Source organism: Megalops cyprinoides, chromosome 21, assembly GCF_013368585.1.
Source record: "Megalops cyprinoides isolate fMegCyp1 chromosome 21, fMegCyp1.pri, whole genome shotgun sequence".
NCBI classification, from domain to species: domain Eukaryota; kingdom Metazoa; phylum Chordata; class Actinopteri; order Elopiformes; family Megalopidae; genus Megalops; species Megalops cyprinoides.
This window is the reverse complement of record NC_050603.1, coordinates 3985219-4107114: the sequence shown is the minus strand read 5'-3', so window position 1 is coordinate 4107114 and position 121896 is coordinate 3985219. Positions and strand designations below refer to the sequence as shown.

The window sequence follows — 121896 nt, the reverse complement described above, 5'->3', positions numbered from 1 at the left end:
GAAACTCAACCACTGACCTACTGTCCCACGCCCTCAGAAATGGGAAGCTAATTAAATTAGCTTCAATCATAGAAATCACCGTCTGTCACAGCCCATTGTCTTCATGCAGATGGTGCAGGGACTTACACAGACTGGGGCAAACTGGTGCACACAACCATCAAAGCACCTTGTCCAGTGGAGACAATGGTGACGATCAAGAGAAGACGATGACATGAATCTGATGGGCTAAAGCGTTGCTGGAAGGAAAACCCACAGACACCATGGTCCAGGGCCAGAGCTTGAATTGGGGTTACATTTTATCATTCACATCAGACAAAACAAAGAAATAAATAGGATAAGTGCTGACCCCTCCTTCACAGTTGTTTCTGATCTGACAGGCTGGTTTAGTTATGTTGTTTCCATATGGAAAAAAAATCCATTTTTTTCCTGATTCCAGCGCTACAGCCAAAAACGTGGCATAATGAGCCGGTCTGGATCCAGCTCTACAGAGAAAAAAGGTTAAAAATGAGCCAGCCTGGTTCCAGCTCTAAAGTTGAAAAGGGTTATAATGAGCCAGCCTGGTTCCAGTTCTATATGGGAAAGGGGTACAAAACACATGAAATCTGAACCCGTACAGCCCCCTACTATCAGGAGTACTAATTATGCTCATCGGAGCAAAGCTGCCAACCTCTCATTGCTTACATTTACTACAGAAAAACATGCAGGAACTGCAGAGAGCCGAAGCGCCTCCTTTGTTATCAGGGGAAGCAGTGACAGAGCTGACGGCTTAGCCACCGTCAGCTTTCGCCTGCCAGGGATGTTGGTGATTTGGCTTCATCGATCCAGTTGGCTGCGTCCGGGGGCGCCAATCACAGATTTCCACCAATCGGTGTGGGGGAAGGGAGGGGTTAAGGCCACTCCCCCTTCCTGAGAGGGACAGGAGGGTAGCAGGAGGGCGATGCTGGATCCAGGGAACTGAGAGGCGCTCGGGGGTGTTTCCTGATCTCTGCTGGAGTCTGAGACAGGGGGGCGGAGACCCGGGGGGGGCCGGGGCTAGGGGGTGTTCCCCTGGGCATCGGGGTGGGGGCACTCGGGGAGCGTGGGCTCAGAGAGGGAGTCCACAGGGGTGAGAATAATCTCTACCTCGTCCTCCTTCCCCTCCAGCAAGGTGGAGAGGGTGGAGGGCGGGGTCTCGGTGTCGGGTTTTGCCTCCCTGGCCACCGGGGCCCTCCTGATGACCTCCACCGTGGCACTGCCCCCCTCCCAGCTCAGGCTCCCGGCCTTGGCCACCTGCCCCGGGCCCTGGAGCAGGAGGACGGGCTGGGGGGGGTCCTGCTGGGGCCGGCCGTCCCCGCTGGTCCCTGGACGGTAGCACTGCACCACCACGCTCTTCTGCCCCTGGGCGGAATCAGCGGCAGCCACGCCCCCCACATCCAGGATGGGCGGAGCCTCCAGGGCAGAGGGCAGGGCTCCCAGCACCCGGATTTGCTGGTCCTGGATGACGATCTCCATGACCTCGCGTGGGGGTGGAGCCTGCTGGGAGGCGGAGGAAGAGGAGGAAGAGGAGGACGGCAGAGCTTTCTGAATCACCCCCCCGGTGACGGGGGTTTGGACGTGGCCCGCAGGGGGAGGGGGCTGTCCCGTCTCCTCCGGGCGTGGCTTCCTGGGCCGTCCCCGTTTCCTCTTCAGGGGCGGCCCCCCAGGAGGCAGGACAGCGTCGGCGGACGGGTGCTCCGGGGTGCGTTTCGGGGCCGCCCGGGTTCTCTGCAGCACCCCGGGTGTGGGGGCGGGCGGGGCCACGGTGATGGGCGGAGCCACACTGACGGGTGGGGCCACACTGACAGGTGGGGCCTTCTCCCTGTCGGGGTACGACAGGCTCACCCCGGAGGGCAGGATCATGTTGAAGACGGGGAGAGCGCCCCCTGGCTGCTGGGACAGGGCTGCCATGGTGATGGGCAGGGTGACCTTCACCGCCCCCGTGTCTTTGGGCGCCAGCGTAGGGGGCGAGGAGCGGACAGAGAGCTGGGGTTTCTCCGGGATGGATCCGCGGGGCAGCAGCTGGGGGTAGCGCTTCATCACCGCCTCCACCTGCAGGTCACGACCCCCTGACCGTCCTCCGTCCGCCCCCTTCGCCGGCTTCTCGCCGTGCGGCGGTTTCCCTGGCGACGTCTGCTCCCCTCTGTCTCTGTCCTTCTGCATTAAACACAGATTCAGCATTCACTGCTACTTACAGCACTTACACAACGTATCGGCAGCTACTCACTTTGGGTACTGGGTTTTCTTATGAAACTGCAAGCATTTTAATTTTCTAAAATGAAGAGTGGCACTCTCTGAAATCTCCTTAGAAAATGCTCAGTCCCAGATTCTGTTAAAGTGTGATGGTTGATAACAAAAAACCTACAGGAAATGTCTTTATTCAACAACTACAGTAAAAAGGTCTGTTAACTCACAGGAGGGCTTGAATAGTGCTATGCTCACGCTCACTGATCTGGGAGTGTTGTTAGCCTGGTCTCACCCTGTTGGTCATTCAACTTGAATGAATACACTTCTGCTCCCTTGTACTGGAAGCCTCTCTGGATAACAGCGTCTGCTAAATGAATGTAATGTAATGTAATGTCTGCTAAGACATAAAAGTTTTAATTCACTTCATACAGTACCTTGCTTTCAGCGCCGCCTCCCTCCCCATCTGGGCCTCCCCCTTTGGGCGGGGCCGTACTCCTCTTGACAGGCTTGTGGGGCTTTGGGGGCCCTCCTGCAGAGGTGGGGGGCAAAATGAGTCACAGAGACAATGCAAGACATCCTACTTACACTCTGTATCTGGCGCTGGCTGTGTTTAAGGGGTATAACACTGCAAGAAGCTGTGCAGATTCACTGAGTTCTGGGATCAGTGGATTCAGTGAGAGGGACAAACCTGGGAAATTCACTGAACTTTCGACGACATTTTTCTGAAGAAGACCTTACCGCAGGTTTGTATGTTAATTAAACCCTTACGTTAAACCCTAAATATGCTGAAGAACCCGCTTAATAACCCTGCTTAATTACCTCAAATATGGCTGTAAAGCAAGCCAAGTTTCAAGCCCAGGTTCCTGTTGCCTGGATTAATGGCCGAACCAGACATGAACAGGATTCATTTGTGTTGGGGGTCCACTGAACAGACCCTTAACTGCAAAAAAAATGCTTTTGGGATTGTGCTGCATAGATCTGACACGGGGGGTTGGGGGGTTGGGGGGTGGGTGGGGGGGACACACCTGCCAGCGCAGCGGAGGTGACAAGCTCAGCCTGGCTGCAGCGGGGGTTAACGATGTGCTCCTGCACCAGGAAGCGGGCAATCTCCACCACCGTGTCGAAGGAGCGCTTGAGGATCTTCTGTGCCCAGTCGCAGATTAGCTCGCAGGCCGCCTCCGTCACCTCCTGCTTGTAGGTCTGCACCAGCTCCGTCAGCTCCGACTGGGCAGGGAGACAGGGGCGGGGCATCTCCGGGTCAGAGCTCTCTGATTCGCTCACCTTTAATCACACTTACCAAGGCTGAAGCATCAGTTCTGGTTTTGTTTTCTCAGTTTGTTTTTTTAATGTTGTTCACTACAGTCATTAACTACAATTTCGCTGGATGTGTGAAGAGTTTTTCAGATGAGCCCTGTCAGGGATATTGATCTGATATGTACTTGCTGTTAGATCTTAAAATAATTACTTTCCCTGGGAATCATTAACACCAAAAAATGATCATGGTTTAAGGGCACCTTTGCTCTAATAAACTGAATGCTGAAGTAGGGATGGGAATACTGTGCTTTTGGAGGTGCCAATCCAGAACAACTTCCAAAACTACTTACAGTCTGGCCTACATAAACCCTTGTATTTCATCCTTTTCTGTCTGCTTATACAGGCTATCATTTCTAGGGAAAGAGTCTCCGCCTTATTAAGTTAAAATAATGGTGAAATGAACCCCAAAATAAATAAGAAGGACTCAGGGTAAGGGATACAAGAAAGTCCACCAAGAACAGCTAACTAACACCAGCCAATCAGATAAAGTGATAAAAATGTGACCCCCACTCAGCAGATGCAGACGTACCGGGTCGTTCTTCAGGTCCAGGTTGGGCAGCAGGGGCATGTTGAGGACGCTCTTTCTGCGGATTCCACTGTAGCAGTACGTGCCGACAGCGGAGTTAAGGAGACGCACAGGTAATACCTGCTCCCTTGTCCAACAGTAAAAATGAATCCATAAAAATAGCTACAGCTTGAATATATACAGACTGCATGGAATGTAATGATTCAGGCTGCAGGGCTACTGACATTGATTCTACAAGTAGAAACCTCTTGCTATTGACCTCTCCTGAAATGAGAGGTCAATAGCAAATCTCCCCTGAAACCAGTAACTGACTGTGACTTCATCAAATCAAAGCTTGCAACCACCTAACAATGACCACGCAAAACCTGACTGTTCAGAGCTAACAGGCCTCTGGCTCACAGGGCAGCATCAGCATCACTGTGGCTGTGCAGTAACTGAGAGGTGAGCCAGGATTTAACCCCTGCCCCAGTGCACAAAACATCCTGCGACATCCTTAAAGTATGGACCAATCAAAGGGCTTCTTGCTGCATTCCCTCACTGACTGCAGCAGAGGAGTGGGAGAGTCAGACTGTGGTGGACCTTGAAAAGGGGGGGTGAAAGGATATTTGGACTGGCCCCTCCCACCCAGCCTGCGGGCTTTGATGTTGGGGAAGATGTCGCGGATGATCTTGCCGAAGTTGGCGGCGCTCAGCGGGCGGTACTGAAGGTTGTCACAGTATCTCCTTGAGGCAGACGTGAGGGGACACCAAAGAGAAGCTGGCTGAAATATCCTTGACAGTGTAAATGAGTTCATCCAAACACAGCAAAAGTGAGGTATCAACCGTCTTTAACAAGACGGGGGACACTCTACTAGAGCAAACACCTGAGAAGTCGGCACGCATTCCCGGAGTAATGTCTATTCTATGGCTGATTACAGGACTTAGTGTTCAATGTATCCTCAGATAACCCAGCTCACACACACAACTGTACAATAGCCCTTTGTTGGAAAGGCTGAGCTTGGCATCACAGAGTGCTGTGTGAAAGAGGCCGCAGAAGGGCAGTCGCTGTGCGGACAGCGGCTGCCTCCTCCTGCTTACCTGTAGGCTTCGTAGACGTCCTGCTTGGGCAGGCAGGTGTCGGCGTGCTCCTCCAGGTGACTGCGGATCCAGCTACAGGCGTGAAGCTGGTCAGCTGTGTTGAAGGAGCAGGAATCGCCGCCGCTGTACGACAAGACAACAAAATAGAACTGGTCACAGAGCAGCCCGGAGGCTTATACTGGCTACCCCTGACCCTGACTGCACCAGTTCAGAGATCAACAGTCACTCAGAAGTTTAACCTACAATTCTCCGTTGAAACACACACATTTTAATTCACTGCAATGCAAACACAGCACTTGATCTTCAAACTATCCCTGTGCTTAATCACACCCATTGAGCTAACGAAGCCAGAACATCTGTCCATCCACATCCGAAACGTGCAGTAACATTGTTTGACCACTAGAGGTCAAAGATGAGTCAAAAGGAAGGTGTGGTATCTGCGACTGCGCTTGCTCCATAGGTCAGGTAAGTGCTTTACCTCTTTTCAGCTGTCCCAGGCCCTGGGGGCAGCTGCAGATACAGATACAACTTGTCACTGTCGGAGAAGCGCTGGACCTCTTGCTACCAAAACAAAGGATCAGTGTGTGAGATGAGAGCCCACAAAAGAAGAATATCTGTTTGGTTAATCGTCTGGTGACTTGAACAGCCCATGACATTGCCTACGAGATCACTAGCTAATACTTACAGTGCGATTACTTGAATCGGTATTCAAACGCTTGTTAATTAAACAACAGAAATAAAACACAGAGTTCTTTTCTGTGCCGCTTATATTCACAAAAGCAGATCTTAAAAACCCAGCGTATAATAACATAATTTGTTTATGATATTAATCTTCCTGCCTGAAAGTGTGGGTAAATGCAGATTTCCTCGCAGTGAGTCATTGTTTACGCAGAGCTGGAGTTTCACACTGTGCTCGGGGAAAACTAGAGTGCTACTATTTGAGTATCGAATCCCTGGAGCTGCAGAACACTCAAAAATCAAACAAATCTCAAAGCACATCCCAAATTACACACTCAGTACAGATGGGCTCTCAGCACATACAAATGGAAACTCACCAAGATGAAATCCACTTTGCCCTGTATGTTCTTACTGCAAAAAAACAACAAAAGGACACCACAAATACATCAGAAGATCAAGTGACACATGCAAGACCTGTAAATGGAAAAATTATAATTGTTAATATATGCAGTATATATTCTATATAGTGTATATCTTGTCGTAAATATCGTAAAATATTCCATATACTTTAAATGTCATACATTAAAGTGAAGCACATTTAAATTAATTACATGTGTGAGTTTTGTTTATACGCACACACATACTTCGTATGTGTATACTGTTTTATGAACAGGCAGTGGGAGGCGTGAGAGCCCTGGTCTAGGGAAATAAGAGCTGAAAGAAAGAATAAAAGATACAGGAAAGAGTCTCTCCAGGGGGCACAACGCAGAAGCCCTGGTCTGAGCTGCAGACAGGGCTGGAGTGGAGCAGGCTCAGGCGGAGATGGGGTCTTACGAGATGTTGGTCTTCAGCTTCTGTAGCAGCATGCTGGGCTCCGTTCCGCCTTCCCCGGGGTCCAGACCGCCCCGACCGGGGGTCGCTGCTTTTGAGCCGTCTTCCGCCATGGCTTCCTCTCGCTGCCGTGGCAACCCGCATCCGGGGACCCACTGGGAATCTAGGGCTGGGAGAAATTTAAAAAAAAAAAAAGAATAAAATCTCTTCTTATACCATCTTGTTTGTTTCCCACTGAGGGTTACCTGAGAACAGGGCTGGTAGTGGGAAGGCAACAGGCTGCACAGACTGATGTGGAACCGGAAACGGTCATTTCAGACCCTGCTAAGCACAAAGTGAGACTCATTTCATGAACAGGCTTGAAAGAAACACCTTTACTGAATACATCAGTGAGCCGAACTGAAATCTTGCCAGATGAAGGGAGACCAGTCATGCAAAGGTCATAGAAGTGACTTTCATGCTTCATGGAAATAGCTTAATTTAAATGCCTCCTCACTCAGTGGTCTGCATGCACATACACAACACTGCCAAAATCATTTCTACTGTTATAATAATTAATAATAGTTGTTCTTATAATCCAGATCAGCCATGTTTTTATTACTGAGGCAACCCTGGTAAATTAAGGTTATATTGGAGTATCTCAATTTAATTCAGGATAAATGCTGTTTGAGTATGCCTGCGTAACAGCAGAACCCCGTTTGGGATTCAACCCCACAACCTAAAGGCTACAGCCCCCTTTAAATGGTTACAACTATGCCTATAGAGTACCACTCAACTAGAAAAGGGCATTTCTTTGACTGTCAATACAAGAATTTGTGGATTCCTTACGCTATTATTCAATCAATCAATTATTCATCCATTTATTCCTGGTTAATCTAGTTGTCTGATTAACATTGGAGATTCTTTTTCAACTGGCAGGTATTAAGTTATCAATGCCAACACACAGTATACTGATACAAGTGGAAACTGATCAAGTCCAACGTCAGAAGTTTCTGTGTGGGTTTTGTAACGACCAAATCTACGGGACGAAATACCTAGGCGTACTGAACCAAAATATTATGCCTCAAGGAATATTTGTTGACTTGTAGGAAGTGAAGTTAATGGCCTTAAATCCTGCCGCAAACAAACGCTATCAAGGTCAGTGAAACACCCTGGGAGAGTGTGGCGCAAGTTCCCCCCTCGTCATAATATTCAATGAAACAAGAGTGACTGCGGACACTCCCACTACGGCACGGTACTTCCAATGTCTGACCGATTTTTAAGAGACAGAAAGCGACAGGCGACATATCCGACGTCCGATTCCATACAGATCCGATAATACATATACCTCGACATTAAAGTTTTCCATTAAATTGGGCGCAACTTATCAGCTGGTTAGCTAGACGATGACGGTAACGAGTTGCTGGCAGCTCCCACCTCAAAGCTCCGTCTGTGACAGACCCCGCTACAGTATCCAGTCTAGCTAGCCAGCTAACTCGGCATGTCCGTACCTTAAACCAGCCATTTCTACAAATCCAAACACATAACCGACCTTTACGGACAACTCATTTGTACTATTTTCTATAAGAATCTAGCTTGTCAGGGGTTTAAATTGTGCTTGCGATCGGTTTTACATGCTTAACTTTTTTGCATGTTCTGACTGGCGCAGTGCATGCTACGGTCATGCGCTTACAATTTGCATACTTCCCGCTTTCTTGGGTTATTCTACCGCACACTTGCGGGTGTCAGACCCAGACTGCTGCAAGCCAGTTTATTAGCCAGCACCATGACAATACTATCCAAATTCATAAACGCGCGTGTAGAGACCGCCTATTTAGTTAGGCTTCATTAGCACAACACGGTAGAATTACACTGTTGCAAGCTAGCTAGCAACACGCATGTAGCATACTGTATCTGAATATCTTACTATGGTAACGTTAGCCAGCTAGCCGGCTAGCGAATTAGCTAGCTAAGGTACGTCCTAATTTTTAAAGAAGAACATTTAAAGTTATCTAACTGCATGCTCGAAAACGACTCATATAATATATGTTTATACCCATTTTGAGCAATGTTGTTACAGTATTAATTTTATAAAAGAAAAAGAAAGTACCTGACTCAAAGATACGGCAAAAATCCCCTTTCAGATTTTTTTTTATGATTGGACAACTATGTCGCATCTGCCTGACTACAAAGCATACGTCAATTCTGATTGGGGGACTGCTTTCGTTCTGCCCAGATACAGAGTGAGCGCTTAATTTCATTGGTTAAACTGCTTTATTTTCTCGCGAAGGTTTATTGCGATAGGAGCTGTCTTGCAGATCTGCCCGGTAACAAGGTTCATGAATCTTCTTGAAGTCTGCCTAGCAACAGAGATATGATTGGTGGGTTTTATATGGCAAGATTCTTCGTCTACCGAGTGAGGGAAAATAAAGGGAGTCTCGGGCGACTGTCGACTGTTTATGGCTGCGCATAACCACTCATCGCAATATGATGTACTTCGACAGATAGCAGAAAACAGATTGGTATGTTGTGTAACCATGTAATATACAGATCACTTGTTCCTCGTAGCCAGAACTGTACATTGATGCTCGTAAGCAGTCAAATTACATGGAAAGGCAGTTCTGGGCGTATGTAAAAATTATTAGAAATAGGCACCTGTTAGGATTCACTGAACACTTCTTGATGAAATTTCAGGAGAGTTTCTGAGTAGGAGACATACAGATAATAAAAAAAAATCACTTTTGACAGGTGGCTAAATGCTAGCTTTTGGTTAAAAAAGAGGATTGTTTATGTATGACTGAATAAGTATACAGAATAATATGGTTCAATAAACAATGATGTATCTGTGTCAAATATGTTGCATAACTATTAATTTTTAAATGGAAAAACTGGTAAATTTCATAAATAGGGACACACCCAAACAGTTCAGTAAAGTCAATACTATTCACAGTATTGACTTTTCTGTTCTGTTCTGTGTCAGCATTTAATTCAAAGTACTGTACATATACAGATACAGTGCACCCTAATTAATTAGAATTGATAAAAAACATAAACCTTTGATAGAAGATATTACAAACACTGTTAGATCAGAAACACATCAAATTGGGAATCTTGTAAGGGGGTTGTACTATATCAGTATTACCGGGTGAACCTGCTCACTCCATTCTTGAGGAACTGCCAGGTTTTCTTTTCCTGCAACTCCAGCACAACCCTTTGGAGTAGGAGGACTTTTGTTCTTGGCCCTCCACCTATAGCTGCCAGCTCAAGCATCTCAACCTTCACCTAAGTGAGGAGGTTGTAAAGATCCTCACTGTCTGGCTGCTCCATCCGCTCCTGAACCAGCAGCCTGTAACACGGAGAGCACAGGGGCTTCAGCCTTCCACCGCACAGCTCACTGACATAACAGTATGCAGTGCTTATCTAGTTAAGGTCACATTTCTACAACTGTGCTTATGTCCTCTTCATGACCACATTTGAGCTCCTCTGTACATATAGAACATACAAACACAACATCAAGATCCTAAATTTTCAGTCTTATTTATAATACCATAAGTGTATAAAGGCAATCTTTCTATTAGTAGTGTCTAGATTGCTACTTACTGTAGTAGAACCTCTTCCATCTGCCGGTTTGCCTCCTTCATGAACGTGTTCGCCTGCTGTGTGGATTTCAGCAGTTTATCCAAGACCTGATTGCTTTTGGTCACAGTCCTCCTGATGGGTCTTGGTTTGTTCTGGGGCAAAAATGGTGACATTTTAGATACAAGACCAATGAAATGAATGAAAATTACTAGTTGATGAGAAAATGTTTAGTTTACCGTACCTTCCTTCAGCCAGTTATCTTCAGCCACGAGTTTCTCCTTAAGTGCCTGTTGTTTTGCATTGGCTACCTTCATCTGTGTCAGAAAATGCATTGGTGAAACTCCACATTTCACTTTTGGGTCTATACACTTGTGTCTTTTGGTAAGATTACTAAAAGCTGAAACAGCATCCTGTGATACCAGGCAGATGTGATTCTAGTAGCTGGATTTGCTCACTTGCAGGCCTCTTTGGCATGTTCTCCCTCTTTCTAAAAGGCCTGTATGGTTTTTGCACAGGCCTGGACCACTTCATTGGTGTTAACCTCCTTTTCCTTCCAAATTTTCACCTTCTGGTCCGACTTGCTACAATACAAAGACTCCATCCCCATTACAACTTTTAAACCTCAGTTACATCCCTTAGTTATACAAGATAAAAGACATTCCTGCACTCAAAAGGCTTCAGAACTGTGTGCTGTTCTCAGATCAGCTTTGGTGGGTGCTCATCACAATCTCTTGGGACCTCTAATGACCAGCGTTACCACCTTTAACAGACTGCTCATTCAGCAGTATACTTACTGGTAAATTTGTTGAGGTCTGATATCTTTATCAGAGCTTGAAAAATGTCCAGAGACATTTTGGCATTTTTCTCTTTCAGCTGCTTTTCTTTTATTAAAGGATTACATGTACATTACATTTATTCATTCAGCAGACGCTTTTATCCAAAGTAACTTACAAGTGAGGTAGGGTACAGCACAAGCAAAAACCATAAGGAGTCAACAATATTAGAAGCGCTACATGACCAGGTTTCAATGGTTGGTCAGACAAGTTAGCTGGTAGACATAATGTAAAGAAAAATAAAACCTTGTCATACATTAGACATGATGTTATCCTACTTAATGTTCTTGTGAAAGATAAATTAATTACTCATATCAACTTGATATGTCCTAATTTTGAACTGAATAAAGAAAACACCAGAGGAGTTTTCTAGAATTTTTAAAACGGAGACACCTTTTAAAGACAATGATGAAAAACATCTTACAGTGTGCATGATCTTCCTGATAAAGGCCAGGATTCCCATCATCTCCATTAGAGCACTGACGGTCATCACTGTTTGGTAAAGAGTGTCCCAGCTGCCAGTCTCAAGGCAAGCTGGCAAAGAGCTGAACAAGGTTAAAAAAAAAAAAAAAAAAAAACTATCTGGGTTAGAATGCCAGCTCTCTTGATCATTATATACAAACATTTTCTCCATGCGTTCATCTGCTTTGAGTCTACATTTGACATGCAGAAATATAAAAAAGTTAAAAATGAATACTGAAAATATCTTTTTTCAAAAATATATATCTTTTTTATATTTCATCTATGCAGGGAGGAGTGGAACCAAATGCAAACAACAGATGCCTTCAGTCTTTAAAAGACTACCCATGCAGGTATAGTTACCATCACATTCCTGACTGCCAAATGGCTTAACACCCCAAAATCTGATGTTCCAAATTAATTGCGGTATCTAGATATTAAAGTCCATGCAGCCTCCCATTACCTTAACTATGGACACTAAGTATGGACAGGGCCCAAAATCCACCTCCTTTTATTTATTTATTATTACAAAGTTTTTTTGTTGTTGTTGTTAATTTATTTCTGACATACCATTAAGTTGAATTGACCGTTAAAACCAGTGTCTGAGAATGTACATTTATGACACCACATCTTGCATCTCAGTTATCAGCATTCAAACTGTTTCAGCCTAAGTGCTGTACTTTCTCAACATTCCACCTACTCAGCGAATACTACTGATTTCCATCCAGACAGATATGTAACAGACAGCCTATGTTGTTTTTTGATAATCGATGCCTGCATGCGATCTGGAAAATGTAAGACAAGACTTTTTAGGTGCTAAAATATGCAATGGTATGCTATAGACAACTATGATTTCAGCTTACACATCAGACAACAAACGAGAGAAACTATTCCCTTTTATAACCTGTTTGCACTATAATTAATTTAAGGTTTTCAACTTGTCTGGAATACATATTCAGTTGTTATACATATTATTTTAGTATATTTACTATAGTTCCGAAACAAATGTAAGAACATGGATTTTAGAGGTGTTGCCAGCACTGCAGTTGTAACTGAAAACCTGTTCCTGAAGAGCTGCTGAACTTACTAGTTTGTGTGAAATAACAAGTACCTTGCTAACTTTGATAAGATAAGAGAAAAGCCAATTATGGGGGGTTTTATCCGTTTGAAAGGCGGCTACAAAATATTCAGCGCCACGCATCTTTCGAATGGGTTAGCCCACCTAGCGTCGAATCAAGATGCACAAGACCGACATCCACACGTGTCCTCCGCTATACCATAATGCCGTTCTCTTGCCAGCACTCAATATGGCGCCCAAATATAATCAAACTGTCATAAGACGAAGTACGTCGTCATATCTGCCAGTTTTCAAAATGGATCAGAGTGGAATGAACCTCGGTTTTTGGGGGAACGGACCTAAACCTGGTCAATTTTATTCATTTCCCGGGAACCATCCCAGCACAGTTCCTGGATGTGGGCCTGTCAGACATACACTGTGAGTTTATTTAGTATTACATATTAATTTTATGAGGGGAAAAACGTTTTAACGGAGTTGTTAACATGGCACTTTCGATTTCCGCAGAGCCGTGCTGTATCATCATGGAGGTATAGAGGAGTAATCGTATGCTGTAGCTAGCTGTTGTGGTTTAAGCTTTTACTTTGTAAAGAATAAAAACTTAGCCTCAGTAATCGATATGGAGATTTTAACATTAGGCGTCTGCGACGGTTTAAATGTTTTGAGGCTAATCTGAGTTTTTGTTTTGTGTAGCTAATTGGTTGGTAGCATTCACATAGCTAGCATGCTAGAGTCTAAATTGTGATAACGTTACATAAATAATTTGGAGCTTAGATCTGTAGTGCTATAACGTTCGTTGCTTAACTAACAGTACAGTGATGCCCATTAATAAGTATGGTATGCGTAGAAACTGAATTTTTGATCCTAGAATTAAACTCAATGGCACGTCGGATGGGGATGGGGTAGTTTGGCTATGGCTAAAGACATTATTGGTAGTCTACATGGCGATGCCAGCTAACTGTTTAGAGTTAAGATGCAGGTGGATAGCTGCTTAGCTACACTACATTGATGTCAAAGTTAGCATGCATCAGCCATGCAAATCTGATATTTATAGCAAACACGGAAAACTGTAAGAAACTTTTAGACTTAAATACCATTGCTTTAAGGGGTTATATGGTCGCTTTAAACATGTAGCTACCGTGTTATCACATAACAAAAATCCAGATGAATTAAACACCGCATTTCTAATTTTCTCTCCCAACGCAGGAACCCCATGGTGACGGGCACATCGGTGCTGGGTGTGAAGTTCGATGGCGGTGTGATCATCGCCGCAGACATGCTCGGCTCCTACGGCTCCCTGGCCCGCTTCCGCAACATCTCCCGTCTAATGAAGGTCAACGACAGCACCATCCTGGGCGCCTCCGGCGACTACGCAGACTACCAGTACCTCAAACAGATCATCGAGCAGATGGTGTACGTCTGGCCTTCCTGGGGTTTTGTCGAGTCACGTTTCACTTCAAGGAAATTTCCTTCCAAATCACTCCGATGCTTAGCCATCATGCTGTGGGCATGTATATGCGAGTTAGAGTATTTGTTAAATCTAATTATTACGTAATGTGTTTATGCAGACACCATTATCCAGAGCTATTTAGCCTATATGTCATCCATTTACAGGGCAGGATATTTACTGAGGCAGTTTGGTTCGACTGCCTCACCCAGTGATATGACAGTGTTTCCCCCACCTGGGCGTCAAACTGGCAACCACTGTGTAGCATGTTTTTGCTCTTTACCACTCCTGCGGATGATGATCACAGTTTTCCTTCCTTGCTCTGTGGCCAGCATTGACGAGGAGCTGCTGGGAGACGGGCACTGCTACACCCCCAAGGCCATGCACTCCTGGCTCACCAGGGTGATGTACAACAGGAGAAGCAAGATGAACCCCCTGTGGAACACCGTCGTCATCGGCGGCTACTACAACGGCGAGAGGTGAGGGCGGCGCACGGCTTACTGATGATCCGTAGCGCTTTTACTTTTGCTACACTGCATTATATTGTTTTCCAGAGCGACTGACATAGGTTACAATTAATATCCATTTATGCAGCTGGATATATGCTGAGACGATTGTTGGTTAAGTACCTAAAGCTACAGCAGCAGTGCCCCAGTGGGAAATCCAACCAGCGACCATCCAGTTACAAGCCCTTCTTTTTGCTTCTAAGCCATGCTTGTTGGGGAGCTAAATCTTTTCCACAACTCTGTAGTGCTTATATTTTCTCAAAATAATGTGTGAAATGTAGCTAAAGTAAAATGTGCTGTTTGGTAAAGAGGAGGAAGTCAGTCTGCTTGTTTTTTCTTTCCTCAGTTTCCTGGGATACGTGGACAAGCTGGGTGTGGCTTATGAGGCTCCTACAGTGGCCACAGGGTTTGGCGCCTACCTGGCACAGGTGAGGGGCGGCTGAGTGATCTCAGTTTTACTTCAGAATGCAAAGATTTTAACCATTACCAAAGACAAAGCTATTGCTGCATTTTTAGTAAATACTGGATTGTGATGTAATCGTTGAAGCATTCTACTACTTCAAACGAAAACATTTTACACTTTGCTGTGAGTAACAAACTCTGCTCTTAAACAAGATGGAAGGTTTTTTTTTTAAATTATTTCATTGTCTACTGCATTCATTCATATTCCCACTATGGTTGCAGATGACCAATTTATCAGTGCCTTGCCACTATGACTGGCCTTTGTGTGAGGGTTTGGATGGATATGTTGTGATGCTCTTGTGCCCGTGTGAGTGTGCCACCACAGATATTTTGTACATTGAGCTTGTGTTCATCTCCTTGTGCCTCCTGCTGTCTGTCCCGTTGCTGAAGCAATGTGTTTTCAGATTCGTTGGCTTGATATTAGTTTTCTTGAAGGGTTATGGTCTGATGTAACAGACAGCCTGTGTGATTTTTCCATAATCGATGCCTACATGCAATGTGGAAAATGTAAGATGTAAGAATTGGTTTTAGGGGCTATGATATACAAGGGTAGGCTATGGGCGACTGTGAATTTAGCTCCTGTTATTCCTTTTATAGCCTCACTAAAATTAAGGCTTGCAACTTGTCTGATATTCAGTTTCAGTCAATATTTGTGTGAAACAAGTACCTTGGTAACCTAGCTAAGATGAGAGAAAATTTAATTATGAGATGAAAGTCACCTTTAAAATATTCCAGGCCGTGTATGTCTCGAAACAGAATATGCATAGGTTTTATAGCAATGCAGACAAGAAAGTACAGAGAGGTGGAAGGAATGTAGGAGCTGGATATCTGGTTATTGCATAGAATATCTAGTAATGTTTTTTTCCTTTTAGCCCCTGATGAGAGAGGTGGTGGAGAACAAGGTGGAGATCACCAAGGAGGAGGCGCGGGAGCTGGTGGAGCGCTGCCTTAAAGTGCTGTACTACCGTGATGCCCGCTCCTACAACCGGGTGAGTTCAGCCAATCACAGTCACCCTCTCATTGCAGTGTGAATTTTCATTGGTGGAAGCAGTAAGGCTCAGTCACAGTGAGCTGGCCGGTTCTCTTACGATCTTTACATTCATTGTGTAACCATGCAATCACTTTCAGCCCTCCTCTTTACCTTAAGCAGGAATTTACAGACAGCCATTTCCCAAATGTGTATTTTTTTGTAAGCGACTGCTGTATCAGAATCAGCCATAGCTGGATAATCACTTTCTGTTGGAAAATCTTTGGCAATCAGGGTTCAATTTATAACATATCCTTTGCGTTTCAGCACGAGATTGCCATCGTGACTGAAGCAGGCGTGGAGATTGTGGGGCCTCTGTCTTCAGAAACAAACTGGGAAATTGCCAACATGGTCAGGTAAGACTGCTTCCAAGCCACAGACGCGAACACAAAAACTTTGGTTTCTAATTTCCTGAGGTATTTTAAGATGTCGATATTAGATATTTGATTAAACTGACGCAACAGCACTTCCATAATTGGATGCCTTGCACACTGCATTTTTCAGATTAGCGTGTAGATAAGGTGTCCTTTGTTTGCCCTTTGTTGTAACACGCTGCATCTTTGTTTTACAGTGGGTTCGAGTGATGTTGACACTGGGCACCCCAGCGTTTACCCCCCTATAATATTTACCTGTTTTCCATTCTGCCCCACTCATAGAACTGCTCTGTAACCAATTTAGTTTTTTTTTTGTAAACGGAAAAAATAAAGATGTTGTAAAATCCTTGCTGTCATTTTATCAATGAAATGCACTTCATAACGTGTGATATGGTCAGAGCAAAAGGGATGGAGTTAGCTGTCAGTGTGCCGCGATACATGCAGCTGCACGTGTCAGAGTTTTACTCTGAGGGAAGCCATCTGCACGCACATGTGTTTCTTATTTCTACAGAAAGCAATTAGTGCACACAAGCACTGTGCAGCATATGAAATGTCTACTGCAACCCGGCACTGAGCTGAAGCGTTAATTTCAGCTGCTCTGCAGGTAGAAATGCAAGGATGGCATGTTGCAAACCATTAGTTTTCAGCATGTGTGTGAAGGTTGATTTATGTAAGATTTGGTCCATTACGGTACGACAGTTCAGTTCTCAAGAGTTTTGCAGTTACTGTAAAATGATTTAATTATAGTGCTTGTGTTCTATAAACTTTTGGCCACTAGTTTTGTTTGCTACATTTATTATAAAAAACTCCACTGATCAGGACTAACAGCTTCCAAACGGTTATGCAAAATAAACACAAAATCCCCATTTAAAAACAAATCCATGCAGAGTACAGTAGTATTTTTGTACAGAATCAATCCGTACATTAGCCCCAAACATTCAAACACTAAAACATTGGACTGTCCCAGCAGCTACCCTCACTTTGCCACCGAGCCCCAAAAAAAAAAACCTGTAGTGTGAGGCTGCAAAGCTCAGAAGTTTGCAAGAACATTGTGTAATGGAAGAAAACCAGGACAGAGTCCTGCTGACAGAGGAAGACTGAACTATGACATTTCCTCAACAATGCGACAGACTATCCTTGTACAGACAAGCTTCCCCTTCATTTCTGCGAGGTGGCCATGTCTGCTTCTGGGTCCTCGGTTTCTGCGTTAGGGATCTAGCACCTTGCGGATCTCCGAGTCCTCGAAGCCGTAGAAGGACTCCACGTCGCTGTCTTTCTCGAACACCTGCCGCAGCGCCTGGGGGTTCGAGGAAAGGGACACCGAACGAGGCGATGTGGCCACGCTCTCAGCCGACATGTCGAGGAGGTTCTCCTTGTCTGCAGCTTCCTGTTTCCCATCATCCTCCTCCATGGTCTTCACCACCGCCTCCCACTTCCGTGCTGCGGGGCTCACCGATTTGGTCCCCATCAGGACCTCCCCGAGTGCACGCACCAGCTCCTTCTGGGTTTTGGCGGGGTTTTCATCGCCCTCCTCTGGCCGGATGGTGCTCGCGGCCCGAAACGAGCGCCGCAGAGCCTCCTGCTGGCCACGCAGGTGCGCCGTGGCCTCTGCCAGCCAGGCCAGCACCCGCTGCACCAGGTCCCTGGGTGTGGCCCCCACAGCTCCGCCCTCATCCACCAGCTGGCTCCAGCGAGCCTCCAGAAAGCTCCTGACCACCGGCCCCACGCACATCTCCAGTGGGTGGAGCCGGCCCAAGCAGCCCATCGGGACCACTGCCGGTGTGGTGTTGGTGTCCTTCAGGCCGTCCAGGAAGGCGTCCAGCGTGTGGCCGCGGAAAGAGTCCAGCACCAGCATGGCCTTGGCCCCGCCCCGGGCGGCCACACCCTTCCGCCACACCCGGCTGACCCACAGCTTCAGCCGCTCGGCCTCCGTGAAGCCCTCCGGCCGGGCCTCTAGCAGGACCGAGTCCGGCAGGCCGGACGCCACGGTTCCAGGGAGATGGCCCTTGAAGAAGACCAGGGCGGGCAGCAGCGTGCCGTCGGCCAGCGCTGACAGGACGACGTCGCACAGAGGCGGCCCCACCCCCACCAGCTGGAAGGCCTCCCGGTCAGGGAGCAGGTCAGGGTCGGCGAAGACAGACAGCTCGTCCATGGCGCCCACGGCGGCCAGGGGGGTGCTGTGGGCCTGCAGGCGCTTCTGGACGAACTCGGTGAAGAAGCGAGCTTTGCGCTCGACCTCGCTGTGCAGCGGGCGCCCCGCCGTGGCCGTCACATGCAGGCCCAGCTGCCGGCGCAGCAGGAAGTCCACGGCCCACTCGTAGGACAGGCTGCTGGAGCCTCTCTGACGGTGCAGCTCCAAGGCCTGGGCAAACAGGCTCTTCTCATTCACAGGCAGCTGCTGCTCCCTCTGGGCGAGGACCCACTCCACCAGCTGCTCGGCCGCCTCCCCCTCGGCCCCGCCTTTGGCCCTGCCCGCCCGCTGCACCCCCCGCTCCTTGTCCTGGATCCAGGCCCTGATGAGCTGGGGCTCGGTGCTGAAGTGCCGGGCCGCCTGGGGGACCCCGCAGCACAGTGCGAAGAGCACGATGCGCAGCTGCCACACCGTCAGGGCGTCCTTCCCAGGCCCCGCCCTGTCCCCGCCCGCCGGCCCCGCCCTGTCCCCGCCCGCCGGCCCCACCCGCTTGGGGGCCACGGGGGCCACGACATTCTCCAGCTCGGGGGCGTAGCTCTGGGCTGACACCGGCACAGGGAGGGGCAGGATCTGGGTGGTGACGGGAGGGTAGTTCTGGACGGGTATCACCGTTTTCGGAGATTTCTGGGCCTTCGCCTTTGAGTAGCTGTGGCTGCCATTGTTCACGATGCCTCGTTTTGGGGTGTGGCTGAAGGAGAAAAATAAAAGGTAAAAAATAAAACAAGAATTAACTAAATGTTGTGGTTTTCAGCTCAAATAGTAATAATGGTTATGCTGGTGTACTGCATGCAGGGATAAAAATAGTTCACATCAACCTAATCTATGACTGTCTTGCAGTCCACTCGGACACAGAAGAGAACACTTTCCAACCTGTAAAATGCTCAAAAATGCATTCAACCGTGTCTTAAAATAAGCAACTCATTCTGATGTATGACTGACAGGTAAATTCGCCTATTGGTTTCTCTATTAGGGCATCAGATATATTCAGAGTTGCTGTACCATCTGCTGTCATCAGTGATTCAGTCATGTAAATCATCTTCATCTTCTACGGTTCAGTAATTCAGAGCTACATTTTCTGTAGTTACAATTTCTGCTACCACTCTGGGTATTCAGAGTACAGAGCTGTTGTGGTTTGTTGAAGAAAATTAAAGTACCTCTGAGATTTCTGTACCAGTCTTGTGGTTGGAGGACCTGTAAGAAACACAAATCCAGATGGAACCTCATCAACACTCTGATCTGTCCAATCAGAACACAGCATTTCATCTCCGGCCTTCCAGAACTTTTCCCTATTGGAATGGGTTTGCACTTTGAGTCACAGTGTTTTACCATCAACAGGCTACAACATCAAAACGATGCAAGCACAATCTCAAACCCATGCTGGTTATAATTAGTTGAGTTAATGATGTGAATGACAATAATAATGAAGCTAAATTGAAAAACAACACTCGCCACATGAATAAATCTGATGTAATTCAATGGTGTCTAATATTAGCTGCTCACCACAGCCCCTCACAGGCCACAGAACATTTTAAAAGAAATCAGTCCACTGTCTCCCTTCATCTCTGGGGATGCGTACAATGTTGAAGAGATGGTTGCGTGAAGAGCATTTCATATCGGGGAGCCAAGAGCAGGGATTCCTGCCTTCCTTCTCCGGTTATGCCAAATCCTCTCTCTCCCAGGTGAAGCCAATTTTTTAAGCACAACTGGCCATCCTGCAAGTGGTTGCCCACGTTTCACTGTCTTGCCATCTAGTGGTCGCTATGGGTATTGCAGGACGTCCCCTGAACTTCTTTCCTCAGACCCAATGTCTGCCCGCTACATTATGTAGCAGAACTACATGTGACCTTTAATCCCTCCAGAAAGAAGCCGCAGCTGTGCTGTCAGGGTGGTGGGGGAGGAGATGAAGGGAAGCCCCCACCTTTCAGAGTACAGTGACTTGAAGAATGGCTGGGGTTCTGGACGAGGTGTTTGGCCATCTGGTCCCCCATCTGGGTGGTGAAGCCGCAGGTCGTGCAGGTTAACTGGGACCATCTGAGAGGGAAAGATAAATCAGACAAGGAAAGTGCATTAAAGAGAAAAGCATACTGATAGATAAAGACAGGATTCAGGAAAGGAGTTACAGAGACTACATTACCTTGGGCCTGCCTTGTACAAGGCCAGGTATTTGGTGCTGGTTTTTCGAGAGACATGATTGCTGCAATTTAAAAAGGACAAAAAAACGTTAGCAGTTGGCACAAAAATGCATACTCATCAAGACTAACGGGGAGAAATAACTGTAACTGGGTAACACAAGCCCCCAGACAGAAAGAGAGCTTGAAAGACACAAAACATTTTTAACTGAAAATAAATGTGACGATGTGGAGAGAGGACCAGGGGCTGAAGTTTTTGAGATGGACGCTTAACACAGTTGTATTCTAGATTCCTTCTCACTGTGTTTAGGTTCTTGGCGTCAAATGCTTGAATACTATGTGAAACATGAGCACAGTAAGCATTCAAGATGCTTTGAATCATTTCAATGACCACAGATTCTGCGAGAGACTCTCAGATGTTGCAAGGGTCACGCACCAAAAATGGCACGCCTTCGCAGCTCAGCCAAAACGAGCAGGTGAAGGGGAACATTTTTGCCAGTGTTTCAGAAGACCCCCCTGCCCGTGACTCGACTTACTTGATCATGTGGTTGGCGTAGGCTCGGGAGCAGCAGGTGCTGTAGTGGCATAGCGAGCAGGTGACGTAGGTGGGGTAGTGGTTGGGGAAGTCCGGGATTTCGAAGTTGCACTCCAGGCAGCTCTGTTTTCCCAGTGGCACACTGAAATGGCAATCATGAAATGGCTTATGTCATATCCGACGGTGCCTCAGAACAATCCCACAATGCTTTGTACCAATCCCTCAGTGCTTTTTAGAATTCCAGCAGAGCTCCCAACAACTTCTAAGTTTTTCATTAACTGACATGACACGACATGTTTGCCCCTTCAAGACTCCAAAACAACTGGGCTTAAATTAAGGTTGTCTGCAAAATCCTTCCATTTCTCTGTCGTATTATTTTCAATGATGTGCCTCAAAGTTTTATGTGTGCTACAAATGACACACAATCTGACTGGTTGACTGCAACTCAAAACTGGACATGGCATGTCTTATTGGTTGAAATTATGCTGGCTCTAACGGATGACTGCTGGTCCCTGTAAGTGTCATAGCATGATGGTAGCTGTCAAAGGTCTTATGTGTCATATGATCTAATTTTAGTACTGCTGTTCAGCTTTATGCTTCACAGGCTTGCTTGCATTGAAGGCTGGAATATTGTGCTGTTGTACTTGCTGCTGCTGTGACACATACTTAATGAGTCATGCCATGCTAGCTTTATACAGGGCATTGGGTAGAAGCATGTGCACAAATGCAAATAATGCTGATAGCCTGAGCCTTCATGTTGGTAATGCACACACACACACGCACACACACACACATGCGTACATACCGTTCCTCCTGGAACTTGGTCAGCAGCTCCTGCATGCTGCAGATGGGCTTCCTCTTGGCAGGGGGATGCTTTTTGTCACCGCTGCGGTCAGGGGTGGGCGTGGCAGGGATTTCGCCCGTTTTGAGCAGGGGGCTGGCTTTAGCTACCACCACCCCCGGGTGGTTGGTGTGGAGTATTCCCACAGGCTTGTTTTGGACCGCGTACGCCCGGATGGTCACCTGGCAAAATACAAAGAGTAACTTAAGGCCAGCACAACAGCAGAGCAGGACTACAGCTCTCTAACTCCCATAAAACATGACCAAACTGAGCAGCAGACTAAGACTGACAAACAAGGTAGTATGGACATCACTACAGGATGTGACATCACTACAGGATGTGACATCACTACAGGATGTGACATCACTACAGGATGTGACATCACTACAGGATCTGTATCTGCAGTTCTTCACTGGCTCGACAGATAAAGGCAAGCTACAGCAAGTAATGAGCTTGACCCCATGTCAGCGGGCAAGGTGTCTGATTGACCAACTTGCACACACTGACTCAAACTGGTACAGGCAGAGGTAGCTTGATAAAATATGAGCTGCTGTATTAAATTGCAAGCCAACGAATTCTAAGGTGGCTCAAACTGAAGAGTGATGTTGCTTCATACAATGACTGAACAGGCTGTACCTGCATTGCAAATTAACCTGATAGAACCTGATAGACCCTGAATCGCCTGCATTCCTTGTGATGTAATAACTGATCCAATTATGGTTCTTATTCCATCTGAGCTCAATCATGTAAACACTTCTAGCACTCCAGGTCCCGGGTTGCCAGCATTAGTATACTAGATCAGAAAACAGTATCACTAGCACCCCCTTGTGGCATAATATGGCTATCACCAAGGTGGGGCAACACACCCACAGTAGTGAGGTTGAGTCACCCCCTCCCTAACTATGAAGCACTCAGAGACTCCTGAAAGGGATATAGGGCACTACACTAAATATCAAATGAGTACATGAATCCATTTGTTTATTTATTCATTCATTCTAGCTGTGAACCTTTGTGGTATGTCAGCTAGCCTGCTGCACCAGAACACACGTGGCTGGTCATAGGTCGGAGGTCACAGGTCAGAGGCATCACCTTGGTCCCAGGCTTCAGACCCTCCAGCTGCCGGGGCTTGCGGTGGGTCTTGTGATGGTGGAGCTTGTGCTCCAGCTTGTCCCTGATGAAGAGGAACTGCAGTCGGCACTTGTCACAATGGTACACAGACTTCTTCTGCAGGGGGCAAAACACAGAGACAGTAAGAGCCCCGACCCGGGGGGGAGCTGGTCCTCATACAGTGGGTGTCAATCCTTTACCTGAAATAATAACTTTGATTCAGAGAGTATTACATTTACAGGAGCCAAGTAAGACCTGGCGTCGTGCTGGGTTTACCTGGTGTCGTGTGTAATGCTGCTGGTGTCGCGTGTAATGCTGCTGGGTTTACCTGGCGTCGCGTGTAATGCTGCTGGGTTTACCTGGTGTCGCGTGTAATGCTGCTGGGTTTACCTGGTGTCGCATGTAATGCTGCTGGGTTTACCTGGTGTCGCGTGTAATGCTTCTGGGTTTACCTGGCGTCGCGTGTAATGCTGCTGGGTTTACCTGGTGTCGCATGTAATGCTGCTGGGTTTACCTGGTGTCGCGTGTAATGCTGCTGGGTTTACCTGGTGTCGCGTGTAATGCTGCCGGTGTCGCGTGTAATGCTGCTGGGTTTACCTGGTGTTGCGTGTAATGCTGCTGGGTTTACCTGGTGTCGCGTGTAATGCTGCTGGGTTTACCTGGTGTTGCGTGTAATGCTGCTGGGTTTACCTGGTGTCGCATGTAATGCTGCTGGGTTTACCTGGTGTCGCGTGTAATGCTGCTGGTAGCTGCTGCTGCTCCTGAAGACTTTGAGGCAGTAGGGGCACAGCAGGCTGGCGGTGTCTTTGTGCGAGGTGCGGAAGTGCTCGAACACGTCGGAGTAGAAGGAGGAGCAGAATCCGCACACCTTGAATGGGTGGGGGGAGGGGGTATGGAGTTGGTACGGACATTTGGTCACCCAAAATGACATTTCAATGGAATATGCTCATTTCTTAGTGTCTACAGGCAGACATTCATACAAGAAAATATACAGCCTTTTCATTTGTAGCAGATTTACAAGCAAGGTCTGATTTAAAGCAGTACGGGCCACTCTGCCCGTCGGTCACATGACAGTAACATGGCGGCTCCTCTGACCTGATGTTGCTCTTGAGTTTCTTGTTGCAGCTGAGACAGCGGAACTGCATGGGCCCCTGCTGCCCCCCGTCCCAGGGGTTCAGCCCGCCCGTGCCCTTGTCCTGCCCGTAGTAGAAGTCGTCCACCAGCATGATGAGCTTGCCGTGGGTGTCCCCTTCACTGCTGGAGGCGCCCTCTGCTGGCTGGGAGGGCGACGGCAACGGGGACAGGGGCGTGGCCACCACCACCGTCGGTGGTTTGTTTGTGTTCATTACCAGTTTGGGGGTGATCTGATTAGGGGCGGCCATCTTGGGGATCACCATTTTGGGGTTCGACATCTTGGGGGCAGCCATCTTGTGGGGGGCGGGTGAGGGGGTGGCAGGGGTGGGGCGTGTGTCGGCGGTGCCGGCCGTGTCCATGGCTTGCAGGCTCTGTCCCAGCTCCGGACAGCAGAACTGGGGAATGAAAATCATTATAATCGCTTGTTCTGGGATGAAAGCATCTGCTCCAGCACATCCACACTGATCTTTTAGCTGTTCTGCATTTAGGCCTGTCCTGTATTGCACGCATTCATTTTAATGCAGGGCTATGTTGTTCCTTGCTGACTTCATACATATGCCTCCATGCGTCACAGGTATAGCAGGTCTTATGTGACCGCTAACTGAAATATTAACAGTCAGATGTGGAGGAAGACCACTGCCACCGGAAACATTCATTTTTATCTCTTTATATCTTCTCTTTCTTCTTCCTTCCTTTCTTGCTCGAGTCGACTACTCATCAGTTCCTTAATCAGCTGGAAGGTTCTGATGCCGACACAGCAAATACCCCTGCACATACCTACCTCCGGCTGGCACACTATGCAGACAACTGTCCAACGTTTCCCAAAGGTGACCACTGGCCAGTATGCATCTGCAGGCCGCGCTGGGTTGGATTACACCCATATTATCATTACACATATTTATCAGAGAGACGCTTAACAGCACACTTACACACATGTGACCCCGGAGAGACTTCACCACTCTGAACTGGGCACCGCAACGAGGGCACATCTTGTTGGCTGGTGGGGGGCCCACTGAAAAAGAAGAGCATGCTGGGATACAACCACCCCCACTGCATATGGTACGGTATAATAAGTCTGTTGCTTACAGCCTCTGATCAGCCTCTGATCTTATGTTAGGGTCTTTCCTGCTTTTCTTCAATTACAATTAAACACCACCTTATAGTTGCCTTATGTAAGTCCTGTGGGACCTCTGACTTAGGGGTGTGATTGGTCTGTTTGACTTCATACTTTTCCTTCGGGTCCGTTTCAGAATACTAAGAAATTCCTTCCCAAAACAGTGCAAAAGAGTGTCATGTCAAGTACAAATTATATCACATTATAACTGAAAGTTGCACTGCATGCAATTTCAGGTACCCTTAAGTCAGATCAAAGTGTAAACCGCACTCATGAAAGATTAGGATATCCACCCGGGGTCACGGTTATCGACCGCTATCCTAAAAACAAAGCACTACTCAGTCCCGTCGATTTCCGAAAGCCAAAGTTTAAACCAACCTTTGATGAAGGACGAGGAGGGGACAGACAGGCCGTTGGTGGGGGCCGTGCTGTTGCCCTTGACGACCTCCACTGTCTTGGGCTGCGCGCTGACGGTGGAGCTGACTGCGCTTATGGCCTTCACCAACCTCTGCGCCTCTGGCTTGAGGCTTTGCTTCTCTGCCACACAGGAAGGGCGGGTTAGTGCATGGCTAACCACCCTCGGCCTGGCCCCTCTTTCTTGTGCACTGTGCACTGTGGTGTAGTGGTAAGAAGCAGGGCTCTTACCACTACAATCAACAGTTCAATTCCCCGCTGGAGCACTGCCGTTTTACTCTTGGGCAAGCCACATAACGCAGAACTGCCTCATGAAATGTCCAGCTGTATAAATGGACAACCTATGTAAGTCGCTCTGGATAAGAGCATCTGCTAAATGACAGAAATCTAATGGAACGGAATGGGAAAAATGGCATGATGGCACTTTGACCCCATGACGAAGAAAGAAGCCAGGCTTGAGGCTTTTAAGAGACTTTGCAGACAAACTGTTGCCCGTCTACGGGCTCAGAAACAGCATCTCACCCTTGTAGCATCTTACCGATATTTGCCTGCGTGGTGGAGGGGGTGGGGGCGGCGCTGGCGGTGGCCACAGCGGCGGGGGCCTTCACAGCCAGCTGGGCGAGGGGGGCGGAGCCCTGGATGGTGAGGGTGGCGGGGATCTGCACCGTGGTGAAGGTGCTGCTGCAGGGCGGGCAGGAGGCTGCCGTTGCCGTGGTAGCGGCCTGCCCCGCTGGCTGCTGGGACACCACCTGGGGGACCCCCACCGTCGGCTTGAAGAACTGGGGACCCGCGGCTGCAACAGTGCGTGTGAGGGAAGGGGAAATGTACAAAACGAGTTTAGGTTTGATTACTTTTGTTCATCATGTCTGTTCACCCTCACACTGAGCACCACCTCACCCAACACCCACATCCTAGACAGGGAGCGTGCAAGTGCGTAGCCATCCATAATAATCCTTCCCAAAATCAACAGACATCGGGAGGGCCTGACCTACACTGAGTGTGGTGTACTTGTTTGGACAGAGAGCTTCTGAGTGAGGTGTCATGTATGCACACTTTACTCCTTATCACGTGATAATTGTCAGCTTTAAGTGAGATTGACGTGTGACCAAAGCGACAGGCCTTGTGCACATGTGCATGAGTGTAAGAAGCCTGTTTATTCATTAATGGTACAACCCTAATGGAATGTCCGCCTGAGAATCGTTTATCTCCAGTCTAACACAGGAGTCAGCTGCCCTAATTAGCCACCTTGTGTGGTCAGACAGAGCAAAAAGCGCTGTTGTGTGGGAGGTACGCTCATTTCAGACAGTGGTGCTGTTGTGGTTTTGCTTTGCAAATACAGAAACATGTACATATGTTACATATCATAACACTAACTGTTAGGAACATTAAAATATACAATAAAGAAAATAATTGGGAAACTGTCCTGTCCTGAGAAACTGGGAAGCCTTTAGGCTCCGTAAGACTGACAGAAATGGAACGAGAAAGAAATGGATGGTGGGTCGGGCTAGTTACCGGGCAACAGCGCGATGGATGGGCCGTTCAGCAGGAACCCCACAGGCTTGACTGCATTCTGTCCAGCTACCGCATTCTGGACCTGGAAGCCCTGCAGGGATGTAGCGGGATGCACCCATGAGTGACCATGTGACCCTGCGGACCTCTTCCCCACCGCACACATCCACGCCAGTCAGCAAACCTCTGCCCAAGTCCCCAGTCCAAGATGGCAGCCACACACCCAGCTAATCAGTTCGGACCACAAGATCCTAAATGTCCTATCAGCACTGGCAACACTGGCTCCAAACTGGGAAAAGGACAAGACTTTGCCTCCATTGTGGACTGGGGTTGGGCTACAGTCACGGAGAGTCACCGGGGCAGGATTAGTGTTAAAAGAAATGGTTAGGCTCTGAGAAGAGGCAGCTGTGACGTCATTCCACTTCCTGTGAAGACTACAGTCTCAGGGTCCCGTCACCACGACAACTTCGAAGCACACCTACCATGCCAAGCCCATCTCGGGAGGGGGGCACTAGGAGTCTCTGATCAGGAGGGGTGTCCTGGGAAGGAATAATCAGCCACATCAAACAGAAAAAAAAAGGAGCGGGGGGAGCACAACGCACAAGGTAAAGCAGCTGGCCTGACGCTATCTGACCGGCTGTAGCTGTGATTACACACTGCGCGCTTCCTTTATGACATCACCTGGAACCACAAAGCAGGAAGTGGTACACCACCAGCGGCCAGAAACTGCAAAAGGCCTGGTAAACAAAACAGGGGGACTACAGTCCTGAATCTCTGGAGGAGTCTCGGTCAGGTGTGCCAGCCGCCAAGTGACACAGGGCACACTGATCAGGGCCTGCTCACACAGCATGTTAACATTCTGCGATACCTACACCTCAGCTCCAAACGAGGAATGCGGAGATGTGAAAGGAAGAGTAAAAAAAATATATATATAAAACAGGCATCTATCTCAAGGACGTACCTGGGTGGTGATGAAGATGGGCTGGCCGGCGGCGTTGCCGGGCGACACGTTGGACGCCACAGACACGGGCTGCAGCACCTGGGGTATAGCCATGGAGCCCAGCGGCCCCGCCCCCGGGGCCAGGATCAGCTGCTGGCCCGGGGCGAGCTGGGGTACACCCGCGGGCACCAGGGGGGGCACACTCAGCGGGGCAGCGGGGGGGGCCAGGGGGGCAGAGAGCAGAGCTGGGCCGGACGCTGTTAACAATGAAGGAGCAAATATAAGAACAGACCTGTGTATCACTGACGGCACAGAGGGTCGGCATTCTCTACTTCAATGTTAAATCACTGGAGGGGCCCACACTTAAGTGATATCGGTAACAATCTGTCCATATAGCCAGCATAATAACAGTAAGCTTTCCAAACTTTGCTGATCGAGGCCTACAATAATGGCTGCGCATATTCATAAATATAAATATTGCATATGCTGTATACAGCCTCTTCTCTCGCGTGCACTGATAGGGAGAGACTGTCAACTAACTTCAGCTTCCACTTTGTAGCATGCACATGGGTGATGTTTAGATGCCAGCTTTGGCTGAAAAGTTTACCTGGCCTGACTGAGACAGCCAGACTGGAAACTAGGCCAGACCCCCTGCGAGTCTCCATTACGGGCCATAGTATGTCTAATGACCAGTGAGCTAAGACCTGGATTAAACTTCTCACCAAAATTACCAGCCTGAGGCATCAGCCAAGCAAGTGATTAGCATGATGCAACAATGCTGTAAAATGACACTCACGCACGGGATTGGTCAGCATCGTGACTACGGCCTGCTTGCCATCTCTGGAGGGGCTGGAGCCAGAGACCAGCACAGCTGAGGAGACAGGAACATTCAGTGCCACTGCGGGGACAGCAGGTGGCGCTGCAGCCAGGGGGGAGGGTCCAGCAGCTACCACAGAGGAGGAGGAGACTGGAAACATGGCGGAAAACCAGGTGTGAGCGACAGAGTGACACAGGTAGGCATCACCGCTGATAAGGTGAACGCACAGACAGCCAGCTAGCAGAGTTTAAAGAGACCCGAACCGACACTTACCCGGGTCGTCTTTGCGCTCCTCAACGGTCATTTCTTCATCCTGCACGACGTCGTCCACCTTCTGCCAGGGCTCCAACTCCTCCTCCTCGCACTCCATGATAAGCTCCGCGTCAGACATGCTACCGACGGCGAGAAGCAGACCATAAACGTCCAGAGATAACCAACCGAAGAGAACCCAGTCAAAAGCCATCTCCACTTATTTCACACATGCAAGCGGGAGAGGGAAGGCACGAACCCAAAGTCAGCGAGGTGGAATATCATTAAATACAGATGAGAAATGACAGTCACAACTGCTTACGATGTCACCAATGTTTTGCCACACAATGTGCCCTCCGCAGGGTATTACAAAGCTGAAGGCAGGAGAAAAACGTATCCACCATTTATCTTTCACTTGCACTTAGTTTGTGAATATCATTTTCTAACTTTAGAATACTGTCTATTGCTGGACCTCTGACCCAACAGACATAGGTTCAATACCCAGGTTGGGCACTTCCACTGTAGACTTTAAAAAAGTCTGTAACCTAAACTCGTTCAGAGAACACTGGGCTTTACAAATGGATAATATGTAAACATTACTGCTAAATATGTAAATGATGGAATTTTGTAACTTGTAATAATTTCATAACCGTGATCACACCACAGCAAAGAAACTTTCACAGGAATAAGGCAACTTGGATGGTCGTATCACTCTTCTTAAGTACAAACTCATCTGTTTGTCAAACTGCCTGAAACACATACTTCTGCTTCATCACACGCAAAAACATACTCCACTTCTGTACACACTGGCCTTAAAACTGCGACACACCAAAGAAAGAAGACCATGACCCACACAAGCAACCAACATGTATATGAAGGTGGAATCAAGATGCTTTGCAGAGCCATATCCAAAATTAAGGTCTACGAGCACCCCAAAAACCACATACTGACCAGCACTCTACAAAAAAATAGCCAGCCCTGAAATTCCCATTACAGCACACGCTCATGTTCATCCCCAGGGGAAACTGCCACTTTGCAAGCAATCACTCTGATTATGGATGAAGACATTGATGTGAGACATGGAAAAATGTAAATCAGCTGTTCACAAACCAGACATGTTTTCTCAGAAATCTGACCCTTTAATAATGTAGTTTAAAAAATACCTGTTGAGGAACTGTGGATTCCCAAAGGACAGATGCAGGGAAATGATAGTATTTTTCCATGTAGTTACAAACACCTGTCACTAGTGGAACTTGATTACAGCATATTAACTGAAATATTTTAAACTGAACTAATGCTTTTTTGGTGTCCATTCATAATTTACCAAATGAGAACTGCTCCCGGAGACAGTCTGTGCTTGTTCAGAGTGGAGCTGTATTTGTTTAACCCGTAATAAAGCGCGAAGGTTGTGACCATTTGAATATCAACTTGCCCTTGTGATCCAAAGTGAATATTTCAACCCGCATGGGCGGATAAATGGTCTGTATTCTGTAATCAAAACAACATTGTTCCGCGGCAAGTGACGTGGGATAACCGTAAAACCAAAACGTTGTATACAGTGGTAAGCAAAGTAAGCGGACGTGTTTTACTCGTGCATCTGGTTTAAATAACGCACACATGTTCTTTGCTTTGCCAGTTACCAAAGACGTTTGCTTTGATAAACGCTCCGACAATCAATATTCTTCACCTAGTCCGCGATGATGCATCTGTGGTCAAGGTGACCAACGACCCCTCGTTGAAATAAGGTCTTTAGGAGTATTCATGGCGACGCAAGAGCGCCTCACTGCAGTTGGTTGTGAGGACAACTTTTTGGGCATACAGCGAAAGACTATATACGTACGTGGATGCGAGAAAAAAAAATCTGGTTTGCTAAACACGAATACGAGTTCATATCAATGAACATTTACAATTCAGTATTCGCTAACGTGCACTTCGACTGGTACATTACGAGGTTTGCTGACAACTGTGCATGCAACTCAAAACAACACGCACGCGACGCTTCCTGAAACACGTTGCGGCGCTCGGCATCCTGCGGCAGCCTCATTGCGATGCGACGTCTGCGATACATTTTACATGAGCTATGCAACCGCCGCTCACATAACGCCTCCCCAACGCAACCCATGAAGCATTCAAACACGAGACTCACCTTTTTTTTTTTTTTTTACTTTTGCAAACTTATTGGTCAACGTATTTACATATAGTTAAAAGAAAGACATCGAGATCATTCGCGGGCTTAACCGACAACAAATAACTCAGACGAGGGGCTGTCGTTTTTGCTTCGCTCTTGCTCGCACTGGTGGAAGCAAGTGCCTACGCCATTTCCGTTTATTGAAAAGGACGTTCTGATTGGAAGCGATCGTTGTAAATGGGCGGAGCAATTAATGACATCATAAAAAGATGCCGGCCGTAATTTTACTGTAAGGTTCTTTGTCGATAACGTTCACGTAATAACGTAAACAACAAACAACACATTTTTAATAAGCAACTCGTTACCTATTGCAGACTAATCTACGTAAAACAATCACTGTACAAACTCCTCTCAGAGGAAGCTGGCCTGTTTCCACTTCACTCAGTGATGGTGACCTGCCATTTTGTTTTTTTCTTTTGTGTGAAAAATTAGTGTAAGTAGGCTACCCTAGTAAATAAAGTACGATGCGGCTTCAACAAAATAAGTGATATAAATCTCTGTTTCACTAATGTTCATTAATTCTGTCAATTTACCGTTTGTTATGTATTTTTGAAGACCCAAGGGCATGTCTCCATTTTGAGGCAAATATGGTTACCCTACACAAAGCAGAATATTCCAAATATTAATCATATTTTTTCCTATTAATTAGTTGAGGTTTGAAAGATAAATCAAATTTCAAGTCACAGATAAGCTATTTCAATCAATGTTTGTTTAACCACATCATGGTTCATGGTTACATCATCAAAACCATTTTTGGTCTTTAATAAGATGAACATACTGTAGCGAGCCGGGAGTCACCTGCAGAGCATTACCCATAATGCCTAGCATGCACCATTTACAGTTTTGTTGTTCAATAACTGCCTAGTTATGTGCTTGTTTAATCATCGTTTCTATTGGTTATCTTAGATAAGTCCTTTGGTTTCATTGTCCATGTTTGTTTGGGTACGGTAGGGTGCCACCGTTTAGTGGTTTCTGTGGCTGTTTGTTGACTTCCATTCCCGTTTGGTTTTTGTTGTTGATAAAAAAATAAATGTGTGCTTGTGTGTTGGCTTGCCGAAGATAGAACAAAGTGCCCAAAAACAAAAGTTTAACGTATGCTTCCTTTTTCTACACAATGGAACCTCAGCTTTTCAGTCTGGTATTCATGGTACAATGTTATTGATTATTCAAAGGACAATCAGTCTTTGTAATGTAATGTTTATGTAATATTATATTTTTATAATATTACATAAACATTTTGATGCTGGTTTGTAAACACATAGCAATGTAATAATTATAATTACCATATGACTGCCAGAACAAAATACTGCTTGTATTTTGAGCCATATCGAGGTGATTCATTCATGAATTTCACAAAATAGCACAAATGAATCTGACTTTGGAACTGCTTCAGAAACTTGCATCTTGTTTTTAAAACATTGTCCAAAATTTCAACACTTTTTTCAAACATAGCGACACGAACACACATCATAATTCTATTTGATTTATCGAATTTCAACATCTACAAGATATAATTTAAACAGACATTGCGTTGTTATTGTGGCGCTGGCCAGTTCAGTTCAGTTGTGTATTCTCGGCAACACAAGGACATATGATGTCTTCTTGGAGCCCTAATTGTCGTCGGAGGAAAGTGCAGCACTGCACCATTTCACCCTAGACAGTAAGATCACAGAACATGAAATATGTTAACATAAACATAAAACTAGAGCATGGTCATTTTTTTTTTTTTACCAAGAACTGAACACACGGCATTCTGGGACTGAAAATAACGTAGGTTACTCTGCCGGACTTTTTGCCATCTAGTGGTAAAAGAACGCTTTTTTATTCGCATGGGGAAACCTGCACTGTCAGGGTTAGGCAGTAAGTCAGAGCCGTTATCGTTTATAGGGTCGCATTCCATTATGCACTTGAAAGTCTAACCTCAGGCAATTAAAACAGTTCTTTGCCAATGTGATTGTATTTGTCTTTATATTACTGCTTATATAATACCATAAAAATAAACAATAAATAAAATCATGACCATTATTAGTATTTATTAACCTGCTCATCCAATTATCATTTATCTAGGGACCTTTAACATGCCGATTTCAGACCATTTGGAGATATGGGAGCAGGATACCCAGGGGTAAGCAAGCGCACAGCGACGAATATTTATTTTTACGTATGTATCTCATGAAGACTTGAAAACCATCACGCCTTCATTATTTCTCGTGATAGGCTACGGGATTTAACATTATGAACGCGTGCCAGAACTTTTTTCCTCGAAAAACCAGGTTTAACAGTCATGAAACAATCGCTCCGCACATTGCCCACTGAGATCGAGGGAAGGAGCGCGCCGCCTTGATTTTAATCTGATTTAATCTTTTTAAGTTCCTGAAACCTATTCATAGCCGCGTTCTCCTGCGACCGTAGGACTGGCACTAGACGACAACTTCGCACCACTGAAGGAAGAGGAGGAGGTCAAAAAAAGAGAGGGACCTGTTATTCGGATGGTCTTGCGTCGCGTCCCCAACAGCTGGTGAGATGTGGGACGTACCCCAGTCCGGCAAACTCGCCAAATACGGCGCTGTCACCACAGTTGCAACCATCGGTAAGTCAGGGCATTTGCACTGTACCCCTAGGGCATTCATGTCGTTTGGCTTTTTAATGTTGATTACAGCCACATGCGTAAACATAGATCACGGCCAATCTCATTTGAATGTAATGCGAACAAGCGCCTGCTCTGAACACGCATCTTAAAATAACGATGTAAGTGAACAGAGAACTCTAGAGCATGTTAATCGAATCTGTCCTCACGAGAATGCGGACAGACACGCTCGTGTTCAATCTTCCGAAAGACAGCGATGTCTCACTACTAGAAAATGAAGGCAATCAGTTCCAACTTTCCGTATAGATTCCTTTTGTGCAGGCAAACAAGGTGGCAGGTGGCGCCTCGTTTGTTAACGGGGATTTATGGACACAGTGAAGTGTTTCTGAATGCAGACCATATTGCGGTTTGCCGTTATAGTGTCGCTGTAGTTATTGTTCGGTCCCAATAGACTATCTATGGTTCGTCCTGAGAGGTGCTCTAATTTTTATAGTGCGTACAATTAATTAATATCCGTGAATGATTAGCTCTTTTTTGTAATTAACATATATGCGGTTTATGTTTACTTTCAACTTTGAGTCAAACTTCAGTTGGGCTAATTAATTAAATTTTTCATGCACAAATAAAGAGAAAATTACAACTCCAAGGGGCATTCCACAGACTCTGCTTAGTTATAGGGCTAATCCAGGACTGATCACCAAATTTGCGCAATATGCTTAGCTCGCGCTAATCAGGGCTTAATTGAGAAAATGCCCCCATGTGTGACTACTGGCTGTTTTATTTTCACGAATCCAACGTTTCCAACACCGTTACACCAGTTCGTTAGTATAGTGCACTAGGATGAGGTTGTCCAGAGTGGAGCAAAGTTAATCAGACAGTGTGTCTGAAGCAGGTGCAGTGGATCCTCCTTTCTCTACTCGCAGTCCTGACCAGCCTGAAAAACAGGATACTGATGTTGAGCGGTTCCGTTGTATGACCCGAGGGCTGGAGTGCTCCGGACCCTTTGGGCAGGAAGGGGCTGGCGGGGAGGAAAAAAAGAAACTAAACTCAACTCGACATGAACCCAGTGGTGTTTGTCTGGCAAGGAATTATGGGGCTTTGTTGGCCACTGCGACTGATCTGCCCGTGACACCCAGTGAGCAAATCCCTCCTGGAGGCAGGCTGCCAGCACGTGTTAGTTGTGCCTATAGCTACTGCAGAAGCAGGTGTTAGTTGTGTGAGTAGCCCGGTTCTGCTCCTCCTGACACAGGCCTGGTTCTGCTCCGGAAGTGGATCGCGGGAGGGGTTTGCCGCAGCCGAGCCCGCTTGAACGGCAAGACGGTTCTGATCACTGGCTCCAACACCGGCATCGGCAAGGAGACGGCACGAGACATGGCTTTCAGAGGTACCGCCCCCCACCCCCATCCCATCCAATCCCCACACTCGCTCCTGCCCCTGCCCCTCCCTCCCCTCATGATAGGGCCGCAGGTCAAACAAGGTCACAGAAAACCCTCCCAAACCTAAAGTATGTGAACCAGCCATAGTCTGGTATACTCTACAGTATACTACAGTACTCTATACTCTACAACATGGAGTATGTTCTACAGTATTCTACAGTAGGCCCAGTGCTATGGGGGTGCTTAGGGGTGCATGACACCCCCTGATGGACCTCAGTGCACCCCCAGTTTTCTCCTTATATCCCAATATCTACATAGTATTTATGACTTTATGTCCCCCCTCCCATGGAATGCAATTGCACCCCTCTGTATTTTCTCCTGGCACCAGACCTGCTCTACAGTATATTAGGAGTATTACAGTGGGGGCCACTTTGGAAGTGGGGATCCCTCTTTGCCTAATTGGGGTGTGTCTTTCAGGGGCGAGGGTGGTGATGGCGTGCCGGGACATGAAGCGGGCGGAGAAGGCAGCGATGGAGATCCGTCACTCGACGGGGAACGAAAACGTGGTGGTGCAGGAACTGGACCTGGCGTCCCTGCAGTCCGTGCGGCAATTCGTCCAGGACTTCGCTGCCAGCGAGGATCGGCTGGACATACTCATCAACAACGCCGGTGAGACCCTGGGGAGAGCAAGAAAACGACATCATGGTCAACACTGTCGGAAGAGTTAGGTTACATGAGCCTCAGAATGGATGGAACTATCATTGGTCTACCATTACATTATTGTCATTGAGCAGACACTCTTATCTAGAGCAAATTACATACAGGTTACAATTTTATCCATTTACAATATATAGCTGGAAATTTACTGAGGCAATTTTGGTTTAGGTAGCTTGCCCAGGAGTACAACAGCAGCACCTTAGTGGGGAATCAAACCCGCAACCTTTTGGTTACAAGCCCTGCTCCTGACCACTACACCACACTGCTGTCCCTACCAGTTTGAGCCAACCGTTGTTATTTCAGATGGAGAGATAGGCAGCAGTGTGGGTTAGATGTAAGAAGCAAGACTTGTAACCGAAAGGTCGCTGGGCTAGGGCACTGCTGTTGTACCCGTGGGCAATGTACTTAACCTATAATTGCCTCAGTCAATATCCAGCTGTATAAATGGGTAACATGTAAAGTGTAAGCTATGTAAGTCGCTCTGGATAAGAGTATCTGTTAATAATAATGGCAATGATGTAATGTAATTTGATATGGAGAGAACAAAGTCTTCTGACTGGTTAATATGAGTCAGTAATGAACAGCATATGGTGGCTCCAGTCATTGTGTGAGTTCATTGAGGCCCTGGGTGTCAGTCCTCTGAACTGAACGGCCATGTCTGACTGTCTCACACAGGAGTGATGATGTGTCCCCAAGGGCTCACAGCAGACGGCTTCGAGACTCAAATAGGTGTCAATCACCTGGGTCACTTCCTGCTGACCAATCTGCTCCTGGAGAAGCTAAAGAGCTCTGCCCCTAGCAGGGTCGTCAATGTGTCCAGTGTAGTCCACAAAGGCGGTATGCCCTGCCCACCTCAAAACACCTATCCAATCACGATTAACCCAGAGCTGAACTAGAATAGCCGTGGGGTGTACATCCTTGCCACCCCTCACAGAGCAGCTGTGAGTGTTACTTATCCTGAAAGCCTACATTTCACTTAATCCAAATTAGTTCATAAGTCAGTCATCCTATTTGTGGTCAAACATTCACATTTACATTAAATCACATGGCAAATCCCCTTATCCAGACCCATGTTAAAACCAAGGGCACAAAATTGCATATCATAACGTTACATCAACAACAGTACAAAATGACAGACTATATCTAAGCATGTGTCAATCGATCACACAGAGCTGAAATAACTACAGCCGTCAGGAATACAGAGCTAGCATACATTTACAGAACAAGTGAAAAATACTCCACAGTAATGCACGTAAAAAGGAAAGATTTAAGTTACAATTAAGAGAACCAAAATGTTTTTTGAAGTGTTGGGTCCTCAGGCATATAGACAGATGAGCCATGGAATCACATGGAAGGGAAATTACATAACTTCTCCACAGGCTGGTAGCACATGTAATGATTACTTGATCAGTGTGAACATATCCTTTTTGATTTGCTGATTCTTTCATGCAGGGAAAATCCACTTCGATGATCTTTTCTTCGAAAAGACAGCGTACAACTCACTGGTCAGCTACAGACAGAGCAAGCTGGCCAATGTTCTGTTCTCGAGAGAGCTGGCGCGAAGGATGAAAGGTCAGGACCCCGTGGTTTTCGATATTGACTGTTCCAGTAAGACAGTCCTGTATGTGATCAACTAATCAACCAATCAGTTAAGTCTTATTTAGTTGATTGCATTTCATGACGAAAATGTGACATCACAGTACAGAAGGAGCAACCTTTCTGAAAACATCAGAGGGTGAATTCATAATACAGCAATTACTCTTGAGGGTTTGCCCTTAGCAGCTGGTGTCATCAGATATGGATTATAAACTCCATCTGGAAGAACTTGCACTTTGTGTAGTACTCAGCATAAAAATCTTAAGAAAGGAAGATGTTGAAAAAGTATTTTTTAATGGTTTTAGCTGCATACAGCGTAAGAAATTTCTACACACAGCAAATCAAATTGTCTGAAATGGACTAACTGCAGTTATATGGGAGTCTCACATGCCTCTTGTAAAAAGATCAGGGGCTTGGGTTGCGGGTGGCTTCCTTAGTCAGGAAAATCCACCTTCTTCTTCCCTCACAGGGACGGGAGTCACGTCCTACGCCCTGCACCCCGGGGTGATCCGGACCGAGCTGGGCCGTCACGTGGAGGCTTGGTCCCCCTTGCTGCTGAAGACGGTGCTGACCGCCCCCTCCTTACTCCTCATGAAGACCCCCTGGCAGGGGGCCCAGACCTCCATCTACTGCGCTGTGGCGGAGGGGCTGGAGGACAAATCTGGCTGCTACTTCAGGTGTCATTACATTATATTACATTACACTACGTTACATTCATCTACCAGATGCTCTTATCCAGAGTGACATCCAGCACAAAAGAACAGAAGTGAATCCATTCAAGCTGAATGAGCAATAGTGTCAGACCAGGCTAACAACACTCCCAGACAAGTGAGTGTGAGCATAATACTATTCAAGACCTTCCACAAGTTAACTAGTGCAACCTGGCTACACAAGAGAAGCCAAGTATACTACCAAACGTTTTCAAATGCTGTTTTTTTTTTATCATATTTTCGAGTTTGTGTCCATAGCGGCATAGCATAGTCGGCTCAGTTTGTTCAAGGAAGGGTTTATGTTAGCCACACTTCCTCATCACACTGCTCTTCAGCACCCCCCAGTGAGTCTTGAGGTGCCTAAAGCATGCTGACTTAACATGGAGTGGGAGATGTGCCTATCCTGCCAGCATTCACTCACCTGTTGTGGACTCTGGGACTTGTAGTGTAAAACGTAGTTGGTTGCGAGCAACTGTATAAGAGGTTTTCTGCCGTTGCACCTGAGCGCTCCTTGCAAGCACAGAGGGCAGGTGTGATTCACAGCTGACACCAGGGTGAACAGGGGGCAGAAGATGATAAACCTAAATGAAACTGCTGACGACATTTTGTCCGAGAGCAGCTCTGACAGGTGTGTGGTGTGTGACGTGCTCCCCCTCTCTGCCTGTGTCGCAGTGACTGTGCTGAGAAGGAGCCCGCCCCAGAGGGGAAAGATGATCTGGCGGCCTTGAGACTGTGGGAGGTGAGCGCCCAGCTGGTGGGGTACAAGGAGAACTGACTGCCCTCCCCCACCCAACACCCCTCCTCAAGGTAAAACAGCCTCCATGCCAGCAGGGGGCGCTTGTCAGCTCATCCACTTGGAACCTGTCAGTGTGCCCAGATCCTCATATCCACCACACAGCAACAGTTCCTTTGACTCTCCTCATGGAAGGTTGTTGTAAATGCAGTCATTTAAAAACATGAAACATTTTGTATGCACAAAATATGTTTTGAATAACTGGGTGAAGGATTTATCGACACCCTGAAATATATGTTTTAACAACCTTGTATGTATTTTTTCAGTTTGATTGACACCCTAGCCCAGAGGATTCTGGAAATAGCTGGCATAGGTAGCAATACATCATTTTCAATGAATCTTGGACTGAGGGCTGAAAGTCTTGTCTGCTTTTCATCTGTGAATCTGTCTTCTGTTCTAAACAAGCATTTCCACATGCACTTTTATTATGTAGTTGTGATATATATTTGCTGCTGGCAAAACAAAGCAAAAATAAGAAGATAGCCTCAGACTCTTTCCAGATGCAAGTGTAACATAACAAGGAAAAGGTTATATTCCATGTTGTAATTACCTATATTTGATTGCTCCTTGTGCTGTATGGACCAGCCAATGCAGTCTTAAATTGTCTTTCCAAAGTCTTTCATGTAGGTGATTACAATTTCCTTAACACATACCTGACATCTTCTTGGCTTTATATTAATTTTTTGTATATGTATATATATGTGTTACTATCATACAAATGTATATGCCTGTTCCCTGACGTGTGTTCTCAGATGGGTTTTTTTTTTTCGATACTGGGGTTTTGATAATTTCTTTCTCCCTCTCACCTATAGCCAAGCACTTTTAATCTATTGTAGATAATCCTCATTTACTTTAGTAGAAGAAATAAAAGAGGAATTAAAAACTATAAACCAAAAAGGACTTGTGTCTTTCTTGTTATATTAGTAATTCTGCCTTACAGCAGTCACAATATCTTAAGTTTACATCCATGGATGGATGATGTATGATGTATTGTTTTATTATACTCATATCTATAGGATGTAGATTTTTGAATGGTACTTACTGTGGTGGAAAATTTTTGACCAAGTGTATACCCCATATGTAAATTATGAGCATTGCCACTTTCACCCCACCAGAGAAAAGCAGAGCTTGACGTGATACGATTAAGCTTGTTACATGGTGGAAATAAATTATTTCCAGCAAACATCATAAGCATTGCCAAGAGATGTCAGTTAAGCTAAAGCAGGTAAGTAGTTATGTTTATTTTTAAGGTGTGCGAGCCCTGAAAATAATGTAAAATTAAGGTGGGATATTTTTTTCTTTTTAAAAGAAGACAGAAATGTGCTGATGTACCACATGGGTATGCTGGAGGGGGAGGAGAATGTGGTGTGACTGTGAAGAAGTAACAATAGTGTACGAAGAAGATGGGGTAACTTTAAGGGAGGAGTTGGAGTTTCATGAGCAAGCATTTGGGTTACATTAGGTTAGGGTTATTCTAGGTTAAAGAGGATAGTCAATTATATATTTTGTAGCAGCCAAGGCAGATATGGAGCTGGAACAATAGGTTTCTGTATGAGTCAGGGTGCATGTGACTCATACAGAAGCCGAAATAATGTTGCTTCTCTTGGTGCAAGTGCAGATCTTCACCTGACCTTCACTTCTCCTGGTGTCTTGTGTTAGGGATATGTCTGATATCTCCTCCCCTTGCCTCTGACCACTGTGAGAAAGTTTTCATCTTATTCAGCAATGACGTTTTGTGTACAACAGGAGGAGCTGGGGGAAAGTAATAAAAGAGAAATGTATGCAGACTAAAGGGGCTTGCTTTTTGGGATGTGAATGAGTGATTGGGGCGAATGTATATACAGCGCATATACAGCTGTTGCTCCGCGGACCAACCCGGTTTAGTGTATGTGATTGATCACCATATGCAATAAACCAAACAACCATGATTACATCAGACTCTGTGAGGACTTATTATTTTCTGGAAGGCATCAAAGTGTGGAGGGAGCCTCCAGTCCGATTGGCCTAGACTGGCCTAGAGGTTTTCTACCACATTACTTAGCCAGAGCTGACATCATATGTGTTTATATAAACACAATAATTTGTATGTGAAGAATTTTTAACACATACTCAGTAAAGGCATAGACCAGATACTTCCAGTTTTTAAAATGTTCAGTTATTAAATATTTATCTTGTTTGCATCCATTATCAATATTAGTGTTCAACCAAATTCAGTTTATTACTATTAGACTTCACTGGATTGTATGCCTATTACTGTACTGATGGGGAGATTCATTGGAAGCACACTTAAGACCTGAATTATGTGGTTTCAACATTGTTATTGCATCCTTGTAGCAACTAGGCTAACTGTACCTCTGGGGTGCAAATAACTGATTATAATAGCAAGGGGGTAATGCTGTCTGCTGAAATATACAATACCATACGCAACATTTCTTACCAAACAATAATACGCCGACTGGTCTACACAACAGTCAACATACGCCATCTAGCGGAGACAATGGACTTGTACATCGTCTCGGTGAAATGCATCATGGGATACATCTTCTTCCGGAAGTTGATCTGAGCGCAGCAGGGGATATGGTGGCTTGCGGCTGAGTTGTATGGTGTTTGACAACAATGCGAAATTGACGCATTGTCATTGAAATAAGCACCCGGACCCTTCGACGACTGCAAAGTCTTTAAAACCGCTGGAACTACAGTTGGATATCTCATCTGAGGATAGAAAGACCAACGGTGTCAAAAATGAATGTGACTCTGGCAGTCAAGCAGTATGTTTCCAAAATGATTGAAAACAGCGGGCCGGGCATGAAGGTCCTTCTCATGGATAAAGAGACGGTGGGTGATCTCATACATGGTCAACGGTGGACCAGTTGTTAGATTGGTAGCTACGACTGTGTGCACGGAAATAGTGTTTTCCTTGTCCGGCTCTAATTTCACTGCTCCAAGAGCACGATCGGGTCCGCAGACTAGCGAGCTACCCATGTTGTTTTTGCTGTCTAGCGCTTGAAGATATGTGTCCTTAAAACTAGCGAGTCTGACACAGTACTATATCATTGATAAGACATACGACCATTTAATGGCAAGGCAGCTAGCTATAATGGTTTGATAACTGCGTAGTGGTTATTCTTGTTCAGAGAATGGCAAAATTATAATATGTTGACGATATGCTAGACAGTGGCTACCCAGCGAATGCTACTCTGCATTGTGTGGGTTTGGACATAATCTTTGATACCAGAGACCGCTGTAAGAAAGCCGACTCAGAAAAAGTCACGGATGTTGGGTGGTCTGCAGTTCGGTTAGATTCTGGTCTCAAGCACTGATCCGGGATCAGGATCAGGCCGCTACAACTGAGTCAAGTGATTCTGGGCCGGTGATGAGAGAGTTTAGTCATCACATTCCTTTCCGGATTTTAAGGGTGCCGATTTTTTGAAACTGCAGTTGTAACTGAACTGTTGACCGTCTCATCTCCCAGACCAGCATCGTGAGCGTGGTGTACACGCAGTCAGAGATCCTTCAGAAGGAGGTCTACCTGTTCGAGCGGATCGACTCTCAGAACAGAGAGACCATGAAGCACCTGAAGGCCATCTGTTTCCTTCGCCCGACCAAGGTACTCAATTCACAGCCACCTAAATGTCCGGCCGCGACATTACTGCTCTCATGGGACAGGGGCTTCGTTAGATTGCAGATATTGTTGGCTCCCCATTTTCCAAGGCGACACGTGCATTTTTGCAAATTATGGATATACACTGTTACTGGGTAGTTGCATGGTGAAGAATATGGAAACTGCAAGCTCTGTGGAACAATTCAGATAGGTGGAGAGAACCAAGATCAACGGACGCTAACTGCATTATCAGTAGTTACTGTTGACTTTCTGATTATTGTAACACTTATAGTGTGTTTCCAGTATGGCAACAGCAATTGTTCTATTGTGCTGGAAGTCGCTCTGGATAAGTGTGTGCTAAATGCATGCAATGGAATGGAATGTAGCTTTGTATACATTGGCTGTGTATGTTTCTCTGTGTAAGGGTGTCTGCTGAATGAGTAAGTGTCAGTGTTGATAAATACATTGCACTCCAAGGTGCAGAAGGTTTCATGTGCTTGAAACTGGTCTGTTTGTGGCCCTTTGACAGGAAAACGTGGAGAACTTGATACAGGAGCTCCGTCGGCCCAAGTACAGCGTCTATTTCATCTGTAAGCCTGGCGCTGGGACCGCATTATCCAATCACACAGGATCAGGGGACATCTGGGGATGTTATAACATTATACACTTATTTTTACAAGAATAATAAATAAATCATAAATTATGTATTAAATCATATATTATGTGATAAATATGTCATTTGATATCAAGTAATAAAAAACACTACAAAGCACAATAGCTATTCTTGTAGAATAGGTGGTGATGGCCATTGTTTGAACCATACCCACAATGCTTTGCAGATTTTAGCAACGTCATCAGCAAGAGTGAGGTGAAGGCCCTGGCGGAGGCAGATGAGCAGGAAGTGGTGGCGGAAGTTCAGGTGAGATTACCTGTTGGTCCTTGCTGAATGGATGCTAGCAGTAATTATGCATTGCATTTATATAGCGCCTTTCGTGGATCTCAAAGCACTTTACAGTGACTACAGCCAAGACCAACATGTAGCTCCAGTCTGGCTGATCTTCAGTGGCCATTTTATACCACAACCACATTACCTGAGGTGGAGGTGGAGGGATTTATTTAGCCTAATACGCTGGTATGAGAGAGAGCCAGATTGGGAATTTGGCTGAGGCAAGTTAAATGTCATTTTAGTATCTAATCCCAACGACAGCTGTAACATGCTGCAGCAGTGTATGTGACTATTGAACAGGCATAGTCTGAAGGGAGTAAGGAAGTATTTTCATCAGTATAGTTTCATTTAACTCTGCTCCAAGTGCAGGCTCTGATCTGAGATTCTGCTGCAATATTCTGGTTGGTTTTTTCTGAAAGACAGTAGTCAATGTAAATATATTTTAGTATGTGATATAACCCTCTGTGTTCTCTGTATGGCAACAGGAGTTCTATGGAGACTTCATCGCTGTGAACCCCCACCTGTTCTCGCTCAACCTCATGGGTGTGGCCAAGGTAAGGTGTGTCACTGGGCTGTGGGATGGGCTTCTTTTCCTCCTAAGAGAATGTTGTCTGCATGACTGTAAGGGATGTTTTTGGAGAGCTGCTGTTTTTGCCTGTCTTTTCTGCTTCTTCACAGTGTGTCTCTCTCTCTCTCTCTCTCTCTCTCTCTGTGTGCTTGCGTGTTGGTTGCGCGTGTGCGCGTGCGTGCGTGTGTGTGTGTGTGCATGTGTGTGTGTGCATGCGTGCGCGTGTGTGTGTGTGTGTGTGTGCATGCGCGCGTGTGTGTGTGTGTGTGCGTGTGTGCGTGCGTGTGTGTGTGTGTGTGTATGCGCGTCTCTGCTTTGCGTCTGGCGGTGCTCTCTCCGCTCAGGGCCGGAGCTGGGAGCCCACCCTTCTGGCACGCAGTACCCAGGGCCTGACCTCCGTGCTGCTGGCCCTGAAGAAGTGCCCCATGATCCGCTACCAGCTGAGCTCCGACATGGCCAAGCGGCTGGCCGAGAGCGTCAAGGTGAGGCGTCTCCCCCCCCGAACCCCCTCACTGAGCGAGCCTCCTCTGGCCCATGAAACAACAGCCCTTTCTGCCACCGTCTTGGGGTTTTGTGTTTTTTCCTTTTGAGTGACAAATAGGTCAGGCTTTTAAAATTTGATTTCAGCCTTTTTGAGTGATAGTCAGGATAGTTTAGTCACATTTGCGGGGTGTGTGTCGGTAAACTGTGCTGATGTTGTTGCTCCTGTCCCCGCTTATCCCCCCAAAGCAAATCATCACGAAAGAGTACGAGCTTTTCGACTTCCGGAAGACCGAGGTGCCTCCGCTGCTGCTGATCGTGGACCGCAGCGACGACGCCATCACCCCGCTGCTCAACCAGGTCAGAATCATGAACGCAACTGCGAACGTGACCGCAAACACGCAGCACGGCGGGGTACACACAGCAGTGCAGTGGGGCGGCAGTGTAGCATAGTGGGAAGGAGCAGTAACCGAAAGGTTGCTGGTTCGACTCCCCTGCTGGGGCACTGCTGCTGGACTCTTAAGACATGATTGAGAGTTCGGTGATGGACTGAGGCAGAGGTTTTTAGGGGTGCACCTCTTTTTTGCACCTCTTGTAAGTCATTCATCTTGTTCGCTGATTTGTCAAAATATACTTGAGGCAGGCAGGTAGAGATAGCCAGTAACTTGGAGACATTCTGTGACGTGAGTGGTGATGTGCACTTATTGACCACTGGGTGGCAGTAGAGTTCGGTGATTCTGTACAGAATGGGACTGACTCACAGTGACCCCGTTTTCACTGACCTGCCTTAGCTGTGGGTCAGCTTTGCCTGAGGCAGCCTGGAGCTGTTTCTGTAGCTGACAGGAGGCCACTATCAGGTGTGCTTTTAGGCTGGCCCCTGGCCCAGGTGAGGCACGCGGGAGTAGGCATGTTTACCTGTGCAAAGAGCCAGAGTGTGAGAGTGTGCCTTTTAACCAGGCTTACTGGATAAGCAGTATCGCCTTGCTCACATATCATTGAAACGCTGCAGAATGAACTCACATTTACCTCTCAGATCGAACTCTGGATCCATATATAATCAACACGTGTTACCACAATTTTACCAGTTAAGTCTGTTCAAAATAGGAGCAACAACTCAAGCGGTAGCATTTTTCTGTCCATATGTAAATGCACAAATTTGGTGAGTGATATTGCTTGATTTATTTCCAGTCAGAGGTGTTGGTTTATTTGAGGAATTCAGCTTAACACGTTCCAGGATAAGATACCTGGCCATATTGGCTCACATTAGAACTGAACGTATATAATTAAGGTGGGTCAATGGAAACCAAGCTATAGTTCTGTTGTGTTACAGTGCAGTGTTAGACTGCCTGCCACAAGCAGCTGATCCAGGATCATCTTTCTGAACTGTTATCCTAACTACAACCATCATATATAAGAAGCTGAAACTGATCTAAGGACAGCACTCCAGAGCCCTCCATCTGTGAGCTGAGAATCCTAGGGTTCATAATGTGTGTGGTGTACAGGATCTTGACTTTTTAATTTGCCCTCTCTCTGCTGCCCTCTAGTGGACATATCAGGCCATGGTGCACGAGCTGCTCGGCCTGAACAACAACCGTATCGATCTCTCCCGAGTACCGGGCATCAGCAAGGACCTGCGGGAGGTGGTGCTGTCCGCTGAGAACGATGAGTTCTACGCCAATGTGAGTTCGACACCTGCCACCCCCCCAACCCCCTCTATGCATAGCAAGTAGGACTGACCCCCCTGGGTCAGTCTGAAGGGGGAGTGAAGCTCTCCCTTGCATTCAGTATCAGCTAAGACCAAGCTGTGGTGTGGTTGTAATATACTCACAGATAGTCTGGTGGATTCAGAACTGCAACCTGATCACCTGTATTGACAAGCAAAATATATTAGTACGCATTATTAAAAGTCTGAAAAGATGAAGGACTTTCAGATTCATTTTGACCAGACCTAGCCATGACAATATTCCTGAAAGAACACACCTTACTGCTTTAATAAAAATCACCCCAAATAATCGTTTCCCAGTGAAAAGCAATATTCTCATCGTTTGTTGTTCCTTGTCAGAGCATTTGAAGGTTTTCCAGCCCTTCACCTCTCTCACCTTACTCTGCTCATTCTCCCCCTCACCCCACAGAACCTATACCTGAATTTTGGTGAGATCGGCACCAACATCAAGAACCTGATGGAGGACTTTCAAAAGAAGAAGCCAAAGGGTCAGCAGAAGCTGGAGTCCATCTCTGACATGAAGGTGAGGGGGGTCATGGCCTCGTGGCTAGGGGTGGAGACATCCCAGCAGACGCTGCTAATGATTGGCCGTGTGACTCATGTGATGCTGCAGCACTCACCCCTTAAGCCACGCTGAACCAAATAAACACTGTGTTTGGCTGCCATATGAGAGCAATTTTAACTGTCATTTTCCACAATAAGTGGGTAAGCACACGCATAAAAGGGGTTCATCGAACTTTTGATCTGGCCCATTGAAGTTGGAGGATGGATGGATGCAAAGGATGCAGGTGGACACCCCTGCCTCACCTCCGTCTGTTGCTCTCTATCTCCTGTTCTTTCCTGCTCTCTCCCTCTCCCTCACTTCCTCCCTCTCTCTCTCTCTCTCTCTCTGCAGGCGTTTGTGGATAACTACCCCCAGTTTAAGAAGATGTCGGGCACGGTGTCGAAGCACGTGACGGTGGTGGGGGAGCTGTCCCGCCTCGTGAGCGAGAGGCAGCTGATGGAGGTATCAGAGGTGGAGCAGGAGCTCGCCTGCCAGAACGACCACTCCAGTGCCCACCAGGTCAGAACCCAGGGGGCGTGGTCAGAGCAAGGGGCGGTGCCATGGTGGGCGTAGTCAAAACAGACTGCAGGGTCTGAGGGGGTGGGGACAGAAGTGGGGTTGGGTCAGGGGTGGGGTCAGAGGAGACAGGGCTAGGGGCCGTTTGCGCACCTTCTGACTCTGTTTTTTGGTAGTTTTCCTTTCTGTTTTGAATGCAGGTTGACCAACCAGCGGCTCCGCTTATAGAGCGCGCTGTTACTAAGGGTGTTGCTAAGGAGGCACTTGGCATGGTTACCGTCATGAGTTCTAAATTTAATCTCCATCGCTGTGCATAGCATAGTAATTAATCGAGCAGCACACCTCATGGCTGTCCTCCTGTAGCGAGAGTGTTTGACTCCCCCCCCCCCCCCCCCGTCTGTCTGCCTGTTTGGTGACAGGCTAAAGTAGGTACTTAATTAAGCTGAATAAACTCCTTCCCTGGTCCCGGGTCCTCTGAATCTGACTGACACGCCAGAGTGACGCTGTGAGGGGTTGAGGACTGAAAGCCTCTTAGGGAAGGCAGGGGCGTGAGGGCCGAGACGGAGCTCGCTGCCGTTTCGGAGTGCAGCAGGTGGGATCTCAGACTCTGTGACTAACAGCAGAGCAGGAGCTGCTGACGCATGGAGCTGACCGGCGGGGGGGGGCGTGGGGGGGGGGCGTGATGCTGCCCGTCATCCAGCCCCCCCCAACCCCCCACAGAGCCTCCCTGGCCCTCTGAAGTCTCACGCAGGGAGAGTGAGTGGGGGCTGATGCAGACCTGGGGGACTGTGGGCTTGTGTACGTGTGTGCATGTGTGTGTACGCATGCGTGTGCATGTGTCTGTGGGTGTGTGCGTGCTCGTGTGTGTGTGTGTGTGTGTGTGCATGAGTGACAATGTGTGTGAGAGTCTGTGCGTGCGTGTGAGAGCTTTCTAAAGGAAAAGAAATTTTCATGATGTGTTTCTCTTCTCTATCTCTCCTCTTTAATCCTTGATATCTTTATTCTCTTCCTCTTCTCTCCTTCCATCTGTCTGTTTCCCCCCTCTTCTCTTTTTTCTCTCTCGCTCCATTCTTCCTTTCTGTCCTCCTCTCTCCCTGGCTTCACCTTGCTCTTCTCTCTCCCCTCACCTCTTTTCCTTCTTCCCTGGTCTCCCTCTCCTCTGCCCTGTCCTTCATTACACTATGTATACATTCTCACCTCTCCTTCATGGCCTCTCTCTCCACCCCTTCTCTGTCTCTGCCCCCGCCCCCTCTCATGCTGCCCCCCACCCACAGAATGTGCGGAGGCTGCTGCAGAACCCCAAGGTGAGCGAACTGGACGCGGTGCGCCTGGTGATGCTCTACGCCTTGCGCTACGAGAAGCACAGCAGCAACAACCTGCCCGGCCTCATGGAGGACCTCAACAGGAAGGGCGTGTCCGAGAGATACCGCCGGGTGAGGGGCGTGGCCGTATCCAGACCAATCGGAGGCAGGGAGATGTCCGAGACCCGACTGGGGTGTTGCTAAGAGCTGGCTTGCGCACGGCGGACAGCTAAAGGAGGAGCTTTGAGTAACTGACTTGTAGAACCAAGAGCGGCTCTAAGCATTATGGGAATAAATGAGTACTCTGTGTGGGATGTTCCATGTCCTAACCTACGGGGGTGGCTGAATTTCAGATGGTGCAGTCCGTGGTGGAGTACGGCGGGAAGCGGGTGAGAGGAAGTGACCTCATCACTCCCACAGATGCGGTGGCCATCACCAAGCAGTTCTTCAAGGGACTGAAGGTACGCCTGTCCCCCCCTGTTCCTCTCTCAGCGTGTCGGATTACACCCCTCACAACGCCTCCGGGGTCTGACACTCTGAGCGGCCAGTGAGTCAGGGTGGGTGTCAGAGAGTACGCAGACTGTCTGCTGATATTTCACTCAGATTACACAGCTCTGTGTGAGAGTGTGACCCTTAATTTCCTGTACCTGTGGAGCTGGTGTCTATTTCAGTGCCGCGTCACTGTCCACTGAGACAGAGAGGCAGAGTCTGTCTCCACTGAGACAGAGAGGCAGAGTCTCTCTCCGCTGAGACAGAGAGGCAGAGTCTCTCTCCGCTGAGACAGAGAGGCAGAGTCTCTCTCCGCTGAGACAGGCAGGCAGGGCTGTAACTCACTAAAGAGAGGGTGTGATCTCATTTTGTCATCAATATGTAATATCACAGTTTATCAACAAGCATCTCTCTCTGTATTTGTGCGTGTGTGTGCATGTGTGTGTGTGTGTGTGTGTGCGTGTGCGTGCGTGCGTGCGTGCGTGCGTGCGTGCGTATGTATGCGCGTGCGCGTGCGTGTGTGTGTTTCAGGGTGTGGAGAACGTGTACACACAGCACCAGCCCCTGCTGCATGAGACGCTGGACCAGCTGATTAAGGGCCGTCTGAAGGACAGTCAGTTCCCTTACCTGGGCCCCAGCACCCTGAGAGACAGGTAGTGCGCTGTGGCCATAGCCTTCCTGGGTCCTACCTGACCCTTGACCACAGCTCAGGACACACGCTCATGCTAACACTACAGTCAATAACAAAGCCACATTTGTTGCATGGACTTGTTACATCAGACTGTTTCTGTCATTGTGATGTCATAAGACTCATGTGATTGACATGTCCCCCCCCCCTCAGGCCCCAGGACATCATCGTATTCATGATCGGCGGGGCAACCTACGAGGAGGCTCTGACCGTCTACAACCTGAACCGCACCATGCCCGGGGTCCGCATCGTACTGGGCGGCACCACCATCCATAACACCAAGAGGTCAGAACCCGCCGCACCCGCATAGAAAACCGGCACACCAAGACACTCACTAAAGCTACACCCCTCATAGCATCCATAATGCCAAAAACTCTCAGTCTCTTCCCTATGAGTAACGGCTCTGATGGGGAGCACAGTAACTTGCATTGCACTTGTCATCCATTCATTCTCGGGATGTACTTAATCCGTTCACGCTGAGCACCATGCTTAAGGGTACGACTGCAGTCATCCACGTGGGATTCAAACCTGGTTTCAAGTCTAGCCCCTTAGCCACTGCACCACAGTGCTTAGCAGTGGATGATGGAAACATGAGAGAGGGTGCAGGCTTATGATGCAGCCATCAAATCCCATTATCTAGCCCGCGGCTATTTCCAGCTGGAGCAATTGCCTGGTTGGGAAAAAATGTCTGGCCGTATCGTGTCATGTCTGTGACCCCAGTACGAGGAGCGGTAGCATGCAAGGTCACACAGGAAGACTCCATCGGGAGACCAGACACCCGTCAATATCCTGCTGGGGTCCCCCTCAATATCCGGATGTGCACAGTGATTCACATTTATCATATTGATGGGGGTGCACCCTTTAATCAATAATAAGCCTTTCCGTGTCAGCTCAGTACATTAACGTGCATATACGTTTGAGCAGGAGCCCTTCGGGACAGTGTGTGTTTGCAAATATAAACCCAGTGGAAGCGTTTGGTTGGACGAAGAGAGCACTTAACCCTAAACATGACCTGACCCCTCTGCCATTGCCGGGGGCTCTGGAGTGAATTACAACCCACAGCTACACCAATATCAATAGATAACAGTGAGCTGCAAGCGGTAATATTTTTTGGGAGGGGGGACGGGGGCATCTCTCGGTGCCTTTTGGTTCCCAGTTGGTGTTCAGAACTGGACGTGATTTGACATCCCCAGATTGTTTATAGCTGATCTCAGAACAGTGCTTGGTGTCCCTCGTGGCGTAGCCTGGTAGCGGGCACTGCTTCAGACGGCAGGACTGCGTAAGGCTGGCAGCAGAGTCGAGGTGCCCGTCCGCTGGCAGGGCACCAGGGTACCACGGCGCCACTCTGCTTTCAGCGCCCGTAAATAATGCAGGAGCCAATCAGGCGCCTTTCAATAATTAACGAGCGGGCAGTCGGACCGGAACCGAGCCTCTGCCCTCCTGGCCGAATGAGATACTGAGATGTGTCCCAACAGCACAGACTCTCTCACTGGTCACTGTTAGGCTTCACTGCATAAGGCATTATAGCAACACGATTAGAACCGCTATGGTACCTAATTTGAGTAATGCGCTCAAGTGTAATTCAGTGTACGAGCCTGTAATTAACTGCTTTTCTAATGCCTGCTTGCAGCTGTAAGAAGGCATTGCGGTTTTTTTTTATTGTAACACATCAACACATCTGGCGGAAAGGCACTGCAGGCAGAATGTCAGAACATGGTTCTCACAGGTCACAGAAGAGGGCCAAGGCGATTACACAGATCGCCTGCCTCAGAGATTAAATTATGAAGGCAGATATTTGAAATTGGCCACAGTTTTGTGTTAGAGGGTGATAGTTATCTAGTCTTTACCACACTTCTGTGATGGTGTGGGATTGCGGTGTGGAGTTGGATTGAGTTGTAAAAGCGGAGGTGTAGCAGGAAGTCGGATAACTCCGCAGAGAGGCAGATTGCTTTTACTGAGCATGCTCGGTCCGCTCTGTGTCTGGGCCAGCCGTTATGTGGAGGGATGGGGGGTGAGTATAGTATCGGGGCAGGTCAGGGCTGAGTGCTCTCTAGGGACCACCCACTCTACTGTCGACAGCTGTCTGGTGTCGGGTGTCGGGGGTCAGCGTTGCCTCCTGACGCCCTGGGGCAGGACTCGCCATCTGTCCAGCGGCCGGGGGGAGTCAACGGCTGAGCATCGTCCGGAGTCTGCGCGTCACCTGTGCTAACTGTGGTCATGCATGGATATAGTCAGCGTTTGCGCAACGGTGGTCAGAATTTGCGCAGCTAACTTTGCTTTAGCGCGCAACGTCCAACCAGCATCTGCGCTGCTCAGTTGCTGTCCATGTAGCCCCTCTGGCGTCTGGGCATTCTGCTCAGTGGAGCCCCGCAGAGAAGCCTGCAGGAAGTCTGTGCAGCAGCTCAACTGAATCAGCTTAATGACATTATATTCCCCAAGCCTACTTTACATTGTATCTTTTCCTCTTCCTTCATGACGGTTCAGGATGTTAGCGTTTGAAGAGGAGGAAGTTAGAGGAAGTGCCCTGGATTGTGCGTGTATACTATATGTATACAGACAGAGTATAACCTCAGATATCTTTCTGGAATAATTCTCCACTTTCATTGTAAAACACTGTATTGCTGCATATAAAGGCAGATTTCAGGTACTTCCCCCAGGATGTCGTGTGACTCTGCGGAGCTCAGTTGGGAGTGTTTTCTGAGGGGGGGAATCTCTCGAATTGCGCTGTCGGAGAGCGTGTGTCAGTGCGTTAACGCCAAAGGGATGCCAGTCTCTCGCAAAACTGCACGTCAGATTTTTCGACAATCCCCGTGCTCCTGGTTTTCTCAGTTATTTGCAATGCAGCACACAGAGAACAGGAAACCCAACCCAAGGCTCCTGGCTGTGGTGCGCTGGAGACGGTGCCTGCTAATACCCGCATCAGCTACATGAAACAACAGAAAGCCCAGCAGCCCACGGCCGCAGCTCTGAGTCACTGTGTAATCAGTGGTGCAGTGGGAAGCTCTGCTCAAAGCTCCCCTACCCTGCGGTGCCCAGGCTGGAGGCACACGGAGGGCACTGTTACGGGCCATTCTAGAATCCCAGTGGATTCTAGAATTCCTCCATCACGGCGTTTGAATTTGAGCCAGAATAGTTCCAGAGTCAATACATTTGATGTGGCCGCCAAGCTTACGCATTAGGTTAGCTCCTCATACACATTGCATTACATTCATTTAGCAGATGCTTTTAGCCAAAGCGACTTCCAGCGCACAAGAACGGAAGTGTATCCAGAAGTGTATCATGGGCAACAGTGCCAGAGCAGGCTAACAGCACTCCCAGACCAGTGAGTGTGAGCATAACACTATTCAAGCCCTACCACAAGTTGACCTGTGCAACCTGACTAGATAGCCTAGAACCTTAGGGTAGCCAAGTACACACACTACCATACATCAGTCTCTAGATCACAGAATCCAAAACACTTGTAATGAGAAGAACCTCGTAGTAATTCTGCATCTTCGCTGCTCCTTTCTCTCTTTCTCTCTCTCTCTCTCACACACACACACACACACACACAGTTTCCTGGAGGAAGTGACGACAGCAGCCGGCACGGGACACGGTGGCGAGAGGTCACAGGGGGTGGGCCGGCACCCGAGCAGGCGCTGAGAGGGATTCCAAGCACCTCCAGAGGAGCACCCCAGGGCGCATGACATCTTCGGACAGCCTTGCTGGCGACCCAGAGTCCCGCTCTCCCCCCTGCACACATTCCTCCTCTGCTCCACACGAGACTGAGCGACTCCCATAATCCTTTGCTTTTGACATGTGCAGTGAAAGGTTGACGTGTCTCCTTGGCCAGGTGACATATTCCTTGTGGCATTCCTGTTTCCGGGGCGAGTGACATCACTTCCCACCCGTGTACATCGGCGTTTTTTGCAGTTCTGTGTGCTGTTGAACCACACTTTGAATGACAACCCCTATCACACATGCAGTCATATCCCTAAAATTGTCACTCCTTAAAATATGCTGAGTTCATGCAATGTAATGCAAGGCTTTCCTGTTCCTGATAAACAGTAGATTTGATTTGAAACCTTTGAAAAGCCTCCCCAGCCGTATATATATATCTCTCTTTCAATACGGCTGCTCCTCATGACCTGACCTGACATGTAAATTCATTTTACCAAAGGGGATTTACAAAGTTTTTTTTTTTTTTTTTTTTTTGCTGGAGCTGGAGAAAGCTGGATAGCTTTCTACACTGAGTATTGGTAATACAAAGTCACTGTTTGGACATGCCAGTGGTAGACACTGATGACTGAATACTACTTGCTTGGTTTGCGCTTCAGTTTTGATTAAATCAGAGCACTTTCTAACCGAAAACAAGAAGTGAACAGGCACTATTAATGCCGCCTGGGTTTGCTTTGCTTTTCTGGCCCTGTGGTCCCTCTGTCTCCCTGCATCAGAGATTCAGCTTAGAGAGACAGAGGGCAGAGGAGGGGGACCACATGGCTCTCAGAGGAATTCCCAAGGCCGCATACCAGAGCAAAAGGCCAGCCAAGCGGTCATTTGCCCCGCTGGAGAGGTGATCTGTCTTGTTTGTTAGTGGATATCTCTGTAACACACGGGAGATGTCGGAAGCCGTTCCAGGCCAGGTTTTGGGGAGGTGAAGGCGGGAACCCCGATGTCTGGGGTCAGAGGAGGGCGGTGCCCCCCACACCAAATGACCCAGTGCACGGAAGGGGGACGTGATGATGTGTGCGGGGTTTCACCCAGGAGCCTGGCACAGCTGGCCCAGAATGCAACACAGTGGGTGTCGTCACCCTGAGCCAATGAGAGTGGAGGGCTTGCACCTCTGACCAATCGGGGCAGGGCGTGGTTTGCAGACACAGATCCTTGTTTTCCACTGAGTCAGCCCGCGCTGCATGGGCTTGTGGTCTCCGCTCCTCAGGACGGCGGCAGCTCCCTGCTTATTAACGCGGCTTCAGTCGAGGAATCGAGGACCTCAGACTCTCTATCTTTATCTCTCTCCCGACCGCACGCTGGCGCAGAATCTCATCTGACCTCCCGGAAAGCAGTCTGGCCTCAAATTTCAGCAGAGCGCTGTCAGCTTCTGTCATAAGCCATGCAACATTTTCATTTTGTTTAAAATCATATATTCTATGCCTAGCAAGCATCCTCCACTAGGGCGTTTTGCTTTGCTCATATCTTGCGTATTATCTGTTTAAACAGCTGGATTTTCACTGATGAAATTCAGGGGCTTTACCCTGCCCAAGGGTGCTGCACCAGAGCCCTGTCGGGCATTTCACCCCGCAAGTCTGAGGTTTCAGTCTCCGTTCCCGAACCACAGCGGCTTGCTGCTGTACATAAAGAGCAATGCAGGCTGAAACTCGTAATAGCAAACATCGGGCAGCATTTTTTCAAGACCCACAAACGTTTGGTTTCCTGTTGTAATGCATAAAATGCTCAGCTTTTGTAACAAATCACATCTTTTTTGTTAGAGGCTGAAATAAGCTAAAAACACTGTCTTTGTAGCAGGAAAGAAGAATGAACATGCCCTTATATTTGTCACTGAAAATTGAGGTCAAACTGTTTTGTGGAAGTATTTGGGCCACAGGCCTAAGTTGAAATGTATAGCGAGAGTGTAATGGAGTGCGTTGGGATATTAACTTGGTTTGTCCAGAGCTCTGAATGTGTGGAATAATTTTCAATTCTGGCTGCAGATATCTTGAAAGACTCCCTAATGCAGAATCAAAAGGCTGTATGAATTGGAGGCCATCTGACTTATAGATTCACATTGATCCAAAACTGAAATCCAATGACCCACAGATCAGCTTTTTTCACACCCTAAGTTATATGTGTGTATGTAAAACTGTTTGGTCTTTTTCATTATTCTTGTGTACAGGATTTCTCAAAAAAATGTCATGGAAACAAGATGAATTTATTGTGATTGTGAAGGTTTTCTGTAGAACTACTAACAAATGGAGATGCTATTAATAAATGTACTTAAAATTGGTCTCGCAATTTTTTTTCATTTCCCTTTTTACCTTTTGCATAATGTGTATGTCTCCCTCCGGGTGTAAACAGTACCAGTCAAAAGTTTGGACACACCTGAGAAAGATGCAAGACGGGGCCTCATGACTTGGGTAATGGGTGGAGCCTCTGTGTGCCATCAATCACAGATTTAAACCAATCAAAACACTTTGCTCTCCACAGAGAACTTTTAACTGGTTAAGTTCACTGCCAGTGGAAGCTCACTGACAGTTACTGCAGCAATTTGGACTCGGCCCAAGGGCATAACAGCAGTTCCCCTCTGGGTATTTGAACCTGCGATCCTTGATGAGCTGCTGTGCCTCCCGCAAGATGTCACCCTGGAGAAAGGAGAGATGAGAGGGAACCGTCGTGTCCAACACAGGTGTGGTGTAGTCATTAGGGAGCTGGATTGTGCCCTTGAGCTACTTGTGTTAACCTGTAACTTAGTATCCGTCTATATGAAAGGATACAGCAGGTTGTGACTATGCCTAAATCAGAGCGCTAGGCTCCGGACTGGACTCGAATGTCAGACGGGACTCTACTGTTATACCATTGATCTTGGTACTGTACCTCAGCTGCTCAGATAACAAGTGAATGTGCCTGACGTGAAATTGTGATGGCTGTCAGTTACCCTGGATGAAGAGATAAATAATGCAGGTGAGACAGGGCCAGGTAGGATCCTGGCTCCCTAGGGAGGCCCTGTGAAGCCAGGCAAAGCCAGACAAAGCCTGGAACCTGAGACTGTCCCCCCGGACACAGCCAGCGTCAAGGCCCCAAGGGACGGAACCTGCCTCTCTCATTAGCCATGGAGCCATCCTTCTTCCCCCCTTCCCCCTGCCCAGCACCAACATCCTAATCATCCTCTTCTCCTCTGTAACACCTGAAGGGAATCAGGGAGTATGTGTTCCTTCTCCTGGTGTTTCTGAAACTGCTCAAGTGGTTTTGGTTTGGTTTGATGCTTCTTAATGCTGCGGTAATGCGCTGTAATGACCTGATATAAATGCTGAAAGGGTAAAGGTGAACCAAAGGAAAACATGCGGCTCCTAGCAATGATTGTTTGCTTACTCTGCAGCCTGGCAGATGTTCAATGTGAGGTTTTTTAAGTCTGACCTCAGTATGCACCCTGGATTCATGAGTCAGGCGTTGTGGATAAGGGGCTAGAATGTTGCTGCATTCTAGGTTTGTTTAAAACAACAGGGTATTCTTGTTTTCATGTAGATCTTAGCATAGGATGATACTGTATGACATTAGCATAAACCATGTGCAAAAACATGGCCCTTTCAGCCTAGAATTTGCATTATGCCAGGCAAAAATCATGCCCACATACATAAGGATCAACCCCACATGACAAAAACAAACTGAAATGGCCACCATGTGTCTGTATTGGTGAAACAATTACACACACGCTACATACACACTACACATGTGTCAAACTAAATCCTACATTGTGTGTGGTAAGGAATAGATATGATGGGTTGCCAGTTTTATTCCCAGGTGAGACACTGCTTTTGTTGGATGCTTACGCCTGGTTAGCTTCAGCAAATATCCAGCACTGGATAACGGTAACTTCTTAGCAAGTAAATAGGAGCAGTAATGTTGAAAGTCTTTGTTGTGGAGGCAGGCTGTGTCATGCTGATGTGCCTCTACCAAGGAAGTGGATCAGATTAGCTCAGATTGCTGATTTTCTTTTTTTTTTTTGTTATGGTGGACTGGAACAGGAAGAATCCTTCATGGGCTGTTGAGTAATATGGGTTACAGGGGATAACGTTACTTTATTATCCATAAAATTTACAAGTCTTGCAGGGAGAAACTACACACAGCATTCAAAACAGAGATGTCAGACTGAGTTCCTGGCAGCCCAGTGTCTACGGCTGTTTTGCTTCCATCTCTGCCCTTAATTTTCCAGTCACCCGAGTTCCCTGGCTGAACCTGGATGATTTAAAGGTTGAAAAGGAAACCAGTTTGCAGGCCCGCCACGAACAGAGTCTGACACCCCCGATTTACAGCCTTTTCTAAATTTAATGTGGGATCCCCTTATAAAACTCGACTTTCCACCCAAACGTTTCCTTGCCAGTGCTTTATAAAATCCTCGCCATAACTGTCATTGTCAAAAATAAATTCTGCGCGTTTAATTGAGGACTTCTGATTGGCTCCTCGCTCTGATATTTTCTACACTTCCACAAAGACTCCGCTCGGTGTCAGCACCTGTTTCAGATGAGATCAGTGACTTCAGCTATCCCCGGTGACAGTGCGAGCCAGCGCTGTCTGGGCTATAGGTGGAGCTATTGCAGGGGCACCCAGACACGACGGTTTTTGTCACAAAGCGCTGCGCCTTCCATAGGACAGCTCGAGTTCTGTTCGGAGACGGAGAGAGAGAGGGGGGGGCGCCGATCGCAGCGGCAATGAAATAGACTCACAGCAACCAGAAACTGCCAATTCAGCTCCGTGCACGGAGTGCGCGCTTTAGCGAAGGCACAGATCCGCTGGCGAAAAGCGTGAGAGGAACCAGGAGGAAAAAGACGGGAGGAAGCGATAACATTTCAGGCAAGGCAGACCCGACATACAGCTGACAGACACAGAATACCCTAGCTTCTCAAGAAACAGTTAATTTCTGCCCCCGAAGAACTGTCGCTCAAGAAATACGCTGGAAACTGGAGAATCACCGGGAATACAACCACCAACAGTGATAGACCTCGTTACCTTCACAATGAAGAAAAGCAACTCCAAACGGGTGAGCTTGTGTAGCGGGGTGTCTGCGTGCGCTGCATTTCATGCTGCCAGCGGTTATCTAATATGCGTTTTATGCATAACACTGACATAAACAGTGGCACAGAAGTGGGTGATAATGTTGACAGCGATTAACTGGACGGGGTTTGGATGCTTCTGCATGCTGTGGCACTTATGCACTGTGATATTGTGACACATTCACGATATCCATATGTATGCATTTTGTCCGCGGAGATCTGACTGTGTGCGTGGTTGAGCACATTCAGTTCTGTCATATTCCCTTGGCTAACAAAGTTTGCCTTTAACGTGTTTGCTGAGATGCGTTGTGCACTCTAGTGGAAGTCCAGAATAAGCGGTGATTATTGAGCGTTTTTTAATGTCAGGATGCAGGATGTGATCGTGCTTCTAATAATTGTCTAGTTGACATTGTTATTGTCAGGGCAGCTAGTTCATTATTTAGTAACTAGCCCCGCCCTCATTAATATGTTAATACAAATCTAAATATCAAAATACTAACGATAACTCCCAGTTCAGTAGTGCGATGTGCAGGGACGTGTTGGTATAGTGTGTAGCTACAGTGCGACTGTTAGAGGTGACAGTGTGACGGAGGAAATGACAGGGACTGAGTTTGTCTCAGTAAACGTCGCTCTCGTTTCCTCACGTTCCGCCGTGAATCTTACGGCGAGTTCTGTATTGTGCAAGTAAAGTTTAACGGGTTGCCTTTCTTTCGGAACATGCAGGGCCCGCACGACACCAACCAACAGTTGTCGCAGCCAGACAAAACTGGCTGGATTCGCAAGTTTTGTGGAAAAGGGATTTTTAGGGAGATCTGGAAAAACCGTTTCGTCGTGCTAAAGGGAGATCATCTGTACATCTCTGAGAAAGAGGTAAGTTTGAAGTTTTCATCCCATTTGTGGATACGGCTTATGAATGAGAGCGAGTCTTTCATGACAAGTCAGGAGAGTCCCGTTTATTGGCATTATTGACAATGATACCAAACATAGAACTACATTCTTCCATTTAAATGGCTTCGATTTTGCAAGCATTTTACCGTGCGTGCGTCATAACACAGATGGCATGAAAAATAAGAGAACAAGCAGAATCAGCCCACAATACTTCAGTTATAGCTGATGTCATAAAAGCTCCAGGCCACATCCTCCACCCCCACCCTTTTACAGAGCAACGGAAAATGTATGTTTCAGCAGATAGAAAAAAAAGGAATTTAAGTCTTTTCTCCTTTTAAATAAAACAAAAATGTCTTGTTGTGTCAGAAAAGGCAGCCAGTCATAAACTGCACTTGAATTAAAAAGGCTAGCAATGACACATAGGGCTTAGTCATTCATTCTGTGGGTTAGAGCACATGCGTTTGGAGATTAAGACACATTCAATCACGATAGACTACTTAGGGGGCTTTGCAGCCGTTTTTGCCATTTAGTGGTGAAATGAGGTTACTGCCAGTGCTTTTGGGGAGCCACTCAGTAGGTCACTGGTTGTAAGTGAGGGGACACAACATTTTAAATGGCCACATTGTCCAGTCTGAAGCCCAGGTGGGGCCCTGCAGGCATACCTTGGAGCAAGATACTCTATTTGACCCGCTTCATTAACTATTCAGTGGTATAAGTGGATTATATATAAAATGTGAGCTATAGAAGTCAGCCAGAAATGGGAGCACCAGTAAAGCAAATAAATTAATATTTATTTATATCTATAACTCAAAAGAAAATTACTTTATTGACCAAAGCGTTAACTGCTTGTTTTTCTTCAGGGTTTGGCACTGAAATGCTTGGAAGCTCTTAAGCAGAGGATTAGGGCAGCCCTCGAATGTGAACTCTCAAATGAAAACAAGCCAGTTTGCTCTGTAAATTCCAGGGCTACACTATATGTACAGTTGTAGCTTTGAGTTTCAGACGATCAGCGTAATTCAGACACCTGAGAATTTCAGGTGACGGCATGAACACAGCGCAATTATTCTGGCTTCCTGAAGTATTTATGTTCAATAATCCTGTTTGCTGGAGTGTTTTTCTTTAATAACCTCTCAGCTATATTAGCCAGAGAATTAATAAATGCAGAGTGCCTTCTGTTCTGTGAGTGCTGAAATTCGTTTCTCGAGCACACCCTTTCGTGTTGTCAGGGGCGACTTTGATGCGTGAACGCGTTGTGGATTCCCCTGTGTGTGTGTGTGTGTGCGCACACGTGTGTGTGTGCGTGTTTGTGTGTCTGCATATCTGTGTGCGCATGTCTGTGTGTGTGTGTGTGTGTGCGTGCATGCGTGTGTCTGTGTGCGCATGTCTGTGTGTGTGCGCCCATTTCTGCGTGCACATGTCTGTGTGTGTGTGTGTGTGCGCGCGTGTGTCTGCGTGTCTGCGTGCGCAAACAGGCCACCAGGGACCTCTCCACACAGTCAACTGCGCTGACGCCCACGGCTGACTCAACTCCAGTCACGGACAGAGTGTGGGGGGGTGGGGGGGACATAAGCATCAATATGCAGCTCCAACAGCCCCAGAAACTAAACTCAGCGATCTCACCTCCTCCCGCACAAACTCGGTGCTGTTATCTCCCCAGTCAAACTCAGAGCTGTTGCGTTCCCCGTCAAACTCTGCGCTGTGACCCTCCCCGCCAAACTCCGTGCTGTGACCTTCCCTGCCAAACTGGAGGGCTTACAGCTGCAGGAACTTTCACACTTCCTATTACCCTCAGTAAAGTGAAGCCGTTACACTGTCAAGGTGATGGATAAATTGATAGCTGGATGATGCCAACAGCAGCTCGATCACTCCTACAGCCGCCCAGTTTGGCCGCAGGGGGCTAATTAGCGGTGTTACGTCAGTGTATATATCACCAGCATTTCTCTAACATGCTCACAAAGCCTGAACATGATTTGCAACGTCCCTTAACAACAAGGCGATGCACTTCAGGAAGAGGGAGGGTGATTTATTACTGTGAGCTGTGTGTGCCGTTTAAAAAGCTGTCAGTGATTCTCACTGGCCGATAAGTCCGGGCCAGTGGAGTCAACAGAAGCTGTGACATCAGGGTCTCCAGAATGTGTCTCCCGCTGACAGAGACGGTCTCCGGGCTGTAGCCGAGGCGACTGGGGGTGGGGGGGCACAGCAGGTTGTGTCTGTCATTGACTGTCAAGTGACGTGCCGTAGTGTTAGGCGACTCGAAAGCCTTGCGCCACGAAGACGCAAAGCGATTTGGCGGATCGCGGGGTGAGTCAGAGGTGGGAACCTGTCACCCCTACTTTGTTCCCTCAGACGCTCGGTGACACAAGAGGGCCCGCCTCTCGTTGAACGTTACGGAGAACACCCCGGGATACTGCTACAGAGTCCTGGGGTGTTCTCCGTAATGTTCAGTGAAGGTTTTTTTGCGCTCTCCTTTTCCATTAAAACTTGCAGGGAACGTGCTATTTTTCACAGTTTGTTTCGAACATTCATAAAGGCTTTGTCTGTTTTTTTAATTGAGCACTGCACCTCGTCAATGGAGCTCTTGGGAGAGGAGTAAACCTGGTGATGTCACAGTGCAAAACTGACAGTTGTGGGCTGTGTTCTGTGTTCTCTGGTGCAGAAACTGATCTCTTACTCGTAGCAACATGGACTCTTGTCTGAAAAAAAAATCAGCCATGAGTTATTCGTTTTAAATTGTAAATTAAGGTGTCTGTCTAACTCAAACTGATGTCAAGCTTTCTTGGAACAGCCAGTAAGTGAGTGAACCTAAAGCAGAATAAATTGTTTGCATAGAGTCAGTCTTGCTCACCATGTGTGTACACACACACACACACACACACAGTCATTAGTATTCTCTCCTTGTTCTGTAGAGGGGGTTCCTTTTTGTCCACTCTTCAGAGGGTTTTCTCCCAAAATGTGGAAGGGCACAGCCATAAATTCTCATCAAAATCCCCCCAAAACAGCCTCCTGATAAAACATCTCTCTCTGCAAACACAAAGGATGAATCACTGCCAGGCATATGGGTGGGTGCTAGACAGGGGGAATTAGAGGGGTACTCCGCTATCACTGATCCCCTCAGATGTATAACAGGTTTAACATCATCTGCGTTTCAATTCATGTAAGGAAAACCCCTCTGAATAAGAAAGTGAGGGAGGAAAAAAGGACCATTTAAGCTGATTCTGTCCATAACAAAGAGTCGAGGATGGAATCTGACCACCTAATGATGTCACAGTGGAGCAAGATTGCTTCTCACAAGCAGGGTATCTGCACCCCGATAAAGTGATATATGCTAACATGTGAAATCCAAAATATGAGGGATGTGTTATTATTGTGCTGTATGTTCTAAATAAATTACAAGTATTAGAAAAATCGGCTGTTTCGACCCTCATGATTGTCATTTGGTTATAGGTATATTGTAGAATTCACTGATAAATTCTATATATGTATGTATATGGTAAAATAGATAGCAGAGTCAGTGCACCTGGCTGAATACATGAATGGCATTAACTGATGTGTTGATGTGTGTTATACTTAATATACTTTACTGTTAATTAAAAATCACATATTTGTGGTTTTTTAGTTTAATCTGTAGTATGCTGTGCCTTTTCACATGTGGCCCACATCTTGGTGCTTGTTATTCTTTAGTCTGTGCTGTCTGGTTATGCACATAGTTCTCTCACTCACAGCGTACACGTTGTTTAGAGATAGTAAATGTTATTTTTAAAACCTCAGAACCTTTTTGATTTCTCTGCTCTTTGTTTTTCCCTGTCATTGCTTCCTTTAGACGCATATAAACACATCGGATAGCTTGTTTCATTAAATGAGTCTCTGTTGGCTCTTCTGAGAGCTTGTTTATCATTGTTAATGTCTGTCTTTGCTTACCGAGTCCCACATTCACAGCACTGAGCAATGAAAAAAGATGGGCAAAAAACAAGTGAATTGATTAACTGTAATTCATTTTAACCAGTGAGGGAAAGAACGAAACTCCACTTGGTGAAATTGCTTTCACCCTAAAAGGTATTGGAGGTAATATACAAAATATTGATTTTTTTGCATATTTTAAAAATAATGTCTCCGTGAGAAGGCAAGGTAGAGGGCTGGCTGCTATGGAGACCGACTGTCCAGGGTGGCTGGTCAGTCCCCTTTAGACAGATCAGCAGACATGGCTGCCCAATGGGAGGGCCCAGACTCTGGTGGGAAGCGTATTTGACCTCTGACCCTGAGGAGAGACAAACAGCAGTCTGCCACATGACAGTATCACATGCACTTTGCGCCCCAGAGGTCAAAGGGCATGTCACTCATCGAGTGGGAAGGCACTCTGAAGTGGAGCTCATTCAAGCTAATGGTGCTAGGGTTACAGTCCAGGAGAAAAGGAGGCAAGAAGTGAGGATGGAGTCTTTTTTTTAATTCTGTGATGGTCCTCTCTGATTTCTTCCTGCTATTTTTGTCAGATAGGTTTCGATAGTTGGAAAGGAGTCAAAATCACATTCATTTCTGCAGTGATGATCTCCACTGCACATCTTAGTGACACTACAGCAGGCAGCGATTGAAAAAACATGGATTTTGTTACTTAATGTATTGCCTCTGTATTAGCTCCTCGTCATTACTCGAATTAGGCAAATAGTTTGTTGTGAAGGCCACTGGAATCAGCTTAGGTCCCGATTTGCTGTAAGACGTAATGCTCTTTGTGCTTGACTCAATGAATCTGAGCAGATGTTAAGCTCTTTCTGTTGGGGAAGGTTTCACTCCCGACACAAAGCAGAAATGAACAGGTCCCAGCTGTAAGTGTGATTTAGATAACGGTGCCTGGCTGATATTATGAGGCATACTGCAGTCATGCTGGGTTCTACCTGAAGGGTTTAATCATAACTGAAACTGTATAAAGACTGTGGTGTCATTTTATGAGAGAACAGACTGAAAGTAGTGCCATGACAGAGTGGGAAGTGTTCTCAGAAACTGTACCAGGACAAGCGCAGGAAATTACTGTGAAAAAGGCAGCGTGGATGAATGTTGTGTAGGTGAAGAAAAACACATGCATGAGCATGCGCGCACACACACACACACATATATACACACACACGCGCGTGCGCGCGCGCACACACACACACACACACACACACACACACACACACACACACACACACACGTATGGACGTACTCATGGACACACACAAACACACACACACACGCACGTATGGACGTGCTCATGGACACGGACACACACGCGCGCGCACGCACGTATGGACGTGCTCATGGACACACACAAACACACGCACGCACGCACGCACACACACACACACCTCACTGCCTCCAGATGTACCCCTGCCGTAATTCCCCCTGATGGAGAGCCAACGTTACACACTATCCAGCAGAGATCCACTAGCAGCAGGGTACGCAAACACCTGACAGAACTCACGTTTAGACCCCCACGCCGAGTGTGGACATGTCCGATATCTGTTTATCTCCCGTTAGTTACTCGTTAAATCGTCAGGAGTCTCAGACGAGGGGGAGACGGTCACCGGCGGAACGTGCTCGCACCTCTCTGAGGTGGAGCAGGGATGGGGAAAGGACAGTTCCTGTCCTCATCTGAACGCATCTCTGTGGCACAGCACAGATGGAATAAGCGCTTGTATGGGAAGTGACATCACGCATGTACACACATCAGTGGCAGCTGGTGGGCTGCAGATGGAGGGAGGGATCCTCCGGCCCCGAACGTGTTTTTCATTTTCTGTGGTTCTGCAAGCTCAACACACATGCCAGTTTAAATTAGCATGACTCCCTCGAAGCTAATGGCTTTTTAAGTGATTGCATTACCTTTGTGCTCCTCACGTGACATCACTGTAGTGTTTAAGAAAAAAAAAGCTCTGCGTGTTTTAAGTTAAATTGTCCCAATCTGCAGTTCCATTGTTATAATCTAAATGAATGTAAGCCGGTCTTTGTTAAAATTACAGTCATTGAATGTTAATACACAAAGGCACTCTAATGCTACAACATCACACACAATTGAATTTAAAAAATCTTCCTTAATTAAATTAAACTGGAAAGCTTGTTAATCATGAAACATGATCAAATACAGGCACGTGATATTTCATCAGTTGAAATGGAATTGTTTTGTCTAACCTTTCTAGCTCATGAGGTTCCACTGACGCACTTACAAAGGAAATTACGTCTCCCGTGCCCTGACAGTACTTTGGCGGTAGCCTGCGGTGACAGAAGTAGTCTGGTTTTCGCGAAAGTCAAGGGATTTACTCAGGATCCATCATCCAAGAGCCGTGGATACGATTTGCCTAGGCCTGCTAGCAATTTGTCTACCTTTCAGACGAAACTAGAGCTTTGCATCCGGATATTTGGCTTTCAGATTGGTGAAGCTAAGGCGTTGCGTTTTCTGTGGAACACTGGATTGAAATGATTTGAATAGATCAGTGTGTGTTGGCATAGCCATGGCTTTCTTCCTACTGAGGTCATCCCATGATGACCCTGGAGTTCTGGAGTCACCCAAAGCCCTCGGTGGGGCACAACTCTTTTGCCGCTTCGCTTTGGCTCTTGTCTTTCGCTGAGAAGTCCTCCTCATTGGCCTGTACTCTGAATGCTAGGAAGCACCTTCTGCCTTATGACACCAAACCGAAGTGCCAGTCACCGCCCTCATTAGGAGAAATCATTCAGAGGCACGCCGGTGACGCATGTTAGATTAATGACAGTGACGCTGCAGCTGAATGCGCTGTTTTCTGGATGGTAATTCATCAGGGAGGCTGTTGACAGGCCTGTAATTTGGAGAGGCCCGTGGGAGTCCCTCTCATTGTCTGCAGACCTGAGGACTGCGGTTAGGAGGGGGCTCTTACCACCCCACAATCCAGGGGGTCTGTACCACAACTGAAAAACCGAGGGGGTCTGTCCAATGCGGTGCCATCTGAATAAGGTGCCCTGTAAAGTCATCCAAATTTCCTGGCCCTAACAGCTGAGTTGAGTTAGCACTGGGAGTCACACAGAGCCTTGTGCATCATCTGGCTATCTTAAGTAAATCATAAAGAATCCGTAGTGTTTCTGTTGGGGCTAGGATTTATATGGGAGTTCCACCCTGCCATTTGTGTTGCATATTAGCTGCCTTTTTGCTGCCTTTTAAGTGGTTGCTTTTCTACATGTTTGTTTTCTCCACTTTATTTTTCAGACTCCATTTAGTTATTTGGAAATGTCAGTCTTCTCTAACCCTGCCGTCACTTTCAGGAATTTCTGCAAGTCTTTCCTTTCAGATTTTGTGGAAACCCACGCTGCACATTGCTCCTCTTTCCCTCTCCACCTCTCCTCCCTGTCCCCCTCTCGCTCCCTCACTCTCTCCCTTTCTCCTCCTCTCCCTCTCTTCTCTCCTCCGCTCCTCCATCCCGTCACACGCCAGAGAACGTTGGGTTGGAGGTGGGCGGGGCCGGGCGGGGGTGTTGGGGGGAGGATGGGGGAACATGGGAGTGGAAGCACTGTGTTTGCGGTGCCGCTATCAGCGCACGCATCGTCCCGTAGCCTTATCTCCGTCTCCCAGATCAGCCCGGAGAGCCGCAGCGAATGCAACTTTAATGAGGAGGCCCACCACGTCCCCTCCACCTCTCATGTGATGTTTATATATAGCCACGGATACTTCTTTTTTTTAACATTTTAAGTGCTTCCATACAGGCAGCCATTCCATGATGTCTGTAAATTTTTTATGTGATGCAGTTACGTAAACACAGAAGGTCATGCGTTCCCTGCCCACGTGTTTCACTACATGCATGACTGTCTGTTCTCGCACAGGAACACAACCTTCCTCACACTGTGAGGAGACGGAGGAACCTCACTCTCACCCCACGATGGTGTGATGTTTGTATGTGGAAATCACACTCTTTCTTAGCTCTGAAACGCTCTGGTTCGGAAATTAATCCTACATCATTTGTGAAAATAATGTTTTATTCTTTCTTAGCCCCTGTCAAGCTGTCCTTGTGATGCGATGCTTAAATGTACAGCTATCACAAACTCTCACCGAGACACAGCGGTGGTGAGCATGCTGTGTGATTCTCTCCACTCAGACTACTGTGAGCAAGCAGCAGTGACCCTTTGCTGCTCATTGATAATACCCATGATGCCTCAGTGTGTTTAGTTAGCTCAATGAGCCTCGCTCCAAGACTACCCTCATCAAGCACAATACAAAAACGCACATGCCCCCAGGGCGCTGTGGCAGTTATTTTCGGAGCAGACCATTATTTTAACGGCGTGTAATGTTACAGCGGTCGTTTCTTTTATGCCATTGTGCTGCATCTTATTTTAAAATATCCACTCCCGTCTGTGGTGAGCAATGGAAAATGCACATACACAGGGACACAAAGACGACAGGTGCAGAAATTCATGTGTCCTCTCCAGGGGGACTGGGCTGCCATCAGCAAGAAGACTGAGTGAGGGGGCGGAGCTAACTCTACCCACCTGCACTTAGTCCAACATTCTAAACATTATGTAACACTCCAAGCTGTCCATGGAGCAAACTATGGTACAATGTTATCAGACAGAAATGTGCTATTATTTAAAAAAATATAATGCATATTCAACTACAAAAGGTCATAAAGAGTTGTGAGCTGAGCTGAAAAGTAAAGCAAGCTCATTTAAAAATAAAAGTCCCTTTAAATACACAGCTCAACAAAAAAAATGGCCAAGGTAACCCTTGGGCAAGGTACTTAACCCACAACTGCCTCAGTAAATATCCAGCTGTATAAATGGATAACATTGTAAAGAACTGTAACCTATGTAAGTCGCTTTGGATAAAAGCGTCTGCTAAATGAATAAATGTAAATGTAATGTGCGCGTGCGTGTGTGTGTGTGTGTGTGTGTGTTTGAGTGTGAATGTGTGTGTTGGAGTGTGTGTGAGTGTGTGGGTGCGCTCTCTGCCAGGGGTCAGACTGAGCAGCAGTTGGAGGAGACAGGCCTGCTGTTGTGCGTCTGCAGTCTGGCCTGGCGCTGGCACACCCCAACGGCTCATTTGCAGCACAGGGGCCCCCGGGATACTGATGGAAATGTCTGGGTGCATCTTAGACAAAGCTGCTGAGTCTAATCCAATTAGCCCCTAACGCACGCCATTGTTTCCTCTGGCTTTATTTTGAAGATCTGTGTGTGTGTGTGTGCGTGCGTGCGTGTGTGTGTGTGTGTGTGTGTGTGTGTGTGTGTGTGTGTGTGTGTGTGTGTGTGCGCGCGTGTGTGGGGATGGATATGTATGTGTGTGTGTGTGCGCGTGCCTGCATGTGTGGGGGTGGATATGTGTGTGTGTGTGTGTGTGTGTGTGTGCGCGTGTGTGTGTGTGTGCGTGCGTGTGTGTGTATGTGTGTGTGTATGTGTGCTTGTGTTTTTCTGTGTGGGGGTGGATTTCTGTGTGCATCTGTGTGTGTGTGTGTGTTTTGTACATTGTATGGATGGTATGAGTCCTGATTCAAAAAACTGAATACTCTCACTGACTCTGTGCATACTCAGTATGGCAAATGTTTGCTGGAAAGCATTTATTTCAACACAAAAAATCAGGGCAAATGTAAGGAATTACTCTGACAACCCCTGACACATTGCAACAGAGCTGTAGTCTCATCCTCTCTGAAGAAATTGAACTGTAGCGTTCCCACAGCAACGGGCATTACTGTAGTGCCTGCAGCTACAGGAAGGTAAAGATGACATCACCAGAAATAAGCTGAGTAGAAACTGATTGTAGCATTCTTACTTTTAATTAGATGTGTTAACTGTGGTGATGTCACTTCCTGTGACATATTGGTTTGAGATCAATATGCTATATGCAGCAAATGTCTTCCTCTGTATGTATTGGAAGTGTACTTCTTGTGTAATTGTATAAATAGACTCATATAAAAGCATATGAATGGGACAATAACTTACATAGTGAATGTATAATATGTTGATATGTAGTGATTTTTTTATTTTGTATTTCAACAAGTAAGTACATTACTAATCCATTAGGGAAGTATATATCAGAGGTAAATGCTCTTTTTCTTATTTATCAGGTTAAGGATGAGAAGAGGGTCCAAGAGGTGATCAACCTGACGGACTACGAGCGCTCGGAGGAGCTGCGCAAGTCCAAGAGCCGCAGCAAGAAGAACCACAGCAAGTTCACCCTGCTGCGGTCACGACAGCCGGGAAACATGGTGAGTATCTCTGTGAACGGGACCGCAACACGACCGCAACATGACTGCTCTGCTGCGGTCACAACAGCCAGGAAACACAGCGAGTCTCTCTGCGAACGGGACCGCAACACAACCGCTCCGCTGCGGTCACGACAGCCGGGAAACACAGTGAGTCTCTCTGCGTATGGGACCGCAACACAACCGCTCTCCTGTGGTCATGGCAGGCTGGATACACAGTCTATCCTCCATCGGGATAGATGGACAGAAAAAAAAAATATAAAAAATAAAACCTACAAAAGATAACCATGACGAAAAATCTTCCCTCTGTGCTCCATAATGGTTCCCTGTGCTGAAATACAGACTGTCCTCTGTAGCGGTCAGAGAATCTGACCTAAGTGAGCTAACCGAATGCTCTCTGCTCTGACCGTGTGCGACCGTCACCCTGTCCCGAGTAATTAGATCTGATTTGGCTAATCGGCTTTCGCAGAGCCAGACGAGAGACACGAGGCCCGTTCACAAAAACATTGCACCCCCCCCAGCACTCACACACTCAGCTTCTCTACGTAAGAGCTCCCCGAGTGAGGCAGACCCACTCAGACTCACGATTAAAGTCACAAGCTCTCTCTCACACATGCCTTTACACACTAATACTTACAAACTGTCACTGATGTGAATGTGCACATGTGCACACACACCTGCAAACACACACACACACACACACACACACACACGCACACTCATTCACACACAGATCCGACAATTCACAGAGTGACAGTTCACTGATGCACACATACAGCATGCTCTCAAACACACAGACAGAGACACACACACACACACACACACACACACACACACACACACACACACAACCAAGCAAACACTCAGAAAAGGAAAAATTGTGCTATATTTTAGCGATGCTGTAACATTACCTGCCAGGAAAGCAGACAGAACCTAATGGGAACAGCTAGCCATGTGGCTCAGATAGTGTCCCGATACAGACCCCATGTGCCTCATGCCGATGTGCTTGAATTTCCCAGCTGCCGGCACAGCGCTTGGCGCTGATGTAGAGACCATCACTCAATATGATCCACTGTTGCTGGAGTGGAGTTAAAGACCCAGCTTACTTTACCAGCTTGGATTTGTGTTTTTTGTCATAAGCGCCAGTCAGCAGACTGGGGCCCATTCTCAGTACGGGTGAGGCCAACACGATTTTTGCATTATTTTTCATGGGTTGGGTGGTTGCAGTGAGTCACGGTTGTAAAAAACGCCGGTGGCCCCTGGCACACCGGGTGGGTGTGATGTTTCCCGTCCCAAAGCGCTGTTCACACCAGGACGGCCTGCAGGCTGCCTCACTCAGAGAGAATGCACCAGAGGAAATTCACAGCGTCGTCCAGCTGCACAGGATTCTGGAAACTGGATTCTGGATTTGGAACTGGAGTGCAGGGGGGGTTGGGGGGGGGGGGGGGGTTTGGGGGGGTTGTTATGGCCTGAGCTGGGAAGTGTGACTCTGTTGGCGAGGATAGCGGTGAATTTTTGGAAATTCTCGAAGGTTGGGGGGGGGGGCTGTAAATCAGAGTTGCGCGCCTCAATCCCCTGGTGTTGCAGACAGTAAATCCACAAGACTAGGTATGGCCTCCCTCACCCTTTCTTTTTTTCCCTTTTACTCTCCACAGAAAAGCGCTGTGATTGGCTCGAATCAGCGAGCCGCTGGTAATTTGCGATGGCTCCGCCCATCTTTGGAGTTGCTGACACTCCTGACACCTGTGGCCTGTAAAAACGCTCTGGCTGTTGCTGGGTGTCGCAACCACCTCATTTTCCATGCAAACCTTAAGGAGCTCCAGCAGGGAGTTTTCTCAGAACCAGCTGTGATTTCTCAAGGAAGTGTCCTGGGGGTCTTTATGGAGTTACCGCAGAGGGGCGTGGCCGATGCATTACAATACATTATTGTCATTTTGCAGATGCTCTTACCCAAAGCAACTCAGAGGTTACAGTTTTGTCTATTTATGCAGCTGGATTTAATTATTGAGGCAATTCTAGGTTAAGTACCTCACCCAAGGGTACAACAGCAGTGGCCCAGCAGGGAATCGAACCAGCAACCTCTCGGTTACGAGTCCTGCTCTGTACCCTTATGCCACACTGCTGCCCATCTCAGACATCACTAATAGGGCACCATCTCTATCATCACTCATACCCCCCCACCCCCTACCCCGCCCTGTCCCTCCTGTCTCTCTCCAGCTCAGCGATTTGCTTGGGTTTGCATGCTAATGTCCCCAGCAAATTACACGGTCTCATGACTGCTTTGAGTCTCATTTAAAACTCACGTACAACGCTCTCCCTGGTAATAGATGGGAAACTGGATGTCCCATGTTCCGGGAAATTTAGGTAAATGAAAGCCGGCAGGAGGAGGAGCAGCTTGTCCCGGGACGTTTTCGGTTGCAGGTCTTACAGGCACTGGGATCAGCTGCAGTGAGCCTTACATTCGGCCTGTCTGGGGACATGTCAAAAAAATCTGTGTTGAATCTGATGCCTTTACCTGCCGTCGGAGTGTTTTGCTTCTGGGTATTTCAGACTCCTGCAGGAGTATGCTACACACCAGCTTTCAGTCCAGCCTCAGATCTTAATCACCCCAAATTACCTTTTTTAGTACATTTCTTTTTTCAAACAATGCAACACATATTAATGTTACACATGTATGCTGTTTTGAAGAAATGTTTTACTCCAATGTGTTAGGGGATCATATAGTAAAGCATGTTTCATCAATGAGGGGACTGAAGTGTTTTGTTTTAGAAAGTTATACATTGATAGACCCTGATGCAAACTTTGTACTGTCGGGTAGCACCACTGGGGTCCATGTGGTCCTATTCCACCCAGAATAACAAGAGAGGAAGGAACCAGTTAGATGCTGTAGTTACCTTGGTTAGGAGAAAGAAAAAGGAAAAGAAAAAGTGTTTCTGTCCCCTTAAGAAGGTGTAAAAGAACGGAAGACTGTCCTTTCCTCTCCTTCTTGAAGCTGCGCATTTTATATTTATGGACTGTGCACATTGTAACTCAGTAGCAAACAGGCTGCTGTTGTGATGGAGATGGATAAACACCGTTAGCTGGCAGCGCAATCCTTCAGAGCGGAAAAATGGCGTGCCTCAGAAGAGGAGGGATGATTTTCCCTGACCACCCTCATATCACACTAAAGCTCTGTGCACTTGCTGGAGTGCTGCCCCGCCCACCCACGATCTGAAACCAATCAGCTGGCCCGTCATGGTACACGGGTATGATGTCACTGTTTCGCACGCGGTCTCTCCCATTGGCCCGATGTGGTGCTTTTGCACGGCAGTTTTTTTTCGGGCGGAAACGAAATGACTTTGTACACTTTGGGTTGCTTTGAACTGTGAAAGGTTTATGTTTTGAAAGCTATGCAATAAAACCCACCAAAACCTCCATGAGTAAAAACACCTTTTATTGCTGTAATGTGCAATGTGTACAGTAGTGATGACATATCTCTCCCTCTCTCTCTCCCTCTCTCTCGCTTTCCTCCAGGTCCCCAATCTAGTTTTCCTGGCCGTTAGTCCTGAGGAGAAGGAGGCTTGGATCAACGTTCTGAATGCAGCCATCACCAGAGCCAAGAACAGCATTCTGGATGAGGTACAGCTTCTGTCAACCTCTCCGTCTCTCTGCTTCGAGTGTCTCTCTCAGTATCTCCTTTACCCTCCATCTCTGCCTGTCTCCGCTCCCCATATCTCCCCTCTCTCTGGCTTTTGTGTGTGGAGTTCAGCCTCAGTGTCGCTCGGAAAAGGTCAGTCTGTTGATCAGACAGGTGATGTCAGGTAGCTAATTTTCCCCGATCCCGCTGTAAACAGATTCCCTGACCCTATCAGACTCTATAAGCCCCCTTGTTTAATTTCCTCTCCCACTTTGCGTGCTTGTGCATGTGTATACCCTCTCAAGTTTCTCTCCTTCTCCATGAAGACAATGGCTGATCTGGGACCTGTTGAGAAAGTGTCTGCCTTGACTCCACCTTCACCACTGAACTCAGGTTAGAGGAGGGGCTCCCCACCGGATTACAAGGAGGTAGTCAGCCAGTACAGCCGAGCTGGTGCATGAATAGATTCCCCCCCCCAGATTGCATGCATGTGGTGTTCAGTGACTCAACGCCGTAGACTTCAGGTGATCGGTGGTCAGTGTTGAGGTGCTGTGATCCAGCCACAGATGTGCCGCATGTTGTGAGTGTTATCATTTACTGGCTCCGTATGAAGGTTCTTGAAGGACTAAAACCGAACATCAGAAACTCGGGCAGCGGCGCAGAAAGCAACAGAACCTCCCGATGTCAGATGGAACCTCCTCGACAGGGGTGTAAAGACGAGCAGGAGCCAGGAGCCAGAAAAATTGGTCGTGATATGAATCTTTGCTTTTATTGTACAGGCAGAGTGGGACCATTGTGCCGGTTTGTGGGGAAGAGAGGCTCCTATGGGAGGAAAAAAAATGCAACAAATATCCAAGGAATGAAATACAGCTTGAAATTGAATTTTTACTGAATCAGCTGTGGGGAGAATGAGCAGCCCGTGCGCAGTATCTGCGTGGGCTGACGGCGAAAACGCGTATTCGAAACGCGTGGAAAGTTAAATGGGGAGAAGTGAAAGGGGGAGGGAGATGTAGAGGTGATGTCTGAGGTTTGTTTTCGGGACGGGAGGAAGGGCAGCAAGAGACTGTGCAGTCCTAACGTTGGCTGTTGGCTCGTTTCATTTCCAAGACTTCTTCCAAACGAAAAGGCGTCCTTCATCCAAACCTTTAAAAGCGCCTGGATGACCGCCTCATGTTTCGTTAAATGCTCTGAAGAGTCTGACATCATTGTTGTGAACCACATCTTATTGTACGGCAATTGAACATGTTCCTGCCTACATCATCTGTAATAATATAATCTGAAACGTTGGCATGAAACAGGGAGCGCCCCACCCAAGGATAAACTTTGCTAGCACAGCTTGTTATTGGCCCGTCAGGACTCCCAATTAAGTTGTCTGTAATGAATCCATTCCTTTGACCACCCTCGTGTTTTTAGGTGCTACGCACGCTGCAATGATAATCAATGCCCACTCCCAGGGGCGGATCAATAACGTCTCCCCCCTCCAGACCCCTGTGGGAAGCAAATCGCCTGTGCTTTCCCATAAGTCTCTCCTTCTCTTCGTCTTTATCTCTTTCTCGCTGCCTCGCTCATTTCCTCTTTCCCTCTCTCTCGCTCTCTCCCTCTCTCTCTGTCTCATTCTGTCAGTTTGGTTCATTGCAATGTACTTTACCCGTATGAGATGCATTTTGTAAAGAATAACAAAGCATAGCACAAATACAGGACAAACAAAAAATAAATGAAAGCTACACATGTGAACATACACAGACAACACAGTCTGAGCACAGTAACTGCGAAATGACTGCTCTCTCACTCCCTTTCCCTGTCTCATCCCTCCCTCCCCCTCTCCCTCTCTCCCCAGGTGACAGTGGAAGAGCACAGTCCCCTCGCCCACCTCACACGGGACCGCGCCAAGATCCCCCACGCGCGTCGCCTGCCCACCCGCGGACACCTCATGGCCGTGGTGGGTGTTCCTGCCGCACGCGGTCACATGACTCCTCTGAGCACACAGTGCCACAGAGTCTCATTCTCCTACTGGATCAAGATAAAGTCGGAATACTGTGTATTCCGGAATGTGGAATCCTGTACACTGAAAATTCTGTCCTTGCAACTGAACATCCCATTCTTTAACACCTCAATGCCAGTTACCACCAGAAGTACAGTACCAGTCAAAAGTCTGGACACACCTATTCATAGAAGGGTTTTTCTTTGTTTTCCACATTTTAGAATAATAGTATCAAAGACATCAAAACTATGAAATAACAAATGGAATTATGCAGTGATCAAAAAAGTGTTAAACAAGTCAAAACTATTTTATATTTTAGATTCTTCAAAGTTGCCAAAAATACTAAAAACATTTTTTTTGGAAAGAAACTCATACATAGGCAAACAACCAAATGTGTGATTAAAGAAGTGAATCTAGGAGCGCTATATTTTCATTATCAGTGGGTTTTATGTGGTGTTGAGGTGATGGAATTAGAATTATAAGCAGATAATGGCTGTGTGGTTCCATACAGGTACAGTTGGTGGTTATATTAAGATTTTTGAGGAGGCAGGACTCTGTGTAAAAATAATCAAAAAATGCTGCAATTCCCAATAAGATTACATTCCAAAATAAAAGGACAGTAACCTATGAGGTGATCAGGTTTGTCTTTTTCACCATGAATGTAAGGTAGTTGCAAACTATACCCTGTTTTACTGTGTTTTCATCAACCACCTGCCAATTACAATATCTGATTCTGCTTTTAAATTTGGTGCATTTTTGGAATGTACTTAGTAGAGTTTTAATGAATTGTAGACCAGCTTACCCACAAATAAAGATACTGGTTAGCTGATTGATTGATCGATTGGTTAAATTATTGACTAATAAAAATGTCTGCTCCGCCCATAGGCGTCCACCTCCACGTCGGATGGCATGCTGACCCTTGACCTGATCCAAGAGGAGGACGGCTCGGCGCCAGATGGGCGTAACCCGTGTGAGATCAGCATCAGGGTCGACCTGGACGACTCCGCCCCCAGACTCGCCCCGGGCCGCCAGCGCTGCAACACGGACATCACGGGGCCTGCGCGGCTGTCTGCCGAGATCCGGACGAAATCCGGGAGCCTGCCACGCCGGTGCGAGCCATCCCAGGACTGGCGGCACCTGGAGGGGCAGTCCCGCACCCCGCAGCCCGGCAAGAGGCTGACCCCCTCCGAGAAGAGCCGCTGCGTCTCCATGGAGGAGATCCTGTCCCGTTCAGACGCGTTTGCGGCCAGACGGTGTAGCCCTGCCCCCAGCCCCGCCCCTGCCACACCCCCACTGCAGGAACTCATCTCCCGGAAGCTGGAGCGGACTCAGGAGCTGCTGGGCGTGGTCCGGTCGCCGGAGCGTGGGGGTGGGAACTCGCCCTCCTCCGGAAAGGGCTCAGACTCGCAGGGGAGCCGGGCGGAGGCAGAGCAGCTGCTCCAGGAGGCAGTATCCGCCTGGGACGAGGCACGGGAGGTGCTGGAGGAGGTGAAAGAGCTGCAGGTGCTCTTCCAGCAGCTGGACTTGGCTCCCACCGCGCCTCTGACCCCCTCACGGGAGGGAACACCGAGCAACCCCCAGCAGACTCCCTAGAGGAGCAGTGTGAGGTGAGACTGAAGTCATGGGTTAGCCCTCCAAGCAGCAGCAGGGAGAAGAAGAAACACCCCAGGCACATGGAAATACGTCTGGTTTTCCCGTTACGTGCTGGCTTCTCGTTTTTTTTCTTGACTGACTGCTGATGTCTGCATGGTGCTACTGCACCAGGAGGGTGCTGCCGCAGCCCAGGATTGTAATTTTGGGGAAGGGAGGGGGGTGTGACTCAGAGTGGGACAGCCCCTGCTGGGACAGCGGATCTCCTGGCTGGCTCGCCACAATGGAAATGTTTTCCTCTGAGGTTTTGTAACTTATTGGAGAGATTCCAGAGCCGTCTCACTGTCCCATTGCACTTTCCCATGCAAGGGCTGGAGGTCTGTTCTGTCTCGAAAAGGATGTGTCTGGTACGTCGTCTGCAGCGTCCAACCTAATAACTGCTCACAACCCTGCACTGGCAACACCGTTACGATACTCCCATCTTAACGAGATGCAGACAGATCTGCATCTACATTGTCATGTTTCTCAGCATGATTTCGACCTTTTCATGTTAGTTTGTTGCTTTGTATTCATTTTTGTTTTGTTTGACTCAACTTTGTTGCATGATCAAGAAAACAAAAAACAAAAAACAAAAAAAATGGTCCACAGCAATCAGCCTGGCTTCGTTTCACCCGGGTTTGAAAGTGAAGGAAGAGAAGCCAGTTAAACTAATGATGAAAATGTAACGGATGAACCGACTATGGTCTGTGCTTTTCCATACTTTAGGCAGCTATGCTACAGAGAACACGATAAAGCAATGTGACACTGGTATGAAATTTGAAATTGTGTAACATGTAAAATATAGCCATATTTTTTATTTCAGTCTCCTCTACACCTTAGTAACATTGCAGCAAACATTGTGGATGAATTCTAAATTAGTCACAGAGCTGTGGGGGCCAATGAGCTTCATATAGTAGAGGCAGAGAACATACCTGTACTACCCTGAAGTTGGGTTGGAATGTTCTGCACAATGAGTGTACTAATTATAAATAAAGATTATGCATTAGCCGTAGATCCCTTTTTAATCTTATTCCAGCTTCCATGTTGTAGTTCTGCCTTTGTGTGTTTCAGATTTAATGATTTAATTTACAAAACAAAAATGAATTTTAAGTTTAAAAAAAAAAAAAGCATCTCTATTCTGACCATTACCATCATAATTATTTCATGCAACCTGATGTCTTAGTTATACTTTTATAGCCATTTAACATGCAGGTAATGCTTCCATGCTGAAGACAATGATGTAAAATGGAAGCAGTTGCTGATGTGCGATTTGTGCTGAAATTGATATGGCTGTTAAGAAAGGATCAAGGATCATTGAGTTTAAAAGCTTAATTCTCTGCCTCCCCTGTTTGTAGTTCACCAGCCTCTGTCCCAGAGAACCTGAGAGTTATGTGTGTATGTTGATGTATAGAATATTCACTGTCAAGCACTTTGGTTGAGAGCAATCACTTAAAAAATGCAGTGTGACACTGAAGATATGGAACATGGCCTCTGAACTGAGCGTGCCAGTGACCAGAATGTGATTGACTGACTGTGCTGGAAAAACAACAAAAAAAACACTTAACAGCCTTCCTTGCCTGGTGTGGTGCCCAGCTGAATCATGGGAGTTTGCCTCTGTAATGCCTCAGATCAAACCAATAAAAACTGCTTTACCATCACAGATGAGCACATGATGTGTGACAAGTCAGACAGTACTGAAAGGTGTTCCTTGCCAGGTCTCTTTTCCTGTGTTTTAAAGATTATGCATTTTTAATGAGTTTGCCACTCTCAGGCTGTAAAATGCCTGTAATAAAAACCAAACAGTTTTTTTTCTTGATGCACTTTCAAGAATGAGAAAAAAACACACACACAGCTGTCCCGGTTTAAGAAAGCAAAGCTTTCCCAACACACCATTGTGGAAACTCCTTTCTGTCAGTCTGCATCACAGACCCTCAGATGTAGCTACAAAAAACAGGGGGATCTATCATCTCTCTAATCATTTTTCCTCTCCAGCTATCAGGCTGAAACACAGAGAAAGCCCTGACAGCACAAGGTGTACCTGGCTGTCAGAACAAACGCAAAATGGGCACACGTAAACACTAGAAATAGAATGTTAGCATCCTTTATTCTGGACCTCTAACTGCAGTTTTGAAATGAAATTCAGATCCTCTGGAAGACGTCTACAAGCGTTTGAAAATGAAAATGAACCGCATGTCTCAAGCATGTGCTTAATCAGTGAATCGGGGAACTTGATCTATAAATGCTTGGCATGTCCAACCAGACATTTTTTTTTGCTGGTGCCCTTTTAAAAACTGTCTCCGCTGTGTGTCTATGACTAACTCGGGCACGTCATACAGGGTGTCTTAGAGAGGCATGAAGGAGCCCCCATCAAAATGAATGCACTGTAGTGGGAGGAGAGGATTTCCATTTATAATCATTATGCAAAATGCCGCCAGAATAGGCAGTTATTATAGGATCATTACTACATGCCTGATGAAGGAGTATTTTTCCCGAATGGAGAGATTAAGACGGGAGCTGCAGGGGCTGTGACACATTTATTTTTATTAAAAATAATCACCGGGTGATCATGCCTCTCCCTCCCCCACCACCAAACTCCCTGGCTCCCTCTACACAAACACACAATTATCTTAGAATTAGTGGTAATGTACATGGTGTGGCTGGGATACTACAGTCATTTTTAGACTCTGCACAATAGCGTCATGCTTTGTACAGATGCTAAGAGTGGCTTCACATAGTGACTGGAGAGCAAAGATTTGTGAACCCCCATCCCAGGAGGACTTGTATTATGCTCTGAGTGACTCACGGATTTGAATGAATCATAACGTTTTCGACTGGAGTTAAAAGCCTTTTGATTGATTCATCACAGTTCGTGATTGACAGAAAATGGGTCAGTAGCATACAAAGCATCATGCTCTTAAAAAAAACTTAATCATGATTCACAATCAGGTCATTATGTTGGTTTGTTTGAACAGACGATCAGATGACCCATATGGCTATGAATTCTTGATTGTTATTTTCTTGTCAGGAAAGGAGTATGGAGTATACATTTTAAAATATTAAATTTAAAATGCATGCATGGAATATGTTCCAATACATGTGATCATACGACATACCAAGATCTGAAAATATAAATTCATGTTTTTAAATGCCCTGAATATGTTGCCTAAGTTTTTTTTTTTTTGAGGAATACCGTTCATTAAAATGAAATCCCTTGTTAGAATCTTTCCTGCTACGAGAATGTGATTCTTCTGTGGTGACTACCTTGAACTCCATGCACGAATTGTCATGTATTCAATATCAAACAAAATCCTTTGCCAGATTTGCAATGGATTCTAGTGGAGGGCTTTTTACACAAGAGGTTTTTTCACATATAAGATTGTTCTGACAAATGCTTATTTCTGTCGCCTTAAATCACGTTGGTTTAGGCAAGGCCATATAAACCACAAGGCAAAAGTTGCCTTTGTCTGCTTTGAAATATCAAATCAATGCCGGGACTGCAGATAAAAAAGGTTTTGATCATTTTAGGACTGGTTAACTTCTGCTGATGCAGGGTGCACTGTAAATAAATACCCATATATAAAATACGAAACATTTCTCCTTCTCGCTTCTCTTCAATAGAACTTCTTGTATCAATTGTTGTTGATTACATTGCATTTAGCAGAATGGGCTCACGATAGGTCTGATAGTTGATGTGTGTGTTTACAACACAATGACAATCAAAAGTTGTAATAGAGCATGCATCACTCTGTCAAATAACTACAATCCAATAAGTGAGGAAATCAGCCACCAGGTGACAAATCATGTTCAGCTGATGGGCAATCCCACTCAGCAGCAGCCAAAGGCCCAGATGTAGTCTTTCAGGCCAGTGAACGGTTAGAGAGGGAGCAGAGCATCGTAGCCTGGAGCCAGCGTGCGCTCCACACAGCTGAAGCCACTCATGACACCCATTACCCAGAGCTGCGTAACTGCAAACCCATACCGCGCGGCTACAGAGCAACAAGATATAAACAGAGAAGACACAAGACGTCAGTGAAAGCAAAAAAAAAAAAAAACGTATAAATAAAAAGCAACTAAGTAAATAAATGAGAAGAAGCACAATGCGTTAAAATGAATGAGCGGTGTGTCACTGGAAATGAATGCGAAGCCGAAGAAACAGTGCAGTAAATAACAGGGGCCATCGGTGAGGGTTCGGGTTAGTTTCTGATTACAGTGTGATTACATGAGAATGCAACACACAAACAAGGCTGAAACATGTTTACAAACAGCCCTCAACACACACACACACACACACACACACACACACACACACACACACACACACACACACACACACACACACACGCATGTGCACACACACGGACACACACACTCACAAACACACACTCACACACACGCATGCGCACACACTCGGACACACACACTCACAAACACACACTCACACACACACACACACACACATACATACACACATGCATGTGCGCACACACACACACACTCACACACGCACGCACACGCACACACATATACACACGCACACACACACACACACACATATATACACACGCACACACACACGTTGAGGATGCGTCAGAGCAGCTAGTGCCATTCAGCTGGGAATTCAAAAACACTGCTAAAAAAAGTAACAAATGTCAAAACAGTAGAATCTGTGAGGATAGAGAATGTATTTGTGACACGTGTCCGATACTGTAGATCAGAGAGTCTTGTGTAGCATGTTACTCTCAGCAATAACCACGACCTCAGAACAGATCTTCATTCATGACCAAACCTTCCACACGCAGAGACCTGGACATGTTACTACAGAACAGTCAACGAATTAACAAAAAAAAAATCACTGCATATAATGCTTGTGTTTAGGGTATGCAGACAGTCCAAAGGTTATGTATTGTTAGAAACTTGATAATGATTGCTGCATCTTCTCTCAACTGGTGCCATAGAAATTGTCAATAATCATATTTCCCGTAATCACAAACACGATTGGTCACCACCGCATACACCGTTATATAAATCTGAGTTTTTTTTTTTCCCCCCACACTTCTGATGAAACTTAACCACAGCCATTCAGTTCAAAGAAGAGAAAGACTGTGTAGGAGGAACTGAGCAAGATTCAGGGGAGTTCAGCATAAACTGCTCTCAGTGGTGTTTCTAATTCAGGTCTGGGAGGGTTGGGGGATGGCCATCCAGGCATTGATCTGCGTGTGCATAGACAACATCAGAAATCAATGCAGTTTTATTCGCGCAGTCCCTCTGTTCAGCGGTTATTAACCTCCTCACACCATTCGGGCACAGAGCCCTTGCAGATTTGCAAAAATAAAATAAAATAAAATAAAATAAATGATCTGTGAAAATCCCCTAATGTATTTGCGTTCCTTTTTGTTACAACAAAATAAAATGTTTCTTATTATACTAATATGAAGTAAATGTTCACAAAACAGTTTTATCCCTCTTTCCTGCCGAGTTTTAATTGCAACGGTTCCATTGATGCTGTAAAAACACTGAACTGAAGGATTTACGCATCCATCGCTTTATTCCCTTTCTGTACTCTCTAAGTCCCCAGAAACTGCCTGCTAATTATAAAAGCATTTTCAGCGATATTACCCGGCCTTCACCAAAGAAAAACAAATTCATGATTAATTCATAAAGGCTGTACAATAAATATAGAAATATTTTAATATTTAATACCTCAATTGCTGTGCATTTGCTACATGAATTGAACTTGTTTTTACATCATGTTGGATTTGTATGTGGAGAATGGAAGTGGAGGGGGAGAAGGGTGTGAGTGTTGGGGCCCCAGCGTTGGGTGGGGTAGGGTGGAGTTGAGTATGGTTGGTTTTTGGGAGGACCGGGGAGTGGTTGGGTGGGGTTGGAACAGGGTGACTTTTTGGGGGAGGGGAGTGGGGTCTGGCCATAGAGCTGGTGTCCAGATGGCCCCAATGTACAGCAGAATCAAATGGCTCGGCCCTGTGGGACCAAGCTCGTAGGGAAAACCGGGGGGGGGGGGGGGGGGTGATTGTCAGTTGATTGTACTCCCCTGCATTCTTATCCTCTGCACGCTACATCCTGCAGGTGTGAGAAACAGGGACTGGAGGAACTGTCAGATCTCCCATCTGTGCATTTCGGATACCTCTGCATCTCCACCGAAGACTCCCCCCCCCCCCCCCCCAAACAATCACAGGTGTCCATTTCACTGCGGGATTTGACAGGCCAGCAGAGGTGCATGCTGGGAAGGAATTCCCACTGGACCTGATGTCCCCCCCCCCCCCCCCCCCCCTGTTTCCCTGGCTTTTTTTCCTGAGTGCTCGTGGGTGAGGTGAAAAAAAAAAGTATTTCACAGTTCGAATCCCGGCTTTAACCTCCCCCCCCCTTTTTCTCTTGTCCCAGGTGCAACAGCTCAAGAGTTTGACCTTCATGGGACACTGAACGGAAGAAACGCAGATGAGTGCAAAGCATCACACAGATTTAATGTGATTCAATGTTAGCATTTTGGCTGAACTGACTTCAGTTATGTTCACATTGATAAGGTCTATTGCGTTACATCAAAACGAAAAGCCATTCTTTTGCAGTAATAGTTCTGCAAATTGCCATAAAGGCATGTAACAATTTCGACGCATTGCACTGAAATAGAACATAACCCAATTTTTCCAGCATCAACTCAAGCCAGGAAACACAAACCGGCCAATGAGGTTTTGAGGGGGATATTGAATGAGCTTCAAACAAACTGACTACACACACTGCCTCTGTATCCACCCCCCCTTCAGCACAGAGAAGATGCTCCTTTCCATCCTCTCTGAATATCTCTGAATATAAATAAACAGCCTTCTACTGGACATTTTTTTCCAACTCATCTCCTCCCACTCTGTACAACAATGCATCTCCTTGTGTCAGGCCAATCACTGCGTCAGCGTGAACATACCATCATTCAGTCTGTCAGATCTGTCGAACATTCATTGGTTTCTGTCTTCATCTTTCATCACTGAACTGGACGCGGTGGCTGCTGTAGGTGTCAGTCAGATGCTTGAGAGGCATCTCTAAAGCCTTCAGGTCTGTGGGCACCTGGGACAAGGTCTGGGCTTTGCTGTGTCAAAGCCAGCTCTACAAAGGGCATCTGAAATCATGTTGCTATACCTCTCTCCTACATACCTTTACACACTAATACTAAGACTCACAAACTTTTACTGATGTGGATGTTCCTACTTACACACACCTGCACATAGATAATTCCTCAGTGACACACGCACACACACACGCACGCACATGCACACATATATAAATAACAAATTGCAGATAATCATGCTACATTATATGTATCAAACCTCATACATGAAAGCAGTGCGGTGATAACTCATTTTACATTTGACCACAGTGTATACTGATACATACTGCTTTTTGTGAAGCCTGTCGGCAGAGAGCGTCAAAGGAACTTTCCGGCACTTTTTTTTTACTTGGAAAATGTCAGCGTTGCATCATCCTTTTTACATTCTGAGGGTCGTGAGGTGAGATCACTGAATCACTGTTATGCAAGGAGGTAACAGGAGGTATCTGAGAAGTACAGAATGTGCTTACACGAGCTTTTTCTCGACTTCGATCGACCGTAACGGGTTATTGGGGCCAGGGAAGAGAGCAGCCTCCCCTGGCTTGCTGTTAGCACTTAAGATTGAAGAGGAGACAGGGGAAAGAGATGATTCACATTTGTCGTGACTCTGCTTGCCAGAGGTAAAGATCCAGACTCTTGTTTTGTGAGTGGCTGTCTTTTTTGTGTCACTATAAGAACCTCCGAGATGCCGGCTTGATGTCCGCATTCTAGTCCCATCCTTAGCAACAAGCACTAAAAATACATCCCGCCGACAAAACGACAAACCTCGATCATGTTCTACAGCGGTATAAGACCCAGGCCCCCAGGAGGCTTAATGTATCGCATTTTCAGGTGGATGCATACTGCACGGGTGCTTATAAAAATAATATGACAATAGAAGGCTTTTAGCGACACCAGGGCCTGAATATTTCAGAGGCTGGGGATGGGACCGGCCTCACAAGTCAACCCGTCCTCACGGAAGTCGTAGATATAGAATTAAAGGAGCGGACAAGGCATTCTCTCTCTGAGAACGGAGAAAGAACCTGGTGTTCTAGAACATCTGACTTCACAAAAGAAGCTTCTGTCATGAACTCAAAGGAGACTGGTCCGAGCCTGCGTAGTCACTCACTGACTGTTGCTTTCAGTGGGACGGCCAGTCTAGCAATTCTGTATCTATGACAGTGGTGGCCATCCGTGCATGAGGTGGAAGAAGAATCAGCCAAGCTGCAAAGTATGAGCTTTCGCAAAGCAGAACAGTGCAAATGATGGCCTGAGCACTTTGCGGGTCTCCTCAAATCTTCTTAGATCTTTTTCTTCAGATCTGGATACAAGATGGCGGACACCATTTTGGTTTTCCTCGGAATGTGGAACGGTCTGAAGAGTGTCTTTACCTATTTCACATTTCAAAATATTTTCAAGGGATTCTCCCAATGTGTTTTTTTTTCAATGTTTAGTTATTTTTAACGTTTAGTTAAAAGGTTAAGGGTGACATTGTTCCAGGAGCTGTGAGGTGTTTTAGGGCACCATTTAACTTGCTGATGTCAAATTTGGATCTTGACAGAAGCATAAAAAATTCTCTCAGATTTTTCAATGCGACTTGTTTGAAATGTGCAACTTGTGTTCTTCCCCACCTGCTGCGTTTCTGCAAAGGGGAACTTCAGTTGCACCTTACGAGCTGGTGATGGCATTCTCCCCGATGCCCGACCCGCTGGCCCCTGAAGCGGTTTCTCACCCCGCTGATCCTGCAGCCCCCCCCCGCAAAGTACCTCTTACACCTGCTCTCAGCCTCATTTAGGATGTCTATGTAGGGCATTCAGCCAAACACGTGCTCAATGTTAGCGGTGAGCAACCCCTTATGGCTTCTCCCCTGCAGTCACTATGGGGTCAGTGGAATCGGGGTGAAAAGACCTTCCTGATTGATGAGGCCGTACGGTGTCCAACCTAACAGCACGTGCCATCCTGGTATCGATCGAAGCGGTTTGCTTACAAGGCGATAAAGGCGAAAAAACTGGACAGGGGCGATTTCTCCCTTTAATGAAAGCGCTGAACTAAAAACAGGCACCGTTTACAGTTCAGCCATCTGGCTCGTGGTTACGGTTAACAGGGATCTGAAGACTCAGCCGCACAAAGGCGTTGTGGTTGCTACCTAAAAAAAAAAAAAAAAAAAAAAAAAAACCCTTGAGGCAAGAGCTTGAAAATGGCTAACGGCTTTCTTGCTCATGCAATATTCATGATTCACAACGCATTCTGTGTATAATTAAATGTCTGGCATGAAGAGGGTCCCTCCGTCCAAATTAGAACCCCTTCCCCCCCCAGATCTAGAGAGAAAAAAATTTACCATTTCTTTGCAGCTCTACAGTATCATTGTAAAAAACGATGGCGCACGGCCACAAAGCTGTCAGCTTCTACGATAGCGTGCCGGTCCTTTGTTTGGCCGCGTCTCTGTGCTTATGATACAGCACACTCCCACTGAGTGTTTCGGTCCTTCCAACCTTTCGGGCTTCTCCATTGTGCCATCTTTCCGCTCGTGACACGACAGCCGCATCAGTTGTTAATTTTTTTGGCCGTCCCCAGGGGAGGTGCGGTGAGATGGCCGTGGAGATTCCAGGTGGTGTCCAGGGCCGTGATTGGATGGGGGGGGTGATAGAGGGAGCAGTGATTAAGCGCTGAGGTCTCGGGGGAGGGAACCCACAGCTGCTGGGCTTTGTCCCCCTCTGACTCACATGGGATCCAGTGTCGAGTGGGAGAGAGTCAGCCATGTGTGAGAGAGACAGAGACAGAGAAAGAGAAGAAGAGATGGAAGGAGAAAGAGGGGGAGAGAGAGAGAGAGAGAGAGAGAGAGAGAATGAACCTGTGAGAAGGAAAGAGAGAAAGACACACAGAAGAGAGGTGGTGAGAAAAGATCAGGGAGGGAGTGAGAGAAAGAGAGAGAGAAATAATGTCTGTTTGTATCTGGAGAGTTATGCACTCCCACATACCACCCATACATATGTATACATATCCAGTAACTGTAGCTCACATAATGTCCCTTAATGATTAGGGTAGAAATGCTAAAACTGTCAGACGGCACATCCTGAATTTTCACCAGGCACTGAGGACAGTGAGGGTGAACAGACAGTTTGGGGCAATACACCAATACTCCACATGCAGTGATGTCAGAGCTGTACATAGGTCACTAACCTCAGGTCAGTTCATCACCTCAGTTTCTATACGACCAGCCGTGACTGCGTGTGCTTCTTGGAGGTGCTTTAGCTATGGGGTTCGGCTTGCGTTGCCGGCTGACGTAATGTTTTCACAACAGCTGTACTTTCTTTACAGGTTGCTGCAGTGTCAGCGCCAATATTTCATCACCACCCGCTCCTCTCTCCAGACAGAGAGCGGAAGGCCGAAATCATCAAGACCTCCCGAGTGCTTATTCTGAGTATGTGTGTGTGTGTGTGTGTGAGAATGTGTTTCCATCACAGGGGGGATGGGTGAGGAGGCTGGAGATACAGGCACGTGGGAAGCCTCCTCAGAGTGGGGGGAGACATACTGTAACACCACAACAGAAGCCAAACGGCATTCAAAGCCACTCAAACAACCCTTACTCCTCTCGACCAAGGGGTTTTCCATATAAGGCATGAAGCAGCCGGAGCCTTTTGATTGGCTGGCTGAGAAATATACAGATATGAAGGGGAGGAGTGTCACAGTGAGTTGGGGGGTGGTGAAGTGTATGATTTTGAATGGTGATGCTTTAAACGTCAGAGAGGGATATGAAGGTAAATCATTTCACATCACATCAGTCAGCTGTGTTTTGACAGTGTTACTGGATGAATGGTAACAAGAATTTGCCATAATTAAAACCACTAACATTAGCCAACATGTCATTTACAAGTGAGTCAAGTAATACTTGTACATTATGTATATACAATGTCTATTATTATTGACATAGGTATCTCTATAGGTATATCTGAGAAAAAATATGGATGTCAAAAAATATATGAAATACTTTACAATACATGTAATTTCATATTATATTCCAAAATATGCTGCACAGTACACTTTGGATAACATTGTGATTAAGGAGCGGGGTTTCTACCTTAGAGGTTGCAGTGTCGGATCCCAGAAATTGCAATGCAAATTGGCACTTCATTTTAATTGCTCCAGCAAATATCCATCTGTATAAATGGAACCTACAGTATGTGAATATGTAGCCTATTAGAGTTAACCTGGATAAAGGTATCATCTAAGCACATGGATGACACTACAGATGACTACCTTAGCAGATGCTGTGATCCAGAGGAGCTTACATATTTCATCCATTCATACAGAAGGATATTTACTGATGCAATTTGAGTGGCTTCCCTTCTCCAAGGGTACAGCTGGGAATTGAGCCGGCAACAACCTTTGGTTTAAAAGGTTCTGCTCCTTACCACTGCACCACACTGCTGGCTCAATGCACTGCACTCTACAAACCCCTACACACACACACACACACACACACACACACACACACACACACAAACACACACACACGCACCATCAAACATAAAGGCAGAAACACTCACAGAGTACCCCAGAACCCTACAGACAGATGTTAGCCGTGAGCACATAGAGATATCTGAAACAGTCAGCTGAGATATTCCCACTGCAGATTACAACATACAAAGATGAACACACTTATGTTCTATTGTGCCGGAGGTTGCTGTGGATAAGAGCGTCTGCTAAATCAGTGTAATGTAATGAAAGAAGTACGCATGCACAAAAGATCCTCCCTCTGTCTGAACTGTACGCTGTTATTAACACAGTGACCCCTGTGTTTGGATAAGTGAAGTCCCAAGCTTGACTCCTTTCTCTAACGAGCCCACGCTTCAAGCAGCAGTCTGAATACCTGCATGGGCTCATGAGAGGGTACGAGAGGCGTGACGCACAGGCAGCACAGGTGCGTCTCTCCGAATCCCGAACTCTCTGCACTCTGAATTTCAGCGATGATGCGGATGAATCAGCGCCAACAGCTGGGGCGGAACGACTGCGTCAGAGAGAGACCCCCAAATCTGATTACAGAGCAACCCGATACCCCGCTGGGCAGTTAAATATGCACCAGATTTCACAGGCCTCAATAATGCAGAGGGACTCTGTGATCACTGCCTGCACTCCCCGCAGGAAACCACATCACACCAACGTGCAGAAAGCACTCGTCTGGTAACCATCCTTTGTCTCTGTGTTCTTAGACGAGACCTTCAAAGTTAGTTGCAGATAGTTCAGAGGGGGTGTGTGTGTGTGTGTGTGCGCGTGCGTGCGTGCGTGCGTGCGTGCGTGTGCACGTCTGTAAGAGAGAGTGTGCGTGTGCATGTGCGCGTGCCTGTAAGAGTGTGTGTGTGTGTCTGTAAGAGTGTGTGTGCGTGTGCGTGTGCGTGTGCGTGCGCGTGTGAATGTGAATGTATGTGTCTGTCTGTAGCTGTACATGTGTGTCTTTGTCGTAACGAGTAGAGCTTGTAACTGAGAGGTTGCCAGTTCCTTTCCCTCCTAAAGGCACTGCTATTGTACCCTTGGGCAAGGTACTTAACCCAAAATTACCTCTAAAAAAATCCAGCTGTGTAAATGGACAATTTGTAACCTCTGTAAGTTGCTCCGGATAAGAACGTCTGCCAAATGACAATAAATGTAATGTAATGTTGAGTAACAAAGTTCCCGAGCCACAGAAGTGAGGGGGATCCATGCAGAGCACTCCAGCTTCACTTTAACCAAGCTGTCAAATCAGGGTACTCCGCATTTGCTGTACGGCTGAAAGCATGTCGAAGTTCATCATCACTACTGTTCTGCAACTCGCTGCCGACAGAGGAGAGTGGCTCAGAAATATGGACTCTATCGCCACCTAGTGGAACAATGTGTTGATAACTTACATTTACATTTACATTTACATTTACATTTACATTTATTCATTTAGCAGACGCTTTTGCCCACTATATGCACGTACAAAAGTGCATGTAGTGGGCAAACAGGCACAGACACAAGGGCAAGATGTGTACAGGTCATACAAAGCAGATAGTGCTGGTAGTGCAAGTGCAAGGTAGGTATAGCAAGACAGAACTAATCTGATCTAAGGGTACATATATCGAATACAATCACTGGGACAATAAAGTACAGCTATACTATCTAGGCAAAAACGTGCTACAAATACAAGGTAAGAGATAGAACTTCAATTCAAATTAAACCACATGCTGTTCCTCACCAAAGAGCCCTTATTTTTCATGAAGCAAAATGAAACCAAGTTATTTTCACCCATCTCACTCATGTAAATGCAGGGAGACACAATACTGCAGCCACTGAGGTACTGTACGCTTCAGCTGAAAATTTGAGAGGAAATAATATTTCTGTAAGAATAAAAATGGCTTAATTGGCCCAGGACAGCCACCTGTCGTACCTCTGAGCCAGCTATTTTAGTAAATACCCAGCTGTGCTAATGGCCGACTTGCAAACTGTAAAATATATAATATGCTCTTGATACCAGCATCTGATAAGCAAATAAAAAAGCTTTACGCTTTTAAAGCGGTTAAAAATGCCTTCACGGAATTATAGTCTTACAGTAATTTCACACTGAGGACAACAACTTTTAGGAGGGTTTAAAATTTTCCACAAAATTCACAATGAATGAATCCAATAGCATTTGTCAGTCTAACCCTTTTGAAATCAGATCTACCATACCATACGAATAATTCTCTCAGTCTAATTTGGCCTGCCCATTACCCCTTTATAGACATCACATTCCAAAGCCACAATGAGAAACAATAAATACACAGATTTTGTACTTAATTTATGTCTTTAGAGCGCAATGTATAGTAAAATAGATGAGCCATGTGTATCCATGTGGAGCAATATGAAGAGGTGGGATATGCTGGGGTAGGCTAATGATACCAGATATTTAATAAAACAGTGAGGTAAGCCCTTCAGTAGTGAGAATACTGGGATGCAAGAGAATGCAAAACCGGGAACCTACCTTTGGTAGTACCACGGCAGGATAATTGATTCATTATGAAGTGAACTCCCATAATATGTTGATCCAACTGTGAATATCCAAAGGAGCTGTGCAAAAGCTGATGGTACCATCATTGATATATAGTATTTCACTGAAAATTAAGTCACACTTCAATCTAAGCTCGTGCTTGGCGTTTGTAACAATGCAATGCCTATCCAGTTGATACAGAGTGCAGTGGCTTTGTTTACCACTGAGGAGGTGTGAAGGCCCAAAGAGAAGAACTTATCGAGATTCTCACAGGAGAAGCTACTTTGCAAAAGCCCCATTCTCTTCTCCCCAAGTTTCCTGAAATCCCCAAATCCAAAGAAGAGGAAATTGCACTGAGACAGCCCTCAGCCTTCAGAAAAAGTCTCTGCAAAGACCTCTGGCAGCAGCTGGGAGGATTTAGCCTGTAGCACCAGGGCTGTGGAGCATTACAGCACAGACCAGTAAACTCCCCCTGGCCCAGAACTATTCTGACAATAGGGCTTGAAGGAAAGATCCAGGAGACAAGACATAATAGTGGTTATAATGGCAATGTGAGGAAGAACCTTCACCTTTCCCCAACAACTGTGTAATGGTGTGAATTATCAAATCGTTAAAATTTTAAGGACTCTCTTCCCTGTCTTCCATCCAGTTTAAATCCAACAATATGCAGATGCTTTCGTCAATGTTATTTCAAACAGGTTGATTGTTTAATTACTAATTGTTACTGCCTGTGTGGGATTACTAACCACACCTGCCTAACTGAAGGCACATTAAATACAGGTGTGTGTCACTTTTTCTGCAGTTCACTGTGAGGCTGGTTCTTCTGTTTGTGGAATTTTTAAAAATAAATTACTGTTATGGGTGTGTTTGCTCATTTTTTTGGTAAGAAGCCTTGGGCAGCTTCATCACAGGAGAGAATAACCATCACAAGAGTAACTTCATGACCCTTTTTCAAGCATAAATAATATCTTCCTGAGGTTTGTGTTACAGCATCATGAAGCATTCATAAGCAACTACAGTGTTTTATGATGGATAATATACAGGGCATATTGTGTCATAAAGCTAAAACATGCACAACAAATTTTGGTGTGTTACTGTCAGCTGTTAGATTTGTTCCTAACTGCTTTGTAAGGTAGCAACATCATGCTCGTGAATATATACTTCATGAAACCCTGATGAGGTTCCACATTATACAGAGTGTGACCAAAAACAATTACAGTACAGTGAAGATGACACTGCATTATGAATGCTGGTACACTTACAAGAAACTCAGTAATGCAGCCAATAGTGAACTGACACTGACACTGTTGCTTGTTTAAATTGGACACACTTATGTTCTATTGTGATGGAAGTTGCTCTGGGGAAGAGCGTCTGCTAAATGCATGTAATGTAATGTAATGTACTGTAGTGGTATGAATATAATGTTTGCAAAGATTAATGTTTGCCCAGAACACACTCCCACACCCACAGGATCGCACTGCAAGTTTTTGTGGGTGTTGTCATTTAGTTTTGTGAGCATTGCTTGACTAGTGCGGATGGATTTTGGGTAGGCAGGCAAGCTGACAGACAGAAGCTGGTGATTCACCCTTAGCCATGATGACTCAGGTCCCCACAGCTTGCTTCTGGGCAGGGGAGTCCAAGGTCCAGACGAGATGCTGGCCACTGAAGGTTGTTACCGTTTGGTGTGACTCAGTTGGGATTTGATCCCACGACCTCTGGCCTCAGACTAAAACTCTCTGACCTGGAAACCCACTGAACCAGAGGTGCTGAGTAACTGGCGGCTGGAATGCTTTCTGGAACACAGGGAACCCAGCAGAGAAACCAGCACCTCAACACCGCAGTTCCCCTAGCATCCCACTCCTCTGTGGCTTCAGCAAACTGTACTCTGCTGTGGCTGTACTGCAACAAACAGCCTTGTATGCAGCAGTGTCTTTAACCAGCTGAACACCTGAATTTAGAGTTTCGCCTCTGGTGTTGGGATAGCTTCAAGTTAGGAGTCCCATTACCAGACAGCTGCTCTGTTCTGGATCATTTCCAGACTCGTTTCTGGGAAGAGATAAGAAAGAATGTGACCCGGGTTTGGAGAAGAGCGTTTATGGTATAGACGTACTCATCTCTTCTTTAACTGTGGGAATAACCCATTTTAGCCACAATGGTACTGATGTTTAATGGAATACATTTCGATACATACAACACTTTTTTGATTATATGAAGAATCAGGGAAAAGACTTCATCAGATTTGAGTGATCAGAGCATTTTATTCCACTTACCATGCCTTGCAAAAATCATATGCTTGTAGCCCCAATTTAGCTTTTATTTCCTTTGCAAGTACACAAGGATTTGGGATTATTCTTAGGATGATTCTTGGTGAAATTTGGCGCTTGCATGCTAAAATGTTACAGCAGATTAATTTCATAGTTTGGGTCCCATGAGCAATGAGAATTATTTTGAATACCTTAGGAAGCGTGAGATATCATTTTCTGCAGCTTCCATTTTGTTACAGGTGTAATGAGGGATTACCCATACCAATGAAAAATAATCATTCAATATTGCAGAGTGCCACCATTGAAATTAATAAATGCAACCAATCAGTGCAAGTGCCATCCAATAAGGATACAAATGGCAAAGACACCACACTGAAAGCGCAGGCAGAACACAAGCAGATGAAGGACTTTACTGTGCCGTGGTGAGAGCACCAGGGTTTACTTAATCTGCAACAGCAGCACTGGCAAACCGAAGCGTGGCGAGTGTCACGACTGTCCTGATGGCGGTCCTCACAAGTTCCTCATAATTACAGCGCAGCACCGGTGACCAGCGGGCGTCACCGCGTGGATCGGAGATCATTGCCAAGTCGTGAGCTCAGCTGCACATTGCTGAAACTCACATGGTGTGCCAGCCCCAGGTCTGCAGATCCAGCAGTGTCCCACTCATACAGCAGGTCAGCTTCTCCCACTGATCAGGCTGGTAGTATGTGCGCTGGGCTGTACAGTGCAGATGTGGGGTGGGGGGTGGGGGCAGCTGGCTGCATGGGCACCAGGTTGGGGCATTACCTATTGATATGACATGTGCTAAGCAGCAGGTGCAAGCATTGTATTCATGTCCCGCAGACGGTGTAACTGCAGTCCTCCGGGGCCGAGGCAGCTCGCACCTCTACTTCCACCCACTTCCCTCATCCCTAAACTACTGCCCCTTTATTACCACTTCCAGACAACCTGGCTCTCACTCCCGTAAATATTTAACGTTAAGACAGCAGTTCAGACAGGCAATGACATAATTTGCCTGTAGGTGCACACGCTGTAACTTACATTTCACAAGCTGTTCACATACACGACTGGATATTTACTGGAGACACTGGACATTAACCTTTCCTCAAGGGTACAACAGCTGTGCCCCAGATGGGGGTATGGACCCTCATCCTCCTGCACCCAAACCAAAGTGCCACAGTGCTACCCAATAGTTGTACACCCTGCTGCAAAAAATAAGTTGCAAAATACAAAATCCCTTTTCATAGCGGACCATCTAGCTCTACGTTCAAAGGAAAAAATAAACATCAGTGCCGAAATCAATTACTAAATTTGAGCATGCAGCGAATTCCATGAATCGGTGCAATTACTAACCTGTACGAATTCAATACACACAATGATTGCTGTGCTCATATCATGCCTCTATAATTATATTCCAGCAGTTAAATATTGTCAAGGCAAATTTTTACTTTACTGCAGCATGGAACCAGCACAGTAAAACACAGTGTGAGCCATGAAGCTCATGAATAATGACCTTAAACACCAGCGAAATCCCTGCCTCTGAACACTGCACTCTCTCGACAGTGAAGCACAGAATCAAAGATTTATTAAATACATTTTTATTTTAAAGCATTTGTTTTTATTTAAAAACCCTCTTAGGTTTACAGCACACAAATGCCAAACACAGAACTGTCACAACAGCCAAGGACCGAAAATAAAACTAGATACTGAGTGTGGTGGTCTAAAGCTTTACTTTCTGACCTGTGCTTTGTATTAAAACCAGTTTAAAAAAAAAACATTTACACAGGAGATACACCAGACAGTTGGAACAGATACTATATACATATTGCCATACAAACAATAGATTAAAGTTCTCACTCTGTAAAATACCAAAACATGAACAAAAGAGGGAAAAAAAAAACCTACGTGTGTCCACAGCCTGGCAAAGGTTAAGAGGTTTACGATTCAATATGATTCAATCCTTCCAAAGTGGTTGAACTTCAACTTCTGATAGTTGCTGTTGATCATGATCTAGTTTTAAAATCTAAGTTCAGACTGAAATAAATGTTTGCAAGTTTAAAAAACATTGTGTAATTCATTATTACAGTTAAAGCCCAAACTGCTCGGCTTCAGGATTGAACCACACTTGAACCGTGTTTGTGGTTTGATTTCTACGAGCGGTTGCGGTTCTGGACACTGGCTCCACAGGAACTCTGGGTTGTGATTAATGTTTTTTTTCTTTAGCCCTTCAAGGTTTGAGACGCTGCCTTTGAATCTACCCAGCCTTCCCCAGGACCAGCACCGGTGCCTAAAGAGAAATCTAAACAACCTTCCAGGACCTCCCTAAAGCATGCTTCACCTCTTCCCTACCCAAACCCCTTAAACACATGAGGCCTACCACTGTTGCTGCTGCTTGACTAACCTGAAAGTGAGAGGGATTTTCACAGAGTTAAAACTATTGATACAAAAGTCACTGAGAAGGGGCATCTACAAAATCGGCGCAGTGTGACCAGGAGTAGAAGAGGTTCTGGGTGCGCTCAAAAACAGAGCGCTTCTCACGGCAAAAGTTTCTGGCCATCTCAGAGCGCTGCCACCTTGTGGCGTTAGCTGGAAGTGCGCCACTTCCATCCCGACCACGGTGTAACCCAGAGAGGTAGACATAAAGGTTGACTCTGGGCTGACATGGAGACCAAGGCCAGGGTCACGATCGAGCCTGCTGGCAGCGACGTTCTTATTTCAGCCTGCTGAGTGAGATCAATGAGTGCAAGAGGACTTCAGAAACAAGGCGGAATAAACTGCTGTTGTGATTGTTAAAACCCGTTTAGCCTGAGTGGAGCCCACGCTGTCTCTGCGCACAGCCCCCCGCTGGCCTGCAGTGTCAGATCGGCCGAACTCACGCCTGCCCCGTGAGGGCGCAATACTTAGGGTGGGAAATAAACCTCGGAATGATCGTGTCGATAAAATCTTTCCTTTTTTTCCGACAAAGCGTATGTAAAAAACAAAAAAACAAAAAACAAACAAAAACCCCAAAAAAGTAACACTTAGCCTCTACAGTGATATCTATGGTATACAAAGAGAAAACAAATCGGCAAGAACACACTTCCTGTGGACGTTCTACAGCTTGGTTCTGGATCCGGGGGGGGGGGGCACCTGGGGGTCACATGGGGGCTAGTCATCCTCGTCATCTTCATCATCCTCTCCCTCGTCGTCAGGGTCTCTCTTTCGCTTCTCTCCCCGAACCCCAGCCTCTTCCTCTTCTGAAGGGGAGACGAAGGAAACACGCCCCAAACCCACATCGTCAACCTCATGCTTTATTTTACCTCTCCAGTTTAAACCCATATTATCCATTAACACAGCAGGATATCTGATTTATACTGACCATCTTCATTCATGGCACCGCAGCGGTGCCTCAGAGAGGATATGAACCTGCAAACCTCTGGGTGCAAACTGAGTTTTTACTACTTATTGCTACTTGCCACCTAGTGATCTACAATCTACACATCTACGATGCCATCCCCAGAAACCTCTACAATACAGAGGATTTTATCAGCTGGCAAAATGCAAATACCGATGTCACATTTTATATGAGACAAAGTACCGCTAAAACAGTGCTACAGCTTCAAGATGAATCTATGCTTGTAGTCACTGGATCAGCAATAATCACCCATCAATCAAAGCAAACCTATTGGACTATATTAGTACTAAACTACAGCAATCCTTACCTTCAGCTTCCTCCTCTTCCTCTTCAACATAGTCATCGTCATCCTCTTCATCCTGGAGAACAGGGTGAGAATTATATTAAAGCACAACGTAGCCAAGGGATCAATGCTGGGTCCATGTCGGTGCATACTCGGAAGTTCCACCATGCATAGCATGCACAACATTAAATCAAACTGACCGTTTGGAAAGTTGGAATGTTCAAGCATACAAACACCTTTGGGGGGACAGAATCAGTTCCTGGGGTTACCTGAATTCCCTCCTTCATGAGGTACGAGAGCCCCACCTCTCCCGTTTCCGAGCCCTCTTCATCATCCTCGTCATCGTAGTCGCCCGTGGGGCCAGCTCCTTCCTCCCCATCCTCATCCTCATCTGGACAACAAGCCGATGACAGGCATCACCGCATGCTCTTTCCCCAGCTACACTCAAGCAAGACCAAGGTGAACCCCCGCCATCAGTAAGCCAGGGCTAATCTCCGCGTCCAATCACAGTGCTCGACTAAGCGAGGAAGACAAAGCTCGTTCTGCAGCATTCTAAAACAAGGCTACAGCTGCTCAGTGCTTAGTGCTCTACTGCCCATTGTCAGCTCCTCTGTCCAGTCTGTGGCCCCTGTGAAATGCCGCAAGCCATTTAACTTTTCTAGTGTGGGCAGCTTTGACCATCATCATCAGAGCACTGATGTGATTATATATCTCTACTTGACTCCCTTTAGTTTTCCAGGCTGTCTAGTTTCAGATCAGCACAAGTTGCCTTGCGGTAGTGCTTGAATGGTGTTGTGCTCACACTCATTGGTCTGGGAGTGTTGTTAGCCAGGCCTAACACTGTTGCCGATTCAGCTTGGATGGATACGCTTCTGTTCTCTTTTGCTGGAAGGCGCTCTGGATAAGAGCTAAATGAACGTCATATCATATATACAAATACACAAAGCATGAATGTGCTCATGGGCATTTTTGTTCTGAGATGGTTTGATAAATCTTTGCATATTTGCACTTGGCTATGCATCTGATTACATATGCTGTTTTATAGTTTTTATGACAGACTCATGCGGCCTCCAGCCTCACCATCCTCGTCCGCCTCAGAGTCAGGGGCCTCGTTGTCCTCCTGGTCGAAGCCATCCAGGTAGGTGACCTGGGGAAGAAGCTGGAAGATGCTCTCGCGGTAGTCCTCCAGGGTGGTGATCTCGCAGTTGAACAGGTCCAGGCTCTTCAGGTTCTTCAGGTTTTGCTGCGGAGGGAGGAGGTGGTCAGTCTGTGGTCAATGCCTGCTCAGTGACCGTGCATGGTCAAGGTCAACAGGCGCAGTCAAACATCAGAGGCAGACAAGAGCTAGAAATACAGAGGGGCTAAAACCCAACCTTTACAGCACTAAATGCTTCACATCTGTTTCTGATTATTTAACCCACACAGTTTCAATTCCTGTTTAACTATCGCAAATAACATGGCTATTTAAAGCACATTAATAACTGCCCAGCTGAACCAACAAGTCACACTACACTAAACTACACTACTAGAATTTAGCAGATGCTTTTATCCAGGGCGAAACAGGTCACAATTTCTACATGTTATCCATTTATACAGCTGGATCTCTCTGCATAGTTTACTGAGGCAATTCCAGCTTAAGTACCCTGGCCCAGGGGTACTGTAGCAGTACCTCAGCGGGGAATCGAGCAAACAACCTTTAGGTCACAAGCCCTGCTTATTATCACTATGCTACACTACTGACTGATGTTAAACCTCTGACTCACAGGTGACAGCTAAGAACACCAGCACTTGAAGCTGGCCCGTAGACATCACTAAAGTGACTTTAATGCTCCCACCCCCCACCCCTCCGCCCCTCGTCACCCTTACCAAAGCCTCCACCGTGCTCAGCTCCTTTATGCGGTTGCCGCTCAGGTTGAGGTACGTCAGGTTGGGGCACTTCTCCGCCAGCGTCTCCAGGCCCCCCGAGACGCTGTTGTCACTCAGCTCCAGCTGAGAGGCGAGAGGAAGCAGCTTTTACAGCACAAACACGCAAAAGCAGTCAGGAGGTGCCACAGCCCCCCCGCAGCAACGCGAAACATCACAGAGAGCCTTGGTGAGCCTCCCACTGACCTTGCGCAGTTTCGGCAGGGAGGGCAGCTTAGTCAGCGAGGTCAGCCCCACGTTGACCATGCTGAGGAACTCCAGCTCCTTGAAGTCGTCCGTCAGGCCCTCCACCTCGCCGTCGCTGGACCGGCAGTTGTCTACCACCAGCTCTGCCACCTGCGGGACACACAAACCCCCCCCCTTTCACATCAACAACAGCCCTTAACCCTAACTCTGAACACCCATTCACAGTGCTACTCAAGAACTCACATTCACACCACCCACCAATTCAGACAGAACACACCCGTAAGATCTTAACACACTATCAACAGTCGTGCATTTAAATACACACGCTTAGAAAGCACAGGCTAAGTACTCAGCATTCAAACAGTCATCACCTCTGTTTGGGACAGTCAGGACATGGAGACCAGTGCGACAGAAATTGTGTTCTTTGGAGCAGCATTTAATTACAAAAAAGTAAGACAAGTAAAAAAACAGAATAAAAAGATGTTCAGCTTCAGAATAAAAGCGATCTTCAGCTCCCCCTCAAGTGTTCTTGGAACTAGACAAACTGGTATTCCCTCCTCGCCGGGCCTCTCCTTCTCCTTCTCTTCCACTTGTAACTATCAGAGTTCACAGGCTCGAGTTCACTGGATTTATTGATGAAATTCATATATTAACAGAATATGTGCATTTTGCTTATTTCATTAATACGTACACGTATGTAATCACAAATTGCTGCCACCGGCGTTCAACAACGCCGCCCTGTCGGTCCCTACGACCCATCCTACCTCGCTGTCCATCACAATAAACGCCACTCGGATTTCTACATATTCATGACCTTGATTTCGTAATGCTCCTTAGCATACGGCCATGGTGCACCGCACATTTGCTATAAATCGCTAAGTACACCAGTGCCACTTGACAACCAGATTTGATTTCAATTTGCAAGAAGACGCAAATAATTTATTTTGAAGGACCTGAATGTTTGCGCATACGTGCCCGAAGGAAGGCCAGGTTAAATCCAGAGCACGTCTAATTGTCTGTCACGTACTCGTGTCGCTAGCAGGTTACTTTTAATCTTGGTGTTTGAATCTAAGTCGAGACAATGTGACATTGGGTTTGGCTTTCCAGCAAACAGGGCGGACTGGGCTCGGTTGAGCGGGACGGGACTGGCTCTCTGTTGCCTTCCAGGACGCGCTTCGCTACACTTCTCCCGCAAGCTGACCTCCACAGCACTCGCAAAACGGGCGCGATCGGGGCGTCGTAAAAAGACACCTTACTATAAAACAGTAACTAACACCGTAAGGGTGATCCGTTGTCGATCCTTAGCTTCCAAAGGCGGTATCAGATGACGCCACGTTGTTTTTTTTTCTTTCAGTGTCCCGAAGCGCAACACTAACAGCGGGACAAGCGCTTGCGAATAAAGGCGATGAGGGGGTAGCAGCAGGCCGAATTGCGGAGGACTAAGTTGGCTAAATCAATGAATGCGAGGAACTCGGCGAAGCCTGCGAGCTCGGAAGGGTTGGGGGTTTACTGTAATCTACTAAATAGGGGGGAGGTGGTCTGAGCCCGTGTCGCCATCTGCCAGATTCCTTCAATTCACAAAACGAGAACGGGGACATCTTGGGTGTCTCTATATTCAGTTTAAACAAAAAAGAAACAAATAAATGGAGGAAAATTTAACAGGAATGACCATTTTCTCTGTCGTGCAGGAAAAGACGATTATGTAGCATTATGTAACCACCGCATCCCAAATATGAGCACGGAGGGAAATTGCGGCAAGTTGGCTTCCGCGGGGGTCCGTTTAAATGGACGTTTGATGTATGCGAGTTCATGCACGCGCGTTAATGCCCGTGATAAACGTCTGAATAATAATTAAAAAATCCTCCTTACAATAAACGTTTTACGCTGGGGAACTAACTCAATCGCGCCGTTTAATGTGTGATAAACATCGCGAAAAGTACTCACGATGTTGTAACTACTAGCTAGCGAACAAAATGACTTCCACTCTCAACCCGTCACAGAGCGAAGACTCAACTTGCTAGCTAGCCTGTGCACGTCGCCTCCCAAGCACCGTAACCGACTACATCGAAGCGCATAAATTCATAATTTTTTTTTTTTATCTCCAAGCGGTATTCGAAATACGTATTAGAGGACCAATAACCTGTAAGCAATCATGCATAAACACGTTGAACATAAAATGTCCGCTTCAAAACCTTGGGTAATCATGCAGCTAGCCACCCGACTGATAGCTCACTTGCCAGCTACAATGAACTTCACCTGTTCGTCGCCACATCTCCACTAGCCAAGTCCTACCACAGCGGTTAGGGTGCCGACCCTGGTTAGCTACCTAACTAAACTACGTTTCCGAGGGCGCTGGCATCTCAAGTTTTTCGCAATCGGTTAGTAAGTAGCTAACTTAGCTAGCTATGACTAATAGTTTTTTTCTTCCATATCCATATAGCATATCTAGACCAAGCAAGCACAAACGACTCGACCCGCCCTAAAATGGGTTAAAGTGATTTAACGGACTCTTTTCGCTTGAACTGAACTTTAAAAGGTTGATTCTCCCCCAAATATCCCCACTTAATTGTGGCGACAGCAGTGACCATTTTTTGTAATTCTGGTCTTATCTCGATACCCGACACCTTTAATGTTCAATAACTTGCCCCGACGGAGGGAAGACGAGGTTACTCGCCTATTTATTAAAACTAGTTAGGTAGCTGTACGTCCCGACTGTTTAACTGGGATCTATCCGCTAAAATGTGACATGCAGCCTCCCAGCTAATATCCTAACTCAACTTTTCAAACGCAATTCGATTTCAAGAACGCCGAAGTTCAAAGTCAGCTCAATTCGGATTGCATCCCTCAAGCACCCATGTGGTCTAGAGTCTAATGACTGAAGAGCCACCGAGCTCGCTGGCTCTCTATTTCCCATCCCCTGACAAGCTACCAAGCCTCAACCACATCTCATTTCTTGTAAAATAAATAAATAAAAGCACATTTGCATACCTCTTCTGGGGTCCTGTTCCTCAGTTCTAGACTTATTCTCTTCTTCATTTCCATTTTAAAATATATATGATATTTAGGTCGAAGAGAGGGGGAAAAATGTAAATTAAAAAATTTGCAGAAACTCCAGGGCTCTCACCCAAAGCTCGGCTTTCTTCAATGGCTACTCTTCGCTAACTGATCCTCCATGATACCTCGCACCCAACCCCCTCCGAAAAATCCCGCCTTCCCACCCCGGTGATTGGTGAATTGCTGTTTACAGCATGGTAATTGGTGAGATGCTTTGTCAATCAAACTGGTCGCACCGATCAATGTAATCCGTCTGGACGGGTATAGCGATTGGCTTGTGTTACGCGCGCAGTAAATTTCTATTGGCCAATGTAGCTATCAATGTACAGCTTTTAAACTTTGGACACGCCCACTCTTTGTTCCGATTGGCGCCCTTCGTTTAGCGCTGCGGTTGATGTCAAACCTCTTTATGCTTCCCCGATATCTTGCGCGCTAGGTCGGTCAGGACTCAAGGGTTTAAGGTCAAGAAATGTCCCTGCATAAAGATAATTACTAGAGCCGTAAAACTAATATCTTTTCTCCACAAATTGGACAGGAGCGATTGACACTCTTGTCTGTAACCATAAGATTAGGTTTTGGTTTTGAACTCCGTGCTAAGGGTGGGGAAAAAAGACTTGCCGTGCGGCACGTTCTGTAGCACCATTGTAACAAGATGGCTGCACATGAACCACTACGAGCTTGGGGGGCTTTAAAAATAGGGAAAGCGAGCCACGCCATCTGTGCTATGTAATATGTTATTGACACAGGCCAAAGTCCTACTCAAACTGTGTTTGAAAGTGCCCCGCTACATTATGTCTAAGGGTTTGAAAAGAGATTCGCTTACAATGGAGGGTGGTGTGTCAAACCTCAAAGGTGGTGTAAAAATGCCTTCTGACATGAGCGTTTGTGCTGACAAAACAGATAAGTGCTGGATGTATAATATTTCAGCATATAGGCAGGATTCTGTTGTATTGAACCATTAATTGTATGGAGTGTAGCTAAACATTTCAGGTTTTTTTGTAATTTAAAACACAAGCTAATTTTGATAGGAGCTCAGGATACATAGCAATTTAACCTACATTTCTGTGGAGAATTCAGTTTTATTGCAAAACTGGGAGATGTCTTTTTCAGTGGAAGGGATTTTGGTAAAGAATATTCACACGCTCAATTTCAATGTATATTTTTAATGTATATAATTACTATATATCATTTTGTATGAGTGGACACGGTTTTAAAAAGAAACTTGAAGCTGACCAGCAGGGTAGCAGTAACATTACATTTTTCGTTTACGTTTTCCCATGTGAGTATAGCAAACTTTTGTCAAAATTACACAACTCTAAACCTGTAAAGACAAATCATTTTACGTTTTTCTTTTATTAAATGTGCTGTTTAAATTGTATTTTTTAACTCGTGAAGAGGATTGTTCACAGTGCCTTTGAACTGTACAGTAACTAAGGGTCAAAGGTAATTAACAGAGGCAGGAAACAGGAAATGCTTTTGCTTATGGGGGATGGAAAGAAGGGGTTGTCTGTTCGAGCAGCAGGGCTTTGAGCAATTATCTTGAGTATTACAATAAACACTGGCTGCATTAACACTGACAGACAAATGGCATTTTTGCATGGGGAATTTTCTAACTGGCAGTTGATTGCTAGCTTGTTGTCTACTGATTGTCTACTGACTGAAGTGCCAGAATAAAGGTGTGAGAAATTTGCTTTGTTTCTCTTTGGTTAAATGCAATTTGTCTGGTGTTGTAGTGACACCGCTTCTGTACTGAACCGCATTTCCGAAAATTCACATATCCAGTTCGGAACTGTGTAACTCCTACATGATATAACTTTGTGAATGTGCCAATCAGCTGACCCAGCTGAAATTGGACAGATTATTCTGTTCGATTCCTTGGAAAGCCCTGCTTTTTACTACTACACCACACCTTGAGCTCTGTCTGTGAATGGCTGTGATTGCTGAAGTTTCACACTAGCCCCAGTATTCAAATACCATGCATGGTGAGAAGTGTTATTTATTACTGTAGGTAAATGTGAACACTCCCAACCAGAGAGGTTATGTCACGTTCAAAGTAACCTAAAACAGTTATATATGACCCCACAGCACATACCAGCAGCGGCCTGCCAAAGTCTAACCCTGGGTTTAATAATTTAAAAAAGACAGCCTTTTCCAACGAGGAGAGGTGCTATAGAAATGCTTAAGAAACACATCAAGGCAAGGGTGCATTCTTGATGTTTAAATAAAAGACAGCAAATAAAAAACAGCAAATTGATGGCCACATGATTGCATATACATAGAGCCATCTGAGGGGTTTATGCAATCAAAGCTCATTTAGGCTTCTTTACTTTGCAGATGTGTGGGTAATGAAAAAAAAAACTTACTTTCACAGCTGCCTCCATTGTAATTATCTGCTGTGATATGAAGGGAGAACGCAAGTCTCAGCAAAAGGATGCAACTGGTATAGAACTAAAACAGATAAAATGTAAATTGCAAAGCTGCAGGGAGATTCAATCTGACCCAAAGTGTAGTTATACATTGCATCCTAATGTATGGATGACACAAATTAGTATAGCATTTCAAGACACGTGAAAAGAGGCTTTTTAGTATCTGAAATAACTAAGTGAAATCTAAAGCAACGCTGTCACCGTCAACACGATAGTGAGTGAAAAATAATTTATACCCGAAATTTCCTCTAGGTGGAGTACAACGCCCAGTCAAAACCAGACAGAGCTGGATTCAACTAACCTAATCCGTTTTAACCTCTGTGGACGCAGCGTTTTTAGAAACTGGCCACGAGATGGCATGCTAATGCAAATAATGTTAGTTTTTTTTTTTTTTACTTTGGGTACAGTTCTGGCACCCAGAAATATTACTTGTGGGTGTATGCTTAGACTCATTGAAGGAGTTTATCTTATCGATCTCTTCATTACAAGACTTTAGACTGAAGATAAGTGCTCTTAGTGCAGTTTTGGAGGTGACTAACTGGCACAGTTTAATTTTAGAGTGGAAAATCCAAATGCTTCAGAGTACAGACCATGTGATGTTCAGTGTGTATTTTTTCCAAAAAATCCCAGAGTTTCCCTGCATAGCCGTCATTTGCCTGTTTATACTCCCATTTACCCACAAACTATAGCCAAAAGACAGCCTGTTTCTTTTTCATGCCGTTTCCCTACCCTGCTTGCTGTGTAAATCTTGTCCATTTTCCCCACACAGCTTTTTTATGTATCTACACACTGACGGCTAACAGCACTGGGCCCACAGTTATTTGCATGTCCAAAGCTTTTTCTGCCCAATATCAAATCACAAAAGCTACCCTGGATTCCGGACCTACTTGTCCAAATACTCCATTCATCGCTTAACTTTGATATTACATACAGCAGAAGACAGAAATTAAGATGTCAAATGATGCCAAATGCCAAAAGGTATTTGTTAAAGCACGCCAAATTACCACGGAGAAGGTCATCAGTTTCAGAAATGTAATATTCCCATACTTTAAGTTCAGAAGGACAGGAAATCTATGCTTATTTCTGTGAATTTTCCCCCCAACCCATCCAAACCTTACTATATTAGATTATACCATTACCTTACTATAGCAGTCATTTAGAAATGTCTGTATCTTGATGACAGTTTAAATCATTTATAGTAATTGAAGATACATCAAGATTAGGTAAGACAAGATGTGACTCAATAAAACTGTTTATTGTACTCAGAAACATACTTTAATATGAGCTCACTCTACCATAGTAATAGCAAAAAATTAATGGATAAGCCAACAAGAAATAATTGCACACTTAATTGCACTTAAATGAACCCCAACAGTTTCATCGCAGAAATAACAGACATATATTTAGATTTACACGGTATAACTTCACAAAGTATGCACCAACAAAGAAGAAGGCTGTTAGTTTTCAAAATAAAGAAATCCAATAGAATGTTCTGCTTCTTTGCAGATATCAAGCTGCAGGTAGTACCAGCCAACCCACCAACTAAAGCAGAGACCACTTGCTCTGTCTTTATTTTTCAGGTACCTCTATTCTGGGTGACTTACAGAGCTTTAGAGGAATCAGAACAACAGCATGAAGTTGGTAACAGAGAGTGCAACTGCAGAGTGCATGATTATCTTCCCTGGTTTCCTGGCACTCATTGTCTTCTTTGGGCGAAAGCCATGTTTCAGCCAGAAATCTGCATATTTTCCGTGCTACGTAAACATGGGTTTAATTGTTTTTGTCACAGAGGGCAGTCGAAAAAACAATCCCGAAGGATTGACCTCTCTGGTCTGGGGTGAGGAACAGTTGTCACTCCGATGCGCCATGGTCTCTGACCCTTTTGTCCTGTACATACAGTTCAGTGCCCATTTCCACTGCACTGGGGGGGCAGGAACAATAGGAGATGCAGATGCCTTCATTCACATGCAAAAGCAATGGCAAGGACCAGCAAAGGGATGGACGTTTCCCGGTTGTGGAAAACCACATGTTTGTTCAGACTTGTCAGCTCAAATGTTTCGTATCCTATTTGTCATACCGTTGAATGATTGGTTGTGCATAGCTATTCATATTTACATGGATCCATTGTAATGACAATGGCATCCATATTTATTATGAGCATTATTGCCATAATGACCATACTAGTTGTTTCCTGTGTTTACCAGACTCTGTAATTAGTGACATCGGACCATTGAATAATTAATAGCTATCACATTCTGTGACCTCGTTTTATAGTTTGACTTCTAATGGAGAAATCAAAGTAATCAAGTGACTCGCTTGAGGGTGATTCCCCAGCCAGGATTCAGACCAATGACCTTCAGACCCAGTTCTCTGTACTCTAAAGGTTATTTATTCATGATATACTGCAGATATAATAAACTAATGTTATATCTACTTTTGGTTGTATTTCATAAGGGTCTGGATTCAGTTGCAGTAAGACATATCCAGCTGGCTGTACTCATCTCAGGTCAGTTCCAGCTTTGTGTGGGTGTTGTGGAAATTCCACACTGAGCTCCACACTGACCTCAGATCAGCATATTCCACCACCCCTGACTCCCGTGCTCTGGAACACGATTTGACCTCCTTTCTCCATATCACTGATTGTGGCACTGACTATTACTGCCAACTGCACCTTCTTCCCAGCAGCCCCCACCCTCCAAGGATCTCAAACACATCACATTACATTACATCATTGGCATTTAGCAGATGCTCTTATCCAGAGCAACTCACATAGGGAGCTGTTTTAACATGTTATACATTTATACCACTGCAGTTCTGGGTTAAGTACCTTGCCCACGGGTACAGCAGCAGTGCCTCAGTGGGGAATTGAACCCGCAAACCTTTCATAAATGCGCCCTGCTCCTTACCACTATGCTACACTACCACACCAGGGACAGCGGCCGGCGTGGAAAAGAAAAAAGAGCAAGGAATCCCCCCCTCACCTCCAAAACACAGTCTCCCATGGCCACACTCTGCATGCTCTTGCTGCGGCCTGATGGGATATCCAGATGGGGCAAAGTCCTCCTCCCCAGACTATCAGAATCCTCCTACAGATCTGTCACAGATTCTGCCAGCCTTCTCTGTATTCCTGTGTTCTCCTGTAGCTCTTACACGCTTCGTCCCATTGGCCACCTGCCCTGTGCTTGGCCCGGTTCCCTGTGTGTGTGGGGGGGGAACCTCAACCCATAAAGCTCTCCATCGGCTTTCACTCACCACTGTGCAGCGCTAAAAGCGGCTCTCTCATCAGGGAGAGAGTCTCTCTGTTTCACAAGCCAGCCAGGAGTTACAGCAATGCTTTATTTTAAGGGGTCGTCAAATGTAAACTGTGTCTTTTGTTACAGCATGGGAGTGAAGGGGCTGAAGTCATTCTCAGCCAGACTCCAGTGTGTGGGCTTTTTGGCTAGCACAAGCGGGTGTATGTGTGTACATGCACACAGCCTAAAAGAAAAACTACATTCAGCAGATCCTAATTACCTTTTGGCCAATGTGGAGTTATGTACAGTTTAGCCTACACTTCACATATATTCTTTTTCACATGGCTTGATTTTGACAAAGTAATCACAGTTTAAATGCCTTTCTTAATTGTCCAACAGCCATGTCCCATCTGTGATGTGAGCTTGCAACTTTCTCATTGAAAATTACTGAGTCACATTGCATTTGACTCTGGTCGATCTTACGCCACTAACCACCCACACGTAACTGTTTTCACTCCAATTGTCAGGAATTGACATCATCACAGACTCATTTCGCCTTTCCTTTGTGCTGACAGCGTGCAGGTCAATTCTGAAGATTGTGGTCACGACAGTATTTGGCTTTATGCATGGTGTGAATCCAGCTCGTAGTGGGCGGAGTTTAGGCATGCCAGATACATTCAGCAGCAGTAGCGCTGGGAACGCTAGGATGGGGTCGGCAGCTGCTTGCATCTTATTTTCCCATGAATCGGGGTGGTCAGCCTGGGAAGAGCCATTACGCATGGTCAGTGGTAGAGAGAGCGGACCCACCACACCATCAGTAGGAAGATTTCCTGGACAGATTCGTGGCCCAGCCTGGGGGGAGAGGAGGCTTGCAGTTTGAGTGGGTGAGAATTGGGGCTATGAATATGCAAGGTCAGATGCAGGCCGGGATATCTGGGGGAGGCTGGTGGGAAATGCATCAATTGCACAACCACTCCCAGGTGGCTGATTCAGCAAGCTTTGTATTTCTGTGCAAGTGAAAGGACCTGCATTAACAAATCATTACTCCAAATGCTGTGTTCATGATGAAGGGTCTTGTACTTTCTCTTCACAAATGATTTATTTAATTTCTGTTATTGTTATTCATTTTCATCGATTCCCATTCTTCTGTGACTTGACCAGTGATTGATTTGGTTTGTACTGCTTTATGCTCCATAATGTAACGGGTATGAATTAAAAAGTTATTAATGGTCAACTGTTCTTTGCACTTTGAGTTCATCGTTTGTATGTAAGTTAATGTTTCTTTGTGCTGCACCCTGCATTTGTACACTGCATGCGGAAGTTCTGTCAACTGTCTGGTATATGGTTCAGACTATGGGTGCCCTTTCCAAGGGAAGGTCACACCAAATGATGTTGTTCAGTAACATTAACAGTGTCAATAATACAGTTGTAGGTGAGCATATGAACAGGAATGGCTTAGTTTAACTTGCAGAACGGCCACCGTAAGAAGACAAAGCCAGCCTGTTCCTCGGCGCGCCCCCCGGGAGCAGTTAGAAGGGACATTTTTATCGCATATCCCAAAGCTCCCCGGCACCCGGCTGACGCGCAGCCCATTAGAGAGAACGTTTGGGATTGTCAGAGAACTTTTCCCACATCAGCGGGATCGCAAATTTAGATTACGAGTCTCAACAATGCCCGCAAGGGAGATCGCAGCCAGGAGTACGCATGACTGAACAAAGGCCGAACAATGTCAAGCGCACCATTCGTCGTAAAGACGTCAGCTGGGGGCCGGGGAGGAAATCTGGCCCAATGCGGTTATATCCTCGATTCTGCTCGAAAAAGAACATAATAGTGCGTAATTCATTCATAACGGAACACTCGTGGACAAGCCGGAAAGGGCAACCACTGCTTTACAATTGTGGGCCAGTGTATGAACGTGTGATGAACTTTGCTGTGCAATTCACAGAGGTTCCACACCTGGCTCGCCAAACATCAGGAAGATTAATCGAGCCGTTTGCTCAAATTACTGCTGCAGAGAACCCCTGATTTGCAATGCTTCTTCAGGTAACATGAGAAACAAATACTTGAACAGATCTCAACATTCTTGGAAATTTTGCTGTCCCATGTGTCAGTTGTTATGTATGTGGTCTATAACCCTTCCGACCCTGATCTCACCACCTTGCCCGGAAAGGCTAACCCAGCGCTCAGGGCTGAGTTCAGTAGGGGAAAGGGTACGCAGCGATTCGCAAGGTCGCGGACTGCAGGTACATTTCGGGGGCCCGTCTGCATTACAAAGACTTTACGAGAGCCGTGGCCGACAGAACTAACAGACTGCACTTTCAAGTGAAATATACACACCGTAAATCGAATCAACGAGATGTATAAACCAACTTGATTTAGCTTAATTCAAAAATATACTTTAAGGCAAGTTAACTTGGTATAACTCAGTGCATTCCCCACGCCGGATATTGCAATTCGAACAGTCCACATTCCTTGCAAAAAACAAGCCATACTCGTAACCTGACGAACACGCCAAGACATTATTAATAATGCTGGGATCTCGTCCTGACAGCGATGCGAGCCTGTACCGCTTAAATTGCGGTTACTATCAGCACGATCGTCGGAGATATGTGGCCGATGTTTATATTGGTACATTACAGCCAGGGAAAACAGAGCAATGCTTATGGTCACATTTCCTGGACACATTCCCAAACGGGGGAATGTGGGAACGGGAAAACTTCGCAGGTGTCCGCTTTTCGGCTCCCGTCCAAAATCTTGTCCCTTTCCTTCCCTGTTCGTTCCAGAGACAAACCCTTCTCCCTCGGGTCCTGGTGCGTTTGATAACGGACGTAGGCGTTTTAAGCTGCAACAACATGAAGGCAAAACAACGGCCAGGTTTGCTGTTGGTTTCCGTATCGCTCAGGGCACACTGTAGTGATTCTACTGCATCGTGTGAAGGGGGCACGGACACATATGAAAACATTTACTGTAGCCTATCGCCTAATTACCGGAGAGGCAAACATTTGAATGGCTTCTTGAATAAGACAGGAAATACTCTATGCAATGATTGTGCTCTGCGGTTTTTATTTGGCAAGAAACGTGCTTTTTACCAGTACTATGATTAAACTTTCAGTGAATGGTCTGTGTTTCATCATACTTTACTAGGAATAAGGCATGACGTTTTTTTTTCACACGCACAAGTAAAACATCATAAAGACAAAGATATTCCCCACACCTGCAACTCCAATTATTTGTCTCAGAGCCGGTTACAAAATCATTCACTATAGCCTTTCAACCATACAAGGATGTAGCTGGTTTCGTAAACAAACTTTTATTTATTCTTTTTTTTTTTTAATTATAATTGTAATAGGAACATGCATTTAAATGGTGCCTTTTGTCCAAATAACTTTGCATAGATGGAGTTTAGTTACTATCAATGTGCAGCACTTAGCTGGGGTAGAATAAGGCTACCATATTGTGTCAGAATCCACGCATTAGTTGAGTTACACGGGCAAGGGTGTTTGTGGCTGATTAAAATATGGTGTAATATGGGCACTGGGTGGAAACTCCTGGACTTTACAAATGGGGTCTATAATGGCCACATTGAATCACAGGTCTAAAGACTCATCTTAAAGATGGCTCAGTGCATTGGTCTCATGTTTGCTGTAGGGGGGAGAGTGACCTTTGCTGGTTGACCTGCATGAGTGCCGCTTCCATCTGATAACACGGTTTTGTGAGCTTGCCCACTGGTGTCCCGTTTGTGCCCAGCCTGGCTCAGCTCCAGGCGTTGTGAAGAATAGGCTTCAGGGTGGACTTCACTGATAATCAGCATTCCTCATGAAACCCATTGCCTCTGTGTTGGCTTTCAGTGTTTTTGGAATGCAATACATGAGCATTGCCAGAGTCACAGAGCTGTAAATACTGGCTCGTCAATGGAAGAAATGCTTCAAAATTGTCAAAGGCGACAAAGGAAAACTGAAAGAGTTCCAAGAGATTCCCCGTGGTCTAGTCGATTAAATCATGGATAAAACGCAAAGAGAAGCAGCTACCACAGGGCACTGTGGCTAAAGCGCTGAATACAGTTGCTGTCACATTTCCGTTTATGAAACTGGAACCTCCGTTCATCGAACAAGAAGGCCATTCTTGCCATGTGACAAATTCTACATCCATGCCACAGGGATGTGAGGGAACAGCTGTTCATTAATAAAAACCCACTGTTCTGTCTGTCTAGTCTTCCAGTGTCTACTGGATTCAGTGCAGATTTCATGCTTTACTTGTGGGCGTCTATTAAATGTTCCATGGGAAGGCCTGGCAGTGCAGACTATGCCTTATATACAGGGATGTCTTGAACAAAGTTTTTAACCATATAATTCATATTCCTTCAGAAACAATTACCAGCAGTAGCTCGGAGCAGCTAACAACAGTTAGTATCTTTGGCAGACCTGTGCTGTTTCTGTGGAATAGCTTGGCGAAGCTACAATGACATTTCAACAACAGATGAAAAAACTCAAGCAAGACAGGACAGAGCGCAGAGAGGTCTGTTAAGCAGCAATGCTGGTTGTTTAATGGCCAAGGCTAAGCTCAGCTGAAGGACTACAGAGCTTTGGAAATGGGCCAAGATCCCCTCCAAATGCACAGTGGTAAACAGGTACAGCATACTCTTAGACAGTGACTTTGAGGGTGGAGAGAGTCTTCCTGAGAGACACAGAGTGAGAGTATCAGTGGTCTGTGAGGTTACACTGCACCCAGGCATGATCACCGAAAAAAGTTGACAATCATAGTAACATTTAAAATGCATAAATACTATATATCTAACAGGAGGCTGAAATTTCAAGTTCATTGGAAGTTCTCTGGGACTCTGCTGATGTATGCAGTACAGTCAGAACTCCAATTCTGAATAGCGAGCACAGCTCCTTACTTGTAAATCTAGCTAGCATATTCAGAATTCTATAAGCTATTACAAAACTGGTATTCTACCCTTTTGGCTGGACTGTAGAAAATATTACTGTTTATAGGATAAATGTGTGTGGCCGTTCAAAATGCTCTTTCTGTATATATTTTTGTCTGAGTGATGGTGACGTGGGATTCCAGATGGGACATTTCAGTTGCGGTCTGAAGCACAGATCTGAACCTGAAGAGCCCCAATGAAAAGCTGTATGAACGGGATACAACTGTTGGAGGGGAGTTTTCACGCAGTCTGTGCTTGATGTCATTGTTGCTGTGGTCAACATTGTGACTTAACAAGTAATCAGATGATGATGTCACAATTGGATGTATATTGCCAGTATTTTACATTTGAGTGTGATGTCACCACCATTGTACTTCTTCACTTCCAGAGAACAATCGGGTATTACATGTTACATATTTGTACCCAGGTTGGCAGTGTGGAATAGCTCTAGTCTTCAGTACGGTCTTTATCCTGAGCTTCTTCAGTGAAATGTCCTTTAGTGTAATAGCTCATTTACCATAAGCCATGCTCACCTACATTTACACAGTGGCCATGTTAAAAAGCTTATTTTGGTGGACATCTTACAATCTAACTACACCTCAGAAAAAAAATAACAGGAAACACAGCACAGTATACCTTTTTGTCAGGCCCATGTCACCTGGGGGAGTCCATCCACGTGTCAAAGTAATGGAAAACAGCCATAAAGGGACAGTGTCTGTAATGTAAATTATGTGTGAATGTGTATGCATGCACGGGAATTAACTTATATCTTCCTGTGTACATTAAAAAGAATGTATAAACAGATCCCTTAACTTTTTCATCTCCTGAAGGCTTCATTTTCATGGTATTAAAACACAGGAGGAGTTGCAAAAAAGTATTAAGGTAACTATAATCATAATGTCAACCCTGTAATCTATTTTAATCTAGGCTATCACTCCAAACTATGTGACAATAACATTATGTTCCCTCACTACTGTATAAAAAACAACATGTGAGGTGAGTGAGAGAGAAATTAATTTGTGAGAAAACAGACACTGAAAGAAACTACAGCAGAGATGCTGAGAGTGCAGGCGCTGTGAGAACACTCACTGAAATCCTGATGCCGTGAGAATGCGGAAACGCTCTTGCACCCAAAAAAAAATGCAGCGTTAACTTCTCTCCTTTCGTGCTCTGTCTTTCCCACTCATTACCGTCATTACTCACCTCAGTCCCTCAGCACAGAGGGGGGTGGGTATAGAGGGGGTTGGGTATGGGGGGGTCGGTAGGGGGGAGCACCCCCCCCCCACACACACACACACACACACCCCGCAGAGTGGCGGGTCACGGACGAGTCCACTGCTGTTTCCTGAGGGGCTCCATCGGCCTCCGGGGCCTCGTTTCGGGACATTTTTATGGGCCAGTCCCGAAGGTCACATAACCCATCCCCTCTGTCCCCAAGCCCAGCCCACACACTTGTCCTTCTGTGGGACAAAGTCCACGATTTCCGATACAACGACAATGGCAACCTCCCCCCCCCCCCCCCCCCCCCCCCGCCCCAGAGTGTTGTATTTAGGTTACGCTAAAACAGGAACGAGCCTGCCTTTGGAATGTGACCAACCCCCTCCTTCAATGCCCGTGAGACGTGTCAGGTCGCCTCTCTGCACCAACTGGGGTACCGCCCCTCCGTGCCAAGCCCCATTCTCCCTCTTTACGTGTCAGAGTATGAAAAATGCCCGCATGTCACTGCTTGGGTCCCGGGTGTCATGTTGTCCCACAGGAGTTGCCCCCTACCCCCACAAGCTTGTTCAAGGCCCCATCGGTCCAGGCCTGGTCTCCTCATTACAGTCTCAGTGAAGGACACCCTGGGCCCACTCTGCTGTCTGATGGTTCCCATGGTGACGGCCTCCCCCCCGATGATGGACTGAGGAGGAGTAACTGTGTGACTTCCTGATATTCCCAGAAAAATGCCTGTACTGTACAACTGTACTGTTTGTTGTTGGGTAGGTTATGTTGCGGGTGAGACTGTGTTACACCAAATAAACCTTTGGGGAGACCGTAGATTCGTTTCAATCTTTTGCTCACCTTAAGAACGTGGAACGCACAGAACCGCCATTATAGACCCCACTTCCCCTACTACTGTCTAGACTACTCTCTAGACAGCCTTCAACTGTTGCCGAACATCAGCATCCAGGAAAAACTAACATCCCTTCAGCATAACAGCTCTTAATAAGTTTAACAAGAGAACACATTATAGAGAGTTGCAGAGCCTGGTACATTCTGCTCCATGTCTTCCATGGAGCAGCAGGAGAGATCAGTGATACCCAACTGGATGCAGCCACCCACTGTCAGGTGAGGAACCTGTTCACAAACACCTGGGAGGAGGCCCATGCCAGTGTTTCTACAGCAGTGCACCTGTGACCCGACAGCGGAGACCTGGCTCAGCTCCTGGGGCAGATGGGACACCATAATGCAGCGTTCATGCATTTATCCGAACAAAGCCAAACCCTAAGCTGTAGTCATGGTGGCAAGCTAAACTGGATCTATTACTTGGCAAATCCAGAGCTGATCCCAGAGTAGTTACCAGGCTCTGATCCAATGAACATCTCTCTCTCTCTCTCTCTCTGAGGAAATGGTAACCTATGTACAGTACGTGTCTCTGGATAAGAACGTCTGCTGAAAGATAATAATGTAATGTAAAAAATGGCTGCTACATTAACTTCAAATGTAGTTATAGTTTGAGGATTTTTACTGGAAAAATAGCTGTTCCTTTCAATATGAGGCATATGTCAGAGTGATGAGGAGGAGAGGTCAGAGCCTATCAACACATGTCACTCATGAGCTCTGTTTGTACAAGCTTTCTGGGCCTGCATACTGGGACTAAGTCTGACCTCACATTTTAGTTTTGTATTGCTGGGTAACGGCTGGCTTGTAATGGCGAGGTATTGAAGGGTAACATTACAGACACAATGCAGCCAGCAAGCAAGAGGGCTGGAGGGCTGGGTACACCAGAGATATCACACATTCCAGCCATGTGGAGTGCGAATTTACAGTAACACCGGGCGTGTGGAACAACCCTGGGAGTGTGTTTTGTGAAATATTCTAGTAAGTGTTAAGAAGTACACCCACATACACACACCGACGCACATACACACACACACACACACACACACACCAGATGAAATCCGAGCAACTGCCAGAACGAGTCACAGCACAAACGAGGTGTAAATGAATCTTCTCACTTCATGCTTAAAGTGCTAATCAGAGCCGAGCCTAGCACTCAGCTGGATGAGCCTCTCTCTGTTCTCACAGCGTGGGGTACGCAGTCTCACCTGGGACAGACACTCCCCAGTAGCTGTGGGGGGTAGAGGAGAGAGGATGGGGTTTTTGGAGCATGGAGGGACCTCCCGTTTCCCCTCCCACCCCCCCACCTCCCGTTATGCTCCTCCCCCTTGGCTCCACCACTCCCCCCCTCTCCCCTCCGCACTGGCTTGGAGCCGGCACTCACAGCTCAGACAGGAGGCTGAACACTTCCTCTCTCTCTCCCTCTCTCTCTCTCTCTCTCTCTCTCCCTCTGTCCGTTGAAATGCAGTGGCTTCCCCACCACCTGCTCTCCCTCTGTTTGAGTGGAGCCCTGCTGCTGGCTGTAGCCTGGGGTGAGTACTGACCAAACCCGCCGTCACACCTTCCCCTGCACCCTCTCTATCTCTCTCTGCACCCCCCTCACACTTCAGCCCAACAGAACCAGGGGGCTGTGAACTCTGGGAGGCTGGTGGCATGGGGCGAGGGTCACTGTACAGAGAGTACAAATCTGAGAACGAGTACATCAGGGCAGCAGGAGTCTGGTGCAGGGGCCCCGCCTCACTGAGTGTTTACTTGAGAGAGTTTTATATTTCAATATGTGATGAAATATGACATCCAGAGTGTATGTGTAAATGATATGAAGATATGTAAAACAGACAGCATGTGACCAAAAGTAGACGAATTATGGTTGTGTGATTAAGTGCAATGTGTTATGTATTATATCGCAGAACACATATTTTTATAATGTATGCTAGATCACATGCATGCAATTATATACATGAAAGTGTGGCAATAGTTGATTTATACAATACATAGTACAACATAGTTGTACATAATTTTGTAATATAGTGCATTTTGAGGTCATATATAAAAGGTTATGGTTTGAAATGTCTGGATTTTATATTTTCACATATTACTTTTAAAAGGGAGCATGAGATTACATGCACTGACAGACTGAGGGGAATACAAACTTCTTTACTGAGAGCTGGCAGCGGAGGAGCAGTCCAATGTACATTAGAAAGACTGATGGTTTTCTCAGGGCTCGGAGTTTAAACAGAGCTGCAGTCCCAGAACATCTGTTTTCTGTAGAGCTGTGTTTTAAGTGAGTGTTCTGAGGGGGCGTATGGACTCACCAAGGAGGGGAGGTGAGCGTTCCCCTCCACCCTACGTTCTCTGGTGGAGTTTGTGATGTGTCCATCGAGCGTCTGCCCCGATGGTCAGCAGAGACACTGCACTGAAACGCTGGGCTGAATCACAATACCCAGCATGCACTTGGAACTGGATATCTAACCTGACACACTGAGTGTCTTTTACAAGCGACATATGTGTTCTTGTTTTTGGCTGGTGCTGCTTTCTTTCTGTGTCTCTCACCTTTAAGCATACTTTTCTGTGTCATGTACTTATTCACTTCAGTAATAGTAACCTTAATTAGCAAACTACATTCGGCTGTGCTTTTCAGTCATATCTCTGTCTTGTCTTTTTGCAAAGCTCTGTGCAACAATTTTGAAACATTTTTTGAATCAGTTTTGAATAATTTTTTTAATCATTTTGGTTTTGTGTTTTCACAAAGCCCTGAGTGTCAATTTCTGTCTTGAAGGGCACTGCGTGAATACAATTTGATTCATTAATGTCATAATGAAAGGGGATGAATCTCGTGTCCAATGCAGCTATAACAAAAGTCTCGAGCAAGAGAGCAGAGAAGAACTACTCTCTGTCTCTTGTCTGTGTCAGTGTATGCTTCCGCATGACTCATAAGTTCTGGGGCCTTTCACTTGACATTAGGGGCTGCGTTTTGAAACATCCTGCCTGTTAATCTGTTCTTCCTAATTGGCACTGAAGGCTGTTCACTAAGAAATATCCACTATTTCTCTTACAGTTATTGTTTTAAATGTGTGAATTGCTGGAACAATGGATTTTGGCTTTCAGGAAACAGTCAATAGGAATTTTGTGAGTCACAGGGAAAGTTTTTAATTGGATGTGCAAAGCAAATCAACAGGTCCTAAATTTTTTAAAAATATGTTTTATATATATATATATATATATATATATATATATATATATATATATATATATATATATATATATATGTCAGTTTACATTGCACACTTCCAATGTTGTTATGATGTTTAATGAGCATGAGTGGCAGTGTGGTGTAGTGGTTAGCAGCAGGGGTTGTAGCCTAAAGGCTGCTGGTGTGATTCCCTGCTGGGGCACTACTGCTGTACCCTTGGGCAAGGTCCTTAATCCAGAACTGCCTAAGTCAATATCCAGCTGCTTAAATGGATAACATGCGGGAATCATAACATATGCAAGTCGTTCTGGATAAGAGTGTCTGCTAAGCAAATGTAAATGTAAATCATTTAATCTCTTACTTGTAATTGAATTAACTTCATACTTATAGAAAAAACGTGTGCAGATTGCATCATTTCATCTTCTCCCACAAAAGCATGCATGACCCCTTGTGGAATCACGTGGGAGGGATCCTGTTTTTTCTGGCCTTGTGCTGTAACCCTTTTTTGCATCTCAAAGCTATTCCATTCCTACCAGCAAACAGACTCAGTGGACCTGGTGCACTGCGAAAAGGAGGGAAACAGTTCCCACCATCTTTCTGGGGGGGGCGAATACCAGGGTGACACCAGCGTCTGCATGCCCAGGGTTTGGCAGCTGTAGAGTAAGAGGGCTGTTCTTATGGAGGAAGCACAGAGACCCCATTAGAGGGCTTCCTGGGTGGCGTGCCACGCAAAGGAATGTTATTTATAGTACATTAAGTCCGACATCATTAATATGGGTGACATTTGTAAAGGCCTCTTTGACACTGCTCTCCCCTGTGAGAGGCGAGGACGCAGGCGTGTTAAATGAGACGACCTGCACAAACATGGGCTGTGAGATTCAGACCTCGCGACAGACAGACTTGTTTTTTTTTTCTGGTTTTTGTTTTGTCCTTTTCCGGTATTTCTTCGGAATTTTTCTGAACCACGTCAGAACGTTTGTCACTGTCGCCTGCATGTCACGTAACTCATAACTGTGAAATCCTGGCGGCATTGAGACTCCCGCTTCCCCGTTCTTTGATGCTGTTGTTGTGGTTGCCAAGGCGATGGTTTGCTTGTTGCCGAGCGTTTTCTTGCTTGCTTGAATTCAGCGCATGTCGACTGCCTGGCAAACGCATGGTTAGAGATGACTTACTATCTGTTGCCGTCCTGGGCTAGTGAAAGAAGATTAATGATCTTTTCATGTGTATGTTGGGTCATGTTTGGCCTCGCTCATCCAAAGCCGCCATCTTTCTAGGCCTGAGTATCTCTTCATGAGATGGGATAGCGTAAGGGAGAGGCTCTCCAGACCTGGTGGTGAGTTTACTGGGGGTGGGCCTGAGTGGACCAAACCAGTGATATGGGAAATGGCTTCTCCATGTGTGAGGAGGGACTGAATTTGGGGAAGGGCATGGCCACACAAGCTGGCCCCCTGGAATTGAGGACAGTCAAAGTGGGGTGCACCAGATCAGTACACGACCTGGCTTTAGGAACCCAACCAACAGGAAGTTCCTGTGTGCTGTGACAGAGAGATGTTTTTGATCCCGTACTGGAGGGAACTTCCTGTTAGATCAGGCTTGGAGAGGTCATGGTGCAACTTGGAAGATCCTTCTTTTATGCAACTGTCCTCGTCTGGGACGAGTTCCCATCCTCTGCTCCTCGGAAAACTCAGGCCCTGAGGCCACTGTGGAGAGAGAGACCTAGCTGGAACGAAAACCCTCCTGTGGGTGGGTGACACATTATCCTAAAGACTTCCTACAGGGGAATATGGATGAGAAAAGCGGGGAGAAGACAGAGGGATTTTTTTTTTTTTTTTAGTCGATGTGTGTCAAGATTTCTTTTCCTGGACGGGTTCCAGCCCTGGTTCTTGCTGTGAGGAGGCGTGTGACTCTCCGGCTGCCAGAGAAAATGTCCTCCCATGGTCACCTCTCAGGGACGGCCAGTCATGTGACCAGCGAGGGTCACATGACTCACGATTCCCTCGCAGCTGCGTGGCCCGTCCTGGTGGAAAAATTCCCCTGTCGGCAGGGGGGGGGGACTCGACAGGGGGTCAGGGACAAGTCTGTTGTCTATTATGACCCTGGGTGCCAAGGAACGAGGTCTGGAGCTGGGTGCAAGCCGTGGGAAATAAAACTACAGCAGATCTGTGCCAGGAAAAAAGGGTAAACAGCAACATGTGCAATATTCCACGTCCCCTGCCAGCACAGTGCCAAACGAGAAACAGCCCTGCGGTCGGGAGGACGGCTTGCAAATTACACAGCAGCTTTTCCTGCCGCACGTTACAATAAGCAGAGATACAGCAGTCGCAGGCAGAGCTGGCTGCACTCTCTGCCCTCGCCTCGTCGCTTTCTTACCGCAAAGTTTTTGGAGCAATCATAAAAAAGTACATCTCTCCAAAAATAAAACCGCACTGCTAATTTTCTGGTATTTCATACAAAGCCAACCAAATACCAGAACGCTATGCTAACTTCAAACTCTGTGACCCATTGAGAATTCAAGGCTGGAAAGTCTAAATTTGACAACCCTGCTCCTGACACAAAGTAAACCCTTGGGCTCAGTTTTGGTACAGTTGCTATGCGTATTGCCCTTAGCTTCAATGCCCCTTCAGCATTGTTTGGTACACAGTCACTGTGATTAATAAAATCTGCTCAAGCACAGAAATGTGACACTTCAATTTAGTACTCAAAGGTAAGGATGAATCCCAGCTGTACCTGGATCATCCCAAACCTCACTCGCTTGCATCTGCTCATGTGGCTTGGGTTATCTGAACAGAAACTCAGGCTGGCGTATTTAGCAAAATTGGCTTCAGTGCTGGGTTGGGCTGTATAGCTATGAATTAGAGTTCAAGGTGCTTTCTCTCTGTGTATGGCTACTGGAACAGAGTGAGTCCAGTTATTCATGGGATTACTTCCAAATCTGGTTTCTGCTGATGTCACAAACGTTACAACTTAAAATGGGTTCTGAGAATGCACCAACTGTCTTTCAGTGGACGAATCTGGGCTTCAACACTTTAACTACAAAGCATGGGGAATGAGAAATGCTGTCCTTCCACCCTAACAGTTTACCTCTCTGCTTCCCTGCAGGTGAGGAGATGTACGGAGACTACGCATACGATGTCAGCCCGACGTCGGACTACGACGAAAACAGCACCATCCCGTACATCATCTACAGTAAGCTTACAGGGTGGAAATCTCTCTCTCTCCTTGGAATATGGATTTCATCATTTCATTGTTTGGTTCATTCTTTTCTCACCTAACTGTAATTGTCCCTTAATTAGGCAACACCACGAATTTTGACCTCGAGGAGATCCTCAAAGGAGTCCACCAGGAGGATTTTACCGAGGAGCCGGAGGACCAGACTGCCCCTCCAGATGTGTCTACTTATGATGGCGTAAGAAAACCCTCTCATAGCATAGACAATATCTAACAATAATCCATAAGAGTAACTTGTTCTTACATCACACCAGTGCATATGACGTGCACAGCGATGTCTGCAGATTCTGCCCTGCCTTTTTGCTGATCGTTTGGTATTTTGTTCTTTGTATTGACTCTACAGCGTGGCTTGACTTCATAGTGCCTGACCTGACCTTTTGTGCCGCTTGACTGGTCCATGCATGCT

General features: G+C 46.3%; 7 protein-coding genes and 1 long non-coding RNA gene across 8 annotated transcripts; 4 read left to right on the top strand and 4 right to left on the bottom strand.

Annotated features, from left to right (window-relative positions):
• Positions 1-1032: 1032 nt before the first annotated feature.
• Positions 1033-8750, bottom strand: rfx5 (regulatory factor X, 5). Its single transcript, XM_036516102.1, has 10 exons — positions 8717-8750; positions 6631-6796; positions 6174-6207; positions 5597-5679; positions 5119-5241; positions 4648-4764; positions 4046-4124; positions 3228-3426; positions 2637-2731; positions 1033-2172 (listed from the first exon to the last, which is right to left on the bottom strand). The coding sequence occupies exons 2-10, from the start codon at positions 6738-6740 to the stop codon at positions 1033-1035; spliced, it is 1980 nt and encodes a 659-aa protein (XP_036371995.1). The 5' UTR covers positions 6741-6796; positions 8717-8750.
• A 4093-nt stretch (positions 8751-12843) lies between these two features.
• psmb4 (proteasome 20S subunit beta 4) lies at positions 12844-16712 on the top strand. Its single transcript, XM_036515815.1, has 7 exons — positions 12844-12972; positions 13759-13965; positions 14332-14478; positions 14852-14933; positions 15840-15956; positions 16262-16350; positions 16566-16712. Exons 1-7 carry the CDS (start codon positions 12851-12853, stop codon positions 16576-16578), a joined length of 777 nt encoding a protein of 258 aa, XP_036371708.1. The 5' UTR covers positions 12844-12850; the 3' UTR covers positions 16579-16712.
• Positions 16713-17147: 435 nt separating this feature from the next.
• Positions 17148-26591, bottom strand: pogza (pogo transposable element derived with ZNF domain a; the record flags this gene model as incomplete). The annotated part of the gene is made up of 12 exons (XM_036516099.1): positions 17148-19247; positions 19714-19750; positions 20478-20590; positions 20694-20753; positions 21225-21365; positions 22029-22246; positions 23154-23288; positions 23893-24039; positions 24239-24700; positions 25235-25317; positions 25798-25956; positions 26372-26591. Coding segments are annotated over 12 exons (3447 nt in total), but the record flags the coding sequence as incomplete, so codon positions are not given.
• A 2-nt stretch (positions 26592-26593) lies between these two features.
• On the bottom strand, positions 26594-28503 carry LOC118796257. The gene is made up of 3 exons (XR_005005876.1): positions 28304-28503; positions 27346-27436; positions 26594-26626 (listed from the first exon to the last, which is right to left on the bottom strand). It is a non-coding gene; the product is annotated as an uncharacterized LOC118796257 (long non-coding RNA).
• Positions 28504-33964: 5461 nt separating this feature from the next.
• Positions 33965-39297, top strand: zgc:153441 (retinol-DH_like_SDR_c domain-containing protein). The gene is made up of 7 exons (XM_036555402.1): positions 33965-34126; positions 35373-35507; positions 35977-36168; positions 36892-37053; positions 37669-37788; positions 38282-38489; positions 39195-39297. The coding sequence occupies exons 1-7, from the start codon at positions 34060-34062 to the stop codon at positions 39295-39297; spliced, it is 987 nt and encodes a 328-aa protein (XP_036411295.1). The 5' UTR covers positions 33965-34059.
• Positions 39298-41880: 2583 nt separating this feature from the next.
• vps45 (vacuolar protein sorting 45 homolog) lies at positions 41881-56038 on the top strand. The gene is made up of 15 exons (XM_036516315.1): positions 41881-42150; positions 42788-42922; positions 43446-43506; positions 43756-43835; positions 44348-44416; positions 44775-44912; positions 45160-45270; positions 46455-46589; positions 47043-47156; positions 47529-47696; positions 48968-49126; positions 49348-49455; positions 50015-50136; positions 50325-50456; positions 53726-56038. The coding sequence occupies exons 1-15, from the start codon at positions 42058-42060 to the stop codon at positions 53811-53813; spliced, it is 1713 nt and encodes a 570-aa protein (XP_036372208.1). The 5' UTR covers positions 41881-42057; the 3' UTR covers positions 53814-56038.
• A 2506-nt stretch (positions 56039-58544) lies between these two features.
• Positions 58545-77174, top strand: plekho1a (pleckstrin homology domain containing, family O member 1a). The gene is made up of 6 exons (XM_036516098.1): positions 58545-58902; positions 59639-59785; positions 69847-69987; positions 73498-73602; positions 75438-75539; positions 76467-77174. The coding sequence occupies exons 1-6, from the start codon at positions 58879-58881 to the stop codon at positions 77172-77174; spliced, it is 1227 nt and encodes a 408-aa protein (XP_036371991.1). The 5' UTR covers positions 58545-58878.
• Positions 77175-95240: 18066 nt separating this feature from the next.
• On the bottom strand, positions 95241-102505 carry anp32e (acidic (leucine-rich) nuclear phosphoprotein 32 family, member E). The gene is made up of 7 exons (XM_036515997.1): positions 102321-102505; positions 99333-99482; positions 99090-99212; positions 98304-98466; positions 97493-97614; positions 97248-97299; positions 95241-96782 (listed from the first exon to the last, which is right to left on the bottom strand). Exons 1-7 carry the CDS (start codon positions 102372-102374, stop codon positions 96694-96696), a joined length of 753 nt encoding a protein of 250 aa, XP_036371890.1. The 5' UTR covers positions 102375-102505; the 3' UTR covers positions 95241-96693.
• Positions 102506-121896: the final 19391 nt, after the last annotated feature.

Coding starts and splice junctions, on each gene's coding strand:
- anp32e (XM_036515997.1), bottom strand. CDS start 102,374: ATGGAAATGAAGAAGAGAATAAGTCTAGAACTGAGGAACAGGACCCCA. Junction 99,483..102,320: donor GGAACAGGACCCCAGAAGAG/GTATGCAAATGT, acceptor TGTGTCCCGCAG/GTGGCAGAGCTGGTGGTAGA. Junction 96,783..97,247: donor GGAAGAGGAGGAAGCTGAAG/GTAAGGATTGCT, acceptor TCTCCCCTTCAG/AAGAGGAAGAGGCTGGGGTT.
- rfx5 (XM_036516102.1), bottom strand. CDS start 6,740: ATGGCGGAAGACGGCTCAAAAGCAGCGACCCCCGGTCGGGGCGGTCTG. Junction 2,732..3,227: donor CACCTCCGCTGCGCTGGCAG/GTGTGTCCCCCC, acceptor CCACCTCTGCAG/GAGGGCCCCCAAAGCCCCAC. Junction 2,173..2,636: donor GAGGCGGCGCTGAAAGCAAG/GTACTGTATGAA, acceptor TGTTTAATGCAG/AAGGACAGAGACAGAGGGGA.
- zgc:153441 (XM_036555402.1), top strand. CDS start 34,060: ATGTGGGACGTACCCCAGTCCGGCAAACTCGCCAAATACGGCGCTGTC. Junction 35,508..35,976: donor ACGAGACATGGCTTTCAGAG/GTACCGCCCCCC, acceptor TGTGTCTTTCAG/GGGCGAGGGTGGTGATGGCG. Junction 36,169..36,891: donor CATACTCATCAACAACGCCG/GTGAGACCCTGG, acceptor TGTCTCACACAG/GAGTGATGATGTGTCCCCAA.
- plekho1a (XM_036516098.1), top strand. CDS start 58,879: ATGAAGAAAAGCAACTCCAAACGG. Junction 69,988..73,497: donor CACGACAGCCGGGAAACATG/GTGAGTATCTCT, acceptor GCTTTCCTCCAG/GTCCCCAATCTAGTTTTCCT. Junction 73,603..75,437: donor AGAACAGCATTCTGGATGAG/GTACAGCTTCTG, acceptor CTCTCTCCCCAG/GTGACAGTGGAAGAGCACAG.
- vps45 (XM_036516315.1), top strand. CDS start 42,058: ATGAATGTGACTCTGGCAGTCAAGCAGTATGTTTCCAAAATGATTGAA. Junction 42,151..42,787: donor TTCTCATGGATAAAGAGACG/GTGGGTGATCTC, acceptor CTCATCTCCCAG/ACCAGCATCGTGAGCGTGGT. Junction 50,457..53,725: donor ACCATCCATAACACCAAGAG/GTCAGAACCCGC, acceptor ACACACACACAG/TTTCCTGGAGGAAGTGACGA.
- psmb4 (XM_036515815.1), top strand. CDS start 12,851: ATGGATCAGAGTGGAATGAACCTCGGTTTTTGGGGGAACGGACCTAAA. Junction 13,966..14,331: donor CAGATCATCGAGCAGATGGT/GTACGTCTGGCC, acceptor CTCTGTGGCCAG/CATTGACGAGGAGCTGCTGG. Junction 14,934..15,839: donor TTGGCGCCTACCTGGCACAG/GTGAGGGGCGGC, acceptor TTTTCCTTTTAG/CCCCTGATGAGAGAGGTGGT.